The sequence below is a fragment of the Erythranthe guttata genome, chromosome 7 (genome assembly GCF_056151865.1).
Source record: "Erythranthe guttata isolate IM_541 chromosome 7, IM_541, whole genome shotgun sequence".
Classification (NCBI taxonomy): domain Eukaryota; kingdom Viridiplantae; phylum Streptophyta; class Magnoliopsida; order Lamiales; family Phrymaceae; genus Erythranthe; species Erythranthe guttata.
The window spans coordinates 14,660,124-14,804,302 of NC_142539.1; the positions used below are offsets into that span (position 1 = coordinate 14,660,124).

The following is a 144,179-nucleotide window of genomic DNA, read 5'->3' on the forward strand; positions in this document are numbered from 1 at the left end:
ACTGTATGGGTATTCACCCAATCACCTATCACTAAGTCCCTATCTAGACAGTATTAATCCTGAAGTTTCAGCTATGGTGCAGCAAAGAATTGAAGCATGGGGGCTGATTAAACAAAATCTTATTCAAGCTCAAGCTAGAATGAAATGGTATGCAGATAAACATAGAGTGGAAAGATCTTTTGAGGTGGGAGAAGAAGTCTATCTTAAACTACAACCATTCAGACAGAATTCAGTTGTCTCCCGAGCAAATAAAAAATTAGCAAACAAATACTATGGTCCCTATCCTGTTATTGCTAAAATTGGGAAAGTAGCATACAAGCTGTTGTTACCTGAGGGGGCGAAGATCCACAATGTCTTCCATGTATCCCTGCTGAAACGCACAGTGCAGCCCACAGCATCGGTCTCACACATTCCACCCGCAGCCATGGCCGATCCTTTGGAACCCTCGAACACAGACCCTACTTCGGATTCTTGGGGGCAAGAATCGTCTCAAGGGGGGGGTAATGTTATATCCTGGGGGGCAAAGAAACAAAGAGGATCAAGAATTGGGGTGAATGGGAAGAAGAAGGAGGGGGCTGAGATGAATTGGGGGCTGAAGAGGAACCCTAGAATTGCTAAAGGTGGAGTCTTGGCACAATCGGGAATTGAGGAAGAGATTGAAGGACGAAACGATGCCGTTTCGGTTGAACCGGATCTGGGAGCTATGGGCCGAGTTTAGCAGCCCACTTATGTTATTTGTTTTAATTCTATTTGGGCCATTTGTTTATTTTAAACCCAATAGTTATTTTGTCTATTTTGTTTTATGTTTTGCTGATGTTATTGTTAGTGGGCTAGGGTAGAAAATATTCCCTATGTTGGAAGGGGTATTTATACCACACTTGGGTTGAGGAATATGCTTATGAAAAGTTTCACTAATTCTTTCCTTTCTTACTTTCTTTCTTCTCAAGTCTTTCTATTCTCATCTCCTTCTCTTCAATTAATACAGTAATTACAAATATTATAATATATTACAACATACAAATATTAGTATATCCGTGGATCTTGACAGAGTTCAAGCAATGTCTCAGGGGGAGTTAAGCTAAAATTTAGTTTTGATCAGAAAGTTAAAAAGGGGGAGTTTGAAACACGTGGGTTTCCACAAAGTGTTTTTTAACTCTCTTACTTTTAAACTAAATTTTAGTTATGACTTAGTGGGCTAAGTATAATGCTTAGTGGGCTAAGTAGTGCTTAGTGGGTTAAATTGTGGATATTATTCTAACTTCTTAACTAACCCACTAACCCATTTTCTTGAGTGCTCTTGTAGTTGGTTTTCTTGCAGATCATGGACTGAGGAGTGGAAGCTTGGAAAGTCTATAAATACCAAACTCAAGACTCAAGAAATATACAGATTTCGAAGAAACAAAAACCGAGTGCTGAAGATTATTCATGAGAGTTTTAGTGTGTTTCTAGAATCTGTTGTACGTACTCCTCACGAGTACATTCTTTGAAATCTAGAATTTTTAGTATTTACCTTTTTGTTTCTAGATTTGAATGTAAGAATGATCATGCTAATGATTCATTCATAAGGAAGAAGTTTTCGTACATCTTCTCTTTGTATTCTTGTAATACTGTTTTAATATAATTTTTTCGTCCTGTAAAGGGCAAGTTCACAAGTTTTACTTGTGAACATTTTTAGATCTGAGTATTGTCTTTATATTTTTATATTTCCGTTGTATGTTTTCTCAAGTGTTATAACACTTAAGATAACATCTCTGTATTAAACGAATTCGGGACCATAAATTATTTCATTTGGCATCAAGAGCCAACACTTGACGCATACTAAGTGTTTGTTCCTATTTTTTTTCAGAAACGAATTCGTGATGGATACTCAGATGACTGCTTCTATGCGACCTCATGTACTTGATGGCACAAACTACACCTACTGGAAAGTCAAGATGAGGGCATACATCAAAGCCATTGATGAGAGAGCCTGGAGATCTATTCTTACTGGATGGAAGCCACCAACTATCACAGATGCGGATGGTGATGTATTTCCAACACCAGAATTACGGTGGACAGCAGACGATCTATCAAATGCCAATCAAAACTCAAAGGCATTAAATGCAATCTTTAATTCAGTAGATTTAACAATGTTTAAATTGATCTCAGTGTGCACTTCTGCGAAGGATGCATGGGAGGTTCTTCAGCTACATTGTGAAGGATCAGACAGTGTCAGAAGAACTAAGCTCAGATTACTCTCTTCTAAATTTGAGAGACTGAGGATGGAAGAAAGTGAAACAATTTCTCAATACAATGAGAAATTGATTGATTTAGCTTATGAATTTCAATCCTTAGGTGGTCCTTTGAGCAATGAGACACTGGTGAATAAGGTATTGAAAACTCTTCCAGAAAGATTCAACATGACAGTTACTGCAATTGAGGAGGCCAAAGACACATCATCTCTACGTCTGGACGACTTAATTGGTAGCTTAAAGTCTAGAGAGATGAACTTTGAAGATCAAAGAAAGGAGAAAGGTAAGGCTATCTCAAATGCACTCCAGGCAGAACTAGAGAAAGAAGAAGTTGCTACGGAATATGATGATGATGCAGAGGAATGTCTCAACAATGTGGCATTCCAGATTCAGAAATTCAATAGGGCCTACAGACGAAGTGGAATCAAGCCCAGACAATTATTTCCAGATGGCTCTCCACAAAATCGACAAACTCAACCCCGGAACAGATCTATTCCACAGAGAACATTTCCTCAAACATCTTCTCAAAACACTTTAAAAAATTCTTCATTTATTCGTTCAAATTCTGAACCACCTAACTTGGATCATATTAAATGCAGGGCATGTTCAGGATTTGGACATTATGCTAATGAATGTGCAAATACCTTGAGAAGAAGAGGAATGAGTTTGATTTGTGCTGTCAGCGATGAGGAGGAAGAGCAACCTGAACAGACAGAGGAGCAGCAATCCACGAAACAGGCTCTTTCTGTCAGATATATCACTTAAAATTCTTCTGAAACAGAATCACAAGGAGTTTCTCTAGATGCTGCAACACTTTCTGAAACACTTTCAGTAACGGAAATTTCTGAGTTAGATGATAATCATTACACATGTTTGAACTCTATTTCTTTGAATGCAGCAGAATCCAGTAAAGAAGCAGTTAGAGATGAGGAAGAAATGTGTAAGAAATTGTTCAGCGACTTGGAGAAGAAGACTCAAGCTCTAGATGCAGCCAACAAGGAAAATTCTTCCCTTAAAGAAACAATCACACATTTGGAGGTTGGTATCACCAAGAAGGATCTTGAACTGGCAAAGGTGAAAGATGAACTCAAAGAAGCAACTCTAGCATTCAAGAGGATGAATACCGGCACAACTAAACTCGAAGAGATTGTGTCACTGGAGAAGTACAACAAAAATGAAGGTCTAGGGTTCAAAAAACAAGTGAAGAAACACAAGCCAGTAAAGAAGAAAGAAATTGTCTTTGTAAAAGAGAAGGGTTCAAATGAAAAAGAATGCAGGAATTCCACAGTCACCACTCTAGAGTCCAGAATAAGGGGATACATTTGTCATTACTGTTTCTTACCAGGACATATTCGTCCATTTTGTGAAAAACTCAGTAGTGACAAAATGTTGTACAGGATGAGTCACATCACTCCAGGGAACACCTCAAAGAAAAAGGTAGAATTTACCAAAAAAGAGTGTAGAATATGGACTCCCAAAGGTAAACTTATGTGCAAAGCAGTGTACACTTCTTTAAATGCTAACATTTCAGGTTCATGGTACTTTGATAGTGGATGCTCTAGGCTCATGACTGGAACTAAAGAATATCTATCAAACTACCATACACTCAATGGAGGACGTGTAACCTATGGATGAGGAGCTAAAGGAAAAGTGGTTGGACGTGGAACACTCAGTATTGATGGACTTCCAAAACTTTCAAATGTCTTACATATTGAAGGATTGGGGTCAAATTTCATCAGTATTAGTCAATTGTGTGATGATGATCTGCGTGTTCAATTTGATAAATACTGTTGTTCTGTGTTTGATAATCAAAATCATTGTGTACTGACAGGTTCCAGATCAATGGATAATTGTTATCAAACAGGTGACATCATCTCATGCAAGAGCTCAAGAGTAAGTGAAGTAGAGCGAAACTTGGGCACACAAACTTCAAAAATCTGAAGATGCTCAACAAGTACAATGCCATAAGAGGAATTCCTGATCTCAAGATCAAGGACATTCCTATATGTGGAATGTGCCAGAAGGGAAAGCAAACTAGAGTGCCACACAAAGTGTTACAACACGTTGGTACCACCATTTGTTTTGAACTTGTACATATGGATCTTATGGGTGCTATAGAGGTAGAAAATCTAGGTGGTAAAAAATATGTATTTGTGTGTGTTGATGATTTTTCGAGATATACTTGGGTGTATTTTTTAAGAGAAAAATCTGATACTTTGGATGTTTTCAGAAATTTGTACAGGTTTGTTAGAACTCAATTTCAAGTTTCTATTCGAAGAATAAGGTCTGATCATGGAAAAGAATTTGAGAATGCTTTATTTCATACTTTTTGTAATAAAAAGGGCATACAACATGAATTTTCTGCTCCAAAAACTCCTCAGCAAAATGGTATTGCTGAAAGAAAAAACATAACTATCTAGGAGATGGCTAGGGTAATGATGAGTGCAAAAAATCTGTCTAAAAGGTTTTGGGCTGAGGCTGTCAACACAGCCTGTCACATCTCAAATCGTGTGTATCTAAGATTAGGGTCTATGATGACTTCATATGAAATTCTTTATGGTAAGAAACCTAATCTAGAATACATGCATGTGTTTGGATGTGTCTGCTATGTCCTAAATGATAGAGATCATCTAGCTAAATTTGATTCAAAAAGTGATTTGAGTTTATTTATGGGATACTCTAATAACAGTCATGCATATAGAGTATATAACTTAAGAACTCGAACCATTATTGAATCTGTAAATGTGGTATTTGATGATTTTGCTGATCTCCGCAGTAAAACAGCTGAAGATGAAGTTGATGACCTGATTGCTGAAGGAGGAACAACCGAAGGAGACACTACTGCCACAGATGCTCCAGATATAAACAGTCCAGTTTCAAGAGAAGAGGGTGTTGAGCCAAGTGTTACCACATCTGACTCAATACATCCTACAGAGAGCACATAAGCTGAATTGCAGCCAACTCATGATGTCTGCAGAAAGGAACCATCAAGTAGAATCCAGAAAAATCACCCCTCTACTCAAGTTGTGGGAGATATCTTTGATGGGATAAGGACCAGAAGAAAAGAGAGAGCGAATTACAGAGATATGGTAAGATTTGCAGATTTATCTTCTGAATGTGCACTAACTGGAACTACTTGCTTTGTATCTTCAGTCGAACCAAGGAATATTGCAGAAGCACTGAAGGATGAGTTTTCGATTAATGCAATGCATGAAGAGCTGAATCAGCTCATCAGGAATGATGTTTAGTACTTAGTTCCCAGACCAAGTCATGTAAATGTGATAGGAACTAAGTGGATCTTCAAAAACAAAACTGATGAAAAAGGTACAGTTGTTAGAAATAAGGCTAGGTTAGTAGCACAAGGTTATACTCAGATTGAAGGTATAGATTTTGACGAGACCTTTGCTCCAGTAGCTAGAATTGAATCTATTAGGTTACTTCTTGCTATAGCCTGTTTTCTTAAAATCAAGTTGTATCAGATGGATATCAAAAGTGCATTTCTAAATGGTGTTTTAAATGAAGAAGCATATGTAGAGCAGCCCAAGGGTTTTGAAGATTCTGCCAAACCTGATCATGTGTTCAAGCTTAAGAAGGCTTTGTATGGTCTTAAACAAGCTCCTAGAGCTTGGTATCAAAGACTCACTGACTTCTTACTTGAAATACAGTTTTCCAGAGGAGAGGCAGACAGAACTCTATTTGTTAGAAGAACAAATAACCATATCATTATTGTACAGATATATGTTGATGATATTGTTTTTGGTTCTACTTGTGCTAATCTTTTACAGGCTTTTGTAGATTCTATGTCTCACACTTTTGAAATGAGCATGGTAGGAGAGTTGAATTACTTCCTAGGACTCCAAATCAAACAGACAGGGGAAGGAATTTTTGTAAATCAAAAGAAGTATGCTCTCAATCTGGTCAAAAGGTTTGAGATGGAGTCAGCCAAGCACATGAAAACTCCAATGGGTTCAAGTCAAAAACTGTCCAAGGACGATGATGCTGAAGATGTCGACAGCACCCTATACAGAAGCATGATTGGAAGCCTTCTGTATCTAACTGCAAGCAGACCTGATATTATGTTTAGTGTTTGTGTGTGTGCCAGGTATCAAGCTAATCCCAAAGTCACTCATCTTAAAGCTGTGAAGAGGATTATTAGGTATGTTGCAGGTACAGTAGACTTAGGCATTCAGTTTTTCAAAGACACTAATACTAATTTGATAGGTTTTAGTGATTCAGATTGGGCTGGGGATATTAGTGACAGAAAAAGCACATCAGGTGCATGTTTCTTTTTGGGGAATAATCTGGTTTCATGGTTTAGTAGAAAACAAAATTGTGTATCACTTTCAACAGCTGAATCAGAATATGTAGCTGCTGGAGGATGTTGTGGTCAACTAATTTGGATGAAACAAATGTTGGGGGATTATGGGTTAACCAGTGACACCCTGACCATATATTGTGATAATTCAAGTGCTATTGATATTTCAAAAAATCATGTTCAACACTCACGAACTAAACACATAGATATTAAACATCATTTTATTCGTGATATAGTTGAGAAAAATATAGTGTGCTTAAAGTACATTCCTACAGAAGATCAGCTGGCTGACATCTTTACAAAGGCATTAGATTATGAGAGGTTTTCTAAACTTAGAAAATCTCTCGGGATGTGTACTCAATAAACATGTCCTGAAATATGTTGCAGCACCTCATCAAATATCTTAAGCTGCAACATAATTTACTGAAGCTTAGCTTCTTTAAATAATGGCTTCACTGTGATACATTATTCTCTAAATAAGTAACTAGAAGTCTTTCACCTTGAAACGTGATCATGCTTCATGTAAACATTCAGAGAACAATTATAATCACATAAGTCAAACTCCTCTATCTGAATAGTCATATCTTAGTAACTGAGGAACTTTCAATCTGAACACTTGATCATGTTCCATGTGAATTGTTTGACTTGAAAATAAGAGTTAAAAAAAAATTTAAAAAAAAAATAAAAAAAAATTATAAAAAATAAAAAAAAAAATTAAAAAATCTATATATACATATAATAATATCTATGCCTGTTAGCCAATTTTTCTCACACTATTAATCATTAAAAGATGTGTTTATTATTTAAGTGTAAATTTCGTGAGTGCTATTATTTTTATTATTATTGAATTATCACTATTTATATGGGTAATAGGGTACATGGGTTAATCTTTTATCTTCCACTAAGTCCACTCATTATTGTGCCATGTGTCACGTTTTGTTTTAAACTGCCACATAGACCTTTTATTCTCCTTAATCACAATTTCTCCAAGAAAAACGCACGCCACTTCTTCACCTTCTCCACTTTATTTTTTTCTGCAAAAATTTGGGCATATAAATTTCTTGCTTCTGTTTTCGAAAATTCACCTTCAAAAATCAAAAGCACAAGAAGCAATTTTTTTCTTTCTCTCTACTGTACCATGGCATCTCCTCCTAGAAATCCTCTTCCAGCCGTTGGTGATGTCCACAACGATGCTGCAACACCTGAACCAGCAGACCCTAATCTAGCCATCATCGTTCATCCTGTAAACCTTAAAGCAATGCCGATTAGCTTTATTGAGCCCGGCGACGAGCTGAATCCGATTGACCCAAACAATTTCCAGAACATGGGTCCCTCTTCCACTGCAGGAAGGTTTCCTACTCGCCGATCCAAGCGCATGAATCCCTTCCCAGATCTGAATGCTACTGGGTCACCACGCCGGAGGGGAGGAAATTCTCCCAGCAGAGGCGGCATAGGTGGAAGAAGAGGCGGCAGAGGCGGTCGTACTCCAGTTAGGCCAAACCCACCAAGAGGCCTTCATTTGGTTGATGAAGAAACAGATGATGAAGAAGGAGATCCCACCTTTGCAGAACCAGAAGCCCAAGCTCTCTCATCAAGCTCCACTGAATCATCCTATAACGACTCGATTCCACCAGCATCAACTCAGGGGGAGACAGTTCAGTCTAACATGGCAGCAGCCTCTTCTCAACGTCCTGTTTCTGAAGATGTTGCTGCATGTGTTCCAGAAAATGCTGATGTACCTGCTGTCTCAGACAATGTCCCTCAGAGTGCTACTGAGGATGCTGCTGCGGATGCTGCTCCCTACCAAGATGAGGAAATGCCTGACTTTTCTAGAATGTCTTCTGCTGAGCATGTATACATTCCCACTGTTTATGCCCAGGACTGTACTACCACTGAAGAAACACCCTCAGCTCCACATGAAGATCCTCTGGAAACTCTGGCAGAGGCAGCTGTTCAAGTGGATGCATCACCTTCCCAGGTTGAAGAAAAAGAGAAAAGTGACGACAGCTGGAAATTTCCCCTTGCCTCCTTCCGCAAAAATTTGCCATCCTCAGAGTCAGACAGTGACTCTTCTTAGGATTCCTCTCAGATGGAAGAAGATGTTGTCCCACCTGTTGCATTACCTGAGCCAGCATACATCCTAGATGAACTTGAAGACTCAGAAGAAGAGGAATCCTCCGAGGAAGAAGAGCTAGACTTGGATGGGAAGGATCTGTCAACTCCTTTTGAGGTAAACAATGCCTTCAGTCCTACTTTTTATTTTGAATCTGATTCAAATTTGAGTCCTCAAATCATGAATTGCCAATTCATTGAGGAAAAGAAAATTTCCAAGGATGAGTTTGATAGACATAGGATCACTGCTTTTCTTGATCAAAGAAAAATCCATAGTCTAGTTGAGGTTGCCTATCCTTATGATCTCTCTGTTGTGAGGGGCATTTTATGCCAATTTACAAACCTCCTTTTTAAAGAAAAATTCTCCAAACTTTGGCAAAGTTTTTGTGCGAAATTCCATTTTCTCCTTTTCTCCCAAAATTATCAACTCTCATTTACAAACTCCTACTGTAATTGATGAGGATAATTATGGTGATTTTACTGAGGTTTGTAAGACTCTTTCTGGCAATCGTCTACAATCCTGGCCTGCTCACCCCAAAAAATTCAAAGTTTCTCAACTCACTGCATTTTACTCTGTCTTGTTCAGACTCACAGTGATGAATTGGATTCCATCCAAAAATGTCTCTGTGGTTACTAAACCTCATGATGTACTCATGTACAAATTGGGGATGGGATTACCTGTTGATTTTGGCAAACTTTTCTTTAATAATATAGGTCATCTTGCCCAGAAAATTTCTTCCTCCACTCATCTTCCTTATCCTTCTCTCATCTACTCCATTCTGCTTTCTCAAAATTTGGGCCAGATGAATCATAATATCTTCACACTCCACTTGGCATGATAACTGTTTCTCAAAATTTTCTCAAAGCTCCTCATGTCCAAGATCTTCCCTGGAATGGAGATAATTTTCTCTCAACTGAATCAGGTCAAAATAATCTTGGTACTGAAGGTGTTGCTCCTCATGTTGACAACACCCCTGACATCCTTGTTTCTGTTCCTCGAGATCTTTTGTTACAACAGCTTACTCACTCTCTAGCTCAAATTACTTATCATCAGTCCATGGTGGAAATGCTCCAAAAAACTCTTTCTGATCAAAAAGGGGGAGAACAAGCTAGTCATGAAGTTGAAGCAGGGACTTCTCATCCCTTGGATGCCAGAGGCAGAGACCATGGAGTTAATGAAGAAGAAGAAAAGGATGAGGGTGAAGCAGAAGGAGCAGAGGAAAGCAGTGGGTCCAGTGCTAGTGATGGAGGAACAACAGCTGATACTGAGGAGACCTTGGATATTCTAATTTAATTTTTTTTTATGAACAATATTTGGTTTTGTTCTGTTTTTTATTTTTCCCTCTAAACTTTTTTTAGGACTGCACTTTGGTTGTTTTTCTTTTGAATTGTGTTGGACTATCTTTGCTGAATTTGTTTTTGAATTGATCTTTCAATATTTTATTTCTATGGTTGTTATCAAATTCAGGGGGAGTTCAAGCAATGTCTCAGGGGGAGTTAAGCTAAAATTTAGTTTTGATCAGAAAGTTAAAAAGGGGGAGTTTGAAACACGTGGGTTTCCACAAAGTGTTTTTTAACTCTCTTACTTTTAAACTAAATTTTAGTTATGACTTAGTGGGCTAAGTATAATGCTTAGTGGGCTAAGTAGTGCTTAGTGGGTTAAATTGTGGATATTATTCTAACTTCTTAACTAACCAACTAACCCATTTTCTTGAGTGTTCTTGTAGTTGGTTTTCTTGCAGATCATGGACTGAGGAGTGGAAGCTTGGAAAGTCTATAAATACCAAACTCAAGACTCAAGAAATATATAGATTTCGAAGAAAAAAAAACCGAGTGATGAAGATTATTCATGAGAGTTTTAGTGTGTTTCTAGAATCTGTTGTACGTACTCCTCACGAGTACATTCTTTGAAATCTAGAATTTTTAGTATTTATCTTTTTGTTTCTAGAGTTGAATGTAAGAATGATCATGCTAATGATTCATTCATAAGGAAGAAGTTTTCGTACATCTTCTCTTTGTATTCTTGTAATACTGTTTTAATATAATTTTCCCGTCCTGTAAAAGGCAAGTTCACAAGTTTTACTTGTGAACATTTTTAGATCTGAGTATTGTCTTTATATTTTTATATTTCCGCTGCATGTTTTCTCAAGTGTTATAACACTTAAGATAATATCTCTGTATTAAACGAATTCGGGACCATAAATTATTTCAATTATGATAGATATTGAGTTGAATTAGACTTACGTCGTGTTAGATAGGATTCTTTGCTTAATGCGGAAAGCTAAATCAATATTAGAATGGCTACGAGTTTCGATTTCGGCAACGTGCAACAAAAATAATATTTGAAGGGGCAATATGCAACAAAAATGCTCAATTTCGGTTAATAACCATATTTGGCTATCGGGGCAATGTGCAAGTATGTCTTCAACAAATGGATGGCTTTCGACCTTATTCGTGTTGTATGTCTTCAGCGACCTATTGACGTTAATTCACAAATTGTGAGATTTGATAACAAAAAAAAAAAAAAAATCTTACAAAAAAACTTATCATCTGATATATATAGAGCTAATTGCACATAACCCCCTGTGTAATCTTAAATGACTTAAAAAACCCCTATGTTAAAAAAATTAGCACAAACCACCCTATGTTGTCTTATACGAAGCACATTGCTCCTTTCGTTAAAATTAGCTGTTGACTTTTATACAATGACTAATTTGCCCTTACAAAAGAATCACGAAATTGTAAAAGAAAAGAAAAAAAAGACACAAAATAAATTCGAACAAAATCCAAAACCATCTTCTCCAACACACAGGAAAATCTTATTAAAAGAAAAGCTTTATAAAAAAAAAACAGTGCGAGAAAAAAATGAGCTATTGTTCTTTTTCCCTTTTTTTGAATAATTCTTCACTCAAATCATCCCCAAAATATTCATCTCCTTAGATTTTTATAATTTTTCAGTAATCATTCCTCACAACTCGCCAGAATCGAAGTATTACTGTTCAATTTGTCCGAAAAATGATTTCCCGCGTCGAATCTACATCGAACCAGACCCCACTTTTAGAAATCGCCGAACATCGATTTAATTTGGCCGGAAAATGTTTGCCCCCATAGAATCTAACTTTAAACAGGCCTCCACCCTTATCTCTCGCCGCAATAACTCCCCGTAGTCAGATCCGGTCCTTCTCGCCAGAAAAATGTTTTTGAAGGATGCATGTGCTGAAAAACTCCAATACCGATGAACGGCGGAGGGCTGGGGGTGTTCAAGCACTTGGCATTGGCGAAGAGAAGTTGTCGGTGGAGTCATTAAGCCGAAGAGGGAATAGTGTTCAAGCACTTGGCATTTGCTTAATTTTTTTTTTAAATTATAATTCGATCCAAAAGTTTGTATTATTTGCATTTAAACCCAATTGGATTTATGTTATTTATAAAAGAATTTAAGAGGGTATTTTTGACTTTTCACATCAAAAAATACACTCTCAGTTGCACAAGCCGCGCGTACAACACACGACATGCTGTCAGGGGCTTTTTTGCCTTTGACTAATTTTCATCAGGGGGTTCCTGCTAATTTTTTTAATACGGGGGGTTTTTCGACAATTCAAAATTACAAAAAGGTGGTCCTTGCAAAAAACCCGATATATATATATATATATATATATATATATATATATATATATATATATATATATATATATATATATATATATATATATATATATATATATATATATATATATATATATATATATATATATATATATATATATATATATATATATATATATATATATATATATATATATATACATAGTTTGACATGCATAATCTGTTCTGAAATTAATAAGGTGACATTACATATACTAGTATTCACCCGTGCGATGCACGGGGCGACATATTTTTGACTGAAAATACATGTCTCAAAAATAAATTTAAGCAGATAACAATTATTACGGTCACTGAATCTAAGTACATAACGTAATCGACCAACGATAATAAAAATATGTTATAAGTGTCATGTTCTTCATAGTTATAATATAAGAATACTATTAAATATTAGTATATCGTAAAAAATAAATCTTAAAGATAATAAGAATTGCACCGAGCACCCTAGGGAAATGACTGAAAATAACATCGCACCGGGAAAAATATATAGATAAGAAACACCTGCAAAAGAATAAGTTCTTTAAAAATAAAATAAAAAACATGTTACATGAATAAATGATAAATATGAAAATATTTTCTACCTTCAAATTCGATGAAATACTTCCTTGTACACGACATTTCTAGTAACATTGGTGAGTTCACCCGAATCCGACTTGATGAATATCTTAATGCCACCTCTGCTCTTAACTCTGGACACTGCAACATATAGTTGACCATGGCTGAAGACAGGCCTAGGAAGATACAAACCAACATGCGAAAGAGTTTGGCCTTGGCTTTTATTTATCGTCATTGCAAAAGAAACAATCAACGGAAATTGTCCTCTCTGAAATTTAATTGGCAGTCCAGAGTTAGATGGTATTAAAGTCATCCGAGGAATGAACACCATGTCACCGATATTTTTTCCGGAAAGAATTTTGCAACTCAGAACGTGAATGCCAGTTATAATAATTTGATGTCTGGTACCGTTGCACAATCCTCTAGCTTGATAGATGTTTCTTATTAGCATAACGGGTGCACCAACCTTGATCCTCAACGCATGAGAAGGAACTCCAGAGCATCTTATTGTGTTGAGGAATTCAGTCGAATAAATTCATGCATTATCCTCCGTTGTGTGCTCGTCCCTACAGATACTATCTGAGCTCAGGTACACCTTCTCGTCTCCTGGAAGGAGAGACATTAAGTGATTGTTCACAGACTCGACGCATTCATTAGTTGGTGCAAGAATTGCCCTCCCTTGAAAATAATCTCGATCGTACATGTTACTCAACAAATCCGGGTAAACGAATTGGAGTAGGTCTATGAATGGATCTTCTGAATCACCAATCAACATGTCATATGGAATCTCTATCGAAGCTTCACCATCATTGTCTTCCCCAACATCCCCATTACCAACATTCAGTATCTAGTCTCCAAATTCTTTTATCTCATCCACATTAGATGGAGAAGAACATGACTGCAATCTCATGTTCTTAGTCAACTTCATGACACGACAGAAATTCCACAGCGGAGAGGAGTTTATCGTAGCATGTACTATGTCCTGCCTTGATGCTTTGAGCACAACTGGTAAAATCTGCCTAAAATCACCTCCAAGAACAACCACCTTACCACCAAAGGGTTTGTCAGCCTGTAATATTGACTTCATTGTCTTGTCAAGGGCTTCAAAACAGTATCTATGCATCATTGGAGCCTCGTCCCATATAATAAGCTTTGCCCTTATGAGCAACTCAGTCTGTGAACTTTGTTGCGATATGCTGCAGGTGGAACTCTCATGTACATTTATGGGTAGTCCGAATCGAGAATGAGCTGTTCTTCCACCGGGGAGTAATAACGATGCTATACCACTCGATGCAACGTTAATTACAATCTCTCCCTTCGAACGAACTGCAGCCGAAAGAGTTTTCCATAGAAACGTCTTTCCCGTTCCACCATGGCCATATACAAAGAACATTCCACCACTGTCATTGGTTACAGCATCCATGACTACATCATAAACCTTTCTTTGCTCATCTGTAATGGAAGCAAGACACTGTTGAATTTCTCTACCCATTTCAAACCGGTCGTAATCCAGTTCATCTAACACCAATATGTTTTATGTGTCCTCATATGAGTATTCGATTGGAACTGGCATAGGCGCGTAATTTTGCAGGCTTTTACCATTGCTTTGCAATATTTTTTCTATTTCGGTGAGAGTATAGTTCTTCAAGCTTTCATCCGATATATGTAAATCTTCAACAATAAAAAAATGGATAAATTATGTGCATCTAGTTGAAATCGTACAGAGACAATATTAAAAGAATGATTAATACGTAAAATCTAATTGAATACAATGCCATACAAATTGCCATACCTGGATTTTTATGAAGACGTTGTTGTTTAAAAGCAATACCCTCAGCCAAATCCAACCAACAACTTTGCCAAACATGTTCGGGCCGACTTAAGCTATTGGAAAGCAGCATAACCGCAAATAACCTTCTTATATAATCCCCCGATGCCCAAGTATTCACTTTTTTTATTGCATCTATGTATTCTTTGTCGTCATCTAGCAAACCCAACACATATGCATCCCTGAATGTAGGGTAGACGATGTCAAAAACTTTTTTGATGTCCTCGTAGCACGTGCATCCCCTTTGAATGTTAAGTAGCAACCTAAGGTAATAGTCTTCCCCCTTTCCAGGGGGAACATTCGCAATCCTACCGATAGAAAATCCTTTTTTCCTTGGCGCCCAAGTTCGAGAATCCTCTTTATACACAAATTGTTGTGGAAAATCTTCGTACCTCAAGTCCCTTGCATGTGGATAGTTCTTGTTGGCCTCAAACCACGCCAGGAACATAGTTTGCTTGGCAGATGGCCTATCCAACACACTTTGTAACCACTGGTTTTCATTGAAGACAAGTGGCTGATGACCGGGGAGATGAAAGCTTAGCCTAATTACGGACGGGTCTCTGTAATGAATATCAAAGTTAAACAACCTCCACATTGCCTCACACGCCGAAAGATATCTGCAGCCGTAGTACATCTTTATCTCATCACGAATCTCAGCACCGCCATCTGTATTGCGTGTCTCATAAAATGTCGTTGTGACTCGGTCATGCCCCTTGTTTACGTATTTGAACAGGTATTTAATTGACTTGTTTTGGTTGCATAGCTCGATATTAATGTGAGCTCGGTATTTACTCAACAATATACAATTGTAGGGGACCACAAACCCATTATCAAGAGTAGTCTTCTTCTTCGTAACTGTTCTGCCATCTTCCCTTCTCCTATACACTGTAAACCCATCTGCATCTGATTCAGTGCGCTGCACAAACGGCTTTGGAAATCGCTTCGTGCAAACTCTATCTTTCATACATGGAGATTTCAAATTCGCCTGACCGCACGGTCCATGTATCATATACTTCTCCACCAACTGGTACATCTTTCTGTCGTTTTCTTCGTTAGGAATTTCAGCACATATGATCCTGTCAATTTCTTCTGGATTCTTGGGCTTGTCGTCATTATGCAACCACAATAAAATATGTGCATGCGGTAGACCTCGTTTCTGAAATTCAATTGTGCATACATCTGCATAAAAAATGTAAACATACGGTATTAAAAATTATGAATTAATTTAGTTAATGAAGCAAAAAGTAGTTAAAATCGCACATGACTAAATTATCTAATTTATATAAACGTATTAAATGTTTAATTATAAATGGATATTTAAATACTCACATGCTCTAATACGTCCGAATATACGGCCCTTCTTGATTTCCGTCATCATACTATCGAGCTTCATTTTGAACACACGACACAGAATGTCTGGCCGATCCTCCGGCCTGAGATTTGTATCTTTTAACACCCTTTGTATTTCTGCCCATTGGGGATTGCATGTGATAGTGATGAAGAGGGTTGGAAATCCAATCTAGTTACATATTTGAAGAGCATCAACGAAGTTGTTAAACATATACATTGGACCTGCGGTGAACGACCCTGGAATTATAATGTGTTGTCCAACCGATTTACCCTCAGTGTCTCCTTTAAAAATCTTTTCTTCGATACCCTTGTACATGTCAACCCTAAGTTGATCCTGATTGAACCTTATGAAATTCAACCTCTGTGACTCAACCATCGAAAATCCATCAACACAGAACTGCTGAAATAACTTCTTGGAATGCAAAAGTAACGAATGTTCTCCATGCCGTTTCTGAATTAGGTATGCAAAGAATTCTCGCATGCTTACCTTCCTTCGTTTTCTATTATCAGCAAATGAAGATTCTCTCAAACTGATATCGTCTCGATAACCATCTTCACCGTAAGGAAATAAAAGAGGATATTGTAGAGGCAAGTAAAGAGGATGGAGCTCACTGATTCGTTGAAGCTTATTTGAGCGCGTCTCAACTACAATATCCCTAACACCCTCTTCTGTGTCAAAGTCACCAACGATCAAGCCTGCTATTTCACTTGCGTTAGGAAGATTGTACGTCCTGCCATCAGTACTGCGACTCTTTACCAATCTGGGTTTTACTCCTTGATGGCCATCATTGGAAAAACGATCTCGAACAGCACGGTAATGTTGTGCAAGTACATTGTTACCGTCAATAATATCTTTCAACGATGCAACGATGGCTGGGTTAAGATTGTTAGAATGATTTCCGGACCTGTCAAATAAAAAATAATGTAATTATAATTTGTAAGCTCTATATTCCTTATGACAGGAATATAATTCCGAAAATTTTACCTGACGTCATCAATTCGATTCTGAATCACATTTTCTGTGTCGAAAATGTAAAGTTGGGCAAACTTAGGCCTAGTGCCTTCTTCCGGCAATAAACTGCCCAGTAAATGGTAATTTTGTCCGTGTAACAGAAATGTGTATGGACCAGATCCGTTATTAATAGATGTCTGCACTTTTCCACCAAGCGACGTGAAAGAAAACATCATATTATACGATCGTACGTTCTCTTGGAAATGTTTGCTCCTCCGATCAGTGCCAAACACTAAATTGTTAAGTGTATGAGGTGCATCTCTTATTTTTGGGAGCTGGACATTCCCGGACATACAACATAAGCCAAATTTGGGCCTGGATGTTTGTCTATGCTTGTCAATTCTTTCACCGTACCACATCATTGAACCACAAAAAGGACATTCATACGTCTGGTTTCCAAGATCTTCATAATCTATCCAAAATTAATTAAATAATATTATTCATTTAAAAAAAATGTAATGAATTTATATAATAAGTAATGTTAAGATTAAAAGTTGTTAGATTAAAATGATATTTACCAGTATCATCAACTACATCGTCACTATTCTCATCGTTGGAAACATATTCAGAATCTACATTTATGAACAAAAAATTATCATTACAGTAGAAAAATATACTGACAAATAACGCATAACAATGAGATACGTTATGAGATGATGACAAAGATAATCACCTCCGCTGTCGGAAGAAATGTCTCTTAACGTCTGTAAATCCTCATCTACCAACATAGCGGGTACTGATGTCATATCCAACATACGTGTTACAGAGTCAATTGTTTTATGACTCCTAGCCATCTTCTTTCCATTCCGCACGGTACAACTAACATAATAGTAAACATTCAGCTTCTATCGAAATGAAAGAAAAAACTGGAATATTGTCTACATGTATTGCACACTTAATCATTTAATAAGACATAAAATTAGTCCTAGAAAATAAGATCGCACCTTTTATTTGATTCATAATAAGATTTTGTAACTTGTAAATGATCTTGACACGATGTAGATACACCATTGCGACAGTACTCAACGTCATTTGTTGTAATAACAACATAACTTCTTTATTATAAAATTCATTTATTTATAATTATTTAGCAATAATTGTACAAAGATAACAGTATTAACGCCTAACATAGCATCGACACCACAATTACTCGTCATTTAATTAATGCCACTTGTTTTTTATTGCTAAAAAAAATACTTGATATAATACCTTTCTTTTTCTTAGTCAATTTTTCTGTATATGTTGGAAATGATTTTTTTCGTACACTATTGACAACATTTGTGGAAGGATATTGGGAGAACAAAATTTAGTTAGTTATGACCTATACGAAATAATGACGGTAAAAAAATACTATAAGATCGAGCAGTTTGTGATATTCGTATTTAAAGTTAAATTAAATACTAACCAATTGAACGATTAGTTGAGTATAACTCGATTGAGTTTGATCCATGTTCACTCGATTTGAAGGATCACCTAGCAATTTTGTTTGTTTAGGAATAATACCTTTAGCCTTTTCTTTTGCAACATGTTCCAAAGATGAGTGCGGACTTCCATATACTGTGGTATACACATTAAAACCGTAGATATTAATAATATGTGGAAATATATATATATATATATATATATATATATATATATATATATATATATATATATATATATATATATATATATATATATATATATCGTATATATACACATATATGAATATATGTATTAAATGCATTATATAAACTTAAGTATAATTAGATATTTATACTTGTAGTTCAAAAATATTTTACTTCTTATAATATGAAGAAGATGTAAATATTCATTAAGACCATTCAATAAAATTTCATACATGCGTACCATATAATATATATTAATAAAGACGTAATTAACCCTTACATAGTTGAATAGCTAACCATTGGATATGTCGGTTAGTACGCCGTTATCACGCATTCGATCAAGATTAATTCCCTTGAAGGCGTCACCAAGCAATTTCTTTTGTCCAATAATGCTTCATTTACCTCGTTTGCTTCCAACTTGTTCAATCATTATTTCTTTGATTACTTGGTAGAGCTCACATTAAATTAAATTACAAATATGTGTCTTTAATTACATATATATATACTTTGAAATTTTCATATATTAGTTCTCTACTCACTTTATTTGTCACGAATCATGTAACCCATGTGCATTCTTAATCATATATATATATATATATATATATATATATATATATATATATATATATATAGACTCTCTCTCTTTTAAATTCTCTCTTGTATTATTATCGTGTGGAATAAAAGTTGGTTTGAAGTTCTTGGTGTTCTTTAAGGTACTCTTGCTTTCTTCTTCAGTCTTTTATTTTTTTTCAATGATCGCCGCCTCAATGGTCGGCTAAGTTTCCTGTATTAAATCATGGCTTGACTCAACGTTACTTTACTATCATGTGCATTTGTGAAATGTAAAGATTTATTTTACTTAAGATATCAAAGGTAGAGTTTGGTTTAACCAGAAGGTATGAGGTTTCCAGTGATATTCATAACTTAACCATGTGGGCTTGCCTTGTTGCCGTTTTGCCGATTCTAGGCGCAGGCGTTTTGGGCGTTAAGCTTTTTTCAGGTTAACCTGTGGACTATGGATGTCCTCAGTAATATCCTCTGTGTTTCTAAAAGATCCAACATGATACTCTTGATATGTTAAGTACGATCTTGTTTTTATATATATATATATATATATATATATATATATATATATATTGTATACAGATTATATTCTTTCCTAAATCATAGTAAATGGGATATAATTAATTAATAGTTCTTAAATTAGAATAAATTATCGTTAATAAATATTCATATTCCATGTAATGAACATTAGTGAATGATATATGTTATTTGTATATGGTATACTTATGTAAGTATCCATATAATACGAATATTTAAATTGGACATAAATTCTTAAAGCTAGGAATGTTGCATAATTACATGAATTGAATACATATAAAAAGATACTAAAGTGGGTTAAATAAGGAAATTTATGTATGTATCATTGATTAATCAATTTAATTAGTAAAAATATTTGTACGGAATATTTTTGAATAAGTAATTAATTTATTGATAATACGATTTAAATATAAAACATAATAATCTAATCGACATTCGCAACAATAATTACATTTCTTGTAGTGTCAAACGCAAATGAATATGTATTGCCAATAACAATGTTGTTGGAAGAACAAAACGATTTCCAGCCAATAGTGAGGTAGACATTAGGTTTTTTACGTCTTCTTGTTGTACGTACTCTAATATTCCTCGTTGTACCACCGAGAAACTCAACATCGATGTAGTTTTTGCCAATCAACCCATGATTCTTAGCAAAAGATTTGCGTATATACTATAACGTATGCAAATGAAAAACATTAGAATAAATATAATGATAAGTTTATGATAACATTCAATGAAAATTTCACATTAAGAAATGATATTACCTTCTTGTGGAGATCTTTGAACGTAAACTTCCTCTCAAAGTAGATGAGTGAGGAATTAATGTTAGTTACATCGTCATCAAAAAGAAATTCATTTTCATTAGAAAATGGTTGATACATCGCCATGTTGAAAGACCAATCACATTGACCACACCTCCATACAGAGCCAGAGTGCCGACGTTCATTCGGCGGTATACACATATAATGTGTAAACACACATTCACACAACCCACAATTGAAAAAAGTTTTGTAATCTTCTGTTTCAACTACACCACATATAAAACATGGCCCCGTGCGCAGTTCGACTTTGATAGATTCTCTGCATGAAATACACATACATGGATCCAAATTGCGATCAAAATGGTTGTTGCAAAGTACGCATAATGTTAGTTGAACTTCCATTTTCACCTCGGACGAATTTGGATTCGGGATTGAAAGATTAAAAAATGGGGGAGGGAAGGGGGTAATAAAATCCGTACAGTATTGTGCGTAAATAAATGTGGGGTGAAAGAACGATTAAAAAATATAAAATCAATAATTCTTGAGTGAAAATATTTACGTACAATAATTTGAAGAATGTGGCTTGATTATTGAAAATAACATTGGGTTAGGTAGATTATATAGTTTGGAATATACGCATAATTTGGAAAGTAGATTAAAAATTAAAAATTCAAATTTTAAAATGAGCTTTAATCTAGGAATAAATGATATATGGTGATATTTTAAAAATATAATTGATTTAAGTTAACATTGCATAAATTAATACTCTTTCTATAATCAAAATATTTCAAAATATATGAGTATTTAAAATAAAGTTAGAAAATACACACACTATATTCATATCAATATTTAATTATTATAGTCCACGGATTTCATAATTAATGTCAAAGTTAATAGAAAAATGACTAAAAATCTTATATAGATGATTAATATATTTGCCTTAAATAATGTATATTTTATTGAAAATATCGGATCCTATTACCATAAACACAACTCGAGATTAAAAAACATAAATATTAATAGGTTTTAGTAGAATGTAAAATATTTAATTCCCATATTGAAAGAGGCATTTACGTGTGAATAAGTTGGTTACTAAACATGTTATAATAATTTATTATTGTTAATTTAATACATGTAATTATAAAAAGTATTTTAACCGGTATTAATTTATCAATTTTATTTGAAAATATATTAACACATGGGTGATTAATCTGATTCATACGTAAATGTTTCATAAAATATATTACGTAGATCGTAGAATATAATATAGATTAGTATATTTATAAATACAAATATTTACGTAAAAATAACAATGTTATCTATATGGGTACTCTCTTTCGTATGTCAATGTATAATCTTTGTAACGCAATTAATGTTCAAATATATAAACAATTTTATTAATATGCATAATTCATTTTGGCATAAATGAATAAATACGTTTGCCGCATTAAAAAACATAAGTAACTTTATTGAAATAAGCTTCATGCAAAAGTATTAAGGACATTGTCTCAAAATAGAAAAACATATTGTGTCTCTAAATACGAAATACCAAAGAAAATCGAAATGAATAACAAAAAATGACGAATAAATTTAAATAATACATTACTCTATTTTCTCTTGTTTGATCTTTTTCAATAATTTGGTGGATGATTGCTGGACGGTAGGATCATTGAGAATACTATCCAAAATACAATCGTTGGATCGCTTCATTGGAGTAATAGCGTTGACATCATCATCCACAATAACATTAGTTGTGATATCACCATCCACAGCGCCATCGTTAAAATTAGAACACGTTCCAGAGTCCTATAAATTAGCAAAGAATTACGTAAAATATTTGTGTATTTGTGAAACATCTCTTACGTGCAACATATGAACAATTAATCAAAAATAAATTGTCAACCTTTGATGAGAAGACACACCCATCGTTGTCATAATTGACACTCAGTGACGATGAACCATTATCATGTTTCTGCAATATTATAAAATACATACACATTCAAAACCACGTATTAAAATAAAAAGAAAGAATTATATTAAAGTTAATTATCAATACCGCATCCATTTCGTAATGCTTCAAAAATGAAGCAATGATAGCATCATCTGTGCAAACTTTTTGAACATTGTAGGTTTTATGATCTTCATTGGCAACATTATCACCCTTGATAGCAATTTTGAATAACATTCTTCGATCAATTAACCCCTCAAGTTCCATAGGATACTCCACAGGTTCTTCTCCCTTCATAGCATTAAAAATAAATAAATGATAAAAATACAAAATTAATTGATTACTCTAAAAAAATGTATATTTTAGATTAAAAAAAAGGATGAGTGGTTGATCAATGTACCCTGTTTTGGACTGTTTGAATTAATGCTTCTACAGGAATATCTAGCATCCTTTCAGCTTCTTTCCCAATACAATCATCGAAGCTGAATTTGTATCGTCCATGACAATGACTTCAACTTTATAACTAAAGAGAATAACAAAATGTGAATGAAAAGTATTTGTAGAATAGTAATATAATTAACCCAAAGAAAAAAAATATAGTACATACGTTGGCTTAGCAGTAGGCCAATGAGCTATGCAAACGTGACAATACCACATTTTTGAATCCTGTCTAGCAGATCTATTACACTTAATGCAACCATTGTACCACCACTTTGATGTTTTCACAAGACCCTTAATAGTGGCCAATACAACATATTTGCCAGGCTAAAATGTGAAAATAAACATCAGTTAAGTATAGTTATAATCAATTCTGATAAATGATTCCTATTAGTATTTTACTGAAAATGTACGAATAAATAATGTAGCAAATACATCGTTATTACCTCATTTGTGTCACTTAGTTCGCCCAAATTTTTTCTGACAGTCTTACGTATGAAATCATCTTCCATCGAGTAAGAAGACTGCGACGATTCTTGACTTATCACTTGCCCACTATTTGGTTTAATCCGAATGAGACTAAAATGAAAAGTTACATGCAAATAAATCGTAATTAAACAAATAAATTTTAAAAAAACGTAATTAATGCATTTAAATATAAAATTGTAACCTCGATTTGAACTCATTAATTGCAGGTATATCCTCATTTATAAGCACGCGTGATGAATGCCAATGGTTAGATACCTGAACTTCACATACGAAAACATAACAATAATAGTGAAATGTAATAAATGTCCCTAACATTCATTATACCAAATGCATAAAAGAAATTATTGAACAAACTAATACCATTCTTTATCTCAGTCGTTGCAAATTGTATTACAACAATATACGGCCCTACACCAATATCTTGAATTCGTTGAAGTATGTATTCAGCAATCTTTCCCCACAACAAACAGTTGACCTTCGAACCACTTGCATAACAAATAAAATGATAATTGATATGTAAAACACATGAAAATATAAATGATTTAAAATCCAAAAAAATAAATTTTAGTGATTTTTTAAAATACTCAATATCTTCAAGTTCAAATGGAATGTTTTGTTTTGTTCCACCCGATAGGTGATTCAATGAACCTATCGACAAAAGCGAACCAATAACATCTGCAATTAATATTAAACAATTGTAAGAATACATCCAGTAAATAAATGCTAAATATTAAGAAAAACATCAACGGAAAAATTTAATACCTATCGTATACTCATTGTTGTTTGACGCTTGTTGTATATCTGCGTAAGGTGTGAACTTAAATGAATACATTGGAATGGACGGAACGTCAACTTCTCTCACAGTAGATGTATATTCAAAAGTGACTCTATAGTCATTCAAGGCATGCTTGTAGGTCTTGACACTAGAAAAAGCAGATAGGTTTGACATTACATAACATCTGTTCACTTTGATCTTAGGCTCATATCTGTATAACAGTGTATACTTAATGGAAGCTTGCACTGTATCACCCTGCGTAATGAAAAAACAAATGTGAAAAATATATTTTCCTAACAATCATATTTGACGTATTAAAATAAAATATCACCTGTTCATCAATGAATATCATCTTCATGTCTTGAAGATCTTTCTTAAAATAATTTGGTTGTTTCCAAATGTGCAAAACACGGATTTTGAGATTCCATGACTTTTTTTCACCTCCCAAGTTTCTAATAAGATCTACTTGCCTTGACATGTGTTTAATACACGTAATCAAAAATTTGTTAGTGAATTAAATCAAACAATAAAAGATGAATATATGATAACAACTCTTGAATTATATATATTCCAAAATATGAATAACGTATAATATATAATTTACATTAATTCATATGCTCGGGTATCGTGAAAGAAAAAAATTAAAAAAAAAGGTAAAAGATTATTCTAAAATAATATTATACTCACGATTCACAAAAAGAGAACGATGGTTGGCTGATGAAGTATCGAGAGAACAATATTATCCTGCAGTTTAGAATAACAATGAAATGAACCGTGTATATATAATATGATGATATTTAATAATTCCTAAATCATAGTAAATGAAATACAATCATGGAAGTAAAATTATAATTCCTAAATTTTAGTTCCATAATTATAGTAAATAAAATACAATTATATTTAATAGTACCGAAATTAGAGTAAATTATAGTTAATAAATATTCATATTCCATGTAATTAACTAAAATTAAGCAATATCCTATAAATAAAATGCATAAATTACGATTAGGAATATATTTAAATGCCTAATCTATATTAAATATAGATCAACTACATAAATATAAAAGATTACATCTTCATAAAAAAAGCATGTTTCTATTGTTACGGATATATATATATATATATATATATATATATATATATATATATATATATATATATATATATTGTGTATACGGATTCTATTATTTCGTAAATCATAATAATAAATGGAATATAATTAATTAATAGTTCTATAGTTAGAGTAAATTATAGTTAATAACTATTCATATTACATGTAATGAACTATCCATAAGCAATTTCCTATAAATAAGCTGCATAATTTTCGATTAGGAACATATTTATATGCCTAATTTATATTAATTATAGATAACCTACATAAATATAAAAGATTAAATCGATATTAATTAGTATAAAGGAAATAAAATCTATATTGTTTGAATATATCCATAAAAATTAAATATATTATACACGGATTCTATTGTTAAAATAAGTATACATATTTTATTGATTTTATATATCTATATCTATATCTATATCTATATATATATATATATATATATATATAACATATATATATTTTTGTAATATATATATATATATATATATATATATATATATATATATATATATATATATATATATATATATATATATATATAACGGATTAGGGGAAAAACAATATAAATTTCAAACATGTTAATTACACACTATTATAAATAATGGTTATGCTTTTTGAACATTTAAAATTGCTTATAAAAATAACGGAATTTATTGTTTAAATATGTATATTGATTCTATTGATTTAACGGATTATTTTATTTAAAAATATGTGATATATATTGTGACTATTTTTGTAATATATTATAATTGTTTTATCGTTTCTACATATTTATTTAATTATCTTATGGGTTTTCGTTTTCGTGTGGATGCGCACAATTATGTTAATGGTATACAATGCTCTTTCAACATGATAAATAAAACACTAAAAAAATGGAAATTATTTATAAATCGATGCAACTCATATTATTGATAATAAAACTTTAAGGAGGGCGAAGACATATCATATCGTTGGAAAGGCTGGGCCGTGCCACACCTCAAGTACATCATCCCATTGGTTAAAAAAAAGAATACGTGTTGCCGCAAACCATGTTATGTGCGTAACAAAACTCTATCCAACCCTTAGTCAACAACATATACATTTTTCCATGTTTTTGGCGCGAAGATACCGCAACTTGAAAATGATTTCCCTCCTCGTATCGAATATTGATAGTAGACAATCCGGTCAACCGAGAAGCCTCAACAAAAGCATTCTTTAAAGGCTACATATAAAATTGATTGAAGAAATCAGATACAAAATAAAACAATAATTCATTGTTACACTAAAAAAGAGACTATGATGAATATACCATTGCATGTAGGTGATACCAATGCAGTTCTTTTTCAAGAATTCTCTCCATATCTCCGAAACAGAAAAAAAAAAGTATGTGGAAAAGTTGAAGAGTGTACATCATGTTGAATGTTAATTTATAGTAGAGTTAGGGAATATAAAAAAGGTAACAAAAAAAGTTATTAATATAAATTGATGTAATTACCTATTTTATGTAGACTACTTTAAAAATAAACATGTAGGAGAAATAAAATTTAAAAATCATTATTGTGAAATTAATTCATTAATAATATGGGTGACTATGGTAAGTTGGGTTATTTTGAAATTAATAATAATATGTGATATATGTGGTGGAACATAATTGCGTTTCAGTCCCACGATTTTTTTAATGAAAATATTATAATAAAAAAAAAACTCATTAACCAATAAAAAGACACTATTTTGCCACGTAGGATAGATGAAATTTTAAAATTGGGTTTTATTGGCAATTAATATAATATTGTGCATAAAATTTAACTAACCCAAATTAAGTGGAAAGTCCATTTATATATTTACGTTTTTTAATATGAAGCATTGGATTAAAAAAGAAAATCAATAACCAATAAAAAGACACCATTTTGACATGTAGGAGAGATAAAAAATTAAAAACCAATAATGTGAAATTAATTCATTAGTAGTATAGGTGAATATGGTAAGTGGGGTTATTTTGAAATTTATAAAATATTGTGGACTCAATCTCCTCAATTAGATGACTTTGATTTTGTATCTTAGTTTTATATATAACTAGTATTCACCCGTGCGATGCACGGGGCGACATATTTCTAACTGAAAATACATGTCTCAAAAACAAATTTACGCATATATCAATTATCACGGTCACCGAATTTAAGTACATAAGGTAATCGACCAACAATAATAAAAATATGTTATAAGTGTCATGTTCTTCATAGTTATGATATCAGAATACTATTAAATAGTAATATATCGTCAAAAATAAATCTTAAAAGATAATAAGAATTGCACCGAGCATCCTAGGGAAATGACTGAAAATAACATCGCACCGGGGAAATATATAGATAAGAAACACCTGCAAAAGAATAAGTTCTTTAAAAATAAAATAAAAAACATGTTACGTGAATAAATGATAAATATGAAAATATTTTCTACCTTCAAATTCGATGAAATACTTCCTTGTACACGACATTTCTAGTAACATTGGTGAGTTCACCCGAATCCGACTTGATGAATATCTTAATGCCACCTCTGCTCTTAACTCTGGACACTACAACATATAGTTGACCATGGCTGAAGACAGGCCTAGGAAGATACAAACCAACATGCGAAAGAGTTTGGCCTTGGCTTTTATTTATCGTCATTGCAAAAGAAACAATCAACGGAAATTGTCTTCTCTGAAATTTAATTGGCAGTCCGGAGTTAGATGGTATTAAAGTCATCCGAGGAATGAACACCATGTCACCGATATTTTTTCCGGAAAGAATTTTGCAACTCAGAACGTGAATGCCAGTTCTAATAATTTGAAGTCTGGTACCATTGCACAATCCTCTAGCTTGATCGATGTTTCTTATTAGCATAACGGGTGCACCAACCTTGATCCTCAACGCATGAGAAGGAACTCCGGAGCATCTTATTGTGTTGAGGAATTCAGTCGAATAAATTTCTGCATTATCCTTCGTTGTGTGCTCGTCCCTCCACATACTATCTGAGCTCAGGTACACCTTCTCTTCTCCTGGAAGGATAGACATTAAGTGATCGTTCACAGACTCGACGCATTCATTAGTTGGTGCAAGAATTGCCCTCCCTTGAAAATAATCTCGATCGTACATGTTACTCAACAAATCCGGGTAAACGAATTCGAGTAAGTCTCTGAATGGATCTTCTGAATCACCAATCAACATGTCTGTTGGAATCTCTATCGAAACTTCACCATCATTGTCTTCCCCAACATCCCCATTACCAACATTCAGTATCGAGTCTCCAAATTCTTTTATCTCATCCACATTAGATGGAGAAGAGCATGACTGCAGTCTCATGTTCTTAGTCAACTTCATGACACGACAGAAATTCCACAGCGGAGAGGAGTTTATCGTAGCATGTACTATGTCCTGCCTTGATGCTTTGAGCACAACTGGTAAAATTTGCCTAAAATCACCTCCAAGAACAACCACCTTACCACCAAAGGGTTTATCAACCTGTAATATTGACTTCATTGTCTTGTCAAGGGCTTCAAAACAGTATCTATGCATCATAGGAGCCTTGTCCCATATAATAAGCTTTGCCCTTATGAGCAACTCTGCCTGTGGACTTTGTTGCGATATGCTGCAGGTGGAACTCTCATGTACATTTATGGGTAGTCCGAATCGAGAATGAGATGTTCTTCCACCGGGGAGCAATAACGATGCTATATTACTCGATGCAACGTTAATTACAATCTCTCCCTTCGAACGAACTGCAGCCGAAAGAGTTTTCCATAGAAACGTCTTTCCCGTTCCACCATGGCCAAATAGAAAGAACATTCCACCACTGTCATTGGTTACTGCATCCATGACTACATCATAAACCTTTCTTTGCTCATCTGTAATGGAAGCAAGACACTGTTGAAGTTCTCTACTGTTAAGTGTATATTTATACACTTAATTCTATCTTTTAATTGGAGCTTTTGATGTGTTTTTACGATAATTGGTGCTTAATTTGGTTATTATTTGTATTTTAGGTGCAAATTGAAGAATTGGCAACTTTTGGGGTGAAAACTGCAATTTCGGAGAAAAAGTGGGCCAAAAGTGAAAAAAGCAGAATTCTGGAGAATTAAAAGACCGCACGGCCGTGCGGATTTTAGTTCAAAATCTCACACGGCCGTCCGGATGGTCGTAGGGGCGCAGTGAAGGAATTTTAATTACACAAGGAAACCCGCCCTATTATATTTTTGCACCCTATTTAAAGGCCACAAGCACACAATTAGATGAATCTTTTTATCTTTATCTTTTTCTTTAGTTTTTATTTTTCATCTTTTCTACACGCAATCGAGGAGCAAGAGAACGAAGACGAAGACTTGACGAATCTTCATCCTAGTTTCCCTTTTTCCTTTTCTTTTCTGATTTTTATGAATTTCCGTATTTTTATTATGCTTTTCGTTACGAACATGAGTAGCTAAGTTTTTATTCTAGGATTTTATTGGAACCCTATGTGGTGATTCGAACCTCTTATTCGACTTTTATGCAAGTTTAATTTTTTGATTATTTCTTCTATCTTGATCTTATTTAGTGCATGAGCGTAGCTAACTTATGTTGCTATTTGTTATTGTTAGAATTGATTGACAGATCGTTTTAATAATTAGAACAGGGATAGAAGAGCCTTCGAGTAGTTTTTCACCGAATGCGTGTGTTGATTGCATGTATTATCGTAGACATACAGATAATACCTTAGGTAGCCGTTTGCAAGACTTGTTATTTAATGCTTTATTTATATTAGGTTTGCATAGACATATAGTGAATCTTTTATGAATAATAGGTTTATAGCGCAGCGACAGCTGGTTATGAATAATTTCGTGTCTTGGGTTAATAATCGGGAATCGTAACTTGCATAATAGGAGATTAGTTGGGTGAAGAATTATCGCATAGGGGGAAGATAAAATCCTAGATCCGTTTATTATTGACTTTTTCTCGTGATTACTTGTTTTCTTAATTATTTTAATTTTATTAGTTAATTAATTTGACAACCTTGCGTAGGCTGGATAAAAATCACAATTGTTAGGATTTGGTACTTAGGATCAAATAATTTGCGTATTCCCTGTGGGATCGACATCCGACTCTCACGAGTCTACTTTAGTACTTGTTTGCGATACGTACACTTGCGTGTTGGTATTTAGCACCCAACAAGTTTTTGGCGCCGTTGCCGGGGAATACGGCTAAATTATTTATTTATCCTAATATTAAATTTGAGCAATTTTTCTTACTTCAGCCATTGTATTTATTTTATTTAATTATTTTATTTTTATTTTTTTAGGTACTTTTTATGCGAAGAGGACACGATACGAGCTTGTTACCTCTCGATCCCGAAATTGAGCGAACGTTTAGGCAAGCCAGGAGAAATCAAAGGTTAGCTCAAAACGCTCCCGCAACAATGGAAGAAGAGATTAACCGTGGGGAAGGTGACCAAAGGCGCCCACCGAATGCGGCAGGAGAAATCGTCAACGAGCAAAACCAACGCCAGCTAATTAATCCACCACCTCGCCAACGAGCACTGCATGAGTACACCGTCCCGACACTCAATGGGTTCCAATCAAGCATCCAGCAGCCCCCCATTGAAGCCAACAATTTCGAGATTCGAGCGGGACTCCTCACGATGCTCCAAAACAATGGTCTGTTCAGCGGATTGGCTCATGAAGATCCACATCTTCACTTGGTCAACTTTCTCGAAACGTGTGACTCGCACAAGATGAACGGAGTAACACCCGAAGCACTGCAACTCCGCCTGTTCAAGCACTCCCTTCAAGGAGCAGCCCGAGAATGGTTGCAAACTCGCGCACCGCACTCCATCTCGTCTTGGGCCCAGCTAGCGCAACTCTTTATGAACACATACAACTCCCCAACAAAAACTGAGAGAATCCGGCGAGAAATTCAAAACTTCATACAAGAAGCCGGTGAAGCACTATTCGAGACGTGGGAGCGGTTCAAACAGCTAGTAAGGAGGTGCCCGAATCACGGACTTCAAGAGTGGCGCCAACTGCAAATATTTTACGATGGGCTACAAGACAACTCGAGAACCGTGCTCGACTCCGCAGCTGGAGGAATGTTCATGAGTTTGACTTACGATGAAGCATACGAGCTTTTGGAGCGAATCGCTAGAAATAAATACATGCGAGCATCGGACCGGTCGAATAGCGGAGCAGTCAAGACGGGCGGAATTTTGGAGTTAGATGGAGTCACCGCAATCACGGCCCAATTGGAGAAGCTATCGAAGCAAGTAGCGGCTCTGCAAACTCAGCAAGTCCATGCAGTCCAAGTTCCCGACCAGCGCGTAGAAGAAACGGAGTCTCTGAATTATGTGCATGACACCAACCGACAACAGAGGAACCCGTACTCCAACACGTACAACCCCGGATGGAAGGATCACCCTAACTTTGGGTGGGGAGGAAATCAGCAAGGACCAAGGCAAGCACCACCTCAAGGTCAACCGCCTAATTATTCACGACCAGCGCCCGGATTCCAAAATCCGCCTCAAGCTCAACCTCAAGGCGGAGATCTCGCAAACATCTTGGCGCAGTTTATGACAACCACCCAAGCCTCCATCCGCAATTTAGAAACACAGATGGGTCAACTTGCAACCCAACTAACAACAAGGCCATCGGGAGCACTGCCATCAAACACGGAAGACCCTCGGAAGAACAACGTCGAGCAGTGCAACGCCGTGAGTTTAAGGAACGGGAGACAATTGGAGGAGGCCCCACGAAAGGAGAAGCAAAACACGGTGATCGAGAAGCCGAATGTGATTGAGGAAAAAGAAGCAACTCGCAATGAACCACCATCACCCACAGTGAACTCGCGAGTCCCTCAAGTCCCATACCCCCAAAAGCTTAAAAAGAAGAAGCTAGATGCCGAGCACCAAGGATTCTTGGACAAGCTGAAGGAAATCCACATCAACATTCCATTTATCGAAGCCATTCAAAAGATGCCAAAGTGGGTGAAATTCCTCAAGGAGCTCGTGACAAAGAGGAATAAATTGCAAGGGAACGAGATCATCCAACTCACGGAGCAATGCAGTGAAATTCTTGTACGGCCCCTTCCACAAAAACTCGGCGATCCAGGTAAGTTCACTATCCCTTGCACTATTGGAGGTAGAAATTTTAGGTCACTCATTGATTTAGGTGCTAGCATTAATCTTATGCCTTATTCCATTTACAAAAATCTTGGGTTAGGTGAGATTGAACCAACGGCTATAACCCTTCAATTAGCCGATAGGTCTTTAGTTTACCCAAAAGGTATTTTAGAGAACGTGCTAGTGAAAGTGAATAAATTTATTTTCCCTGTGGATTTCGTTATACTTGATATAGATGAAGATAGGGAGATACCTCTTATTCTAGGAAGGCCATTTTTAGCCACGTCAAAAACTCTAATTGATTGTGCTAGTGGTGATCTTTCAATGACGGTGCATGATCAAACGGTCAAATTTAACGTTTTTAGCGCTAATAAAAATCCATGTGATGATAATGATTGTTATGCTATAGATCTTGTGGATTTTACAAATCATGACGATTTTGACGCTTTGATCTTAGACCATGGGAAAGGATCTTTGAGTGCAGGAGATGGTGGCGGAAAAGATAGTCGGACGAAGCAAGTTTTTTGTGCGAGCTCGATTTCAACTCCGCCGAGAGACAGTCAAAAGAGTTGGGGTGCTAACGGTGATGAACGTGCAAGGAGGATGTGGCCACCTAAAAATTCAAACGAGCATTATCATGGAGGGGAATGCAATCGCCAAGTGACTTCGGTCACGTTAGCTTGAACAAAGAAGCAGACAAAGTCCGGCTGAAGACTGTAAACTTAGCGCTTCTCGGGAGGCAACCCGAGCTTTCTTTTTTTATTTTATGTTATTTTAAATTTTTAGTTTGGCTTTGATTTTATTTTATTTTTCAAAAAAAAAAAAAAAAAAAAAAAAAAAGTTTTGGGGGCACTAATAGGAAGTTTTTATTTTGCAGGGACCTAATTGCAATTATTCACACGGCCGTGCAAGAAAAGGGCAGGAATCTCACACGGCCGTGTGAGATTTCGGGGAAGCTACTGCCCAAAATTGGAAAATGGCACGGCCGTGCGGATTTTACACCTAAATTTCGCACGGCCGTGCGAAATTTGAAGAGGCTACTGCCCTATTATGAGAAATGGCACGGCCGTGCGGATTTTTCACCTAAATTTCGCACGGCCGTGCGAATCAAAAAAAAAAAAATTTTCCATAATTCCCAAATCCCCTCTCTCCCCCAATTCGAACCCTCGCCTTCCTTTTTCGAAATTTTCCCTTTTCTTTGACAAATTTAACCGAAAATTTACCAACTACACACATATACTACGTAATCAAGGTGGTTTGTTGTTGATTTGCGCAGGGAGATTCAAGAACGGTGCAATTTTCTCGAAAAAAAAAACCCATTCCACCAAGAACGCCCACAAGGTGTTCGACGATTTGCCCGCACCGATTCTTGAGCCGGTACCCGAGCTATTGGAGGATAACGAGGAGGATGATGCTCATGCACATGGTGGAGTTGGTGAGCAACCCAACGATGATCCCGACGATTAAACAGGTGTTTTCTATCCTTAAACTCCGGGCGAATCACATTGAGGGCAATGTGAATTTTAAGTTTGGGGGTGGTTGATTACTTGCTTTCATTTATGTGCGCTTTATCTGTGTTTTTTTTATTTATTTTGCATGCTTTAGTTTTTGTTTTAATTGCCGTTTTATTATTTTCGTTTTTAAAAAAAAAAAAAAAAAAAAAAAAAAAAAAAAATTCGATGCATCGATGAACTATGATGATGGTAGATGGTCAATGTTTGATGATGAGACTACTTGTTTTATGTTGATAAGGAGTATGTATTTGTTTAGCTTTCGATTCAACGGAACGTAGAAGTGAATTATTGCTAGGAATCACACCTTGTGCTTTGCTTTGGTTGAATGTTTTGCATTTTAAATTTGGAATTTATTTGTGCTCAATCATGCTTTGTTCGGTTTTAAATCTCACCTTAGGACATTTACGATACGAAGTGTTGGTAGTAAGTAATTTGGGATATGATTTGGGCCTTCTTTGAACCGTTTGAGCCTTTCAAGCCTACCATTTTTGTCAAATTATCCTTAGAACCTTGATTTGAGCCTCGGAGAAAAGGTGTTCTTTCTTTTAGCCAATATGTAGAAGTAGAAAAAGTGGAGATTTTTGAATAATTATCCCTTGGAGGTCGATCGAAAATTCTTATAAAATCTTTCTTCTTCTTCGAAAAAAAAAAAAAAAAAAAAGAAAAAAAAACTATGGATATATATATGTGCATCTTTATATATATATCTAAATTCTTCGATTCAAAAAAAAAAAAAAAAAAAAAAAAAAAAAAAAAAAAAAGAGAAAAAGAAGAAGAAGAACAGATTAGAAGGGAGAAATAAGGACTAGTGTTGAAGTGTGTTGAAAACTCGATCCATTGACTCAAAAGCAAAAGTGTTGACGTGTGAATTTTGGAGAACCGAGTTTATTTAAGTCCCTAGAGGTGAATTCATTGTTTCAACGCCTATCTTTCAATTTTTGGCGTAATCACCTCAATTCAAGAAAATTAGCCACACATTCCCATATTACCTACCTCGGACCAAAGAGCCTAACAATTGAAAGCCACAAAGCCCCAATGATCCCAATAGCTCATTGTTCAATATTAGTTGAGTAAAATAATTTGGTGAGTATTTGGAGTCAAATATATGCATGTAAGTATAAATTCTTTCTATCTTCAACTTGCAAATATTGGATACTTGAAGCAATTGTATGACTTGTGGTTTTTGGTAATAGTGAGTGACTACGTGCCGTTGAATGTTAAGCTTGCGAATACCTATGAATTGTCATCATAATTGCAAGTTCTGAAAACGCGAAGTTGACCCATCGATCTATGTAATGAGATGTATGGTTTTGTTTTGTGCTATTAATTTGATTTTACTTGAGGACAAGCAAAAGTTCAAGTTTGGGGGTGTGTTAAGTGTATATTTATACACTTAATTCTATCTTTTAATTGGAGCTTTTGATGTGTTTTTACGATAATTGGTGCTTAATTTGGTTATTATTTGTATTTTAGGTGCAAATTGAAGAATTGGCAACTTTTGGGGTGAAAACTGCAATTTCGGAGAAAAAGTGGGCCAAAAGTGAAAAAAGCAGAATTCTGGAGAATTAAAAGACCGCACGGCCGTGCGGATTTTAGTTCAAAATCTCACACGGCCGTCCGGATGGTCGTAGGGGCGCAGTGAAGGAATTTTAATTACACAAGGAAACCCGCCCTATTATATTTTTGCACCCTATTTAAAGGCCACAAGCACACAATTAGATGAATCTTTTTATCTTTATCTTTTTCTTTAGTTTTTATTTTTCATCTTTTCTACACGCAATCGAGGAGCAAGAGAACGAAGACGAAGACTTGACGAATCTTCATCCTAGTTTCCCTTTTTCCTTTTCTTTTCTGATTTTTATGAATTTCCGTATTTTTATTATGCTTTTCGTTACGAACATGAGTAGCTAAGTTTTTATTCTAGGATTTTATTGGAACCCTATGTGGTGATTCGAACCTCTTATTCGACTTTTATGCAAGTTTAATTTTTTGATTATTTCTTCTATCTTGATCTTATTTAGTGCATGAGCGTAGCTAACTTATGTTGCTATTTGTTATTGTTAGAATTGATTGACAGATCGTTTTAATAATTAGAACAGGGATAGAAGAACCTTCGAGTAGTTTTTCACCGAATGCGTGTGTTGATTGCATGTATTATCGTAGACATACAGATAATACCTTAGGTAGCCGTTTGCAAGACTTGTTATTTAATGCTTTATTTATATTAGGTTTGCATAGACATATAGTGAATCTTTTATGAATAATAGGTTTATAGCGCAGCGACAGCTGGTTATGAATAATTTCGTGTCTTGGGTTAATAATCGGGAATCGTAACTTGCATAATAGGAGATTAGTTGGGTGAAGAATTATCGCATAGGGGGAAGATAAAATCCTAGATCCGTTTATTATTGACTTTTTCTCGTGATTACTTGTTTTCTTAATTATTTTAATTTTATTAGTTAATTAATTTGACAACCTTGCGTAGGCTGGATAAAAATCACAATTGTTAGGATTTGGTACTTAGGATCAAATAATTTGCGTATTCCCTGTGGGATCGACATCCGACTCTCACGAGTCTACTTTACTACTTGTTTGCGATACGTACACTTGCGTGTTGGTATTTAGCACCCAACATCTACCCATTTCAAACCGATCGTAATTCAATTCATCTAACACCAATATGTTTTCTGTCTCCTCAGATGAGTATTCCATTGGAACTGGCATAGGCGCGTAATTTTGCAGGCTTTTACCATTGCTTTGCAATATTTTTTCTATTTCGGTGAGAGTATAGTTCTTCAAGCTTTCATCCGATATATGTAAATCTTCAACAATAAAAAAATGGATAAATTATGTGCATCTAGTTGAAATCGTACAAAGACAATATTAAAAGAATGATTAATACGTAAAATCTAATTGAATGCAATGCCATAAAAATTGCCATACCTGGATTTTTATGAAGACGTTGTTGTTTGTAAGCAATACCCTCAGCCAAATCCAACCAACAACTTTGCCAAACATGTTCGGGCCGACTTAAGCTATTGGAAAGCAGCATAACCGCAAATAACCTTCTTATATAATCCCCCGATGCCCAAGTATTCACTTCTTTTATTGCATCTATGTATTCTTTGTCGTCATCTAGCAAACCCAACACATAACATGCATCCCTGAACGTAGGGTAGACGATGTTAAAAACTTTTCTAATGTCCTCGTAGCACGTGCATCCCCTTTGAATGTTAAGTAGCAACCTAAGGTAATAGTCTTCCCCCTTTCCAGGGGGAACATTCGCAATCCTACCGATAGAAAATCCTTTTTTCCTTGGCGCCCAAGTTCGAGAATCCTCTTTATACACAAATTGTTGTGGAAAATCTCCGTACCTCAAGTCCCTTGCATGTGGATATTTCTTGTTGGCCTCAAACCACGCCAGGAACATAGTTTGCTTGGCAGATGGCCTATCCAACACAGTTTGTAACAACTGGTTTTCATTGAAGACAATTGGCTGATGATCGGGGAGATGAGCTTAGCCTAATTACGGACGGGTCTCTGTAATGAATATCAAAGTTAAACAACCTCCACATTGCCTCGCAGGCCGAAAGATATCTGCAGTCGTAGTACATCTTTATCTCATCACGAATCTCAGCACCGCCATCTGTATTGCGTGTCTCATAAAATGCCGCTATGACTCGATCATGCCCCTTGTTTACGTATTTGAACAGGTATTTAATTGACTTGTTTTGGTTGCATAGCTCGATATTAATGTGAGCTCGGTACTTACTCAACAATATACGATTGTAGGGGACCACAAACCCATTATCAAGAGTAGTCTTCTTCTTCGTAACTGTTCTGCCATCTTCCCTTCTCCTATACACTGTAAATCCATCTGCATCTGATTCAGTGCGCTGCACAAACGGCTTTGGAAATCGCTTCGTGCAAGCTCTATCTTTCATACATGGAGATTTCAAATTCGCCTGTCCGCACGCTCCATGTATCATATACTTCTCCACCAACTGGTACATCTTTCTGTCGTTCTCTTCGTCAGGAATTTCAGCACATATGATCCTGTCAATTTCTTCTGGATTCTTTGGCTTGTCGTCATTATGCAACCACAATAAAATATGTGCATGCGGTAGACCTCGTTTCTGAAATTCAATTGTGCAGACATCTGCATAAAAAATGTAAACATACGGTATTAAAAAATATGAATTAATTTAGTTAATGAAGCAAAAAGTAGTTAAACTCGCAAATGACTAAATTATCTAATTAATATAAACGTATTGAATGTTTAATTATAAATGGATATCTAATTAAATACTCACATGCTCTAATACGTCCGAATATACGGCCCATCTTGATTTCCGTCATCATACTATCGAGCTTCATTTTGAACACACGACACAGAATGTCTGGCCGATCCTTCCGGTCTGAGATTTGTATCTTTTAACACCCTTTGTATTTCTGGCCATTGGAAATCCAATCCAGTTACATATTTGAAGAGCATCAACGAAGTTGTTAAACATATACCTTGGACCTGCGGTGAACGACCCTGGAATTATAATGCGTTGTCCAACAGATTTACCCTCAGTGTCTCCTTTAAAAATCTTTTCTTCGATACCCTTGTACATGTCAACCCTAAGTTGATCTTGATTGAACCTTATGAAATTCAACCTCTGTGACTCAACCATCGAAAATCCATCAACACAAAACTGCTGAAATAACTTCTTGGAATGCAAAAGTAACGAATGTTCTCCATGCCGTTTCTGAATTAGGTATGCAAAGAATTCTCGCATGCTTACCTTCCTTCGTTTTCTATTATCAGCAAGTGAAGATTCTCTCAAACTGATATCGTCTCGATAACCATCTTCACCGTAAGGAAATAAAAGAGGATACTGTAGAGGCAAGTAAAGAGGATGGAGCTCACTGATTCGTTGAAGCTTATTTGAGCGCGTCTCAACTACAATATCCCTAACACCCTCTTGTGTGTCAAAGTCACCAACGATCAAGCCTGCTATTTCACTTGCGTTAGGAAGATTGTACGTCCTGCCATCAGTACTGCGACTCTTTACCAATCTGAGTTTTACTCCTTGATGGCCATCATTGGAAAAACGATCTCGAACAGCGCGGTAATGTTGTGCAAGTACATTGTTATCGTCAATCATATCTTTCAACGATGCAACGATGGCTGGGTCAAGATTGTTAGATTGATTTCCGGACCTGTGAAATAAAAAATAATGTAATTATAATTTGTAAGCTCTATATTCCGTATAACATGAATATAATTCCGTAAAATTTACCTGACGGCATCAATTCGATTCTGAATCTCATTTTCTGTGTCGAAAATGTAAAGTTGGGCAAACTTAGGCCTAGTGCCTTCTTCCGGCAATAAACTGCCCAGTAGATGATAATTCTGTCCGTGTAACAGAAATGTGTATGGACCAGATCCGTTATTAATAGATGTCTGCACTTTTCCACCAAGCGAAGTGAAAGAAAACATCATATTATACGATCGTACGTTCTCTTGGAAATGTTTGCTCCTCCGATCAGTGCCAAACACTAAACTGTTAAGTGTAGGAGGTGCATCTCTTATTTTTGGGAGCTGGACTTTCCCGGACATACAACATAAGCCAAATTTTGGCCTGGATGTTTGTCTATGCTTGTCAATTCTTTCACCGTACCACATCATTGAACCACAAAAAGGACATTCATACGTCTGGTCTCCAAGATCTTCATAATCTATCCAAAATTAACTAAATAATATTACTCATCTAAAAAAATGTAATGAATTTATATAATTAGTAATGTTAAGATTAAAAGTTGTTAGATTAAAATGATATTTACCAGTATCGTCAACTGCATCGTCACTATTCTCATCGTTGGAAACATATTCAGAATCTACATTTATGAACAAAAAATTATCATTACAGTAGAAAAATATACTGACAAATAACGCATAGCAATGAGATACGTAATGAAATGTTGACAAAGATAATTACCTCCGCTGTCGGAAGAATTGTCTCTTAACGTCTGTAAATCCTCATCTACCAACATAGCGGGTACTGATGTCATATCCAACATACGTGTTACAGAGTCAATTGTTTTATGACTCCTAGCCATCTTCTTTCCATTCCGCACGGTACAACTAACATAATAGTAAACATTCAGCTTGTAAAAAAATGAAAGAAAAAACTGTAATATTGTCTACATGTATTGCACACTTAATCATTTAATAAAACATAAAATTAGTCCTAGAAAATAAGATCGCACCTTTTATTTGATTCGTAATAAGATTTTGTAACTTGTAAATGCTCTTCACACGATGTAGATACACCATTGCAACAGTACTCAACGTCATCTGTTTTAATAACAACATAAATTCTTTATTATAAAATTCATTTATTTATAATTATTTAGCAATAATTGTACAAAGATAACAGTATTAACGTCTAACATAACATCGACACCACAATTACTCCCCATTTAATTAATGCCACTTGTTTTTTATTGCTAAAAAAATACTTGATATAATACCTTCCTTTTTCTTAGTCAATTTTTCTGTATATGTTGGAAATGATTTTTTTCGTACACTATTGACAGCATCTGTGGAATCATATTGGGAGAAAATATTTATCATTGCTTAGTCGATTTAATTAGTAAAAATATTTGCACGGAATATTTTTGAATAATTAATCAATTTATTGATAATACGATTTAAATATAAAACATAATAACCTAATCGACATTCGCAACAATAATTACATTTCTTGTAGTGTCAAACGCAAACGAATATGTATTGCCAATAACCATGTTGTTGGAAGAACAAAACGATTTCCAACCAATAGTGAGGTAGACATTAGGTTTTTTACGTCTTCTTGTTGTACGTACTCTAATATTCATCGTTGTACCACCGAGAAACTCAACATCGATGTAGTTTTTGCCAATCAACCCATGATTCTTAGCAAAAGAATTGCGTATATACTATAACGTATGCAAATGAAAAAAGATTAGAATAAATGTAATGATAAGTTTATGATAACATCCAATGAAAATTTCACATTAAGAACTGATATTACCTTCTTGTGGAGATCTTTGAATGTAAACTTCTTCCCAAAGTAGATGAGTGAGGCATTAATGTTATTTAAATCGTCATCAAAAATAAATTCATTTTCGTTAGAAAATGGTTGATACATCGCCATGTTGAAAGACCAATCGCATTGACCACACCTCCATACAGAGCCAGAGTGCCGACGTTCATTCGGCGGTATACACATATAATGTGTAAACACGCATTCACACAACCCACAATTGAAAAAGGTTTTGTAATCTTCTGTTTCAACTACACCACATATAACACATGGCCCCGTGTGCAGTTCGACTTTGATAGATTCTCTGCATGAAATACACATACATGGATCCAAATTGCGATCAAAATGGTTGTTGCAAAGTACGCATAATTTTAGTTGAACTTCCATTTTCACCTCGAACGAATTTGGATTCTGGATTGAAATATTAAAAAAATGGGGGAGGGAAGGGGGTAATAAAATCCGTACCGTATTGTGCGTAAATAAATGTTGGGTGAAAGAACGATTAAAAATATAAAATCAATAATTCTTGAGTAAAAATATTTACGTACAATAATTTGAAGAATGTGGTTTGATTATTGAAAATAACATTGGGTTAGGTAGATTATATAGTTTGGAATATACGCATAATTTGGAAAGTATTAAGGACATTGTCTAAAAATAGAAATACGTATTCTGTATCTAAATACGAAATACCAAAGAAAATCGAAATGAATAACAAAAAATGACGAATAAATTTAAATAATACATTACTCCATTTTCTCTTGTTTGATCTTTTTCAATAATTTGGTGGATGATTGCTGGACGGTAGGATCATTGAGAATACTATCCAAAATACAATCGTTGGATCGCTTCATTGGAGTAATAGCGTTGACATCATCATCCACAATAGCATTAGTTGTGATATCACCATCCACAACGCCATCGTTAAAATTAGAACACGTTCCAGAGTCCTATTAATTAGCAAATAATTACGTAAAATATTTGTGTATTTGTGAAACATCTCTTACGTGCACCATATTAACAATTAATCAAAAATAAATTGTCAACCTTTGATGAGAAGACACACCCATCGTTGTCATAATTGACACTCAGCGACGATGAACCATTATCATGTTTCTGCAATATTATAAAATACATACACATTCAAAAACCACGTATTAAAATAAAAAGAAATAATTATATTAAAGTTAATTATCAATACCGCATCCATTTCGTAATGCTTCAAAAATGAAGCAATGATAGCATCATCTGTGCAAACTTTTTGAACATTGTAGGTTTTATGATCTTCATTGGCAACATTATCACCCTTGATAGCAATTTTGAATAACATTCTTCGATCAATCAACCCCTCAAGTTCCATAGGATACTCCACAGGTTCTTCTCCCTTCATAGCATTAAAAATAAATAAATGATAAAAATACAAAATTAATTGATTACTCTAAAAAAATGTATATTTTAGATTAAAAAAAAGGATGAGTGGTTGATCAATGTACCCTGTTTTGGACTGTTTGAATTAATGCTTCTACAGGAATATCTAGCATCCTTTCAGCTTCTTTCCCAAATACAATCATCGAAGCTGAATTTGTATCGTCCATGACAATGACTTCAACTTTATAACTAAAAAGAATAACAAAATGTGAATGAAAAGTATTTGTAGAATGGTAATATAATTAACCCAAAGAAAAAATAAATAGTACATACGTTGGCTTAGCAGTAGGCCAATGAGCTTTGCAAACGTGACAATACCACATTTTTGAATCCTGTCTAGCAGATCTATTACACTTAATGCAACCATTGTACCACCACTTTGATGTTTTCACAAGACCCTTAATAGTGGCCAATACAACATATTTGCCAAGCTAAAATGTGAAAATAAGCATCAGTTAATTATAGTTATAATCAATCTTGATAAATGATTCCTATTAGTATTTTTACTGAAAATGAACGAATAAATAATGTAGCAAATACATCGTTATTACCTCATTTGTGTCACTCAGTTCGTCCAAATTTTTTCTGACAGTCTTATGTATGAAATCATCTTCCATCGAGTAAGAAGACTGCGACGATATTTGACTTATCACTTGACCGCTATTTGGTTTACTCCGAATGAGACTAAAATGAAAAGTTACATGCAAATAAATCGTAATGAAAAAAAATAAATTTAAAAAAACGTAATTAATGCATTTAAATATACAATTGTAACCTCGATTTGAACTCATTAATTGCAGGTATATCCTCATTTATAAGCACGCGTGATGAATGCCAATGGTTAGATACCTGAACTTCACCTACGAAAACATAACAATAATAGTGAGATGTAATAAATGACCCTAACATTATTTATACATGATGCATAAAAGAAATTATTGAACAAACTAATACCATTCTTTATCTCAGTCGTTGCAAATTGTATTACAACAATATACGGCCCTACACCAATATCTTGAATTCGTTGAAGTATGTGTTAGAATTTATTTCGTGCAGATATAAATTATTTGTGTCAGATTCAGTTTTTCGTTACTGTTGCGTGAAGTGTTGCAACAGTTCGTGAAGCAGTTCGTAAAAACAGAAATAAACGAGACACAAATTTTAATGTGGTTCAGATACAATTGTACCCTACATCCACGGGGACCTGCAAATAAAATTTACTAATTTTTAGTTTTACGAATACAATAATAGGACTTAATCAAAATACAAAGACTCCCTCTTTGTTGACGCCGTTCTTGTATACTACGCTGAATTATAAATCTTCAATTTGCAGCACGTCCCTTGCTCCGCACGGTTGAACTCCCTTCAACGCTGAATCCCTCAGTCGGCGGATCGATCTCCTCCCGAGATCTGTTTAAGCCCCTCTCCCGAAGAACCGATCTTCTTTTTGTATAGAAGAAGCAAACTTGTGATACTCCTTGAATCTTGGTGTCTTCACCACAAAGCCTTAAAACCGGTATATTTTCTATGAAAATCACGTATCACGATGGAACAATAAAAACGAGAGGAAAAATATTTTCTATGAAAAATTTCTCTCGATCAAAGACGTTCCGGGAGCAGCAAAAATAAGAGCAGAAAAATAATATTTTTTCTCTCCAATAAAACACATACAGATAACGATGCTTGAAGTCCTCTTTATACGTTCATAATTCTTCCTGCACAAGAGAATACAAATCTAATTAGATCTGTTATTCACGTTAAAAAGAGTTGTATAGGAAAATACAACTAATCATTCCTTATCTAAAAACTAATTCCCTTAACTATTAAAACACCAAGGAAATAAAATCCATTAGGTTAGGATTCTTATTCACGTATGAGAATAAGTTGTAAAATAAGAAAACTCTTTGTATAAAGATAATTCCTAATATTAATCAATTAATGACAAATTAAAAAGAATTAAAACACAAGGAAACTCCCCTTCTTATATCACGGCATATCTAGACTTCTAGACTTGTGCTACAACTCTTTTACACGTTTCCTTGCAAAGTCAGAATCCAAAGGATTCTAACAATCTCCCCCTTTGTCGTTTATTGATTATAATCATTTTCTCCCCCTGAGTAAAATAACCTGAAAAGAAAACAATCAAATGATAGACGGAAGCAATAAAACGAAGGATCATCCTCGGCATTAAAGGAACATCCAGCAACAAGAGTGGCATCAACTGCTGCAATAGCAAGTGCCACAGTTTCAGCAACTGTTCCAGCAAGTGCCACAATAAAACGAAGGATCATCCTCAGCATTAAAGGAACATCCAACAACAAGAGTGGCATCAACTGCTGCAATAGCAAGTGCCACAGTTTCAGCAACTGTTCCAGCAGTAGTGGCTTCGGCAGGTGGTTCACAGCGGAGTCAGCTCCCCCTGCATTTGTATCTCCCTCTGTGAATGATCCTTAGGCAGCTCCTCTTGTAAATGCATTCATTCTTCCCCTTTGCTTACTTGGCTGGATAGACTTGGAAGGCGGTGGATGACAACGTGGTAAATTATCCACGTGATAAGAGACTCAGCAAATAACGTCGGCATTAGCTCCTCCTTCTATATTCTTGTGAAGCTCTGGAGAAATTAAACAAGGAAACCAATTAATGACAATTACCACAATAATAATAAAAAATGGAGTTCCTTCTTGACACGTTCAGGTGATTAATATGGAGAGATTCTTTATTTCTTCTCAAATTATCTAATGAGATAACTAAGGAAAATATGTTCCTCATATTAATACACATCTCCATAGAATTCCACTTGGTGTTGTGGACTTAGAATCCCACCGAGATTCTAACACTCTCCCCCTTTGGCATTGATTGGTCAGAATATTTACTCCCCCTAAATATATGATACCTGCATGAACAAGGGTTAGCAAATTCAGAATAACATCTGCACATATAAACTGTTGCAACAGTTTATCAAACAGTTCAGCAGATAGTGTAAACCATAAATAAACCATAGTTCCAAAATAAAGGCAGATAATTCGTTCAGATAAGCACGAGATAAAAGGATATGCAGTAGCAGAAACAACTTCTCTGCACAATGCTTATTATTTGTCCTATATTTCTGCCCAGCAACTGTCTGATGCACTGTAGCAACAGTTGTCGGAACTCCCCCTGCATTCCTGCACTGTTCCAGCAACTGTCTGATGCACTGTCGCAACAGTTGTCGAAACTCTCCCTGTGTTCATGCCATCGTTACTGTTCTTTTCTCCCCCTTTGTGGGCAATCACCATGCAGAGATAACTCAACATGGACTAATGATCTTGATGATTCAAGCAAGCTGTTCAAACACTTAACAAAAAGATCAAAACGAAGAGAGAATCTTGGAAGGAAGTGAGAAGAATCACTATACATAACGTGCACAGAAAATCACAAACTCACAAACTCAATACCACACGATAATTGCAATGCGAAAATCAAAGGATAGTGATATCAAATCCAACATTAAATAGCAAAGACTACAGACTTTGCCAAACTTCATAAGAAACGTGGAAATGTGAGGAGTAAGCCCAATCGATCCGGTTGCAACAAAAAAAATCAAATTTAACCGGCACATAAACAAAAATCCCGTCTCTCTCTCTCTCTTTTTTTTTTTTTTTTTTTTTTTTTTTTTTTTTTTAAATAATGCCTAATGCAGTACAAAAAGTAAACATGAGAAATAGACATGAGTGAAGAGACATATGTGAATAGGATACTGCATGGACAAACAAAACATATGGGATTTATCTTCACATTCACGATAAGCGCAATCCCCAAAAATCCGACTGCCAATGCAACCAATAAACTTAATAATCCCAAGTCAAACACAAAGATGCTCTTATTAGGTAGCGTACACACACGTCTAATGGTAGCTTTTTCCCATGAAAAACAGAGCAATTAAAAGGAACGAGATTATGTTGGTCGTGCAATGTGTAGTCCCCTGGGCTTTCTAATTGAGCTTTGTAGTAAGTGTTCGGTCAAGTGGTTTACTGGCTCGACTTAACTAGGCTTCGAACTATTCACTGACCATATATATAATTTATATTGGCCGTGCAATGTGTAGTTCCCTGGGCTTTCTAATTGAGCCTTGTAGCGAGCTTTCGGCCACGTGATTTACTGGCTCGACTCAAAAAGGCTTCGAACTATTCACTGACCAAATGGTTGTAGATATATATATATATTAATAACAGTAGTTCAAGAGTAGCTTTCACTCATTAAAAGAGGCAGCTTTTCCCTATAAAAACATCCAACCATGACAAGACTATTCAGAGAAATAAATAAGTTGGAGCCTTTTAAGTAATCATTTTGGGAATTGGTGAAGTTCTACCCCCACAAAATTTAGAAGAACACGAAGTATCAAACTCACATTTGTCTCAATCATATGCAGTATGCTTAATGCAGGTCCTATATGAGATGCAAAAACATATGAAGTGTCCTACCACTAAAAGTTGCAAGTCTGGACACACAGACAGTTGCAACAGTTCATGCAACTGCATCAGATTAAACACCATAAATTCCCAGCGATTTTCGCAAGGAATCAAATCTCTGTGCATCAAGGGTTTTTGCAAAAGCATCAGTTAATTCATTCTCCGTTGCAACATAATCAATTGAGACAACCCCCTTTTCAACCAAGCCCCTTATGAAATGATGACAAATTTCAGTAAGCTTAGTTCTTGAATGCTGAATAGGATTCATCGAATTATTTTTCGCACTCAAATTATCAAAATTCAGAAGATCAAGTTTCTTATGCCCCAATCCAATTTTGTCAACAGAACTGTTGGAACAGTTAGTACTATCATCACACGATTTTAAAGAAGTAATGGCAGGTAAACAATTAAGATCAGACTTCTTTACCCAGATTTTTTGTTGAGTTTTATTCACTAAATCAACCTTTATCTTGGGTTTTTGAGACGACACAAAAGTGTGATCAATTTTAGCGGAAAGTGGTGAGCAGGCCATTATTCTTTTAACCATTTTCAAGTACTTAAAACATCTGGGTCGTATATGACCAGCAACATGACAAAAATGACAAATAGGCACAAAACGTTTTCTTTGAAATGACTGTTTTGGCGCAACTGTCGCAACAGTCTGTGAAACAGTGCATTGTTTAACAAAATTGATTTTTCCTATTGGATCTTCTTTCTGTTTCAAAGCATCATCAGATAGTTTATTACCCCTTACACCTAGATGACCATAGTTCGGCTGATTTGTTCTCAAAATTTCATTCAAGTTTACCTTACCTGTATTTAATTTTGAAATAGAATCTTGGGTTTTAGCAAATTTAGCCTTCAAACTATCTGTTTCTCTACTAGCAGAAATAACATTTTGTTCAAGAGTAAAAATTCTTACCTTCAATACTTTGTTTTCCTCAATTAGGACAAGCTTCTCTTTTTCTAAGAATTTATTCGACTCGCATACCTGAAGAAATTTTTCGTACATCCTTTCATAGCACTCCTTTAATTCTTCCAAGAATGACGCGTCATCATCGCTGTTGTTTTCTGAATCCCAATCATCACCTGCAAGATTTAACGGAGTTATTCTTTTATCAGATATTGAATGCAACTTATCATACCTAAGTTCTGTCTGAACAGTTTGTCCAACTGTTGCAACAGTTTCAGCGACAGTGTCTTTGCACTCGCTTATCTGAGTGGTTCCTTCGTAGGTCTCTTGTAGAACATCCCATGCCTCCTTTGCTGATTTGCACATTGATATCAATTTGAATTGTTCTTCATCGATACAACTCAAGATAGCATTGGTTGCCTTGGAATTATAATCTGCTTTTCGTACTTCTTCATCACTCCACTTCTGTTTTGGTGTTTGAATGATTTCGTATGACTCATTCATTGAGGTAGGAGGTGTCCAACCAATTAGAATCGCGCGCCAGGCCCATTCATCAATAGATTTGATGAACATCTTCATCCTTATTTTCCAATCAGAGTAGTTCAATTCACCCAAGACAGGTGGTAGGAATGCGCCTTCACGATGATTATTCATATCTGCACAAAAAAATAAAAAAATTAAATCCCAAAATCTCACTAAGTGTATCTAGTGACAGGCTCTGATACCAATTGTTAGAATTTATTTCGTGCAGATATAAATTATTTGTGTCAGATTCAGTTTTTCGTTACTGTTGCGTGAAGTGTTGCAACAGTTCGTGAAGCAGTTCGTAAAAACAGAAATAAACGAGACACAAATTTTAATGTGGTTCAGATACAATTGTACCCTACATCCACGGGGACCTGCAAATAAAATTTACTAATTTTTAGTTTTACGAATACAATAATAGGACTTAATCAAAATACAAAGACTCCCTCTTTGTTGACGTCGTTCTTGTATACTACGTTGAATTATAAATCTTCAATTTGCAGCACGTCCCTTGCTCCGCACGGTTGAACTCCCTTCAACGCTGAATCCCTCAGTCGGCGGATCGATCTCCTCCCGAGATCTGTTTAAGCCCCTCTCCCGAAGAACCGATCTTCTTTTTGTATAGAAGAAGCAAACTTGTGATACTCCTTGAATCTTGGTGTCTTCACCACAAAGCCTTAAAGCCGGTATATTTTCTATGAAAATCACGTATCACGATGGAACAATAAAAACGAGAGGAAAAATATTTTCTATGAAAAATTTCTCTCGATCAAAGACGTTCCGGGAGCAGCAAAAATAAGAGCAGAAAAATAATATTTTTTCTCTCCAATAAAACACATACAGATAACGATGCTTGAAGTCCTCTTTATACGTTCATAATTCTTCCTGCACAAGAGAATACAAATCTAATTAGATCTGTTATTCACGTTAAAAAGAGTTGTATAGGAAAATACAACTAATCATTCCTTATCTAAAAACTAATTCCCTTAACTATTAAAACACCAAGGAAATAAAATCCATTAGGTTAGGATTCTTATTCACGTATGAGAATAAGTTGTAAAATAAGAAAACTCTTTGTATAAAGATAATTCCTAATATTAATCAATTAATGACAAATTAAAAAGAATTAAAACACAAGGAAACTCCCCTTCTTATATCACGGCATATCTAGACTTCTAGACTTGTGCTACAACTCTTTTACACGTTTCCTTGCAAAGTCAGAATCCAAAGGATTCTAACAATCTCCCCCTTTGTCGTTTATTGATTATAATCATTTTCTCCCCCTGAGTAAAATAACCTGAAAAGAAAACAATCAAATGATAGACGGAAGCAATAAAACGAAGGATCATCCTCGGCATTAAAGGAACATCCAGCAACAAGAGTGGCATCAACTGCTGCAATAGCAAGTGCCACAGTTTCAGCAACTGTTCCAGCAAGTGCCACAATAAAACGAAGGATCATCCTCAGCATTAAAGGAACATCCAACAACAAGAGTGGCATCAACTGCTGCAATAGCAAGTGCCACAGTTTCAGCAACTGTTCCAGCAGTAGTGGCTTCGGCAGGTGGTTCACAGCGGAGTCAGCTCCCCCTGCATTTGTATCTCCCTCTGTGAATGATCCTTAGGCAGCTCCTCTTGTAAATGCATTCATTCTTCCCCTTTGCTTACATGGCTGGATAGACTTGGAAGGCGGTGGATGACAACGTGGTAAATTATCCACGTGATAAGAGACTCAGCAAATAACGTCGGCATTAGCTCCTCCTTCTATATTCTTGTGAAGCTCTGGAGAAATTAAACAAGGAAACCAATTAATGACAATTACCACAATAATAATAAAAAATGGAGTTCCTTCTTGACACGTTCAGGTGATTAATATGGAGAGATTCTTTATTTCTTCTCAAATTATCTAATGAGATAACTAAGGAAAATATGTTCCTCATATTAATACACATCTCCATAGAATTCCACTTGGTGTTGTGGACTTAGAATCCCACCGAGATTCTAACACTCTCCCCCTTTGGCATTGATTGGTCAGAATATTTACTCCCCCTAAATATATGATACCTGCATGAACAAGGGTTAGCAAATTCAGAATAACATCTGCACATATAAACTGTTGCAACAGTTTATCAAACAGTTCAGCAGATAGTGTAAACCATAAATAAACCATAGTTCCAAAATAAAGGCAGATAATTCGTTCAGATAAGCACGAGATAAAAGGATATGCAGTAGCAGAAACAACTTCTCTGCACAATGCTTATTATTTGTCCTATATTTCTGCCCAGCAACTGTCTGATGCACTGTAGCAACAGTTGTCGGAACTCCCCCTGCATTCCTGCACTGTTCCAGCAACTGTCTGATGCACTGTCGCAACAGTTGTCGAAACTCTCCCTGTGTTCATGCCATCGTTACTGTTCTTTTCTCCCCCTTTGTGGGCAATCACCATGCAGAGATAACTCAACATGGACTAATGATCTTGATGATTCAAGCAAGCTGTTCAAACACTTAACAAAAAGATCAAAACGAAGAGAGAATCTTGGAAGGAAGTGAGAAGAATCACTATACATAACGTGCACAGAAAATCACAAACTCACAAACTCAATACCACACGATAATTGCAATGCGAAAATCAAAGGATAGTGATATCAAATCCAACATTAAATAGCAAAGACTACAGACTTTGCCAAACTTCATAAGAAACGTGGAAATGTGAGGAGTAAGCCCAATCGATCCGGTTGCAACAAAAAAAATCAAATTTAACCGGCACATAAACAAAAATCCCGTCTCTCTCTCTCTTTTTTTTTTTTTTTTTTTTTTTTTTTTTTTTTTAAATAATGCCTAATGCAGTACAAAAAGTAAACATGAGAAATAGACATGAGTGAAGAGACATATGTGAATAGGATACTGCATGGACAAACAAAACATATGGGATTTATCTTCACATTCACGATAAGCGCAATCCCCAAAAATCCGACTGCCAATGCAACCAATAAACTTAATAATCCCAAGTCAAACACAAAGATGCTCTTATTAGGTAGCGTACACACACGTCTAATGGTAGCTTTTTCCCATGAAAAACAGAGCAATTAAAAGGAACGAGATTATGTTGGTCGTGCAATGTGTAGTCCCCTGGGCTTTCTAATTGAGCTTTGTAGTAAGTGTTCGGTCAAGTGGTTTACTGGCTCGACTTAACTAGGCTTCGAACTATTCACTGACCATATATATAATTTATATTGGCCGTGCAATGTGTAGTTCCCTGGGCTTTCTAATTGAGCCTTGTAGCGAGCTTTCGGCCACGTGATTTACTGGCTCGACTCAAAAAGGCTTCGAACTATTCACTGACCAAATGGTTGTAGATATATATATATATTAATAACAGTAGTTCAAGAGTAGCTTTCACTCATTAAAAGAGGCAGCTTTTCCCTATAAAAACATCCAACCATGACAAGACTATTCAGAGAAATAAATAAGTTGGAGCCTTTTAAGTAATCATTTTGGGAATTGGTGAAGTTCTACCCCCACAAAATTTAGAAGAACACGAAGTATCAAACTCACATTTGTCTCAATCATATGCAGTATGCTTAATGCAGGTCCTATATGAGATGCAAAAACATATGAAGTGTCCTACCACTAAAAGTTGCAAGTCTGGACACACAGACAGTTGCAACAGTTCATGCAACTGCATCAGATTAAACACCATAAATTCCCAGCGATTTTCGCAAGGAATCAAATCTCTGTGCATCAAGGGTTTTTGCAAAAGCATCAGTTAATTCATTCTCCGTTGCAACATAATCAATTGAGACAACCCCCTTTTCAACCAAGCCCCTTATGAAATGATGACAAATTTCAGTAAGCTTAGTTCTTGAATGCTGAATAGGATTCATCGAATTATTTTTCGCACTCAAATTATCAAAATTCAGAAGATCAAGTTTCTTATGCCCCAATCCAATTTTGTCAACAGAACTGTTGGAACAGTTAGTACTATCATCACACGATTTTAAAGAAGTAATGGCAGGTAAACAATTAAGATCAGACTTCTTTACCCAGATTTTTTGTTGAGTTTTATTCACTAAATCAACCTTTATCTTGGGTTTTTGAGACGACACAAAAGTGTGATCAATTTTAGCGGAAAGTGGTGAGCAGGCCATTATTCTTTTAACCATTTTCAAGTACTTAAAACATCTGGGTCGTATATGACCAGCAACATGACAAAAATGACAAATAGGCACAAAACGTTTTCTTTGAAATGACTGTTTTGGCGCAACTGTCGCAACAGTCTGTGAAACAGTGCATTGTTTAACAAAATTGATTTTTCCTATTGGATCTTCTTTCTGTTTCAAAGCATCATCAGATAGTTTATTACCCCTTACACCTAGATGACCATAGTTCGGCTGATTTGTTCTCAAAATTTCATTCAAGTTTACCTTACCTGTATTTAATTTTGAAATAGAATCTTGGGTTTTAGCAAATTTAGCCTTCAAACTATCTGTTTCTCTACTAGCAGAAATAACATTTTGTTCAAGAGTAAAAATTCTTACCTTCAATACTTTGTTTTCCTCAATTAGGACAAGCTTCTCTTTTTCTAAGAATTTATTCGACTCGCATACCTGAAGAAATTTTTCGTACATCCTTTCATAGCACTCCTTTAATTCTTCCAAGAATGACGCGTCATCATCGCTGTTGTTTTCTGAATCCCAATCATCACCTGCAAGATTTAACGGAGTTATTCTTTTATCAGATATTGAATGCAACTTATCATACCTAAGTTCTGTCTGAACAGTTTGTCCAACTGTTGCAACAGTTTCAGCGACAGTGTCTTTGCACTCGCTTATCTGAGTGGTTCCTTCGTAGGTCTCTTGTAGAACATCCCATGCCTCCTTTGCTGATTTGCACATTGATATCAATTTGAATTGTTCTTCATCGATACAACTCAAGATAGCATTGGTTGCCTTGGAATTATAATCTGCTTTTCGTACTTCTTCATCACTCCACTTCTGTTTTGGTGTTTGAATGATTTCGTATGACTCATTCATTGAGGTAGGAGGTGTCCAACCAATTAGAATCGCGCGCCAGGCCCATTCATCAATAGATTTGATGAACATCTTCATCCTTATTTTCCAATCAGAGTAGTTCAATTCACCCAAGACAGGTGGTAGGAATGCGCCTTCACGATGATTATTCATATCTGCACAAAAAAATAAAAAAATTAAATCCCAAAATCTCACTAAGTGTATCTAGTGACAGGCTCTGATACCAATTGTTAGAATTTATTTCGTGCAGATATAAATTATTTGTGTCAGATTCAGTTTTTCGTTACTGTTGCGTGAAGTGTTGCAACAGTTCGTGAAGCAGTTCGTAAAAACAGAAATAAACGAGACACAAATTTTAATGTGGTTCAGATACAATTGTACCCTACATCCACGGGGACCTGCAAATAAAATTTACTAATTTTTAGTTTTACGAATACAATAATAGGACTTAATCAAAATACAAAGACTCCCTCTTTGTTGACGCCGTTCTTGTATACTACGCTGAATTATAAATCTTCAATTTGCAGCACGTCCCTTGCTCCGCACGGTTGAACTCCCTTCAACGCTGAATCCCTCAGTCGGCGGATCGATCTCCTCCCGAGATCTGTTTAAGCCCCTCTCCCGAAGAACCGATCTTCTTTTTGTATAGAAGAAGCAAACTTGTGATACTCCTTGAATCTTGGTGTCTTCACCACAAAGCCTTAAAGCCGGTATATTTTCTATGAAAATCACGTATCACGATGGAACAATAAAAACGAGAGGAAAAATATTTTCTATGAAAAATTTCTCTCGATCAAAGACGTTCCGGGAGCAGCAAAAATAAGAGCAGAAAAATAATATTTTTTCTCTCCAATAAAACACATACAGATAACGATGCTTGAAGTCCTCTTTATACGTTCATAATTCTTCCTGCACAAGAGAATACAAATCTAATTAGATCTGTTATTCACGTTAAAAAGAGTTGTATAGGAAAATACAACTAATCATTCCTTATCTAAAAACTAATTCCCTTAACTATTAAAACACCAAGGAAATAAAATCCATTAGGTTAGGATTCTTATTCACGTATGAGAATAAGTTGTAAAATAAGAAAACTCTTTGTATAAAGATAATTCCTAATATTAATCAATTAATGACAAATTAAAAAGAATTAAAACACAAGGAAACTCCCCTTCTTATATCACGGCATATCTAGACTTCTAGACTTGTGCTACAACTCTTTTACACGTTTCCTTGCAAAGTCAGAATCCAAAGGATTCTAACAATCTCCCCCTTTGTCGTTTATTGATTATAATCATTTTCTCCCCCTGAGTAAAATAACCTGAAAAGAAAACAATCAAATGATAGACGGAAGCAATAAAACGAAGGATCATCCTCGGCATTAAAGGAACATCCAGCAACAAGAGTGGCATCAACTGCTGCAATAGCAAGTGCCACAGTTTCAGCAACTGTTCCAGCAAGTGCCACAATAAAACGAAGGATCATCCTCAGCATTAAAGGAACATCCAACAACAAGAGTGGCATCAACTGCTGCAATAGCAAGTGCCACAGTTTCAGCAACTGTTCCAGCAGTAGTGGCTTCGGCAGGTGGTTCACAGCGGAGTCAGCTCCCCCTGCATTTGTATCTCCCTCTGTGAATGATCCTTAGGCAGCTCCTCTTGTAAATGCATTCATTCTTCCCCTTTGCTTACTTGGCTGGATAGACTTGGAAGGCGGTGGATGACAACGTGGTAAATTATCCACGTGATAAGAGACTCAGCAAATAACGTCGGCATTAGCTCCTCCTTCTATATTCTTGTGAAGCTCTGGAGAAATTAAACAAGGAAACCAATTAATGACAATTACCACAATAATAATAAAAAATGGAGTTCCTTCTTGACACGTTCAGGTGATTAATATGGAGAGATTCTTTATTTCTTCTCAAATTATCTAATGAGATAACTAAGGAAAATATGTTCCTCATATTAATACACATCTCCATAGAATTCCACTTGGTGTTGTGGACTTAGAATCCCACCGAGATTCTAACACTCTCCCCCTTTGGCATTGATTGGTCAGAATATTTACTCCCCCTAAATATATGATACCTGCATGAACAAGGGTTAGCAAATTCAGAATAACATCTGCACATATAAACTGTTGCAACAGTTTATCAAACAGTTCAGCAGATAGTGTAAACCATAAATAAACCATAGTTCCAAAATAAAGGCAGATAATTCGTTCAGATAAGCACGAGATAAAAGGATATGCAGTAGCAGAAACAACTTCTCTGCACAATGCTTATTATTTGTCCTATATTTCTGCCCAGCAACTGTCTGATGCACTGTAGCAACAGTTGTCGGAACTCCCCCTGCATTCCTGCACTGTTCCAGCAACTGTCTGATGCACTGTCGCAACAGTTGTCGAAACTCTCCCTGTGTTCATGCCATCGTTACTGTTCTTTTCTCCCCCTTTGTGGGCAATCACCATGCAGAGATAACTCAACATGGACTAATGATCTTGATGATTCAAGCAAGCTGTTCAAACACTTAACAAAAAGATCAAAACGAAGAGAGAATCTTGGAAGGAAGTGAGAAGAATCACTATACATAACGTGCACAGAAAATCACAAACTCACAAACTCAATACCACACGATAATTGCAATGCGAAAATCAAAGGATAGTGATATCAAATCCAACATTAAATAGCAAAGACTACAGACTTTGCCAAACTTCATAAGAAACGTGGAAATGTGAGGAGTAAGCCCAATCGATCCGGTTGCAACAAAAAAAATCAAATTTAACCGGCACATAAACAAAAATCCCGTCTCTCTCTCTCTTTTTTTTTTTTTTTTTTTTTTTTTTTTTTAAATAATGCCTAATGCAGTACAAAAAGTAAACATGAGAAATAGACATGAGTGAAGAGACATATGTGAATAGGATACTGCATGGACAAACAAAACATATGGGATTTATCTTCACATTCACGATAAGCGCAATCCCCAAAAATCCGACTGCCAATGCAACCAATAAACTTAATAATCCCAAGTCAAACACAAAGATGCTCTTATTAGGTAGCGTACACACACGTCTAATGGTAGCTTTTTCCCATGAAAAACAGAGCAATTAAAAGGAACGAGATTATGTTGGTCGTGCAATGTGTAGTCCCCTGGGCTTTCTAATTGAGCTTTGTAGTAAGTGTTCGGTCAAGTGGTTTACTGGCTCGACTTAACTAGGCTTCGAACTATTCACTGACCATATATATAATTTATATTGGCCGTGCAATGTGTAGTTCCCTGGGCTTTCTAATTGAGCCTTGTAGCGAGCTTTCGGCCACATGTACTATAATTTAGGGATTAGTTGGAAAACAAATGGAATATTTAAAAGGGACATTATTCACATTTACTCTAACTTAGGCATTAATGTAGGAGTATACGTATTCGTATTTAATAAGAGTGTTTGTTTTCATTAATTGTGAATTGGACGTAATTGTAATCCCGTAATTGACATACACGTATAAACATTGATTTTATTTTTTATTTTTTTCAATTAGCTGCTAATATAGATAATCATCTCAAATATATTAGCCATTATAAAATACTACTATATGATAAAATAATATTATATTATAGGTTTATACTATAAATAAACAGAGGTTAATTATGGTATTGCTATTATATTATATTATAGGGGTAATGGCAAATAGGCCCATGACAAGGGCACTTAATTAAAATAGGGACATCCAATTTTTTTGTCTTCGAAATAAATCCACCCCATTCAAACTTATTTGCAAATAAGGAAAATCCCTTTATATATACCAAAATTACCCCCAATTCATTTGAAACTCAATTTAACTCCAATTTCATGATTTACACCCCAATTTAGCCCAATTTCATCAATTAACCAATTTTAACCCAAATTTCAATTTTGACCCCAATTTTAACCCTAATTCGTATCAATTCCACCCATTATGCTCTAACTTCTTTAATATTACACATTGACCCCGGATTTTAACAAATATATCACATTAACCCCCAAAACTTTTTTTTTTTCAGAAAATAATTTTTTTTCTGAAATATTTTTTTTCCGGCCAGATTCCGGCGTTGACCGCCGGAGACCGCCGGTCTCCGGCGTTGACTTTTTTTTTTTTTTTTTTTTCTTTTTGGAATTTTGTTTTCCTGAAATTTTTTTCCGGTCGGTCAATGGCCGTTGACCGCCGGGTCTCCGGCGTTCACTTTTTTTTTTTTTTTTTTCTTAAAAAAAATATTTTAATTAATTTTACTGTCTTGGCTGCTAAATTACTGTCTCCAGCAGCTATTTAACTGTCGGAGACAGTAATTTAACTATTAATTGACTGTTTTTTTTTTTTTTTTTTTTCTTCAAAAATATTTTAATTAATATTACTGTATTCGTTGCTAAATTACTGTCTCCAGCAGTTATTTAACTGTCGGAGACAGTAATTTAACTGTTAATTGACTTTTTTATTCTTAAAAAAATATTTTTAATTAATATTACTGTATTCGTTGCTAAATTACTGTCTCCAGCAGTTATTTAACTGTCGGAGACAGTAATTTAACTATTAATTGACTTTTTTATTCTTAAAAAAAATATTTTTAATTAATATTACTGTATTCGTTGCTAAATTACTGTCTCCAGCAGTCATTTAACTGTCGGAGACAGTAATTTAACTGTTAATTGACTTTTTTATTCTTAAAAAAAATATTTTTAATTAATATTACTGTATTCGTTGCTAAATTACTGTCTCCAGCAGTTATTTAACTGTCGGAGACAGTAACTTAACTGTTAATTGACTTTTTTTTTTTTTTTTAATTTTTTTCCTTAAAAAAATTTTATTTAAATTAATATTACTGTCTTGGATGTTAAATTACTGTCTCCAACAGTAATTTAACTGTCTTAGACAATAATATTAATAATATTACTGTTCGGAAAAATAATATTCATAATATTACTGTCCCAAACAGTAATATTACTGTCTGAGACAGTAATTTAGTAGTCAAGACAGTAATATTAATTAAAATATTTTTTTCTAAGAAAAAACAATTCAAAAAAGAAGAAAAAAAAAAAATGTCAACGCCGGAGACCGGCGGTCAACGGTGGTTGACCGGCCGGAAAAAAAAAGCAGGAAAAAAAAATTTAAAAAAAAAAAAAAAAAAAAAAAAAAAAAAAAAAAAAGTCAACGCCGGAGACCGGCGGTCTCCGGCAGTCAATGCCGGAATCTGGCCGGAAAAAAAACAGTTCAGAAAAAAAATTATTTTCTGAAAAAAAAAAGTTTTGGGGGTTAATGTGATATATTTGTTTAAATCCGGGGTCAATGTGTAATATTAAGGAAGTTAGAGCATAATGGGTGGAATTGTTAAGAATTATATTATTGAGGGTATTTTAGACTAAAGACATGGGGATGGGCTTAATTGAGAGACTGTTTTTTTTGTGGACTAAAATGCATTTAAGTCCCATGTGATGGGCCTTTTTGCCATTTGCCCTATATTATAAGTTTTATATTTGTACAATTATGAATGCATAATTTTAAATTAAATTAGAAGAGCTTATAATATATTACGACATTCTAGCTCAATGGTTAAATCACGAAATGAAGAGTTGGTTTCCATATTGTTTAATGTTTCTATTTTAGAATACCAGTACTCAAACTTCCATCTAAAATATAAAATCTAACATAAAAACCAATGAGTTACATTAATAAAAACACAACCATATGTAAAATTTAAAAAACATTGCAACATTAGGTTTAATAATAAACTAATAGGGGTAAACTCAACGATCCTGCTAATTTCCATCAATAAGCTCCACTGTTAAGACTTTATTGTTAACGTTGTACTGAAAAGAGTACATTTTCCCAACCTTCATGTTATATATATATATATATATATATATATATATATATATATATATATATATATATATATATATATATATATATATATATATATATATATATATATATATATATATATATATATATATATATATATATATATATTGACTATTTTTGTAATATATTATAATTGTTTTATCGTTTCTACATATTTATTTAATTATTTTATGGATATTCGTTTTCATGTGGATGCGCACAATTATGTTAATGGTATACAATGCTCTTTCAACATGATAAATAAAACACTAAAAGAAATGGAAATTATTTATAAATCGATGCAACTCATATTATTAATAATAAAACTTTAATGAGGGCGAAGACATATTATATCGTTGGAAAGGCTGGGCCGTGCCACACCTCAAGTACATCATCCCATTGGTTAAAAAAAAAGAATACGTGTGGCCGCAAACCATGTTATGTGCGTAACAAAACTCTGTCCAACCCTTAGTCAACAACATATACATTTTTCCATGTTTTTGGCGCGAAGATACCGCAACTTGAAAATAATTTTCCTCCTCGGTAGGTGATACCAATGCAATTCTTTTTCAAGAATTATCTCCATATCTCCGAAACAGAAAAAAAAAAAAGTATGTGGAAAAGTTGAAGAATGTACATCATGTTGAATGTTAATTTATAGTAGAGTTAGGGAATATAAAAAAGGTAACAAAAAAAGTAATTAATATAAATTGATGATAAAATTTATTGTGAAATTAATTCATTAATACTATGGATGACTATGGTAAGTTTTGTTATTTTGAAATTAATAATAATTTGTGATATATGTGGTGGAACATAATTGCATTTCAGTCCCAATATTTTTTTAATGAAAATATTATAATAAAAAAAAACTCATTAACCAATAAAAGGACACTATTTTGCCACGTAGGATAGATGACATTTGAAAATTGGGTTTTTTTAGCAATTAATATAATATTGTGCATAAAATTTAATTAACCCAAATTAATTGGAATGTCCATTTATATATTTACGTTTTTTAATATGATGACATTATTTTGCCACGTAGGATAGATGACATTATTTTGACATCTTAACCAATAAAAGGACACTATTTTGCCACGTAGGATAGATGACATTTGAAAATTGGGTTTTTTTGGCAATTAATATAATATTGTGCATAAAATTTAATTAACCCTAATTAAGTGGAATGTCCATTTATATATTTACGTTTTTTAATATGATGCAATGGACCCAAAAGGAAACTCAATAACCAATAAAAAGACACCATTTTGACATGTAGGAGAGATAAAATTTAAAAACTAATAATGTGAAATTAATTCATTAGTAATATGGGTGAATATGGTAAGTGGGGTTATTTTGAAATTAATAAAACATTATGAACTCAATCTCCTCAATTAGAAAACTTTGATTGTGTATCTTAGTTTTATATATAATATAGATATAGATACTTGTACACATCAACTTAATGAAAAATTGAGAAATTACAAATTGACCACATTTTTAAAGAAAATAGTAAAAAAGAGGAAGAATGAATATGTAAACCAAATAAAATGCGGTAAATCCAAGAAAGAAGAAGAAGAAGAAATAAGTAAAGTATATATACTCACATTTTTAATCTGGCCTCTCTATCCTTTACAAAAAAACTTGCGCTCTCTCCCTTCTTATGTTGGTTTGGCACCGAATCCTAAATTAAAACTTTGTTGGAGGGGTGTTGAATTAAATCTATGAAATAAAAATAAAATCAATATGTACCGAAATAAATTTGAAATAGATTTATATATATGTGTGCCTTGAGCGACCTATTCTGTTTAAGCAACAAATTTAATTTGGAGGCTGCAGGAACAAAAAAAAAACAATAGAAAAAGAAAAGGAAAAAAAAAAAGAAAATATAATATGGTAAATCAAATAAACCAGTAATAAGTATACTTACATTTATTGAGCATGAGTTGGAATTTGAACCCCATCCACATAGACAGAGGGGGTATGGGATATCTTGGGCCACTCAGAACCATAATCGCTATCTCCACCTTTTATATGTAACATCGGACAATTCGAGATGCTTAAGTTGGTGACACGTAGCATGGCTTCCTTAGACGGCAGATATCGCAACTTCTTGCAGCCGGATAGAGATAACAGTTGCAGAGATGAGGACAAGTTGTTGTTCCCAATTACCCAATCAGGCAATTCTTCCATCTCTCCAAAATCAAGCAAGTATAGCATAAAAAGAGCAGTGAGATGTTGAAGTTGACCCGGTAGTTCACGACTATGCTCTGTCCCGTGCAATTGTAATGTATAAAGAGATTTGGCTGATGCTTTCAAGATGGCATCAACAACTGAAACTGAGTACTCATCACAACTGATTGTTAAATTTTTCAAGTTGCAAAAAGAAAAAGAACTAACAATCTCCCAAGGATTATTAGTGGTTGGAACATCAACAATCATCAACTTAGAGAGACGAGGCATTTTCTGCAAACAATACCCAATCAACGTTCCCATGTTCATCCTTAAATTCATTAATCCATCCAGTCTCAAACTCTCCAGGGACTCCGCACATAACTCAATAGGCAAATTGGTCAGCTCATCGCAGTATACAATACTCAATCGACGAAGGCAACTCAAGCCTAATAATAGTTGCTCATCATCATCATCGTTATGTGTTTCATGTGGATATGGTATTGTCTTCAGTTTTGAGCATCCGTAAATTGTCAAATTCTCGAGAGCACTGAGGGTGTGTAGATCATCTGGTAATTCTCTCAATTCCGGACAATTCCGTATCTCCAAATCCGTAAGAGCTGTTCCTCCACCTTCCAAGCACGGAACTAGATGCGTTAAGTTACGACAGTCCGTTATCTCCAACTCCGAGAGATTTTGATTTTTAAGGAAAAGCCAATCTGGGAGACACGTCAATCCATCAATTGACTCAATTTGGAGCTTTGTAAGAGAGATTAAGTTGATCCCACATATACTTGCCAAAGGTAATTCGCTCTCCACCTCATCAATCAGCAACTCTTTAAGACATGGAAAATGACTCGGAGCACTCTTCAATTGCCAACAATATCTAATCTGCAAGTATTCGAGGCGAGGAAATAAAACAAGTCGTTGATCATTTTCAGGTGCTGCACTTGGCAATTCCGCTTTTAACCACTCCGTCAGCTCTGACATTTCCCTCAACTCGAGCCTTTCAAGTGCCGGAAAGGAAACACATTTGTCATCAATTCCGTAAAACGAGGAACCTATGGATCTCACATTCACCAGACCATCCAGATATAGATTCTTCAAATGTGGCAAGTGCCCTAGCATTGGGACTTGTTCACATTTTTTGCAATCTTCAAGTCTTATCTCCATTAATTTATTAAGCCGCGACATTTTTGAACACCATGATGGCAAACTTCTTCCTCCAAATCCACAAATCTTTAAGCTCTCTAAATTTGGGTGGGGTTGGAGGCCTTCCAACACACTCTCATCGCCATTTCCACCTTCTCTATCTTCATCCCACGTAAGCACTAAATCAACTATGTTTGGCTTTCGTAATAAATCTGCTCTCTTAGCCTCTTCTTTGTCATGCACCTTCTCAAGATTATAGATCTCCAGCTTTCCTTTCAGGTTCTTCAAGCATTCGAGCTCACTAATTCTACATCCCTTTTCATCGCCGACTCCAAAGTACGGCAGTGTTCGAAGAGAAGTTAATCTTCCCATCTCCGCAGGTAATTCAATTCGAGGAATGTGGAGATGTCTTAAGCCAATCAAGTTCTTCAATGTATTTGGCAGCTTCTTCAAAACATAATTACTTGCTCTTAATGTCTGCAAGTGATAAAGTTCACCAACAGAGTCCGGCAAATATTTAAGTTTTGTGCCCGAGACATCAAGACATCTCAAATGTATTAACTCGTTGATCGAATTCGGCAACTCTTCAACACAATTGCCCATCAGAATTAAAACATGCAGTGATTTGAACTTCGAGAACACGAGAATGCATATTTTATCATTGGACAATAAGGAACGAAGCCAAGTTGCTTGTTCATTTAGGCTTGCACACGATTGCCGGCCCATGTATCGAACTTGGTCGCTTGAATTCAAAATAGAGGATGCTAGATCATGCACAAGATCATGCATGTTATACCGACTACTTGTCTTTGCAACTTGTAACAACAAGGAGTTCTCTAAAAGTTTATTAAAGAATTTGTTACCCAAAATCTCCATATCATCATTTCCTCCAAGAAATCCTTCTGCCATCCAAAGCTCGACCAAGCGTTCCCTTTCCAAGAAATATCCTTTAGGATATATCGAACAATATGCAAAGCACTTTTTGAGTGATGGTGGCGACAAATGATCAAAACTCAGTTTCAAAATCTTGGAGACTGGATTTTCATCTTTTAAATCTGAGAGCCATTTCTCATCAATCGACATCCACTCATTAATCGACTTACCGCGCAACAATCCCCCAACCACTCTGGCCGCCAATGGCAAACCTTGGCATCTTTTTGCAATAGATACACCAATTCTCTCAAATTCTGATGGAATAGCACCTTCTCCAAAGGATTTTGTTTTGATTATGGACCAACACTCATCTTCTGACAAGTTATTTAGCTTGTGCATAGTAGGGAATGTTTTCACCAGTGAAGCAACATTTTCACTTCGCGTAGTAACAACGATGCCATTTCCCGTAGCAGAAGTAATTTTTCTCAACGGATTGATAAAATCACCCCATATTTCATGATTTTCATTCCAAACATCGTCGAGAACAAGTAGAAATCTTTGAGCTCCTAACTTCTTTTGAAGCTCTTCCAGAACTGCCTGTTTATCGCCAAGTCTGGCGTTTGTTCCTGTTAACGATGTAAGAATCTTATTGAAAAGAATCTTGGCATCGAAGTTCTGAGAGACATGCACCCAAAAACGCTTAGCAAAATGAGCCTTTATGGCTTCATGATCGAGCACGTTCCGAGCTACCGTTGTTTTTCCGAGTCCTCCCATCCCGACAATGGGAAGGATAGAGAGTACTTGATCATTTGGAAGAGTAGTTATCGTCTTCACTATTTCAGACACGTCACCTTCTCTTCCAAGAAAAATCGGATCGATATTGAATGCATCAGTTTCCCGACCTGCAGATGATCCAGTAACCGGAGCATATGCACCCACCACTGCCTTTTGAAGGCCATAGTCGGTCGCCTCCTTGTTGATCTCTTCCAAGTTTTGAAGGACATCCTTGATTTTACGTGCCATTTTTAGGCGATGCGTATTGGGAATGCAATGTGGGAAGAAAAAATGACACTTGTTCTTCTTCATTTTGTCCTGGTTGTGAATTTCCTTGGAGAGATGTTGATAGTGGAGCTCATCCAAGACATTATCGGCATCGAAAGCCACACCTTCAAGCTTATGCAGCCAGCGTTCGACAGCTTCGTCGGTGATTTGCTTCTTCTCCGCATCGTTCAAGAAACTTTGAATCATGGTTAAAGAACTTTTTAGCCTTTGCAAGTCTTTCTTGAAATCTCGATAGAGGTTGATCTGCTCCGCAGAAACTGATATCAGCTTCTCTAGCAGAAATTGAATGGCAACTCCACCCACAGCTTCTGCCGCCATTGTTTTCTTTGAGAATGTTAGTTTTTTTAGAGAGAGAGAGAGAGTTCTTTTTTCCTTCACTTGTTTCCAACAATAGTCTTGTTTCCGGCCATGCATGGTTAAAAGACTAACCATACCATTAGTAATATGTAATCATTCCTAAAATTAGTAATATGTAATCATTCCTAAAATTCATTTTTTTTTTCTTCTGTTCGTACAACTAATTAACATGCATATTCATTTTGAGTAATTGGTCTTTTAAATATTTTTATTTAATTTGATTTTTTTAGAAATGGACAAATAGTAATTTCTCCATGTATTTAATATTCATTACATGATTTGTGGACTTATTTTTTAATATCAATATAATTTTTTATTTAAATAAATGATAATTCTAGTTAGGTTTTAGTACCGAAATCATTACTGTATTAGATTAGTTTAAACTTAATAATCTGATTATTAGTATTATCATTAATGCAAACCCTTTTGTTAAAATTGAAAATCACTTAACTACTTGTATCATTCAACTAATTAAATGTATTACTAAAAAGCAAACCATGGTACTAAAAGCAGTTGTAAAGAAAGTAAAATTTGTTAAATCATTTTTTTGATGAATTATTGGTACATGTTATTTTCACTTTTTCTTCTTCTTTTTTTTTTTTTTTTTTTTTTTAAAGTAAATAACATAATATAATACCGCACAAACAAACCACGTGAGATTATTCGATGAATTATTGCTACATGCCATAAAGTCCCACTCATAAAGATGGGAGTGGGAGTGGGGACTATGGTTGTTGACACAGTTCAATCAGCATCCAATGAATATATATATATATATATATATATATATATATATATATATATATATATATATATATATATATATATATATATATATATATATATATATATATATATATATATATTTCATGATCATTTTATTGGGAGATAGTAATATTGAGGGGAAATATACAATACCCCTCAAAACATAAATACTTTGAACTAAACTCAATTAATATTAAAGACGTTTGCCTACACCCAAGTTTCATTCTGAACTAGTGTGAAAAGACAAAAATACTCTCAATTACTATAACTCTAAATCTTAATTATTTGTCCCCACCTCTATCACTTTAATTTCATCTCCTCTCTTCTCCACCTCTCCACCTAAATCCTTCAACTCTCTCCGAAAAATCCGACCTTCCTCCACTACCGTTGCCGCCGCCGCTACCATCGCCGTTGACGCCGCCTCCTTCGTCTCCACATAAATCTCTTTCTCTCTTGTTCGTTATCTCTATCTCGATTTCAAATTTTTTTCCAGATCTATACACCACCACCACCGTCGCCGCTCGTTGCCACCGTTGGTGCCTCCTCCTTCGTCTCCACATAAATTTCTTGCTCTCTTGTTCGTTATCTCTCTCTAGATTTCTTTTTTTTTTCTTCAGATCAATACACCACCACCACCGTCGCCGCTCGTTGCCATCGCCGCCGCCTCCTTTGTCTTCACATAAATCTTTTTTCTCTCTTGTTCGTTATCTCTCTATCGATTTCTCTTTTTTTTTTTTTTCCAGATCTGTAACCACCACCATTGTCGCCGCCTCCCTCGCTCTCTCTTTTGTTCACCGCCGCTGTCCCCAACCCCTCTGCCTCTCTTTCGTTATCTTTCTGTCTCTATCTTTGTTTGCTTCGATTTCTCTCTTCTTCTTTTTTCCTCTCCAGATGTGAACTACAGTCATATTCGAATATGACTATTATTGAATATGACTATAGTCATATTCAAATATGTTCTATCTTCTCGTTTCAAGTTGACTTATAGTAACAAGATTCAAATTGTGATTTTTTGTGTGAATGTTGATTGGAATATTTCGTAAATAACATGCAATCTTTTTTTTTTTTTTTTTTTTTTTAATTTTTTTTTATTTATAATTTGGTAAACATGTCTGTACTACACTATACAATAAAAAAATTTAAGTTGAAAATGTAAAAAATGGTAATATAAAGAAAGAATACGACTACAGTTGATATAGTCATATTCAACTATAGTCATATTCGGCGACGGCGTAATAAATCTATCTGAAAAAAAAAATCAATTTTTTGTTTAAAAAAAATTAAAAAATATTTTTACTAAAGAATAAAAAAAGTGCTAAATGCAGTCCAAAATTGATACATGCAGTCCACATAATTACTGGTGCAGTAGGTAAATGAGGGATATTTTTTGTACAAAAGAAAGCTAGTAGGTATTGCAAAAGATGAATTTACGATTATATTTAGTTCTATTTCTTAGCGCTTTGAGAGGTTTGTTGCTAAAGACCCTAATATTAAATAATATATTTCACTAAAAACTTATGTTTTTGGTTGAGGAAATTTACCAGTTTTTGCTCCCTATTAGAGCATCTTCAATGGAGAGGGGGGTTTTCCCTCCCCTCCCCGGCCTTCATCGTCTCCAACCGTCTAGTTTTTTATTACATTTTTTTCAACCTCCCTCTCACCACCATAATAATAATAATAATAATAATAATAATAATAATAATAATAATAATAATAATAATAATAATAATCCAAGCGGAATTATTATTATAGTAATAATATTATTATTTTATTATTATTTTTATGATTACAAACAAATATATAAAAAACAACAAAAAAAAATCAAATCAAAAGAAAAAAATCAAAAGAAAAAATCAAAAGAAAAGAAAAGGAAAAAGGAAAAAAAAATGAAAAATGACATTGTTGTACAAAGAAAGAGAAGAGAAAAGAAAAAAAGAAAAAAAAAAAAAGCTGGCAGCCAAAAAAGAAAGAGAAAGAGGAAAAGAAAAGAAAAAAAGAGCGTTGATGGCTGCGGGACCAACTGATGATATCTTTTCCGCAACGCAACGAATGAATATCACACACACAAAATCAATCTATCATTTTCTATTGAGATAGTTTTCATACTGTAATATTGGAATAACGTACACCCTCTTACTTACTGAAACTGAAATTACAGAGACCTCACCTCTAAATTAAAAATTTGTGAAATAGTAAAAAAAATGTGTGTTTAACTTCGTCTCAAGGTTGTAAAAGGCGCGGATCGGACCCGAGTCACCGAGGCACCGCCTCACGATTAATCGCCGCGACGGTGATTAATCCGCAATAAATCAGTTTTTTAAATTTAATGTAATATAATTTTAGATATTATTGGTAAATACTCAAAATATATATAAAAATATATATTTAAACATGATTTTATCCACATCATTTATATATCATAATCACATAATAAAATCTTATATATAAAAGAAAGAAAACCCTAAAAAATCCTAATGGTATTTCTGTAATTATTTATTTTTAATATTTTTTCTCTACTAATTTTTAACAATTATCAAAATTAAAACTAACACGCGAAGAATCCTTTCTTATTGGTACTTATGTAATCATCTATTTTTAATATATCTCAAATCTTAAGAGATAAAGCTAGAAATTCGATTTGTTAAATCTTAGTCTATTTTTTGGATTATAAATCTTAATATGTAAGATTTAAAAAAACTAATGTTGTATAAAATATGAATAATACTACATTATTAAATTTTATATTAGTGTACTATATTTTCTTATTATGTATTAAATTAATTATTTTTTTACTATTTAAATAATATACCGTGTATCGCACGGGAAAAAATGCTAGTTTTAATAATAATAGGATCATAATATAATAAAATTCTTACAAAATAAAAATAAAACGAAAATCTTGTGCATCCAAAATTATAATTGAACTAATATAATAAAATTCTTACAAAATAAAAATAAAACGAAAATCTTGTGCATCCAAAATTATAATTGAACAGTCAAGCATATATCATTAGGTCCTTTAAAAATAAAAATTAATATGAACTAAATAAAACAAAACATAAACTCATTATTTATTAAAAGCCCAACTTTTTTGTATTTATTTAAAAAAAACGATTTTTGATCAATTTTTGCCACCAAAATTTGACCCGCCTCCAAGGTTTGACCGCCTTAACCCGCCTCGCATCGCCTAAAACCGCCTCGCAGGCAAAAACCGATTTGTCAAACCATTACACTAAAATCGTAAAGGTGTTAGTTAGACCGCCTCCGCCTCGGAGACCGATTAATCGGCCGCCTCGACCGATTTTTAGAACACTAACTTATCTGTATATATATTTGAAATTAATAGGTCAAGGGAAGAAATTACATAATTTTTTTTAATACACTTAAGAATTCAATCTTGAGAGGTCCAATAAAATTATGGCTTAATCCCACTTTGCACCCTTGAAATAAAGCATTGATGCCCTTTGCACCCTCGAAACACAATGAATCATGCGTAATGCACCCCAAATAATTTTTTTAAAGATGATGAAGGTAATTTATTATTTTTATTGATATCTTTTTAGGATGCCAATTAAATGTCAAATTATATTTTTATATATTCATTAATCCTTTTGAAACTACAAAATGCAAAACTAAAAGGGTTAAATGACTTTAACCCCATAAACTTTGACGTGTTTTGAACGTGCCCTGGGAATTGAGGAGCTTGTTCTTGCGAATGTTGTTTTAAATTTCGGATTTGAATCGCCAGGTGGCACGAGCAGAGAAGATCCGGATATGTGTGAAGGTGATGGACTTACTATTCATAGAAAATTTTCTTTTAAGGTTATTGCTAGTTGTGAATCCACCTTAAATCTCTAGTTTATTAAATTTGTATGAGTATGATATTTTTGCATGTATATGTTGTTTTCAGGGTTTTTTTTTTCAAAAACCACCCCAGTGTAACCTCGAATAATCGAAAAAACCCTCGTTTTAATTTTATTTTAGCAAAAACCTCTATGAAAATCAGTCAAAGGCAATAAGGACCTTGACAGCTTATCGTGTGTTACACGTTCGGATTTTGCGCCTGGTGTGTGTATTTTTTATACTGGAAAGACCAAAATATCCTTTCAATTATAAATTTTAGAAATTACAGATTCACCACAAAAAAATTACACCCCAAAATGAAGTTTTTCAAAATTTTCAATTCAGTACTTAGCACTTGCAGAAAAGCCATCTTCTCCAAATTAACCCAATTATTTTTTTTCTTTAGAACTCTGTAAACACTGCTTCGTACATGGAAAACTTCAAAACAAACGATAAAAAATAGAGTAGCCATGAAAACCAAACCAAAAACGGGATCTGGAAGCTTGAACACGAAATTACTACAAAAATGGGGATAATTACATTTTTCGTCCTTATACTTTACCACTTATTCGTTTTTTGTCCCTAAACAAGTTGGAGTGACATTATTCGTCCCTAAACATACCATTTTTTAGCAGTTTTCGTCCTGTCGTTAATTCTTGTTGTTACTTTGGATGGAAATCTGACGTGCTGCTGACATGGACGATTAATCCACGTGGCCACTCACATGTATGCCGCTGTTGATATATATGCTTCGTGAAACCAACTCATATTAACTCAAATTACCCATGCGTTGGCACCCAACAAGACTCATCTTTAAACTTTGCTAGAGAGAACGAGCCACCATGCACATTCCATTTCAACTTTGCATACGAGCCACCACCATGCAATCAGAGACCCATTCCCACCTAATTAAGAGGAAATTCTCAGAATTGAATGTGAAAGATACAATTGTTGTATGAATAATATTTATTTTTACTTTGCATGAAATTTCCATATTTGAACTCAAAACATAAACATACGGTGACATACACACACTTTAGAATTAATCAATATAGAAGACCTGCAACTACATCTAATTTTTTTTTTCTATTCAATATTATTAGAGACGATTGAAGATTGCATCAATCAAAAACAAGTTTAAATAATATATGATTAATATCCCCTACACCGGCGATGACAATTTTTTTGTTTAAATGAGTAATTAACGTCAATTGGGTTTTCTTCATATATGAAGATAATGACTAATAAGGTTAGGTAATCTAAATTAAAGTTTACAAAATTGCAAATCATGCAAATCCTCAATATGTAACAAAACAAAGAATTCTTGTTGAGTAGCTTAACATATTACAATTTCATTCAAAAAATCCAAATATATTAATTAACATCTTCTCTTCGAAGAAAAACATCATTCAAAATATAAATTACATTGCATCAGATTTGTATGATGGAAAAAAATTGTATTTTGGGGATTATTGAGGCTATTTACGAGTCCAAAGAGGTGTGATATTGAAGAAATTAGCCATTTGGAAAATAAGGCTTATGTTCTAAAGAAGATGCAATCTGAAATTGAAGAGAGGGATTGACTACTCTTACGTAGCATGTGCGAAGCACATGTTATTTTCCGTCCAAACTAACCACCCAAATTGACGGAGGGACGAAAATAGAAAAAAAATGGCATGCTTAGGGATGAATAATGTCACTGCAACTTGTTTAAGGACGAAAAACGAATAAGTGGTAAAGTATAGGGACGAAAAGTGTAATTATCCCACAAAAATGCAAGTAAATTTGAAGTTTCCTTCAAAACCGCCACCGCCACGACAACCACCGTAAACGCCTCCACCACGGATGCTGCCATAAAAACCTCCCTCACGGCGGCCATATTGACGGCCGCCGTCGGAGACGATTTCAGTTACTCGTAAATGGTGGTTCTTCGACGTGTGCGGCGTTGGATGTACAATTTAAGGTGTTCGATTTTAGTTTTTGGTTTTAGGTTGGGGGAGGGGTTTAGAGATGGCCATGGGCCGGTTCGAAAGATTGGGTCCTACTATAAACCCATCATAACAAGAAATTTATTAGGCAAAAATTAAAGACAATAAAACGAACATCAATTCATCGGCACAAACGCCGGCCGTATCGTTAGGCCATTTGTTCGGTTCGGGTGGCGCTTCATCAGCTAAGACTACAAACACAACACGCAAAACAGTTCATTTGTTCTTCTCTGATTACAGACTATATTATTGTTTCGGATTAAACTCTCCGATTAAAGAGGGCGCCCACGGCTCTCTGTTTAGAGATGCGTTAAGTTGGGAACCCACATACACTTGCGAGAGATTTGGATTGTTACGGAACAGCCAATCGGGGAGACAGGTCAATCCCACGATTCCGTAGAATGACGAACCTATGGATTTCACATTCTCCAGGTTAATTAGATAAAGATTCTTCAAATTTGGCAAGTGCCCTAGCATCGGAACTTGTTCGCAATCCGTGCAATCTTCAAGTGTTATCTCCGTCAAATCATTAAGTCCCGAAATCGTTGAACACCATGGTGGCAAACGTCTCCCTCCGAATCCCCAAATGTATAAGCCCTTTAAATTAGGGTGGGGTTCGAGACCTTCCAACACACTCTCGTCGCCCTTTTCACCTTTTCTATTTTCAATACTCCACTCAAGATTTAACTTCACTATGTTTGGCTTTCGTAATAAATCCGTTCTCATAGCCATTTCTTTGCCACACACCTTTTCGAGATTATAAATCTGCAGTCCCCTTTGGAGATTTTTCAAGCTTCCGAGCTCGTCAATTCCACAACCGTTTTCATTGCTCACTCCAAAGTACTGTAGTGTTCGAAGAGAAGTTAATCTTCAAATCCCCGGAGGCAATTCTATTCGAGGAACATGAAGATGTCTCAAGCTCATTAAATGCTCCAATGTATTCGGTAGCTTCTTCAAAGCGTGACATGCTTTGAACGTCTGCAAGTGATAAAGTTTGGTGACAGAGTCCGGTAAATATTCAATTCTTATGCCTGAAATATCAAGACATCTCAAGTGTATTAGCACTCCGATCGAACTTGGCAACTCTTCGACACAATTGCCCATTAGAATTAAAACATGCAACGATTTGAACTCGGAGAACATGCAAACGCATATTTCATCATTGGACAATAGTGAACGGAGAGAAATTGCTTGTTCATTTAGGATAGCACGCGATTCACCGCTAGTAGATGATTGCAGGCCTATGTACCGAACTTGCTCGTTTGAATTTAAAATAGACGACGCTAGATCATGCACAAGATCGTGCATGTTATAATACATTATATTGCCATAATAGTCGTTTCGCCCCACAACTTGTAACAACAAGTAGTTTTGTAAGAGAATATTAAAGAAATTGTTGCCCACAATCTCCATATCAGTTCCTTCAAGAAAGCCCTCTGCCATCCAAAGTTCGACCAATTTTTCCCTTTCCAAGTTAAATCCTTTAGGAAATATCGAACAGTACGCAAAACACTTTTTGAGTATTGTTGGTAGTAGTACCTACACGCAAGTGCACGTATCGTATAAGTAATAAAGTGGATTTTTAAGTCCAAGTGTCTATCCCACAGAGAATATTTAATTATCTAATCCTAGTCGCTAAATTCTACCAATTGCTATCAAGCCCACCCTACATAGTCGACTTTAGAGAGAATTAACTAAATTAAAATAAATTAAAAAAAAACAAATTAAAAAGACAATAGCACGAAAGCAATTAAAAACGAAGGTTTAATCAGAGTAAACAAGCCTAGGATTTTATTTTTCCCCCTATGTGATTATTACACCCCCAGTCCCTTCAATTATGCAAGCAATTAACCCGTATTATTAACCTGAGATGCTAATATAATCATAACCCGCTTCCGCGTGTATTACGATTCTAACACTCTAGATTCAATTACTATATTCCTATGCAATTAATTCTAGAACACAACATAAAGCACAAATCTCAATAATGGCTACCTAAGAGATTAACTATATTCCTATGTTAATACCACAAAGGCTCTTCTACCACAGTTCTAATTATTAACCCGATCTTCCGATTCATGCGATTAACAATAACATAAAAGCACATAAGGTGATCAAATTCATGCACTTAATAAAACAAGTAGGAGAATTAATCTGGAATTAAAACTTGCATAAAATCATAGAATTTGGTTCATAAATCCCACACAGGGTTCCAAATAAAATCCTAGAAATAAGAAAATTAGCTATTCATGATTAAAGGAAAAACGCAAATAAAATTCATCATAAACGATAAGTCTATGCTTAGCGTCTTCGAATTCTTCGTCTTCGTTATTGCTTTGTTGCTCTTGAAATTGCGTGAAAAGATCCCCAATTATGTGCTTGGTTTGGTCTTATATAGGGTGAAAAACTTGGGGAAAGAAGGCAGTTTCCTTGTGCAATTAAAATCCCTTCACTGCGCAGCCACGTGGTCTCGGACGGCCGTCCCACATTTTGAACTGAAACTCGGACGACCGTCCGAGCTTTAAATCTTCATATTTTGGTTTTTTTACTTTTGGCCCATATTTTCTCAAAAATTGCAGTTTTTACCCTGTACTTTTCCACGGCAACAGCGCCAAAAACTTGTAGGTAGTAATACCTACACGCAAGTGCACGTATCGTACAAGTAATAAAGGGGATTTTTAAGTCCAAGTATCGATCCCACATAGAATATTTAATTATCTAATCCTAGTCGCTAAATTCTACCAATTGCTATCAAGCCCACCCTACACAGTCGACTTTAGAGAGAATTAACTAAATTAAAATAAATTTAAAAAAAAAACAAATTAAAAAGACAATAGCACGAAAACAATTAAAAACGAAGGTTTAATCAGAGTAAACAAGCCTAGGATTTTATTATTCCCCCTATGTGATTATTACTACCCCAATTCCTTCAATTTTATGCAAGCAATTAGCCCGGATTATTAACCTGAGATGGTAAAATAATCATAACCCGCTTTCGCGTGTATTACGATTCTAACACTCTAGATTCAATTACTATATTCCTATGTAATTAATTCTAGAACACAGCATTAAGCACAAATCTCAATAATGACTACCTAAGATATTAACTATATTCTATGTTAATACCACAAAGACTCTTCTACCACAGTTCTAATTATTAACCCGATCTTCCGATTCGTGCGATTAACAATAACATAAAAACACATAAGGTGATCAAATTCATGCACTTAATAAAACAAGTAGGAGAAATAATCCGGAATTAAAACTTGCATAAAATCATAGAATTGGGTTCATAAATCTCACATAGGGTTCCAAATAAAATCCTAGAAATAAGAAAATTATCTACTCATGATTAAAGGAAAAACGCAAATAAAATTAATCATAAACGATAAGTCTATGCTTAGAGTCTTCGAATTCTTCGTTATTGCTTTGTTGCTCTTGAAATTGCGTGAAAAGATCCCCAATTGTGTGTTTGGCTTGGTCTTATCAAGGGTGAAAAACTTGGGGAAAGAAGGAAGTTTCTTTGTGCAATTAAAATCCCTTTACTGCGCAGCCACGTGGTCTCGGACGGCCGTCCCACATTTTGAACTGAAACTCGGACGGCCGTCCGAGCTTTAAATCTTCATATTTTGGTTTTTTCACTTTTGGCCCGTATTTTCTCCAAAATTGCAGTTTGTATCCCGTACTTTTCCAATTCTTCAATTTGTACCTAAAATACAATAAATCAACTTTTTAAGCACCAATTATTGTTAAAACAAACCAAAAGCTCAAATAAAAAGGTACGAGTAAGTGTAAAAATATACACTTAACAAGTGGCGGTGGCGATAAATGATCAAAACTCAATTTCAAAATCTTGGAAACTAAATTTTCATCTCCGAAATCTGAGAGCCAATTCTTTTCGATAGAGAGCCACCCATCAATCGACTTGCCGCGCAACAATCCCCCAACCACTGTGGCCGCCAATGGCAAACCTCGACATCTTTTTGCAATAGATACCCCAACGGTCTCAAATTCTGACGGAATAGTACCTTCTCCAATAATGGCTTTTGCTTTGATTATGGACCAACACTCATCGTCTGAAAAGCTACTTAGTTGGTGAATGGGAAGCGTTGTCACCAGCGAAGCAACATGTTCGCGTCGCGTAGTAACAATGATGCCATTTCCCGCAGAGGAACTAATTATCCTTAAGGGAGTAATAAAATCACCATATCTCTTGATTTTCGTTCCAAACATCGTCGAGGACAATTAGAAACCTTTCAGTTCCCAAATGCTTCTGAAGCTCTTCCAGAACGGCTTGTTTATTTCCAAGTTCGGCGTTTGTACCTACTAACGATGTAAGGATCTTTTTGAAAAGACTCGTGACATCGAAATTTTCCGAAACGTACCTTTTTCCGCATTTTGTATTCGTCGGTATGAAGTTTCATGGAGAGATGCTGATAGTTGAGCTCATCCAAGAGATTGTCGGCATCGAAAGCCACACCTCCGAGCTTCCGTAGCCACCGTTTGACGGTTTCATCGGTGACTTGCTTCTTCTCCGCATCGTTCAAGAAACTGTGAATCGTCGAGACGCAATCGTTTAGCCTTTTCAAGTGTTTATCGAAATCTGTGACAAGGCTGATTTGCTCTACCGAAACTGAGATCAGATTTTGAAGTAGAACTTGAACTGCAGCTCCTAGCACAACTTCTCCTGCCATTGTTTTCTTTGAGAGAGAGAGAGAGAGAGAGAGAGAGAGAGAGAGAGAGAGAGAGAGAGAGAGAGAGAGAGAGAGAGAGAGAGAGAGAGAGAGAGAGAGAGAGGACTTTTTGAGCAAATTTGCAGATGGTGAGAAGGTGAGGCTTCTTCCATTATTTTTTTTCTTCCCTTTGTTTCCAAACCATGGTAACTTGACTAACCATATACGGTTAGTAATTCCATTATTGCTATACTTTCTTTTAATTAATTAATCATGATTAAAATAATGCAGAAGCCAACTGTGTTGCTAGTTGGCATGAAGTCATCGTAAGATTCTGATTGGCACTTGACAGTTGACAATATGCACCCGTTCTAACTGCCTGAACAAAAGTTTAATATAATTTTTTGGGAAAAATACAGTTTTCGGCCCTCAAGTTTGCAATGATTTCACATTTAGTCCCCATGTTTACAAAAAAATACATTTGGTCCATCATATTTCAAAAGTTCGACACTATTAGTCATTTCCGTCAAATTTCCATTAGCACTAATGGAATCAAGCGTGTGCGTTGTACTGACTTAACTGACGGACTAACGATAAATTGATGGAAATGACCAAAAATGTTAATTTATTGAAACATGAGCGACCAAATTTAAAATCCGTGCAAACTTGAGAGACGAAAACTGTATTTTTCCCATAATTTTTATATTTTTCTCAATGACCTTTTTTTTAATGTCATCAGTTACCTGAAACCAGTATGTGTATTTCATCTGATCTTTCAAAAGAAGTTATTGTTTTGTGAAAGATACATTTTTCCCTTTACCTCTATTTCACATTTGGCCCTTCTTTTTCAGAAAAAAACAATTTTAGTCCCTCATGTTTAAAAACTTCAACACTTTGGTCCTTGAGAGACGAAAAATATATTTTTCCCAAAGAAGGAAAACGAATATTTTTTGTTAACAAGAGGGACCAAAAAAATTTGAGGGACAAAAAAAATGTACTTTTTTCCAGAAAAAATAGAATTAATGTCAAATAAAGTTCTAGTCCTAATATTACAGTAGAATAATATACAAACTATCATTAAAACTCTAATTTTAATTTTAGAACAATTTTTAAACCTCAAGAAGTGCAAAAATGCACAAACAATGTAAAAAAACAACTAATTAAGGGTGAAATTGTAAGTGATGAAAATATCTCCTTACCTTGAAAGAAATAGAAAATAATTATATTGCAAAGTTTGATAACTTCAAAAACCTAATCATAATTTTCACCTATCGTTCCCTTGGCCTCAAATCAAACTACATTTAAAATATTGGAGCTACTTGTAATTTTTAAAAAACTTTTAATTAAAAGTTAAAACCCTAGTTTGACATCTTTAAACCACCGTGGGAGAGCTGGAGAAGTAAATTAGATAATTCATGTCGTTTCAAGTCCGTTCCAGTACGCGTGACAACCACGACAGTCCCATTTATCGCACTGTACCGACGTTCCAACCATTTTTTGCCGGTCTCTGATAAGAAACGTCAAATTGGATTCGAATAGCAAAATAACCATTTAATTCGGATAAGAGTTATTAATGGGCATTGGTGGAAATATCGAAAGAAATTATGGAAAAATGAGGGTTTTCTACGAACTCAAATTGTATTTGAGTACGAAACGAACTTTGTCTCAAGTGAAACGGCGCAAGGAACAAATTGAGTTGTTCCCAAAATTACGAGATCTACTAGAATCAGGGTCTAACTCGTTTTTGCCGTTTTTGGTAATTTTTAGTATTTTCTTAGTTTAATTAGGGTTTTCAGTTTGGTATATATAGCTGCCTTAGGGGACTTTATTTTGAGAAAAAAATCGAATTTTAATAAATTATTTAGAGTTTTCTCTATTTTCTGGTGGACTCCAGAGTTTCGATGGATTTCGAATGTTATTTTGTTTTATAGGATTAATTCATAGAAATTAATTATTTACCGTGCTTCCGTTCTGCGTCAGTCTCCCATCGTTTTTCACCACGGAACAGTTTTGTTACGGAATTCGGAACCGCGTATTAGAGATATTAATATTAAATGATACATTTCACTAATACCTTAAGCTTTTTGTTAGGGTGGTAATTCACCTTGGTATAAGAGTCAGACCAAATTAAAACATCATGAGTTCGAATCCCATAAATAATACACTTCACTAACAGTTTAATCTTTTGGTGGAGATGGTCATTCAAAACGGAGAAGGCCTTTCCCGTTCCGTTCCAACCATTCTGGGCCGGTTCCCAACGTTTTTCACCGCGGAATGGTTTTTTTTACGGAATTCAGAACGAAGAGGGCCTTTTGCGTTCCTTTCGTTCCGTTATGGGGCCGTTCCCACGACCAATCAATATATACCTATTATCACCATTCACTAAATATTATGCTCTCTATCTATTGCCATTCTTGTAAGACGTTATCCTAACTATTTCCAAATTGTTTGGTCCAAATCAATTTCTGTTCTGGCATCAAATCAGCCACATATTTAAACAACAATAATAAAAAAACAAAAAAAAAAAAAAAGAAAGAAAAAGAAGCCAAACAAGAAACCATAACTTCAAAAAACAAAATTGTTATTTATATGAACTATTTCTAGTCACCTAATAATTACTCAATCAAAATAGTTGGCATCTTTGTAATAATAAACCCCTTGTCTATCTAATCACATGTAAGAAGGCCAAACTTATTTAATTTTTGTCTATCCTTTTCAGTATCAGTCTATTCTTTTAAGCCCTTCACCATTCTTTTATTTGTCTAAAAGTCCTTATAAATAAGCACAAAGCACAAAAGATTATTACACCAAATTAAAAAAAAAATGGCAACAAATTCTCATATTATTGCAATTCCTTTCCCTCTACAAGGCCACATAAATCCCATGGTGCAGCTCTGTAACCGCCTAATATCGAAAGGCATTCGCGTTACGTTAGTCACGACTTTTTCCATTAGCAAAACCCTTCAAAATCGAACCGACGAAAACACGATAAACATCGAAACGGTTCCCGATATTGATTCCACCGTAAATGGCGGAGTCGTCGAAAACTTAGATATATACGAAGTTTTTATTCGGAATTTCAGAGCTTCGATTACGAATGGCGTTCCCGATATTATTCGGAAACATAGTAGCTCCGGCCACCATGTGAAGGCGGTTGTGTACGATTCGGTTATTCCTTGGTGTTTGGATATTGCTAAGGGGAATGGACTAAGAGGGGCGGTGCTATTCACGCAACCGTGTACCGTTTGTTCGATATTCTACCATCTCCACGAGGGCAATTTGGAGATTTCAAGCGATGAGGTTGGCTTCGAGGTTTCTTTGCCCGGAATGCCGGTTATGGGGTTGAAAGATTTGCCTACGCTTGTTTACGATATGAATTCTTATCCGTCTCTGTTGAGGCTTTTGGTGGAGCAATTCTCGACTTTTGAGAACGCCGACTGGCGCTTATTCAACACGTTCGACAAGCTCGAGGATGAGGTAGGTTCATCTTCCACGTATTAAACTCGATAATATAATATTGGACAATTACATAGTATTTGTCGATTTTTTTTGGATGGACAACACTGTAGAAACTTCGTAAAAATTGCATGCTAAAAATATTCGTCTGGATCATATAGATTCTTGCTTGATTATTAGAAGCAGAAGAAACTATTGAAGTTGAACACTCTTAGTTTAATTTCCAGTTGATTATAGTTGTGGTAAATAGCAGTTAAACACCTGTAGTTACAAGCTTTTGCAGATAATCCTCTTGTGCTCGTAATATCAGCTCATAACCCCTTGTGGCTGATAACGGTAGCGTCCGTTAGTTTTTCCGTCAAACTTAACTGTGCGTATCATATTTCAAAGGGAAAATGTGACCACAATGGTGTCATACACGGTTAATTGAATTGTGACACACACGGTTAATTTTTGACCGAAAAACTAACGGACGCTACCCTTATGAACCACAAGGGATTTATGAGCCTGATATTATATATTATGAGCACAAGCGGGTCATCCGCTAAAGCTTATAAAAAAATATTTTATAGTCCTAGCATTGTAATAAGGGTACTAACGAGGCCCCTATGAACTTTCCAATGCAATAAAATATTTCTTTTTGCCCAAAAAAAAGGGCAAATTACGACCACCCCCAGAGGTATGGCTAAATTACGAAAAAATCTCTCTTGTTTGGGTAATTACAGCCACCCCTCCTTTTAAATATTTTTACATAAAATTTATGTAATTCGGTTATTTATCGAACCAAATCGTATATTCAGTTCGGTAAACGGTATGAAATGTTGGCCTACCGAAGTTTCGGTTCGGTTTTACCGATTTAATATCTCTAAATTTACATATGGAGAGGTATTTTCGTAAGATAATGCATAGTTGAAGGGGTGGCTTTAATTACCCAAATAGTCGGGGGTTTTTCGTAATTTGATCATAAGTCGGGGGTGGGGTGGCCGTAATTTGCCCCAAAAAAATTATGTTTCTAAAATTTCATTTTAGAGTCTCTACTGAGAATGGTCTAACGAAATTGCTGGAACTATTTCAACAGATACTGAAATGGATGTCGAACAAATACCCGATTCGGACAATAGGGCCAACCGTCCCATCAATGTACGCAGACAAGAGATTAAAAGGAAATTACGATTACGGCCTCAGCCTCTTCAAGCCAAGCACCGAATCTTGCTTCCAGTGGCTAGAAACAAAAGAAGACCGTTCCGTTATCTACGTATCTTTCGGAAGCTTAGCCGATCTAACGGAGAAACAAATGGAGGAGCTAGCATGGGGCCTCGTCGAAACCAAACGCAACTTTCTATGGGTAGTGAGAGAAACCGAACAATGCAAAATTCCTAAAGATTTCGTCTCGGAGAGAGGCCTGATAGTGAATTGGTGCACGCAGCTAGAAGTTCTCTCTCATCGATCCGTGGGGTGCTTTTTCACGCACGGGGGGTGGAATTCGACTCTGGAGGCGTTGTGCTTGGGTGTGGCATTAGTGGTTATGCCACAGTGGACGGACCAAACGACTAACGCCAAGCTCATAGCTGATGTGTGGCGGAACGGGGTTCGAGTTAAGTGTGATCCAAACGGGATTGTTAGTAGAGAGGAAGTGGTGGCTTGCGTGAACGAGGTTATGGAAGGGGAGAGTGGGGATGTCATAAGACGAAACGCCGTTAAATGGAAGGAGATGGCGGTCGAAGCGGTTAGTGAAGGAGGAAGCTCCGATACGAACATTGCAGAATTTGCAGAAGAAATTCTACGTACGTAGTTCTTTTTTTTCTTTTTCCTAAGTTAAAAGAAACAAGCTTTGAAGCCACGACTCCAAGGCCATGTATCATAAACAAATCGAATGGTCGAGAGAAGCAAACATGCGATGCCTGCATCGACTACGATAAACATATTACTTTTATGTTATTTTTATTTCAAGTCACGATACTTCTAATGCATTAGTCAAAATGTCCACAAATAAACGATATCAACTTCCCGATTTTCATTTCAGGCATAACAAAACCTTATTTTAGTACAAAAGCTAAAATAGATAAAGGGTAAATTACAACCACCCCTAATGTATGGTCAAATTACACTACCCCTCAACTATGAATCTTCTTACATCTCCACCCTTATGTTGTCAAATTCAACATAATCATCTAGATTCCGTGGAATGTTCTCTAGTTTGTACTCGTTTTGTGCCAAAAATACAGTTTATGATGCACCAGAATTCGATATATATATATACAACCCAAAAAACACATATTATGATCATCTATCTTCAAAATGTGGAGCTCGAATGAGATAAAACGGGTACAAAATTGAGAATATTCCATATAATCTAGAAAATTCCACTAAATTTGAAACCGTAAGGGTGGACGTGTAAGAAGATTTATAGTTGAGAGGTGGTTGTAATTACCAAAATGAAGTTTTTTTGTCGTAATTTGACAATACCTCAGGGGTGGTTGTAATTTACCCATAAATAAATTATATTTTCGGTACAACTTTCTTAACCATTTCCAGAAGAACAACATCTTTGTTATATACTTGCAGGTGATCAATTAACATGGATGAAGTGGTTGCATCGGCCGAGAATCCCCTTTTGTGCATTTCCTCTAAGAATGGCATTGCCTCGTAAACCTCTTTCCTCTTTAGCAAACCCTGGATTATGTTGTTGTACGTCACGCTATCCGGTGCACACCCACCACTCTCCATTTTCACAAGCAAAACTTTTGCCTCGTCTACGAATCCTTCATGACAAAGTGAACCAAGAACAATTGTATACATTTGACAATCGGGTTGCAAACCTTTGGACGGAAGTTCGTTTAAAAGCTTCTTTGCATCTTCAAGTTTCCCATCTCTGCACAAACCGTTAATCAGGGTACCGTACGTGATTATATTAGGATTTAACCCTTTACCTTCTATCGCCTTTAGAAACGAAAATGCTTCGGCAATCTGACGAGTCTTGCACAAGCTATCCAACAAAACATTGTAAGTATGTAAATCGGGTCGTACGTGCCGAGCTTCCATATCCTTAAACAAATTCCATCCATCAGCAATTCTGCCTTCACTAAATAATCCATGTATCATGATGCTATAGCTAACCGCCGTGGGCTCTAAGCCTTTCGAAGAAGCTTCGAGAAAAAGACGCCAAGCTTCATCGACTTTACCCTTCTTGCAATATCCGTTTATTAAAGTGTTGTAGCTCATAATAGATTGCTTAAGGCCGTTGCCCGTTATGGAATCGAATACTTCTTTCGCTTTTTCCATTTTCCCTTGCAAACAGTACCCATCCATCAGTGTAGTGTAAATGACAATATCGGGACGAATATTTTGTTGCTTCATAACTCCCAAAATATCTTCAGCCTCTTTAACGCTTCCTTCCTTGCAGAACGCGTCCACCAATATACTAAAAGTAACAAGATCGAAATATATCTTGTGATCGACCATCTCGTTTAGTAAGTCTTTGACCTCTTTCAATCTACCAAAATCGCACAAGCCCCGTATCATCGAGTTATAGGTGACAACGTCGGGTGAAATGCCCTTGTCAATTATTCTAGACTTGAGGTGGAGGGCATTATCGACCATTCCGCCTTTGCATAAGCCATCAATTACCGCACTATAAGCCTTAACATCAGGTTTATAGATAGTCTTATCCAATAACCAAAGCAAATCATGGGCAGCAAGAACACGTCCAGCTTTGCAGAGTCCATCTATCACAGTAAGAATCGTAACTTCGTCTGGCTCACAGAGTTTCAAACTCAAAATCTTCTTGAACAATTTCTCCGCCTCGGCCACATTACAATCTAAAAAGAGCCCTTTTAAGAGGGTGGTGAATGTCGTAACATTTGGCTCGTAACCGTGTTTAAGGAAGCTGCCGAAGACAGCAAAACCAACGTCTACGCGTTTCAAAAGGCAGCAACAATTAATTAATATGTTCATGGTGTACTCGTTCAGAGGGGCAGCCGATTGACGCATTTCGTCGAACAGTTTAAGGGCAACAGAGTATTGCTTCATCTTGAAAATAACTTGCAGCAGTTTGGTGAATTCAACAACGGAAGGGTGTGGCTGCATTCTTATCATTTGCCGAAACAAGAAAACTGCATCATCTACTTCATTTATACAACTCAAATCTGTTGTGCGCAGAGTTGAAAATGGCCTCTTTTTGTGAAAATTTGAACGAAAGAGAGAGAAAGAAGAAGTGAAAATACTGTATTCATGAGAAGATTTAGAAGTAATTGCTCTACAAAATAGAGCTATTTCAGAAACCCTCATTCTTCTGAGATTTTGTTGAAGATAAATTCAGCTGCAAAATGAAGTTTTAGAGAAGAAGGAAGGTAGCTTTCTGTAGTGTAAGTGTAAACTGCTTTTGTTCACCTCACTGCGTATAAAGAGTGTATCAAGTTGTAAGAAATCTAATTGGGAATAATACGATTTTCACCCCACGAGTTTGCACCAATTTCACATTTTGCCCCTCATGTTCACAAAAAATACATATGATCCCACATGTTTAAAAAAATCAAAACTTTTAGTCATTTTTCGTCAATTTTTCGTTAACACTAACGAAATCAAGTTTCTGCCCATCATTGTATTAACTAACGGACTAACGGAAAATTGACGGAATGTATCAAAAATGTTAAATTATTGAAACATGAGGGACCAAATGTGTTTTTTGTGAACACGAGAGGCCAAATATGAAATCATTGCAAACTTGAAGGATAGAAACTGTAATTTTCCCAATTCTAATTCAATTGCAAAATTTTACAAAATGGGATTTGTTTTGGGAAAAATCATAGTTTGTGTCACTCAACTTTGCACCAATTTCACATTTGGCCCCGCATGTTCACAAAAAATATATTTAGTCCTTTATGTTTCAAAAATTCAACACTTTTAGTCATTTTGGTCACTTTCCCGTTAAAACTAACACGATGAAGCATGTGCCCATCACTGCCTTAAATAACCTACTAACGGTAAATTGATGGAAAAAACCAAAAATGTTAAATTATTGGAACATGAGGGAGAAATGTGCTTTTTGTAAACATAGGAGACCAAATGTGAAATTGATGCAAACTTGAGGGATGAAAATGGTAGTTTCCCCAATTTCTTTTTATTTAAATTATATTAAATAACTAGAAGAATTTAGATCATTTATTATTTCTATATTATAATAGTATATTTCTTGTTTGGTTATTTCTATTTTAAGGGTAATTACGAAAACCCCCTAAATTTAGATTAAATTACAAAAACCACCTCCACCTATTCGTAATTACCAAAACCCCTGATGTTTGTTTCCGTCTTACACCAACCCCTTATAGTGTGACTTTCCACGATGTTTTTTTTCAGGGAAACTTTACACAATTTCAAACTTTTTTTATTTTTATTTCTTACCTATATTTTTACAGAAGGTATCATAGTCTGTACACATTTTCTGTTAAAAAACTCGATCAACAGTTAATTAAATGAAGATTTTGGTTATTACGGATATGTGGGGTGTTTTTCGTTATTTAACCTAAGTTCAGGTGGATTTTCGTAATTTACCCTATTTTTAATAACTTCTATAGTTTCATATATTTTCTAAAATTCCTATAATTATTTAATTCGAATCCAATTATTTGTAAATTTTATAATTGTACATTCTAGATAAATTTAATAATTTATTGGGATTATTAGTGAGAACCCCCCACTACATTAGGATATATTATGATGGATCCACTCCCTTTTTCAATAATAGTGAAACCCCCCTTAATTGTTTAATTAAATTAATATTTATATAATTATTAGGTGTTATACCTATAGTGTCCCTAATTAACGCATAAAACCCTAGCCACATCTTTTTTATCCAACAACCGTTGTATCGTCAAATATTATCTCCATCTCTTCTTCTCTTTTTCTCTACCTAGAAATCTGCAGCGTCGGAGTCGGGGGCAAGGAGATGAAGAAGGCGGCACCACATCTCGACAACGATGAGGGAACCCCACAACCGCACCGCCGCCGCCACTCCTCCATTACACCTCCGCCTGACTTCCACTCCTCCAATTCAGTTATGCACCACCGCCGTCATCTCATATCATCCATGCCCGCGATTTTTAGGGTTTCGTTTGGTTGAAGATTGGATTAACAGGTTGTGGCAATCTATATTTTGTTTTTTATTCGTTCTAGGATTTCTCTCCATTGTCGAGTTGCAGGGATGATGTGAGGAGGGCCATTCTAATTGACTTTGCGGCAATGATTTGTCTTCCTCTAATGCTTGGATCTTGTTAATTGAGAAGCAATTTTCTGAATTTTTTATTTGACGATTTTTTATGATGGGTATGTTACACAACAATATAGTTGTTTTCGTTATTCTGCTATTTTGTTTATAGTTGTTTTTCGAGAGTTTTTAGTTGTTTTCGACATTTTTAGTAGATTTTTGATTTTTTTGGTAGTTGATTTTAATTTTTTTTTTATAGTTTTTTCCAATAATATGATCTACTGGAATAAAAAAAATCGAAAAAAATTGAATTAAAAAAATGAAAAAGAAATTGTACTTTATTTATTTTTAGTTGTTTTCGACGTTTTTTAGTTGATTTCTATTTTTTATAGTTGTTTTCAATAATATGTAGTAATTTGTCGATTTGGTAAATCGACTGGAAAAAAAAAACGAAAAAATGAATTAGAAAAATTGAAAAAATAATAGTTGATTTTGCAAATAATGTAGTTGTTTATGGAAATATTATATTTGATTAGGGAAATAAACGAACAAAAAAAGTAATTTTTTCAGTAATTTATAGTTGATTATGGAAATAGTTGATTTCGAAAATAGTTGATTTCAGAAATAGTCGATTTCAGAAATAGTTGATTTTAAAAAATATATAATTATTTTCAGAAATTTTTATAATCGATTTCAAATAAAAAACCGAAAAAAAGTTCAAAATTAAAATCAAAAATAAAATCGAAAATAAAATTCAAATAAATATTTTTAAATAAATAAACGAATATTATAATTAAAAAAATTAAATAGGCATTAAAGTAGTTGAGAGTGAATAATAAGAAATGAAGGGTAAATTTGATAATAAAAAAAAGTTGGATCTATCACTAATAAAAGAAAAGGGACTGGACCTACCTTTATTAAAAAAATGATAGAGGGGGTTCTCATTAATAGTCCCTAATTTATTTGTGTGAATTGCAAAAGAATTCTATATTATTTTATTTGCTTAAATTACATACTATAAATTCTAACCCGCACCGCTTTGCAACCGGGTTGATTCACGACCCGATTCAATACTGTTTTCTTCGCCTTCTTTAACGAGCAATCTTTACCCACACTGACACACAGTATCAATGGCGGCTGTTGCCACTCACGCCACACTATTCCGTGCGTCCACGCGCTCAAATGACCTCATCCCCAAATCCGACATTACCTTTTCTTCAGTAAAATTCTCATCATACACCAAAAGAAGGGTTGCGGTTTGTGCTCAAAGCGCAAATGGCGATAGCAGGCAGCAAAACGACGCCGTTGTCTCCGTTTCAGATTCTCATCCGTCCGCCGCCGCCACCACCAACTCCGCCGCTAGATCGAAGTAATCTCCTTTTCACTATTATCCGTTTCCTTATTGCAACCTTTTGAATATCAGTAATTCGTTTTGCCGGAATCGAAATTGTTAATTATGAAATGTATGATCTACCTAATCCTGAATACCAGTTATTAAGAAATGAATTGATTGGGGTTTATTCGATGCTACATCGATGAAATTCGACACAAATCCGACCACAGGCGTTTATATAGCAATGCATATTTTACACAAATGTACATACAGTTAAACGGAAATTCTAATAATTTAGCGAATTATTAAATTAGCGAGTTAATAATTTAATACATTTTCACTGAGTCCGGACCGAGAGAAACTATTATTTAATCGGGGTTATTAATTTATTGAGGTTCTACTGCATATATATGTGTGTAATTGTGTGTAAATCAACAAGAATACATTACATGCTCTATTTCAGCCGAGGTAGCATGTACGGCACCATTAATTGTAAATTTGTAATGCTAGTAATTCATAGTGGTAAAACTTATAGTTGCGTCATGATCGATTTGTGAGTAATTTTGTATGATTGAGTAGAGGGTTTTGGGGTACAGAATTAGTTAATCTTGTCGTTGGCATTATTGTTGTATAATCCACTATGTTACGATTTGTGTGAGTAATCTTGCATGAAATGTATTAGATTTTTGTTGAAATATAGTTTATGATGTCATTTTCTTTCTCAAGTTTTCGATCTGATTTTTAATCCAGGGTAAAGCGTCACGCAATCTCGGTGTTTGTCGGTGACGAAAGTGGGATGATAAATAGAATAGCTGGAGTATTTGCGCGGAGAGGATATAACATTGAATCGCTTGCAGTGGGACTGAATAAGGATAAGGCTCTCTTCACCATAGTTGTATCTGGAACCGAAAGGGTGCTACATCATGTTATGGAACAGCTTCAAAAGCTTGTCAATGTATTGAAGGTCGTCATCTTATTCTCGATTCAGTAGTTAATAATTACTATTAAGAAAAATCACTCTGAATAGTCGAGCTGTGGTTTACCTAGAGGCATAAATATTGCAATCTCTGACTATTATATTATATGGGATAAATAGCATTTAACCCCCTGTGGTTACAAGCTTTTGCAGATGACCCCCTCGTGCTCGTAATATCAGCGTATAACCCGCTTGTGTCAAACTTCAAGGGGGTCATCTGCAAAAATTAAAGCGAAAATGAGAGGACAAGGGGGTCATCTGAAAAAAAAAATTACTTTGACGTTTGACACGCGCGGTTAAGTTTGACGGAAAAACTAACGGAAGCTACCCCATACACCAAAAGGGGGTTATGTGCTGATATTATAAGCACAAGGGGGGTATACACCAAAAGGGGGTTATGTGCTGATATTATAAGCACAAGGGGGGTCATCTGCAACAGCTTGTTACCACAGGGGGTTTAAATGCTATTTATCCTATTATATATCTTACGCCTACTGGATTTCTTCATATATGATTGATTTGCAACTTTTACTTCGATTGTATTTAGTTTCTAATTTTTGTGCCAATTTGACAACCAGGTTGAAGACATTTCACAGGACCCACAAGTGGAACGCGAGTTAATGCTCATCAAAATTAATGCTGATCCAAATCATCGAGCAGAGGTATTCGTTTTTGGTTCCGTTGATGTTAAGTTTGACTTTTCATTATATGTACTATTTGTTTTATACTTATTTAACGGTCGAGTATAGTATAAGTCTTCACAGTTTTGTTAAAGCCATTTCATTTTCCCTTATCATGTGACTCAACAATGAATTTTGTTTTGACTTTATTTTCCAGGTCATGTGGCTAGTGGACATTTTTAGGGCAAAAATTGTGGACATCTCCGATCATTCGCTAACTATTGAGGTAATGGCTAATATTAAATGATTCACTTCACTAAAAACTTAAACTTTCAAATGAAGTAGTCATTCAACAGTAATATCTACAATTTATTTTAGATCGAAGCTACTTTTTGGTGATTTTCATCTACATATGTGTCTTGTTACATCCGTGACCGGGCTCTAATATATACGTAAAAAAACAAAAAAAAATGTATTTATTGAATATAATAATAACAATAATTTCATAAATTAATTTATAAATTAGTAATTATTAATGTATCGATAAGTTAATATTTCGCTAAATTAATAGGATTTTGATGGTCCCAATTGCATTATCAAGTATTGATTTCCAGTACCTATATAGGTAACAGGAGATCCAGGGAAGATGGTCGCAGTGCAAAGAAATTTGAGCAAATTCGGGATAAGAGAGATTGCAAGGACAGGGAAGGTAAATAAGCTGATAAATAATAAGTTTTGTCTCGTTTTCTTCTTTTTCGTCTTTATGTAAGTTTAGATGTTTTTTGTGGTTTGAATTAGATTGCTCTAAGAAGGGAAAAGATGGGCGAATCTGCTCCCTTTTGGAGGTTTTCAGCCGCTTCATATCCCGATCTTGAAGCAGCAAGGCCAGCTAGTTCTATCTCACGGAGAGTAAAAAAGACTGTCACTGAAGAATCCGATACATCTTCTGGGGTAATGATACACCACCATCCTTAAACATTACATACGTTTTTTTTTTATTTTTTTATTTTTTTTTTAAGTTATTTATTTATTTATATCAGTAATCTTTTTTTTTTAAATTTTTATGAAGGGAGATGTTTACCCTATAGAATCAGGAGATGACATTTCTATCAATCAAGTTCTCGATGCTCATTGGGGAGTATTGAACGATGATGATGTAAGAAGTTATACTCGTTCTCATTTTTTAACATATGCTTCTTAATACGACTTTTAATAATACTTTCGCTTGACGCGTGCAGAGTAGTGGACTTAGCTCTCACACCCTTTCTATGGTTGTTAATGATGTTCCTGGAGTTCTTAACCTCGTCACAGGGGTTTTTGCTCGAAGAGGATATAATATCCAGGTATAATATCTTTTTACGTATTGTGTTCGTTTATTTTATTTCATTTCCTATTATTTTTAGTTGATTTTTATGTTTGTTGCGTATTCGTAGAGTTTAGCTGTTGGTCATTCTGAAGTTGAGGGGCTTTCGCGTATTACGACGGTTGTTCCTGGTACAGATGAATCAATTGGCAAGTTGGTACAACAACTTTATAAATTGGTGGATCTTCATGAGGTGAGAGTATAATATTGTTAAGGCCTCGTTTGGTTGGGGAGATTAGCCATCATTAACTAAATAATTGGACTTTGTTTGATGTTTGGTATACCCAATAACTTGCTGGGTCGACCCGCAAATATTATGTTATCATGCCTTATCTTGCCTTCTAGACATGTTTTTTATTGGATCGCCGAAGGTTTAATAGTATAATTAGGTTTCATTAGATTATTTAATCTTATCTTAGCTACCAAACGAGGCCTTATAATGTAAATAAGCTAATATTGCATATTGACTGAAGGAGGGGTTTTCTTGAATGTAGCGTGCTTCTGAATAAAATATATGACCCGTGAATTTATAATGTACAGGTTCGGGATCTCACGCACTTGCCTTTTGCCGAGCGGGAATTGATGTTGATAAAAATCGCTGTGAATGCTGCTGCACGCAGAAATGTACTCGATATTGCTAGTATTTTCAGAGCCAAAGCTGTTGATGTATCCGACCATACTATTACCCTCGAGGTAAATGTTTTTTATAATTATTAACATGCTTTTTAAAATTTACAGCATATTATAGCCCAGACTTTGTTGTTTCTTTTCATCGTTTTTCGTTCACCTTTTTATTTTTTCTGTTCTTGGATTAAACGTTTTGAATTTATTACAGCTGACTGGAGATTTGGATAAGATGGTTGCCTTGCAAAGATTGTTGGAACCATATGGCATTTGTGAGGTAAGTCTCGTTTGCAGGCTCTTCTTCATGCATCAAATATAAGCTTATTTGGTTGTATAATATTGGCTACGTCTTGGCATATAGTTTTTAAATAACAAACACACTTTTGACAGTCGTTTTGATTTTCCAAGTTACACGTTTTGACGGAGTCCTCGTAAAAATATAAACAAAACCGGTATGGGTGTTTGTAATTCTCGATGTTTGAAAGTTTTTGCTTGAAATTTTGCAGGTGGCTCGAACTGGGAGAATTGCACTAGTACGTGAATCAGGAGTTGATTCAAGGTACCTCCGTGGTTACTCCTATCCGTTGTAGTTCTTGACTTTTTCAAGTTTAAAGATTAAGATCCTTTTAGTCTCGCCTAAATAACGCAACGTTTGTGTTTATGATTGAGGCCGTAACTCGCTTTTAAGAATTAATGATATTATACTCGGTTTTGTTTTATTTATCGGTGTCTATTAACGTAGTCGTACTTAATTGGGGCTAGCTAAATTAATCGGGTGTAATAAAAATGCTCAAACTTGGCCATGCTCATAACTAATTGATCTCGACTCAAATAAGGGTCGGGTCTATTTGGGCTTCCGTTAGTAACGATTCAATTGATGATCTTACTAATATCACCACCACCGATAAACAAATAACAAAATTTGAATATTCTTCTTTGCCTAACTGAATTTAATCATTTATGTAAAAGAACTCATATCAAGAAAATCAATTGATTAACTAACTCGCGTTACCTCGTGCCGGGTTGTATGAGAGATTGTCTGAACGTGGTGAAATAATTACTGCACCAGGGTACTAGCTCTTCCCTTTAAAGCCCAACTTCCCCATGCAACTCCTTATTACGGATCTCCCACGCGAAAACCATAGCTAAGAGGAATTTACCTTGAAATCGACGTGGTTTCCCCATTGCCAATTTGCCTTCGAAGACCGTCAGTGAGAAGCGGTCTGGCTTTTAAAATACTCATCCATGTGGCGGATGGTCGTGTGCCAATTTGCCTTTGAAGACCGTCAGTGAGAAGTGGTCTGGCTTTTCAAATACATGCCATGTGGAGGATGGCCGTGTGCCAATTTCAGCCCTAAGAAAATCACTCCGCCGGAAATACCGGGCCCTAAATACTTGAGAGATAGGAGCAAATCCGGTTGTCAAAATCCTCCAACCCTGTTTGGCTAGTAGTGCGGAATTGAAGGTCTCCAAGTCCCGAAATCCCATGCCTCCCCTCGATTTTGCCATGCACATCTTCTTCCATGAAATCCACGCCATCGTTTTCCCATTCCCATCTCCCCACCAAAATCTCTGAATGAACAACTCCATCTCTTTCAAGAGACCGGTCGGTAAAGTGAAGCATCTCATTATATAAGATGGGATTAATTGTACCGACTTAATCATGACTTCTTTCCCCGAGCATTAGTTCGAATTCTACGCCCATCCACTGTGACTCTGGGTATATGGGAAATCTTGTGCCACTCAGAATCTCCACCTCGTTTCGTATTTAGATTTAACAACCGACAATTGTCGATGAATAAATGAGTTAAGTTGGTGAGACGTAGCATGGCTTCTTTAGACGCCAGTCGGTGCAACTTCTTGCAGCTTTGTATATATAACACCGAAAAGGTGTTGTTGTTCCCAAATAGACATTCGGGCAATTCTTCTATCTCTCCGAAACCCCATAAACGTAGCTCAAAAACACCGGTGTGATGTTGAAGCTGATCCGGTAAACCCCCACTATGTTTCGTCCCGTGCAATTCTAATCTACAAAGAGATTTGGTTGATGACGCTTTCATTATGGCACCAACAACTGTCATTGAGTACGTATCATGAGTAAGCCCATAAACCGTCCATTGTTTAGAGGTCATCTTCATCTCGACATCACCAATTTTCCACCTCGAGAGACGAGGCATTTCCTGCAAGCTCCCAACCAACATTCCCGTATTCATCTTTAAACTTGTCAATTCAAACAATTCCAACTTCTCGAGGGACGGCGCACACGACTCGATCATATTTTCAATTGCAAAATCGGTCAACCCTCTGCAGTAAGTAATACTCAATCGACGGAGGCAACTCAAGCCTGATAATAATTGCTCACCATCATCATCATTATGTGTTTCGTGTGGATATGGTATTGACTTCAGATTTGGGCAACTGGAAATACTCAATATCTCAAGAGCACTGAGGGCGTGCAGGTCATCCGGTAATTCTCTCAGTTTCGAACAATAAGATACCCACAACTCTCTAAGAGCAGTTCTTCCACCTTCCAAGCACGGAACTAGATGCACTAAGTTAGGGCAATCACATATCTTCAACTTCGAGAGATTTTGATTGTTACGGAATAACCAATCTGGGAGACACTTCAATCCTTCAACTCCATCAATTGTGAGTCTTTCAAGAGAATTTAATTTGATCCCACATATACTCGCCAAAGGCAATCCACTGTCCACTTGAAAAATATGTAATTCTTTAAGGCATGGAAAATGACTTGGAGCACTCGTCAATTGCCTGCAATCTTTAATCTTCAAGTACTCGAGACAAGGAAATGCGGCCACAACTAGTTCTTGAGATACTCGTCGATTCTCAGTTGCAATATTTGGCATAAGCTCTATATTTGGCATAAGCTCTGCTTCTAACCAATCTGTCAGCTTCGACATATTCAACAACTCGAGCCTTTCAAGTGCGGGAAATACAGCGATACGTGTATTACTGGATCTACTTCCGTAGAATGACGAACCTATGGATTTCACGTTCTCCAGCCGGACAAGATAAAGATTCTTGAGATGTGGCAAGTGCCCTAGCGTTGGAACTTGTTCACATTCTTTGCATCTTTCAATTCTTATCTCCGTCAGATTATTAAGCCCCGACATCTTTGAAAACCATGACGGGAAACTTTTTCCTTTGAATCCGGAAATCTGTAAGGTTTTCAAATTCGGGTGGGGTTGGAGGCCGCCCAACACACTCTCATCATTGTTTTCACCTTCTCTATTTCCAACCCTCCACGAAAGTTTTAACTCGAGTATGTTTGACTTTTGTAATAAACCTGCTCTCATAGCCTCTTCTTTGTCACGCACCTTTTCAAGATTATAAATCTTCAGTTCACCTTGGAGATTCTTCAAGCTTCCGAGCTCACCAATTCCACAACCGTTTTCATCTCTCACTACAAAGTATGGTAGCGTTCTAAGTGAAGTTATTCTTCCCATGGAGGGAATTCTATCCCACGACGAATGTGGAGATGTCTCAAGCTAATCAAGTGTTTCATTGTATTTGGCAGTTTCACCAAATGATGACACGCTCTTAACGTCTGCAAGTGATAGAGTTGACCAATAGAGTCTGGCAAACATCTAATCCTTGTGTCCGAAATATCAAGACATCTCAAATGTATTAGCACTCTAATTGAACTTGGCAACTCTTCAACGTGATAGCCCATCAGGATTAAAACATGCAGCGATTTGAACTCCGAGAACATGAGATTGGATATTCTATCATTGGTCAATAATGAACGAAGACAATTTGCTTGTTCATTTAAGACAACGCACGATTCACCACTAATAGATTGTAGGCCAATGTGCCGAACTTGATCGCTTGAATTTAAAATAGAGGATGCTAGATCATGCACAAGATCGTGCATGTTATAATATGTTATATTGCAATGGCGATTTGTCTTTACAACTTGTAACAACGAGTACTCTAAAAGAAGATTAATAAATTTGTTGCCCACAACCTCCATATCATCATTTCCTCCAAGAAATCCCTCTGCCATCCACAACTCAACCAATCGTTCTTTTTGGAAGTCATATCCTTTAGGATATATCGAACAATATGCAAAACACTTTTTGAGTGATGGTGATGAAAAATGATCAAAACTCAGTTTTAAAGTCTTGGAGATTGAATTTTCATATCCTAAATCCGAGAGCCAATTCTTTTCAATAGAGAGCCACTCATCAAACGACTTACCACACAACAATCCCCAACCACTTTGGCCGCTAACGGTAAACCTTGACATCTTTTTGCAATAGATACTCCAATGGTCTCAAATCCCGATGGAACATCAACTTCGCCAACTGCTTTTGATTTGATTATGGACCAACACTCATCTTCTGACAAGTTGTTTAGTTTGCACATTGGAAGTGTTCTCACCAGTGAAGCAACATTTTCAAGTCGTGTAGTGACAATGATGCCATTTCCCGTAGCAGAACTAATTCTTGTTAAGGAACAATAAATTCATCCCATTTTTCATGATTGTCATTCCAAACATCGTCGAGAACAAGTAGAAATCTCTCATTTCCCAAATCTCTCTGAAGATTTTCTAGAAGAGCTTGTCTATTTCCAAGTTCGGCGTTTGTTTTTGTTAAAGATGTAAGAATTTTTTTGAAAAGAATCGCGTCATCAAAACTTTCAGAAACATGCACCCAAAAACGCTTAGCAAAATGAGTCTTTATCTCTTCGTGATTAAATACTTGTCTGGCTACGGTTGACTTTCCGAGCCCTCCCATCCCTACAATGGGAAGGATAGAGAATACCGAATGATCATTTGGAAGAGTAGTCATTATCTTCACTATTTCAGACACTTCGTTTTGTCTTGCAAGAAAAATTAGATCAATACTGAATGAATCAGTTTCTCTGGCAGCAGATTGGCGGCTTGATCCATCAGCAGGAGCATTTGCACCCACCACCGCCTTTTGAAGGCCGTAGATGCAAGCCTCGTGGTTGATCTCTTCCAAATTCTTGATGATGTCTTTGATTTTACGTGCCATTTCTAGACGATGAATGTAGTGTGGGAAGAAACCTCGTACCTTTGTGTTCATTGTGTTTTCGGTCAGAATATTCTTGGAGAGAAGTTGATAGTTGAGCTCATCCAAGGCATTATCGGCATCGAAAGCCACACGTTCGAGCTTCTTTAACCAGAGTTTGACACTTTCATCGGTGACTTGCTTCTTCTCCGCATCGTTCAAGAAGCTTTGTATCATGGAAATTGAACCTTTTAGCTTTTCAAAGTGTTTCTTGAAATCTCGAACGAGGCTGATTTGCTCTCCCGAAACTGAGATCAGATTTTGAAGTAGAACTTTTACAGCAGCTCCTAGAACAGCTTCTGCTGCCATTATATTGTTTTCTTGAGGATTGAGTGTAGGTGTGTATGTGTATGAGAGAGAGAGAGAGAGAGAGAGAGAGAGAGAGAGAGAGAGAGAGAGAGAGAGAGAGAGAGAGGACTTTTTGAGCAAATCTGCAGATGGTGAGAAGTGATCAGTCTTCTTTGGTTCTTTTTTCCTTCCCTTGTTTCGATCCAACCATGGTAACTGACTAACCATACACGATTGGTAATGTTGAACCTGATTACAAACTGATTAATTTAATTGCTATACTCTTCTTTTTTAATTAACCATGATTATATTAAAATACAAAAGTGAAGTGCTGCTATACAGACATGTTCAATTTTATATAGGTATATGTAATAAAATAATGGCACATACTGGATTGGTTCCAATACATTATACATCCCAACCACTAAGTCGTTTCATTAACTTGTTGTGCACTATGCTTAGAAATTAGACTTATACCGCATAAAAAAAACCATTTCTTCAAAAGATTTATTAAGGTTTCTTCTTCTTCTTCTTAAAAAAAAAAAAAGATTTATTAAGGTTTTAGAAAAATATATAAATTATTTTACCATCCATATAAGTTGATATAATTTGTTCGACAAAAATAAAAACAAAAACTTTCCGGTGAAAAACCGAATGTAAGTTCTTGGACAATTTAAGTTTATCTATAGTATGAAAAGGGATTGAAATTAAAATGAAAGTCGTTGGACATTAGTATTGGTATTATTATTTCTATAAAATATTATTGTTTCGAATCGTAAGAATATTTTAGTTATGATTCTAAATTTCGAGGGGCGACATTCTCTGTAACGGTTTAAAACCTGCCGGAATATCTGCAAACAAGACTCCTAGTTAGAAGACGTGCTTTCATTTCATATAGGCATTATTCCGATCCTAATTTTGTAACTCAGAGAGAAGATTTAGTGTTTTTAGTTCAAGGCATAGAGTCTTTGTCGAAATCTATTCCCCGACTACATCGTTTTAATTATTTCATTTAATTTAATTTGATCGTTAATTCGTTACATTTAATCTGATTTTTATGAAAAATCAAAGTTCAATACGAAAATGAGTAACAAATAGTTTCCATCTAAACAAAGAATTTATGATTAAACAAATGAGAATAATAAAGCATGACTTCTTAATTAATTAAAACAAATTGAAACAACATTTAACATTTCAGATAATAAAACATATTCTTTTTTTTTTTTGAAGTAAGACACCAAGTCGGCCATCTAAACAAAGGCATAAATAAGGACTAACCATCTTCATGTGTAAGCTAAATCAAATCATGCCACGTGGTTCGACTAATTCAATTCAAAATGAACCCTTCAACTTTAAATAAAAATTAATTTCTTCATAACCTTATGGTGAGGGAAGCCATTTCAGAGTTAGGGTTTTGGATTTTGGGGATTAGGGCTTTCGATTTTCGGATTAGGGATAGCCGATTGGGGACTTGAGGACTATGTCTTTAATTATGGGAATTAGGGTTTTCAAGAATTGGGGAAATTGGATTTGGGGATTTCAATGTTAGGGCACCTGAATTGGGAGATTTTGGATTCTGATTTCACCAAATTGGTTTGAGACTTGGAATTTTCGGCCATAGGGGAATTAGCGGAAGTTATGCTACACCTGGTTATTTACACCGGACCTGGTGGATTTAAACCGTACGTAGACTTGATTAAATAACTATCCACTAAGCATACATACACATGTGTGTGTGTGTGTGTGATTATGCAAGTGTAGATCTACGGTTCAAATCCAACGAGTATAAATAACCAGGTGTAGCATCTAATTTTCCAGGGAATTATGAGATAATATTATTGCAAAAAAATATTTGTTTCGAAGTATGTTGGATTTGAACCGTAGATCTATACATAATCACACACACACACACACACATGTGTATGTGTGTTTAGTGGATAGTTATTTAATCAAGTCTACGTACGGTTTAAATCCATCAGGTACGGTGTAAATAACCAGGTGTAGCATCTAATTTCCCAGGGAATTATGAGATAATATTATTGCAAAAAAATATTTGTTTCAATGTATCTGTATGTTTAGTTTGGAATGTTAAAAAAAACCAAATATTTTCTGTTTCGACGAATACCAATGAAGTGAGAGACAAACGGCCAGTAAATATACATGTTTACGTCTCTCTTATGGTTTGCAAGCTATTATTCGAAAATGTAGGTTTACCCAGTGCACTTGTATAGTTAGTTGCGGGTTCCTTCGTTACCTGACCAAAAAATAAAATAAAATAAAAATACACAATTTTGAGAACAAACTGTCGTGTTATCCTTTATTATACTTTTACACTAAATTGAATGATTGCATTTCTAATTCCACGCTTCGTATTTCTTTGTATTCGACTAATGTAGATGCCAAGATTAATTAATCGCAGAGAGAAACTGTATTTTATTGCCTTGTAGATTATTTACCCATAATTCGATTATTGCCGAGATTATTTATTTGGGTTTCATTAGATTATTTAATCTTATCTTGGCAATCGAACGAGGCCTTAGAATGTAGGGATTATTTGACAAAACCCCCTCATATGACATTTCCTATTAGATGGGGTCCATTCTTTTTTCACCTCTTTGAGATAAATCCATAATTTAATTTTAAAATATATAGTACAATTATACCCTTTACCAAACCCACCCAAATCTCATGCCGTTTAACCCTAGACACGTTTTCTCTCCCTCACTCTTTCTCTCGATCCATCCACCATCCGCTCTCTCTTTCTTCTGTTTTTCTTTTCTCGGCGGAATCCGATATGTCCATCTTCCCCATCCACCCACTATTTCTTCCGCTTTTCTTCTCTTGACGGCCGGATAAAGGACCACCATGACATAAAACGCAAAAGAAGACGAAACCAGAAAAATCGATGATGACAAGGCTTAATCCCGACGATCGGATCTGGAATCGACAAACAGATCTTTGTGAGTGATTTTTGTGCAGAACATTTCTTCGTGATATTGGTGTTTCGACCAGGTACGTATTTGTGGGGAATTTCATTCCCCTGTGTGTGTGTACATATATATATATATATATATATATAGAGAGAGAGAGAGAGAGAGAGAGAGAGAGAGAGAGAGAGAGAGAGAGAGAGAGAGAGAGAGAGAGAGACTAATGTTGATTCATGAAAAAAAGAGAACTCCATAAAAATATAAAACTTGATTCACATGAATAACTTTGTGATAACGGTGAATGAGTGCAAAAATTCTTCTGATTTCAAACATGTTTTGGTTTTGAAATTTGATAATGTTTGATTTCAAACATGTTTGGGTTTTGAGATTTGATAATTTTTAGTAAGGAATACAATACGAATTAATAAGGTGAAACACTAAATATTATCGAAAATTCCATAATTTCCAAAAATATTCTCAAATTTTGGATATTTTTTTCTGAAAATTTAGAATTATAATTTATTTATTGTATTTTTTAGCTGCAATTGGCTTGGCTATTGTTTGGCTGCTATTTTGCTGATTTTCTTTGCTGTTGTTTTTTGCTGCTGTTTTTTGCTGCTGTTTTTGCTGCTGTTTTTTGCTGCTGTTTTTGCTGCTGTTTTCTTTTGGCTTTACTGATGTTTGGCTCCTAATTTGCAGCTGATTTTGTTGCTGTTTTGCTGTTGTTTTCGTGTTGTTTTGCTGCTGTTTAAGATGTTGGTTTGCTGCTGTTTTTGTTGCTGTCATTTTTTCTCTATATCCATAAATAAATTTTACACGATGGTTAACAAAATAGAAGTGACAACTAGTCGAATTGTTGAATGAGCTATTATATATATGAGATTTTCAATATACTTTTGAGGCTCCTTCACGTTTTCGGTCACTATTTGAGTATTTGTTATTATACTTTTTGTTGTAATTTGTTAGTGGATTAACTTATTTCGTAGTGGATTATGTTAATATTTTAGTGGATTTCGATAATTTTTGTACTGGGTTTTGACGAGATTATAGTGGATTTTAAATTCTTCATTTTTTAGTGAATGAATTAAATTGACACGTTGTTGTCTTATTTTTCTTTGGTTTAGATTCATGCACAAGCGGGTGATGGCAGCAAGTGGGACCATGTTGGGTGATGATAAGCTTGTAGTGTTTTTCGATGAATTTATAGTGGTTTTCGATGAGTATGTAGTGGTTTTCAATCGAATAGTGGTTTACGATGAATTTATAGTGGTTTTCAATGAGTATGTAGTGGATTTCAATCCATATATTACGTTAATTTTGTAGTGGATTTTGATAACTTTTGTAGTGGATTTTCATAATTTTGTAATGGATTACGTTAATTCGTGTTGGATTATTTAAATATTTATTCGATTTCGATACGTTATTACGTTAATTTTGTAGTGGTTTTTGATAATTTTGTAATGGATTACGTTAATTCGTAGTGGATTATGTAAATATTTATTCGATTTCGATACGTTATTACGTTAACTTTGTAGTGGATTTTGATAATTTTGTAATGGATTACGTTAATTCGTAGTGGATTATGTAAATATTTATTCGATTTCGATACGTTCGTAGTGCACTATATTGAGATGAAAGTTGATTACGATAATTTTATATTGATTTCTACTTTAATCGAATACTGGCTTTCGATGAATTTATTGTAGTTTTCAACGAGTATGTAGTGGATTTCAATCCATATATTACGTTAATTTTGTAGTGGATTACTTTAACCTATAAAGTGGATTTTGATAACTTTGTAGTGGATTTTGATACTTTTGTAATGGATTACGTTAATTCGTAGTGGATTATGTAAATTTTTATTCGATTTCGATACGTTTGTAGTCATTATATTAATATTAAAGTTGATTACGATAATTTCATACTGATTTCTACGTTAATCGAATAGTGTTTTTCAATGAATTTATAGTGATTTTCAATGAGTATGTAGTGGATTTCAATCCATATATTACGTTAATGTAGTGGATTTTGATAATTTTGTAATGGATTACGTTAATTCGTAGTGTATTATGTAAATTTTATTCGATTTCGATACGTTTGTAGTGTATTATATTAATATTAAAGTTGATTACGATAATTTCATACTGATTTCTACATTAATCGAATAGTGGTTTTCGATGAATTTATAGTGGTTTTCAATAAGTATATAGTGGATTTCAATTTTTTGTTAAACTTGCGGTAAAAAAACCAATTAAAAAAATGAAAATTGAAAAAATATATATATATTTTTTAAATCGAAATAACGAAAAGATTGTAAAAGATGAATTTATAGTGGTGTTCAATGAGTATGTAGTGGATTTCAATTTTTTGTTAAACTTGCGGTAAAACAACCAATTAAAAAAATGAAAATTGAAAAAACATAAATATATTTTTTAAATCAAAATTACAAAAAGATTGTAAAAAGAATCAAAAGGAAATTGAAATACTTTACTTTAGCAATAATAATTTAATTATATTTTTATGAATATAATAAGGGTAAATTAGATATTAACCTTAATGAGGGGTTATCCCTAATAGTAAATAAAAATATGGATTTATGCCTCTAAGGAATTTGTATGAGGGGGTTATCTCATATAACCCCTAGAATGTAAATAAGCTAATATTGCATATTGACTGAAGGAGGGTTATTCTGTTGGAACTAATGCACTTTGATATTCATGCACTTTAGTATTCATGCACTTGGTAGTTTGAAAATCCATTTTAATTATCTAGGCAAGAGTTTCAAGAATCATTTTATTATCTATTTAAAGGGTCTTTACCTTTGTAATTGTAACCCATGAAATCAAGAATTCACTAAATAAAATTATTAATAAGAGCTTGGCCTTAAAAACTCTTTCCTATATTTTCCTTGGTTTTCTTTTTTTATGTACTTCCGCAAAATATCCAACATATTCTTGAATGTAGCGTGCTTATGAATAAGATATATGACCCGTGAATTTATAATGTACAGGTCCGGGATCTCACACACTTGCCTTTTGCCGAGCGGGAATTGATGTTAATTAAAATCGCTGTGAATGCTGCTGCGCGCAGAAATGTACTCGATATTGCTAGTATATTCAGAGCCAAAGCTGTTGATGTATCCGATCACACTATTACCCTCGAGGTAAATGTTTTTTTTTATATTCTTTTTTCCTGTTCTTGGATTAAACGTTTTGAATTTATTACAGCTGACTGGAGATTTGGACAAGATGGTTGCCTTGCAAAGATTGTTGGAACCATATGGCATTTGTGAGGTAAGTCTCGTTCGTAGGCTCTTTTTGATGCATCAAATATTCGGTTGCTCTTCTAGGTTTATTCGGTTGTATAATGGCTATGTCTTGGCATTTAGTTTTTAAATTACAAACACACATTTGACATTCGTTTTTATCTTTTCAAAATGCACCTATTTTTTAAGGAGTCTTCGTAAAATATAAACAAACCGGTATTGGTATTTGTAATTTTCGATGTTTGATATTTTTTGCTTAATATATTGCAGGTGGCTCGAACTGGGAGAATTGCACTAGTACGTGAATCAGGACTCAGGAGTTGATTCAAGGTACCTCCGTGGATACTCTTATCCACTGTAAGTTCTTGACCTTTTCAAGTTTAATTAAATATCAAGAGAAGATTTTCGATTAGTCTCGCCTAAATAATGCGACGTTTGTGTTTGTGATAGAGGCCCTAACTCGCTGTTAAGATTTAATGATATTATACTCGGTTTTGTTTTATTTATCGGAGTCTATAATGTTGTGAATTTTCATGCAATGTTTTGTTGGAATATAGTAGATTTGGTTTACTAATGTCTGATGCATGATAGGAGATTCTTTCTTCCGATGGTTATGCTACGTTTATCGCATTTGATCCATCCGATAAAACCACAAAAAAATTTACCAGATTTTTTTACATAGAAAAAAGAACAAGGGCAAATTACGGCAACCCTTGAGGTGTGGCCAAATTACGAAAAATCCCCTCTTGTTTGGGTAATTACAGCCACCCCCTCCTTTTAAATATTTTTACATAAATTTTATGTAATTCGGTTATTTACCGTACCAAATCGTATATTCAGTTTGGTAAATGGTATGAAATGTTGGCGTACCGAAATTTCGGTTCGATTTTACCGATTTAACATCCCTAAATTTACTTAGGGGTATTTTCGTAAGATAATACATAGTTGAGGGGGGTGGCTGTAATTATCCAAACAGGAGGCGGGGTTGGCCGTAATTTGCCTAAAAAACAATATGGAAGAGAAAGCAATCTGTTTGGAGATGGAATGTAATACAACACAACCTTATCATTCCGAATTAAAATAGAAAAAAATAATACTAATAAAAAAAATTAATTATTCAATGTCCAAACAACTGATGCTGCTGCTTCTCTAGACCTTATCTGTGTTGTATATATGCCTTATTAGTTGGAATTTGCCGTCGTTCCACTTCGACGTAAGGGAGATGCGAAATCTTGGGCCACTCAGATTTGACGTTTAACATCGGACATCGGGAGATGCATAACTTGGTTAATTTGGTGAGACGTAGCATGGCTTCCTTAGACGGCAGACGACGCAACTTGTTGCAGTGGCATAGCGATAATATCCGCAGAGACGAGGACAAGTTGTTGTTGTTCCCAATCCATTCGGGCAATTCTTCCATCTCCCCAAAATAACTCAAGTACAGCGAAGAAACGGCAGTGAGATGTTGAATCTGATCCGGTAGTTCCCCACTATGCCCCACCCCCTCCAATTGTAATATACGAAGATATTTGGCCGTGACGTTTACCGTAACATCAGCGCTTATCATCTTAACACCACAAATTGTCAACACCGACAGACGAGACATTTTCTGCAAACTACCGATCAGCATTCCCATATGAACCCTTAAATTGCTCAGATAACGCAATTCGACCTTCTCGATGGACGGTGCACACGACTCTATCATTTCACTTGCTAAATGGGTTAGCCCTCCGCAGTTAGTAATGCTCAATTGACGAAGGCAACTCAATCCCAACAATTTCTCGTTGTCTGACTCGTGTCGATATGCTATTGTCTTCAGGTTTGGACAATCGTCTATACTCAATATCTCGAGAGCAGTGAGGTTGTGTAGATCACCCGGTAATTCTCTCAGTTTTGGACAACACGATACCCACAACTCCGAGAGATTTTTATTATTACGGAATAACCAACCTGGGAGACACACCAAGCCATTAATTAAATCAATTCGGAGTATTGTAAGCGAGAATAATTTGATCCCGCATATATTCCACAAAGGTAATCCTCTATGCATTTTATAAATCACCAATTCTTTCAGGCATGGAAAATGACTAGGAGCACTCTTCAGTTGCCCGCAATCTTTCACCATCAAATGTTCAAGGCAAGGAAATACCACGAGTACCACTTGATCAGATTGTCGTCGATTCTCTGTTGGATTTGGCATCAACTCTGCTTCTAACCACTCTGTCAGCCTCCACATTTCTACCAACTCGAGCCTTTCAAGCGCCGGAAATACAGTAATTGTATTACCGGACGTGCTACAATTTTCAATTCCGTAAAAAGACGAACCTATGGATTTCACTTTCCTCAGGTTAATCAGATAAAGATTCTTGAGATGTGGCAAGTGCCCTAGCGTTGGAACTTGTTCGCAGTCTTTGCAATCTTCAAGACCTATCTCCGTTAAATTATTAAGCATTGAACACCATGATGGTAGAAATCTTCCTCTGAATCCACAAACGTATAAGCTCCTTAAATTTGGGTGGGGTTCGAGACCTTCCAACACACCCTCGTTGTCTCTATTCCCGGGACTCCACTCAAGCGTTACTACGGAGCTCCACTCAAGCGTTAACTTCAATATGTTTGGCTTTCGTAATAGATCTGCACTCTTAGCCACGTCTTTGTCGTGCACCTTTTCAAGATTATAAATCTTCAGTTGCCCTTGGAGACTCAAGCTTCCGAGCTCACCAATTCCATAACCCTTTTCATTGCTCACTCCAAAGTACGGTAGTGTTCGAAGAGAAGTTAATCTTCCCATCTCTGGAGGTAATTCAATTTGAGGAATGTGGAGATGTCTTAAGCTAATCAAGTGTTTCACTACGTCTGGAAGCTTCTTCAAAACCTTAGGTGCTCTTAACGTCTGCAAGTGATAGAGTTCACCGATAGAGTTCGGCAAACATTTAATTACGGTGCCTGAAATGTCGAGACATCTTAAATGTATTAGCTCTCCGATCGAACTTGGCAACTCTTCACGAAAATTGTGTATCAGAATTAAAACATGCAGGGATTTGAACTCGGAGAACATGAGAGCGCACATTTTATCATTGAGCAGTAACGAACGTAGATAACTTGCGTTTTCTTTTAAGATGTCACGCGAGTCACCATTAATTGATTGGAAGCCTATGTACCGAACTTGGTCGCTTGAATTTAAAATAGAGGATGCAAGATCATGCACAAGATCGTGCATGTAATAATAGTCGTTTTTCCTCATAACTTGTAACAACAAGGAGTTCTCTAAAAGTTGATTGAAAAATTTGTTGCCCAAAATCTCCATATCATCATTTCCTCCAAGAAATCCCTCTGCCATCCACATCTCCACCAAGCGTTCCCGATTCAAGTGAAATCCTTTAGGATATATCGAACAGTATGCAAAGCAACTCTTTAGTGATGGTGACGACAAATGATCAAAACTCAATTTTAAAATCTTGGAAATTGAATTTTCATCTCCTAATTCCGAGAGCCAATCCTTTCCAATAGACTGCCACTCATCAACCGACTTATCATGCAACAAACCTCCAACCATTTTGGCTACCAACGGCAAACCTTGACATCGTTTTGCAATAGATAATCCAACATGCTTACATTCTGATGGAATATTACCTTGTCCAACAGCTTTTGCTTTGATTATGGACCAACACTCATCGTCTGACAAGTTATTTAGTCTGTGAATAGGAAGTGTTTTGACCAAGGAAGCAACATTTTCAAGTCGCGTAGTAACAATAATGCCATTTCCTGTCCCATAACTAATTATTCTCAATGAATTAATAAAATCATCCCATTTTTCCTGACTACCATTCCGAACATCATCGAGAACAAGTAAAAATCTTTTAGTTTTCAAATATTTTTGAAGCTTTTCAAGAAGAGCTTCTTTATTTCCAAGTTCGACGTGTTTTCCCTTTAAGGATGTTAGAATCTTGTTTAAAAGAATCACGTCATCAAAATTTTCAGAAACATTCACCCAAAAACGCTTAGTAAAATAACTCTTTATCGTTTCATGATCAAACACTTCTCTAGCTACCGTTGACTTGCCCACTCCGCACATCCCGACAATTGGAAGAATAGAGAATACTTGATCATTTGGAATAGTAGTCACTTTCTTCACAATTTCAGACACGTCATTTTCTCTTCCAAGAAAAATCGAATCATTACCGAAAGAATTAGTTTCTACGCCTGCAGATGGGCCTAATGGTCCATCAACAGGTGCATATGCACCCACCACTGCCTTTTGAAGGCCATAGTTGTTGGCTTCGTCGTTGATCTCTTTCAAGTATTTATTAATTTTCTTGATTTTACGTGCAATTTCGGGATGGCGAATGGGGTATGGGAAGAAGTCCCGTACCTTTTTCTTCATTTTGCGTTGAGCCCGGATTTTCTTATGTTGATAGTGGAGCTCATCCAAGACATTATCCGCATCGTAAGCAACACTTTCGAGCTTCTTCAACCATTGTTTGACAGCTTCGTCGTTGACTTGCTTCTTATCCGCGTCGTTCAAGAAACTCTGGATCGTGGAGACGGAATCTCTTAGCTTTTTCAAGTCTTTCTTGAAATATCGAACGAGGCTGATTTGCTCCCCTGAAACTGAGATCAAATTTTGAAGTAGAACTTTTACGGCAGCTCCTAGCACAGCTTCTGCCGCCATTGTTTTCTTTAAAGTGTGTGTGTGTGTGTGTGAGAGAGAGAGAGAGAGAGAGAGAGAGAGAGAGAGAGAGAGAGAGAGAGAGAGAGAGAGAGAGAGAGAGAGAGAGAGAGAGAGAGAGAGCAAATTGTGAATGGTGAGAAGTGAGGCTTCCTCGGTTCTTTTTTCCATCCCTTATTTCCAACCATGGTAATTTGTAATTAGAATCATATTATTTTTTTATTTCTATTGCTATATGTTTTTTTTCTTTTTTAATTAACCATGATTAAAATACAAAAGTCAAGTGTTGCTCCTTGCCATAAAGTAGTCATTGTCAAAATTTCAAACACATAGACAGGTTCAATCTTACGTTGTACTGAAATAATGGCATATCCTAATTGGACCAATACTTCAAATACATGCCCACCACTAATTAAGCTAAATCCCTGACTTGTTGTTGTCCACTATGCTAATTAGAAATTAGAATAATAATACTTCAAAAACTATTTCTGCAAATAAATGAGAATAATTAAACATTATTTCTTAGCCAAAACAAGAATAATAAAAGATTCTCCTTTTCGAACTAAGACACCAAGTCCATTTAAACAAGAGTAGGGCTGACAATCGGGTCATGTGAGCTAAGCTTGGGTCGGTTCAAGCTCACATACCATCGGGCCTCGTTACTATAGGCTCAAACTCACATGTCATCGGGCCTCATTAAAATAGGCTCAAGTTCGGCTCATGTATTTTTTCGGGTTTCGGTTTTATATCGGGCCCCATTACTATATAATTGTAATGAGTAATTTTTTTATTAAAAATAAGTGATGAACAAGATTTACCTCCATTGAAGCTATATTAAAAAAAAACCCTAAACGATCTTTGAAAGTTATTGGAAAAAATTGAAAATAAAACCGAAAAAAGTAAAAAAAAATTAGTAACTCTTATTATTGGAAATATTTTATATTCTCAAATCTCGGTGATGTGTTGCATTTGATTCATATTTAAGTTATTGCCACCGTCACTACTTAATTCCTTTTATTTTGAATTTTTTCTTCGCAAAATCAAATAATCTTATACGGTCATAAGTTATATGTTGAGTCATAGTATTAAAATAATAAATATATTATATATTTTATTATTATCCTAATCGGTCGGGCCTTATTCGGGTTGAGTCATAGTAGGCTCAAACTCGGCTCATGATAAATAAATCGGGTTTAGTAAAATGGCTCAAACTCGATCCGACTTACTGAAAACTAGGCTCGACTCAAATATAATCAGACCAAGCCATCGGGCTTCGATTAGGTTCGGCTCAATTGCCGGTCCTAAACAAGAGATTAAATTCTGAGCGGATCAGCCGATATTTAATATAAATCAGATTCCACTAATTTTTTGACATGTGACACTGTTAAATCTTAATTCTTAATAAATCACGATGATTATAATTAGGGTTAGAGGGATTACGAGTTATATTGGGTTTTCTTTTTCCTTTTTCTTTTTTTTTTCAAATTATTAGAATCCTAATTATATTTTATTTAAACTATCCACGTGTCAATTATCTTATGGCATCCGATTTTCCTATTAAAACAGGCCATCCGGTCTAAATTTGCACCCTTTTAAACAAAGGCATAAGGAAATGAGTAAGCTAATTATTAGGAAATATTTTTTTTCTCTCCAAATCCTTTAGTTTATTTAATTTGTTTCTATAAATATAAGAGTTTGTTTGAGCCATTTTCTATTATATTGTTTTAACATTTTCGGTCAATTTTACTTGGGAAATTTTGATATTTTTATTTTTTTCTTCAAAACATTTAATTACTTATTTTTTTTTCAAAATAAAATCTTTTATTTTTTTCATTTTGAATTTCTTCCTTTTTTAGTTATTTCATGGCAGTATATAAAAAAGTATATTTTTAATAATTAGGAATTTTATTAATATTTTCATACTAAAGCATTTGGAGAGAAAAAAATAATTTCTTAATAATTAGGCATTTTATTATTTTTATTTAATAAAATATAAGTTTAAAAAAAGTAATATAATTGAAAAAAATGTTCTTTATTTATAACTTATGCAAGAAATTATTAATTATTTTGTTAGCTTAATTAATTAATTTTGTATTATTTTATAGTTAATTATAAAACAAATTAGATAAATAAATGAAAGAGAAAATTTAAATTACAACATATAATTAAATTAAAATGAAAGTTCAACTAAGTATACAATTTAAAAACAATAAAAAGAATTAAGAAAAATAAAAAAAAATTCAGCTCAATTCCAGCCATTTGATATAAACGAAATAACGGCTCTTAAAAGGCGTCATTTGAAATGACAGCCTTTGACCTGTGTGGCATGTCAAAGGCTGTCATTTCAAGTGACGCCTTTTAAGAGCCGTTGGATCGTCCAGTTTAAATATGGCCGTTCGATTGAGATGACAAAATGAGACAGTGGACCGTTGATCAAAGCCCAATCCGACGGTTGTTATAAGGCGTAATTTCAAGTGACGCTTTATTGTAGTTCTGAAATAAATCCAAAAATCACCCCAATTTTTAAAAAAGTTGGGCGAATTATAGTAGAAAAGAAATGGCCCAAAAATCGAGCCGTACTGACCCGTGCACACCCCTACCACTAGTCCTACGGTTGGTCGTGGTTTAGTGAGCATTAGTCCGTGGTTTAGTGGGCATTAGTCGGAATTCGAATTCCATTCATTGAGACGTAGGGGATATGCGAAATCTTGGGCCACTCAGAATCATCTCCGTCTCGTATTCTTTTCAGATTTAACATCGGACAATCGTAAATGTATAAATATCTTAATTTGGAAAGACGTAGCATTGCTTCCTTAGACGGCAAGCGGCGCAACTTCTTGAAGTAGCATAGAGTCAACTTTTGTAGAGACGAGCACAAGTTGTTGCCGTTGTTTCCAAACCATTCGGGCAATTCTTCCATCTCTCCGAAATCCCATAAACATAACTCAGAAAGAGTAGTGAGATGTTGAAGTTGATTCGGTAGGTATTGAGAATAATGTGTTCCGTACAAGTCTAATTTCCGAAGAGATTTTGGTGATGCTTTCAAGATGGCATCGACAACTGACGAATGTGAGTTATACTGATCAATTGTCAAGTCGGTGAGACGAGACATTTTCTGCAAGCTCCCGATCAGCATTTCCATATTCATCTTGCTCAATTCAAACAATTGCAACTTCTCGAGGGACGACGCACACGAATCCATCATTTCACTTGGCAAATTGGTTAGCTCGCGGCATCCCCTAATACTCAATTCGCGAAGGCACGTCAAACCTAATAATTGCGCGCTATTTGATTCGTGCGGATGTGTTATTGTCTTCAAATTGTGACAATACTCGATACTCAATATCTCAAGAGCGACGAGGCTGTATAGATCGTTAGGTAATTCTCTCAGTCTCGAACAATGTTATCTGCAACCACATTAGATTTCGATTGTTACGGAATAGCCAATCCGGGAGGCACACCAATCCATCAATTGAATCGATTCGGAGTCTCGTAAGCGAGAATAATTCGACCCCACATATACTCACGAGAGGTAACCCATTGTGCATTTGAGAAATCTCCAATTCTTTAAGCCATGGAAAATGACTTGGAGCACTCGTCAATTGTTTGCAATCTTTAACCATCAAGTGCTCAAGGCAAGGAAATACCACCACTCGATCAGATGGTCGTCGATTCTCGGTTGCATTCGGTGTTAGCTCTGCTTCTAACCACTCTGTCAACTTCGACATATTGAACAACTCGAGCCTTTCAAGTGCCGGAAATACGGTAACACATGTATTACTAGATGTGCTACCGTATTTGTCGATTCCATAGAATGACAAACCTATGGATTCTACATTCTCCAAGCTAATTAGATAAAGATTCTTGAGATGTGGCAAGTGCCCTAGCGTTGGAACTTGTTCACATTCTGTGCAACCTTCAATTGTTATCTCCGTCAAATTATTAAGCCCCGACATTTTTGAACACCATGATGGCAAACGTCTTCCTCCAAATCGACGAATGCATAAGCTCTTTAAATTTGGGTTGGGTTGGAGGCCTTCCAGAACATTCTCATCATTATTTTCACCTTCTCTATTTTCAAAACCCCACTCGAGCTTTAACTTGACTATGTTTGGCTTCTGAAATAAATGTGCTCTAAGAGACTCTTCTTTGTCGCGGACCATTTCAAGATTATAAATCTCCAGTTCCCCTTTCAGATTCTTCAAGCTTCCGAGCTCACCAATTCTACGACCCTTTTCATCGCCCACTCCAAAGTACTGTAGTGTTCGAAGAGAATTTAATCTTCCCATCTCTGGAGGCAATTTTATCCCACGACGAATGTGGAGATGTCTCAAACTAATCAAGTCCTTCAACGTATTCGGTAGCTTCTTCAAATAAGCATACGTTCTTAACGTCTGCAAGTGATAGAGTTCACCAATAGAGTCTGGCAAACACATAATTCTTCTGCCTGAAACGTCGAGACATCTCAAATGTACTAGCTCTCTAATGGAACTTGGCAACTCTTCAACAACATTCGAAACACCATCACCCGGATTCAGAATTAAAACGTGCAACGATTTGAACTCTGAGAATATGAGATCACATATTTTACCAGTGAACAGTAATGTACGAAGACAACTTGCTTGTTCTTTTGGCATAACACGCGATTCACCACTAATAGATTGCATCCCTATGTACCGAGCTTGGTCGATTAAATTTAAAATAGAGGATGCAAGATCATGCACAATACTGTGCATGTTATAATACATTATATTGTGATAGACTTTTGTCAGTACAAATTGTAACAACAAAGCGTTTTGTAAGAGAAGATTAAAGAATTCGTAGCCCACAATCTCCATATCATCATTTCCTCCAAGAAATCCTTCTGCCATCCAAAGTTCAACCAATTTTTCCCTTTCAAAGTTAAATCCTTTAGGAAATATCGAACAATACGCAAAGCACATTTTGAGCGACGGTGACGATAAATGATCAAAACTTAGTTTCAAAATATTGGAGACAGATTTTTCATCTCCTATATCCGAGACCCAATTCTTTTCAACAAAGAGCCAATCATCAATCGACTTACCACGCAACAATCCGCCGACCACATTGGCTGCCAATGGCAAACCACGACATCTTTTCGCAATGCATACTCCAATTGTCTCAAATTCTGATGGAATATTACCTTCTCCAACAACTTTTGATTTGATTATTGACCAACACTCGTCTTCTGACAAATTATTTAGTATGTAAATAGGAAGTGTTGTGACCAGTGAAGCAACACTTTCGCGTCGCGTAGTAACAATGATACCATTTCCTGTAGCAGAACAAATTCTAATCAAGGCGATAATAAATTCATCCCATTTTTCTTTACTGTCGTTCCAAACATCGTCGAGGACAAGTAGAAATCTTGCAGTTCCCAAATCTCTTTGAAGAGTTTCAAGAAGAGTTTGTTTATTTCTAAATTCGGCATTTGTTTCTGTTAACGATATAAGAATCTTCTTGAAAAGTATCGTGTCATCAAAATTTTCAGAAACATGCACCCAAATACACTTAGCAAAATGAGTCTTTATCTTTTCATGATTAAATACTTGTCTTGCTACCGTTGACTTTCCGAGCCCACCGATCCCGAAAATAGGAAGGATAGAGAGTACTTGATCATTCGGAAGAGTAGTCATCATCTTCACTATTTCAGACACGTCGTTTTCTCTTGCAAGAAAAATCGTATCAATACTGAACGAATCAATTTCTAGACCTGCAGATGGGCCTATTCCGTCAAAACGAGCATTTACATCTGCATCCAAAGCGTTTTGAAGGCCGTATTTGCGTGCCTCGTCGTTGATCTCTTCAAAATTCTTAATGATATCGTTGACTTTACGTGCCATTTCTAGACGATGAATATTGTGTGGGAAGAAGCCTCGTACCTTTGTCTTTGTTGTGTTATCGGTATGAAGTTTCTTGGAGAGAAGTTGATAGTTGAGCTCATCCAAGACATTACCGGCATCAAAAGCCACACGTTCGAGATTCCTTAACCAGCGTTCGACAGTTTCATCGGTGAATTGCTTCTTCTCCGCATCGTTCAAGAAACTCTGTATCGTCGAGATGGAGACTTTTAGCCTTTTCAAGTCTTCATTGAAATCTCCAAAGAAGCTAATTTGCTCCCTCAAAATTGAGATCAGATTTTGAAGTAGAACTTTTATGGCAGCTCCTAGCACAGCTTTTCCAGCCATTGTATTAGAGAGAGAGAGAGAGAGAGAGAGAGAGAGAGAGAGAGAGAGAGAGAGAGAGAGAGAGAGAGGACTTTTTGAGCAAATTTGCAGATGGTAAGAAGGTGAGGCTTCTTCCATTATTTTTTTTCTTCCCTTTGTTTCCAACCATGGTAACTGACTAACCATATACGGTTAGTAATTTGGAATCTGATTAGAAATTAGAATCATATTAACTGATTAACTCTATTGCTATACTTTTCTTTTTTAATTAACCATGATTATATTAAAATACAAAAGTCAAGTGATGCTACATGGGATAAAGTCAGCACTGTCAATTTGTCATTATTAACAGTACACACAGGTTCAGTTATATATATATATATATATATATATATATATATATATATATATATATATATATATATATATATATATATATATATATATATATATATATATATATATATATATCCTCTCTCCTTCTTATTTTATTTGTCTTTCGAGATATTTTTTTATTTCAAAATAATTGTCATTTTACAATACCAATGGAACATTTATTGTGTTTTCTCTCAAATTTGCCCTGACTACTATTAAGAGAATTTCATGATGAAGTAATTAACGAGAGTGATTTTTTAGTCATTTTATTATGATTTTTCTAGAATCCATGCATATTTATTAACTTTCTTAATACGCGTACATGAGCTCAGAACGACAAATAAAATGAAAAAGAGAGAGTAAGTTTTATATATGGAGTATTATACTAAGCCAATCTCATTAAATTGTTGTGCACTAAAAACAGAAGCAGTTTTGTAGAGTGAAGTAAATAGTTATGGATCCGGTGCAAATTATTTCAATAATTCCCATTATTTAACACTTTTTGGTTCGTTCGTCAAGTTTCCGATTTAAGTTGGATGTAATCTTCATGTGCGCCTCATGTAGACATTTTTGACACTTTTTGACAAGGGAATAATCAAGACAAGCTATCCTCACAAGGAGGTCGAGAAACGCATGAGAAAAGGCACAAATAGATTTGTTCGACGGGGATCGGACAAGAGACACCAGGGTGGAAATTGGAGAAGAGCACGCGAGACGCAAATGACTATTCCGTCCAACTTAACACCCGATTTGACGATAAAACCAAAAATGCTAATATATATACAGTTAAACTTCTATAAATTAAGCGACCATCAAAATTCCATTAATTTAGGGAAATATTAACTTATCGATAAATTAATAATTATTAATTTATATATTAATTAATAATTTATTGATTTATGAAACTATTTTTATTATTATTTTCAATAAATACATGTTTTTAATTTTTTACGTGTATATTATTTATTGTATCATGAGTTCAATGCACTATAGAGCTTGTTTCACGAACGCAAGCTCTTAAAGCAAAAATGGTATTGAACAATTTCATGTTGAGTTATGCGTAAGCTATACCACAAGTTCTAACAATGTTAACAAAAGTGAGGCACGAGATTGATGGTAGTGTGAACTTCAACAAGAAACAAACGGCAATTAAATCATATTTTATTAAACCTTCATAGATCTATAAAATATGTATTGTACCATGTAATTTAAAAATTATTTTTATAAATTATTAATTTATATATTTAATGGGGCTTCTTAAAATTTTCGAATGTATATTATCTTATAAATTTAGCGAATTATTAATTTACCACGTTGTCCCGGGAAAATTACATTTTTCGTCCTTATACTTTACTCACTTTTTCAAAACTATCCCTAAACATTTTGGAGTTACAATAGTAGTCCTTAATCATGCCATTTTTTGACGGAATTGGTCCGCCGTTAAATTTTGCCGTTAAATTGGATGGAAAATGGTATGTGCCTCTCACATGCCTTCAATTTACAACACTACATGAAAATGGAATTTCAACAACACGCATTGTGTCTTGTTAAAACATATTTTTTATAATTATTATTTTTAATTAAAATTTAATATAAAATCGAAATCACGTAAATTCCAAGAAAATCAACTCATTTCGGAAATATTGTTTAAAAAATCAAAATATAGTTTAAAATTTTAAAATATTGTTCCAAAATCGGCATTTTTGGAATTCAATTAAAATATATCGTTTCAAACCAAAATAAAAAATCCAATAGGAATTGGGGAATTAGAAATCTCCATTCCAATTTTCACCTCTAGTCAATTCCAAAAATCTCAATTGTGAGACAATATGTCGAGATTTAAATCATTCAATATGGGTGAAAATTGGAAAGGAGTTTTCTTATGCAGCCTAGTTTGATCGAATTTTTATTTTATTTTTAAATAATATTTTCATTCATTTTCCAAAAAAATCGATTATAAAACACAATATTATTTTTTAGACAATATTATGATTTTTTAAACAATATTTCTGAATTTAGTTTGAAAAAAAATATCGAGTTTTAAATTATTCAATAAGGGTGAAAATTGAAACGGAGTTTTCTTACTCCGCCTATTACGATCAGATTTTTATTTTATTTAAAACAATAATTTTCTTGGATTCAAGAAATTCCGGTTTTAAAACATTATATAATTATTTTAGACAATACTTCTAAAAATAGTTTGAAACAATTTATCGAGTTTTACATTATTAAATTATGGTGAAGATTGAAATGGAGGTTTCTTATCCCACCTATTCGGATTGAATTTTTATTTTATTTTGAAACATTGTTTTCATTTGAATTCCGAAAATCTTGATTTTGGAAAGCAATATTTCATTTTTTTAAAAATGGTTCAATTGTTTAAAGAATATTTCTCAAAATATTTTAAAACAATATATATCGATTTTGTTTTTTTGGAATTTTTATAATTTCGAATTTCAATCAAGTTTTAATTATGAAAAATCTGTTTTAACAAGACGCAATGCGTTTTGTTAAAAGTCCATTTTCATGTAGTGTTCTATATTGAAGGCATGTGAGAGGCACATGCCATTTTCCATCCAACTTAACGGCAAAAATTAAGGGCGGACCAATTCTGTCAAAAAATGGCAATGATTAAGGACTACTATTGTAACTTCAAAATGTTTAGGGACAGTTTTGAAAAAGTGGGTAAAGTATGAGGACGAAAAATGTAATTTTCCCACGTTGTCCCCGAGTCGGGACCGAGAAAATTTATTATTTAAACGAGATTATTAATTTATCGAGTATTAATTTATCAAGGTTCTACTGTATGCGTAAGTTTGAGGACTGTAATCATGGTGAATATTAATGCTTGAGGTCGTTTTATACAGATCAAAACTATAATTACCCATTGAAATTGTGTATTATTATAAAAATGCTCTCAATTAAACGAGCAAAATAAATTACAAAAGGAACTCCCTCGAATCTATAAGCATCTATTATAAGGGAAGACATAACCGGTAAAAGAAACTTGCGCGTTTTCACAATCCGATTGTGTAGGCTTCGCCCAATGGTCTACATAATGGAGATCAATATCTTTCAATTGTATTCCATCACAAGGACTAGTCGAACTGCAACGCAATGTAAACGCTTTCCGTGTCCATGATATTCCCGTTATATTTTCGAATGTCACTTGGCTCACTTTTACCGCAGAATTGATCTGCACAAATATATATTTCCCGCTTCGTTAAGAAATATATAAACAACAAATAGTAAAAATAATAAAAAAAAATCGAATCGCCTCTCTTCCACGTGTATATACAAATATAAAATTTGGAATTTATGTGGTAGATATAGATGTCACGTATTCTAGATTAATAAACCATTTTTATTTTCTATAGACTATAGTGTTTTTTTTTAGGGAAAATTACAATTTCCACCCCTCAAGTTTTTGCACTATTACACATTTGGTCCCCAATATTTATAAAAAGACACATTTGGTCCCTGATATTTAAAAAATACAACATTTTTAGTCATTTCCGTCAATTTTCCGTTACTACTAACGGGAATCAAGCTTGTGCCCATCACTGGCTTAACGGTAAATTGACGGAAATGACCAGAAGTGTTGAATTATTGTAATATGAGGGACCAAATGTGTTTTTTGTGAACATGAAGAACTAAATGTGAAATCGGTGCAAACTTGACGGATGTAAACTGTAATTTTCCCTTTTTTTTTAATAAAGAAACTCGCAGTTACAAATGTGCGTTGGGTATATATGTACGTACGTACCTTTTGAGGACAATTCTTGTGAGGGCAATAGTCTTGATCGATGATCATGGGATTCGAGACGTTTTGCATGATGAGATTCTTGAATAAAAGATTTCTGGCATATCCGTCATTTGCACTCGGCCATGACTTTATCCGAACGCCGTTTTGAGTCATTGTGAAGATCGAGTTCGTGACGTTCACATCTTGCACTCCATCCTCCATTGCTTTTCTACCTAGACTTCCAATGCTGTTTATTCAATTAATAATTAGAAAACAAATCAAGATCATTTTATTTTTATTTTTTTTAACGAAGGAACTCTGACCAACCATATAGGTGTACTGGGTAAACCTATATTTATTTACTATTGTTGTATGTATATATATATATGGCATAAAGATATAATTTACTTTTGCCATAAGGAGCACGAATTGCTAACATCGAGGCAAATAGGTAGCTTACGAATTACAAAGATGATTGAAAATCAAACGGATATATCATCGAACTTAGAATTTATGAAAATTTAAACTTTTTGGAAATTAAAAATATTTAATTGGGATTCATATCCAAAAAAAAAAATCAAAACATATATAAATAAAAATTGGATTTCAAAAATCAGAATGAAAAACATTATCATAAAGTTGATTTTTATTTATTTATATGAATCCACATATAATTCAAAACATTTATAATTATGTTAATTCCTAATATGAATTACATAATAAATACAAAATATTGATATTGATCTTGTAAATACATTTTTTTCGAAAAAAAAATGTGATACTTTCAAAATGAAAATCGTTATGTCTGAAAATTTTATATATAATTTGACCCTACCGTTACGAATTTTCTTCGGGAAATAAAAATCATAGTTTATAAAAAAAATGTCATAATCGACGAAATTCAAAAGTTTCATAATGATTTTTACCTGATGCCATGACCCGGGCCACATGCGATTTGGTCCATCAGCAAGCTCTTGGAGCCCGGCCCGATGGATATGCAGTCGTCTCCTGTCCCAATACTGCTGTTGCTAATTGTAATACCCGTCGAAGATGCAATGTGGATTCCATCCGTGTTAGGGCTTTCACTCGGAGCAATTATTACCAATTTTCGTAATGTCATATTCGAACATTGATTGATAGAAATATGAATCCGTTGGCTATTGATCGATTTCAAACCACTGACTAGCACATAGCTGCACGATTGGAACGTTATCGACTGCAAATTATTGAATTCAATAATTAATTACAAAAAAAACAAAAAATTATATTTTTACTATTTCGAAAGTGAAATGACCAACATACCCTTGCTCCGAACGGACAATGATTTCCTGCACTCTTGCAAGCCCACAAACTAGATCCCTTAGCATCAAGGGTACCACCAAAGATCGAAAGCCAGTGGACTCGATGGAACACAATCCAAAACTTGTCCGAGCCAATGAATTTATAATCATCGGGAGCAATAATAGTTCCAAATATTATGAGGTTCGTATTATTGCTTTTGCACGGTCCCGTAAAAGTTATATGTGTCACCAAGAATATTCCCGGTGGAACAACCATCGTAGCGTCCGGTACAATCGAGTTGCATGCCGCGTCCCAAGCCTTGAGAAACGACGACGTCGAGTCCGTTTTTCCATCTCCGATTGCCCCGAAATCGACAACGTTGAAAGCGGCAATAGTGCATAGTTTTATTGCAACCAATGCAATAAATAATTTGCAGGAGAATGGTGAAATCCTAGCCATGTTAATTATGTTTAGATGTAAAAATAAAATTGAAATGAGGAGTTGAATTTATAGTTGACAAATTGTTGACCGGTTACATTAATTGGTTAATTTGGTCAATCTGCAAATTCCAATATTTAGCAAACTAATTATTATTTTTCCATAAATTTAAAAGTGTTCTCATGATTATAAAATATTAACTGCATCAATATAATATATTATAAGTCAAAATATTAAAATGTTTGACCATATCTAATACGAGTCATTCCTGAATCTGTTAAGATTTATTGTAAGATTTGATGATCCTAGAAATATATCGCCTTAAATAAATAAGGTAAGATGAGCTAGGAGAGTAAAGTGGATTACTGGCTTAAGAGCTAGATGATTCTCAGGTACTTGCGAACAGAGAACACGTGAACTAGGCTCGGGGTTGATCCGGCGGAAACTCCTCTAGCGCTCAAGTCAGACGTGCGGATAGTGAAATAATTAAGAGAATACAAATTGTAGTTATACTCAGATAATAGGGCCACTTTAAGGAATGAGTTTCAACCTTTATTTATACTTTAGTTAGATTGTCGGCCCAAACCTTATTTGAAGGTGATTAGGCATCGGTGATGGTGGTCTTCAATATTGGGCTCGTGGCCCATTAGATAAAGAAATTGTAAGCCCATTAGGTTGGCCCAATTAGACATATCATTAAGCCCCCATTCTCGAGTCGATGTGGGAGCCAAGTGGAAAAGGGTATCGAATCGTGTCGAGAGTAGATCTGTGTTGTAGATATGCATTGGACGATGTCGTTGAATAATAATATATAATTAATATGCTTCCCTTCTTTTCTTCTTTTCTTTTTGTTTTTTCGCTGCAAGAAACGCGCGATTGGAGGCCGTGCGATTGGGGGCTCGCATTGAAGGCTGCACGCAATGGAAAGGCGCGATTAGGTATCGCGCGTGATTGATTGGAGTGGTGACATGCTTAGGAACGAGTGCGCGCGTGCATGGGAAGGTGTGCTTGCTTTGCAAGGGAACGCGCACAGAGGGGCGCATTATAAAGATGTGCAGGCGCGTGACAACCACGCGGTTCTTCTTTTTTTTTTTTCTTTTTTTTTTCTTTTTTTCTTTTTTTCTGTTTCATGCGCACACCCGAATCGAGATGCGCGTTTTAGCAGATGCGCGGCTACAGACGTACGTATTCAGTGCACGCGCTAGAACCTTTATTATTATTATTATTATTATTATTATTATTATTATTATTATTATTATTATTATTATTATTATTATTATTATTATTATTATTATTATTTTTAAGTTGCGCGCCCTAATCGAGGCGCACGACTGCCATGCGCGCGTACCGTGCACGCGCTCGCCCGTGAATCGAGGCGTGCTCGAATGGGGCCTCGCGTATTGGCGATGTAGATGTAGATGATATTTTCAGTGTCTTCATACTTGGAGTAGATGGGTATGCGCACTACTATTTCATTTGACGATTATATTGTTTGACATTGTCATTAGTTTGATGTGTTGGCTGTATATGGTTACATTTAGCATTGTGCGTGATGTACTTGATGAGGGGATCAGTGTCTCAAGATTTTTTGATGGAGATCGTACCCCTAAAAATAAGAATCAATCTGTGAATCAAATCGATGGAAAAAAAGCTAAATCGGATCGACCGTTAAATCCCGCCTTCTCTCTCTCTCTCTTTCTCTCTCCCTTCTCTCTCTTCATCACCCACTTTTCTCTACTCCGGTAATTTTCCATTGCTAAGATTAGGGGATCACTCAGAAAAAAAAAAAAAAAAACAATTACCTAAAAGAAAAGAAAAAAAAATTTCTGGAATTGGATGGTGGTTACCTGTAATGCTGACATAGATTCAAGTATCCGATGTAACCCTGATTCCCTCCCCAATTGAAAAAACCCTTTTTCCCCAATTTTTTTGAAGGTATCAACTACTTAGGGCCAAACCCTTTTGTTTTGTACCCTCTTCGTTGATTCTTCGATTTAACCTCTGTACAATTTCCTTTTCAATTCCGTCCCCAATTTCAAAAGTGGTGGCAGGGCAGAAGACGGAAGTGGTAGAGTAATAGGTGGAGGTGGTGAAAACTCCGGCGGTGGAGGCGACAGTTGGGATGGTGGTGGTGGAGGAGGTGAAACCTCCGACTGCGGCAGCGGAGGATTCACATTTTGTTGAGACTCAACAAGAACGGCGAAGAAACCACCAATGAAAAGGGAGATGACCAGACCCAACAATGGCGAACCCATACAATTGATTCTGGCCAATTAATTGTTTTTCTTTTCTGAATAGAAACTGATCATTTACGCCGTCGTCGCAACATCTGGTTTCATTTCAAATTTTTGTTCTTACAAAAAATGAAATCTTCGATAAGTAAGAAAAAATGAGACCTCATGGGTCGTAAGTATGTTAGGACCGTGGCCATATTTTAAATGTAGGAGGACCCAATGAAGACATATGGAGAAGTTTATGAAATCAAGCTGGCCAGACAATATAGATTATCATAACATCCCAAAGTGTTACTAGGGTTAATGTTGACTTGAGTTAATAATTATGTAGTGACAGAGCAATAACACCAAGAGTAAGGGAAATAACTTGCTTTATTCATTGCTTGAAAATGTGAAGGTTACACTCCTACATGAGATCAAGGTAACTAAACAAGTAGGGATCGACTCGCTCTAAATAACTAAACTTGTACTAAGTAGATGATGTAGGTGTTTCGTCGAATTGTTGTAGAGAGTTGAGGGGATGCATCATCCTTAAGGTAGGATAGTCCCCCAGTTTAGGATGATGCGATCACTAACAATGTAATGGGTTCGAGAGACTCCAAGTGTCATTGACATCATTGGAAGTCCAGGGACGTAGAAGGAGATTGGAAATGAGATGTCGACGATTGTCGTTGGCCATCTCTTCGCCGGGTGTTGAAGTGATCTTTATCTATTTTCCTCTAGGGAGGAGCGAGGGCCGAAGCTTCTTTAATGCGCACGTGTTTCTCAACGCGATGATATAACTCTTCCAGGGTGGCTAGAGGTCTCCCTGCAATAGATTCCTTGAATCTACCTTGCTTCAAGTTTTGTTGAATGATTCCAAAAAGCATGTTTCCTCCCACATTAGGAACTTCGTGAGCTGCCTCTACAAATCGTTGAATGTAGTTGCGGAGGGTTTCGCCTTCTCCCTGGGTGATAGTGAAAGGGTACGAGGGAGTCTTAGCATACTCTTTGTACATAGAGAAATGGTGGGTGAAGCGATTCGGTAGTTGGGAAAGGGCTTCAATTGACCCATTGGGCAAGGAGTTGAACCAGCTCAATGCTCGTTCGGAGAGCGTTGTGCGAAACATCTTGCACATCGCCGCATCAGTTGGGCCATATAGATTTTCCATGACGTAGAACTTTTCGAGGTGCTCATGTGGGTCACTAGTTCCATCGAACTGCGGTAGACTCGATACCTTTGCCCGTTGGGGTAGTATCTCATTGATTATTGCGACGGTGAAGGAACTTCGCCTTATTGAATGTATTGCCCTTCCACCAATAGGATTATCTATGTGGGGAAGGTGATTCGAGCGAGATATTCGACTTTTAATTTCATTCTCTCCATCATTATGTGGTGGAGCTCGTCAGTGAGAGACGTTGCTTCTTAAAGGGGAACGTGGGTCTTGTCGCCCAGTTCGTGCATCATAGTGATGAGTAGATTGTTGCATCCGAGACCTAGAGTTTGAGGTAGACGCCGTATCCAGTGGCGATGGAGGTCGTTGTGCCACGGGTGAAGCTGCAGGGGGAGTGTTGACTCTCGATGTGGTGATGTATTGTGCCACTACTTCAGTGCCAGCACGAGCTGACGCTTCCACAATCAATTTTTTGAGGGCCTCTTCGGTTATCTTAACCGTTCGAGGAGCAGGGAGTGGTGGATCCTGTGGTGGTTTTATCTGGACATCACGAGGTGGATCCTGATTACGAATAGGAAGTGGCAAGCCAGAGCCTCCGCGAAGTGGGAGGTTGTTAGCATTGTCACGTTCTTTCCGAGTAGATGACTAAGGGACATCATGGCGCTACGTGATCTTGTATGCCTTCCCACATACGGCGCCATTATGATGATGCTAGAAATAGATCACCTTAAATAAATGAGGTAGGATGAGCTAGGAGAGCAAAGTGGATCACTGGCTTAAGATCTAGATGGTCCTGAGATACCTGCGAACAGAGAACACGTGAACTAGGCGGGGGTTGATCCGGCGGGAACCCCTCTAGCGCTCAAGTCATACGTGCGGATAGTGAAATAATTGAGAGAATACAAATTGTAGTATTACTCTAATAATAGGGCCTACCTTAAAGAATGAGTTTCAACCTTTATTTATACTTCAGTTGAGATTGTCGGGCCCAAACCTTACTTGAAGGTGACTGAGCCTCGGTGGTAGTGGTCTTCAATATTGGGCTCAAGGACCATTAGATAAAGAAATTGTAGGCCCATTGGGTTGGCCCAATTAGGCATATAATTAAGCCCCATTCTCTAGTCGATGTGGGAGCCAAGTGGAAAAGCGTATCGAATCGTGTCGAGAGTAGATCTGTGTTGTAGATATGGGTTGGACGATGTCGTGGAATAATAATATATAATTAATATGATTCTCTTTTTTTTTCCGCTGGAAGAAATGCGCGATTGGAGGCCCCGCGCGATTGGGGGCTCGCATTGAAGGCCGCGCGCAGTGGAAATGCGCGATTGGGTGTCGCGTGCGATTGATTGGAGTGGTGACACGCTTAGGAACGCGCGCGCGCGTGCATGAGAAGGCGTGCTTTGCTTTGCAAGGGAAAGCGCGCAAAGGAGCGCACTATAAAGATGCGCAGGCGCGTGACAACCACGCGTTTCTTCTTCCTTTTTTTTTTCTGTTTTTTTCTTTTTTACTTTTTTGTATTCTGCGCGCGCACGAATCAAGGCGCGCGTTTTAGCAGATGCATGGCTACCGACGTGCACGTTCAGTGCACCCGCTAGAACCTTTATTATTATTTTTTGGTTGCACGCCCGAATCGAGGCGTACGGCTACCATGCGCGCGTGTCGTGCACGCGCTCGCCCAATTTTTTTATCTTTGGGCGTATCGAGGCGTGCTCGAATGGGGCCTCGCGTATTGGTGAGGAACAATTGGTACATGGAGTGATGATTTTGGACCGAATGTTGGTAAATCTGATACCATGAACGGGGTTGGTATTAGTAGTTGACGTTATAGATCCCAACTAGTAGATTTTGGGAGATATAACAACATGTCAAGTTCATCAAGTGACTCTGGGGGTCTGAGCAAGTTGTCTCCTCGTGGGAGTTGTCTTGTCGTGGGATAGAGATGTAGGGCGAGTTGTCTCACATTCGTGATGCGTGTGGGATGGATAAGGACATCATCCCATGGATGGAGCCGAGCATTCTCGATGAGGGAGAAGAAGTAGAGGATGTTGATGATGCGGGCACCGATGTAGAGAATGATGTTGATGTAGATGATATTTTCAGTGTCTTCATACTTGGAGTAGATGGGTATGCCCACTACTATTTTATTTGATGATTATATTGTTTGACATTGTCATTAGTTTCACGTGTTGCTTGTATATGGTTACATTTAGACTTGTGCGTGATGTACTTGATGAGGAGATCAGTGTCTCAAGATTTTTTGATGGGGATTGTAAAGATAAGAATCAGTCTCTAAATCAAATCAACGGAAAAAAAGCTAAATCGGATTAACCGTTAAATCCCGACTTTTCTCTCTCTCTTTCTCTCTCCCCTCTCTCTCCTCATCCCCCACTTTTCTCTACTCCAGTAATTTTCCATTGCAAAGATTAGGGGATCACTCAGAAAATCTAAAAAAAAAAAAATTCCTAAAAGAAAAAAAACAAATTTCTGGAATTGGATGGTGGTTACCTGCAATGCTGACATAGATTCAAGTATCCGATGTAACCCTGATTCCCTCCCCAATTGAAGAAACCCTTTTTCCCCAATTTTTTTGAAGGTATCAACTATTTAGGGCCAAACCCTTTTGTTTTGGACCCTCTTCGTTGATTCTTCGATTTAACCTCTGTACAATTTCCTTTTCAATTTCGTCCCCTGTTTCAAAAGTGGTGGCATGGCATAAGACGGAGGTGGTGGAGTAATAGATGGAGGTGGTGAAAACTCCGGCGGTGGAGGCGTTAGTTGGGATGGTGATGGTGGAGAAGGTGAAACATCCGGCGGCGACGGCGGAGGAGGATTCACATTTTGTTGAAAGACAATAACGACGGCGAACCACCAATGAAAAGGGAGATGGCCAGAGCCAACAATGGCGAACCCATACAATTGATTCCGACCAATTATTTTTTTTTTTTTCCGAATAGAAACTAATCCTTTACGCCGTCGTCGCCGCATCTGGTTTCATTTCAAATTCTAATTCTTAAAAAAAATGAAATCTTCGATAGGGAAAAACAAATGAGACCTCATGGGTCGTAAGTATGTTAGGACCGTGGCCACATTTTAAATATAGGACCAATGAAGACAAATGGAGAAGTTTATGAAATCAAGCTGGCCAGACTATATAGATTATCATAACATCCCAAAGTGTTCCCAGGGTTAATGTTGACTTGAGCTAATAATTATGTAGTGACACAGCAATAACACCAAGAGTAAGGGAAATAACTTGCTTAATTCATTGCTTGAAAATGTGAAGGTTACACGCCTACATGAGACCAAGGTAACTAAACAAATAGGGAGCAAATCGCTCGAAATAACTAAACTTGTACTAAGTAGATGATGTAGGTGTTTCGTCGAATTGATGTAGAGAGGTGAGGGGATGCATCCTCCTTAAGGTAGGATAGTCCCCCAGTTTAGGATGTGCGATCACTAACAATGTAATGGGTTCGAGAGACTCCAAGTGTCATTGACATCATTGGAAGCCAGAGAAGTAGAAGGAGATTGGCAATGAGATGTCGACGATTGTCGTCGGCCATCTCATTGCCGGGTGTTGAAGTGATCTTCATCTATTTTCCTCTTGGGAGGAGCGAGGGCCGAAACTTCTTCGATGCGCACGTGTTTCTCAGCGCGACTTAGTAACTCTTCCATGGCGGCTGGAGGTCTTCCTACAATAGATTCCTTGAATCTACCTTGCTTCAAGTTTTGTTGAATGATTCCAAATTGTATGTTTCCTGTCACGTTAGGAACTTCGTGAGTTGCCTCTACAAATCGTTGAATGTAGTTGCGGAGGGTTTGGCCCTCTCCCTGGGTGATAGTGAAGAGGTACGCAGGAGTCTTAGTGTACTCTTTGTTGATAGCGAAATGGTGGGTGAAGCGATCCGTCAGTTGGGAGAGGGCTGCAATTGACCCAGTGGGCAAGGAGTTGAACTAGCTCAATGCTCGTTCTGAGAGCGTTGTGCGAAACATCTTCCCCATCGCCGTATCAGTTGGACCATATAGATCTGTCATGGCGTAGAACTTTTCGAGGTGCTCATGTGAGTCACTAGTTCCATCGAACTGCGGTAGACTCGATACATTTACCCGCTGGGCTAGTATGTCATTGATTATTGCGACAGTGAAGGGACTTCGCCTTATTGGAGGTATTGCCCTTCCACCAATAGGATTACCTATATGGGGAAGATAATTCGAACGAGATCTTCGACTGTTAATTTCATTTTCTCCACCACACAGTGGTGGAGCTCGTTGGCGAGAGGCGTTGTCTCTTAAGGGTGAACGTGGGTCTTGTCACCCAGTTCGTGCATCATAACCTTGAGTAGATTGTTGCATCTGAGACCTAGGGTTTGAGGTGGACGCGGTATCCGGTGGCGGTAGAGGTCGATGTGCCTCGTGTGGAGCTGTAGGGGGAGCATTAACTCCCGCTGTGGCGATGTATTGTGCCACTATACTGCAGCGGCAGCACGAGCTGAAGCTTCTGCAATCTTTTATTGGAGGGCCTCTTCTGTTATCTGAACCGTTCGAGGAGCGGGGAGTAGTGGATCCTGCGGGGGATTTATCTGGACATCACGAGGTGAATCCTGACTACGAGGAGGAAGTGGCAATCCAGAGCCTCCGTGAAGTGGGAGGTTGTTAGCATTGTCGCGTTCTCTCCGAGAAGATGACTCAAGGACATCATGCGCGATACGTGATCTTGTATTCCTCCACATACATCGCCATTATGATGATACTAGAAATAGATCACCTTAAATAAATGAGGTAGGATGAGCTAGGAGAGCAAAGTGTATCACTGGCTCACGAGCTAGATGGTCCTGAGATACGTGCGAACAGAGATCAAGTGAACTAGGTCGGGGGTTGATCCGGCGGAAACCCCTCTAACGCTCAAATCAGACGTGCGGATAGTGAAATAGTTGAGAGAATACAAATTGTAGTATTACTCAAATAATAGGCCCTACCTTAATGAATGAATTTCAACCTTCATTTATACCTTAGTTGAGATTGTCGGGCTCAAACTTTACCTGAAGGTGATTGGGGATCGATGGTAGTGGTCTTCAATATTAGGCTCGTGACTCATTAGTTAAAGAAATTGTAAGCTCTTTGAGTTGGCCTAATTAGGCATATCAAGATTGATTTGTGTAACCTTGTTTAGTTTATCATTTAAATTAAACATGTTGTATTTATTAATTATTATGAATTTAGAACTACGGATTTGATTTATATATGACTGTTGATTAGATAAGGTAGAACATCGATAAAAAGATAACATCACTTAAATAATCAGGGTTTTTGTGCAAAAATTCCTGAGCAGCCATCTTTATTATTATAGGTTCAGGGGTTATATCTCTTTCGCCAATAAGCCCATTATTTAAATATGTATAAGGAAAAATTAATGTATATGACAAAATCACCCCCAACCCTTTACACCCAATTCTTAGTTGTAACTCCAATTTAATCAATTTTGAACACAAAAATCTAATTTTGACTTTTTAAAAAAAAAAAACTTTTTTTTTTCTAAATTATTTTTTTGCCGCCAGTTTCCGGCTTTGATCGCCGGTCTCCGGTATTGACTTTTTTTAGTGTGTTTTTTTTCTTAAAATTTTGATCAGTTTTTTTTAACGTTCGCCGTTAAACGTTGACCGAAATTGTACTGCCATTAACAGTAACTGTTGCTGACAATTTAATTGTACTTGTTGCTGACGGTAATTGTACTGTCGTTTACAGTAAATTAACGTGATTGTACTGTCGTTGACAATATATTTATGTAATTGTATTGTCGTTGACAGTACAATTACAGTCAGCGACAATATTATTATTCTTGTGCCTTTTTTTATGTTGTTTGATTTGTTGACAATTCAACGTAATTATATTATTGTCGTTGACGGTAAAATAACTGTAAACACAATAATATTACTGTCAACCACATCAATATTATTTTCATTTTTTTTGACTTTTTTGTTTTGTTTGAGTTGTTGACGGATTAACGTAATAATATTAATGTCTACTATAAAAATGCTCTCAATTAAACGAGCAAAAAACATTACAATAGGAATCTCTCGAATCTATAAGCATCTATTATAAGGGAAGACATAACCGATAAAAGAAACTTGCGCGTTTTCACAATCCGACTGTGTAGGATTCGTCCAATGGTCTACGTAATGGAGATCAATATCTTTCAATTGTATTCCATCACAAGGACTAGTCGAACTGCAACGCAATGTAAACGCTTTTCGTGTCCATGATGTTCCCGTTATATTTTCGAATGTCACTTGGCTCACTTTTACCGCAGAATTCTGCACAAATATTTCTCGTTTCGTTAAGAACTATATAAATAACAAATAGTAAAAATAATAAAATAAATCCGAATCGCCTCTCTTACACGTATATACAAATATAAAATTTGGAATTTATGTGGTAGAAATAGATTTCACGTATTCTAGAGATAATAAAACCATTTTTATTTTCTGTAATGTTTGTTTTAGTTAAAATTATAATTTTCATCCCTCAAGTTTGCACTGATTTCATATTTGATCCCTAATGTTTACAAAAAAACACATTTGGCCCCATATATTTCAAAAATTCAACATTTTTAGTCATTTCCGTCAATTTTTTGTTACTACTTACGGGAATCAAGCTTGTGCCCATCACTGCCTTAACTGACGAATTAACGATAAATCGACGGAAATGACCAAAAGTGTTAAATTATTGTAACATGAGGGATCAAATGTGTTTTTTATGAACATGAGGAACTAAATGCGAAATCGGTGCAAACTTGAAGGATGTAAACTGTAAATTTTCCCTTTTTTTTTATAAAGAAACTTGCAGTTACAAATGTGAGTATATATGTACGTACGTACCTTTTGAGGACAAGTCCCGTGTGGGCAATAGTCTTGATCGATGATCATGGGATTCGAGGCGTTTTGCATGATGAGATTCTTGAATAAAAGATTCTTCGCATATCCGTCACTTGCCGTAGGAAATGACTTTACCCTAACGCCGTTTTGAGTCATTGTGAAGATTGAATTTGTGACATTCACATCTTGCACTCCATCCTCCATTGCAGTTCTACCTAGACTTCCTATGCTGTTTATTCGATTAATAATTAGAAAACAAATCAAGATCAAATTTTTTTTTGTTACTATTGTTTGTATGTATATTATATATGGCATAAAGAGAGAATTTTCTTTTGCCATAAAGAGCACGAATTGCTAACATCCAGGCGAAATAGATAGTTTACGAATTACAAAGATGGTTGAAAATCAAACGGATATATTATCGAAATTAATATTTACGAAAATTAAAAAAAAAAAATTGGATATTAAATATTTCATTGTGATTCATATCCAAAAAAATCAAAACATACATAAATAAAAATCGGATTTCAAAATCAGAATGAAAAGAATTATTATAAAGTTAATTTTTTTCATTTATAACAATCCACATTTAATTCATTTTTGTATAACTATGTTAATTCCTAATATGAGTAACATAATAAATACACAATATTAATATTGATCTTGTAAATACATTTTTTCGATTTTTTATTTTTTTTTTATATTTTCAAAATGAAAATCAAACAAAAATCGTTAATTCTGAAAATTTTATATATATAATTTGACCCTCCCGATACGAATTTTCTTCGGGAAATAAAAAATCATACTTTCTAAAAAAAATATCAGAGTTGACTGAATTCAAAAAATTCATTATGTTTTTTACCTGATGCCATGGCCCGGGCCACATGCGATTTGGTCAATCAGCAAGCTCTTAGAGCCCGGCCCGATGGATATGCAGTCGTCTCCTGTCCCAATACTACTGTTGCTAATTGTAATACCCGTCGAAGATTCGATGTGGATTCCATCCGTGTTAGGGCTTCGACTCGGAGCAATTATTACCAATTTTCGTAAAGTCATATTCGAACATTGATTGATAGAAATATGAATTCGTTGGCTATTGATCGATTTCAATCCACTGACTAGCACATAGCTGCACGATTGGAACGTTATCGACTGCAAATCATTGAATTCACTAATTAATTTAAATAAATAAAAAATTACATTTTTACTATTTCGAAAGTGAAATGACCAACGTACCCTTGCTCCAAACGGACAATCATTTCCTGCACTCTTGCAAGCCCACAAACTAGACCCCTTAGCATCGAGCGTACCGCCATATATCGAAAGCCAGTTGACTCGATAGAACACAATCCAAAACTGGTCAGAGCCGATGAATTTATAATCATCGGGAGCAATAATAGTTCCAAATATGAAGAGCTTCGTATTATTGCTTTTGCACGGGCCCGTAAAAGTTATATATCTCACCAAGAATATTCCCGGTGGAACAACCATCGTAGCGTCCGGTACAATCGAGTTGCATGCCGCGTCCCAAGCCTTGAGAAACGACGATGTCGAGTCCGTTTTTCCATCTCCGATTGCCCCGAAATCGACAACGTTGAACGCTGTAATAGTGCATAGTTTTATTGCAACCAATGCAATAAATAATTTGCAGGAAATTTGTGAAACCCTAGCCATGTTAATTATGTTTAGATGTGGTAAAAATAAAATGAAATGAGGAGTTGAATTTATAGTTGACAAATTGTTGACCGTTACATTAATTGGTTGATTTGGTTCATCTGTAAATTACAATATTTAGCAATCTAATTATTGTTTTTCTATAAATTCAAAATTGTTCTCATATGTAATAAGATTATAAAAAATTATAAGTCAAAATATTAAAATGTTTGACCATATTTTTGTAACCTTGTTTGGTTTATCATTTAAACTAAACATGTTTTATTCAATTATTATGAATTTATAATTACGGATTTGATTTTTACTGGACTGTTGATTAGATAAAGTCGATAAATTAATAACATCGCTTAAATACATGTGAGATTTGTGAATATTAATAAATATATGATAAATTACCAAAATTGCCCCTATCAAGGTCTAATTACCAAAATCCCTTCTTGCTAATTTTTTTTTTTTTGTTTGAGTTTCCCCTCTTGAATATTAATGATTAACCAAATCTTTTCACATAAAAAATTGTAATGTCTATACAATTAATTGAAATAGCTAAATTCTACTTTTTAATTGACAAAAATATCATCAGTTGATAAATATACTCACATAATTAAATATTAGTTTGCCAAAATTACCCCAAATTAACCTTTTTAACATACAATTCAATTTTGACTTTTGACTTTTGACCTCTCAACCTATTTTTTACCCTTTTTTTCCCACTTTTCGACCGGTCATCTCTGATGTTGACCAGGCATTTTATTTTGTTTGATATTGACCGTCCACAAAAATAAGAAATTTTCTAATGGATATAATAAATTCTTTGAAATTTTATAATGGATATAATAAATTCTTCAAAATAGGAAATAAAAAATAAAACTATTTTAACCTCAAAATTGGAGGGGAATTAAAAATTTAAAACTACCCCTAGACTACATCTGAAGATAAGATATTATATAGCCAATCTCTCAAAAAAAAAAAGGTCATTATAAATAAACCCATGAATGGGTATTTATTTCTAAAGAGATTCCGACAAAAAATTCTTTTACAAATAAGTCCAAATATAGTCTTGATTTTCATAAAAGACTAAAATAGCCTCTCATATGGCGTTGACTATTCAATTTTTTTTGGTAACATTTTTATTTCGTTTAAACAACAATATTGTTGTGATTGACAGTAATATTAACTATATTGTTGTTAAACACAGTAAAATTAACTAAACTACAGTTTAACACAGTAATATTGTTATATTAATCTCTAACACAGTAATATTAGCATAACAAAACTCATTATTATTGTGTAATAGAGTAATATTACTATGTTGACCGTTCAACAAATGTAAACATAATAAAAAACCAAAAGAATTAATATTACTGTGAGTGACAGTAATATTAGTATAACAACAGTAATATTACCGTCAACCACAGTAATATTACAATAATAGACAGTAATATTATTACGTTACTCCGTGAATAACTCAAACAAACAAAAAAATTCAAACAAAATAATAATATTGATGTGGTTGACAACAATATTACTATAACAACAGTAGTATTACCGTCAACCACAGAATATTATTGTGTTTACAGTAATATTACAATAATAGACAGTAATGTTATTACGTTACTCCGTGAATAACTCAAGCAAAACAAAAAAACCCAAAAAAATAATAATATTGATGTTGTTGACAGTAATATTATTGTATTTACAGTTATTTTACTGTCAACGACAATAATATAATAACGTTGACTTATCAACAAATCAAACAAAATAAAAAAAAAAAAAAAAAAAAAAAAAAAATAAAAAAATAATAATATTATATTAATGTATTGTCAACGGCAGAACAATTACATAAATGTATTGTCAACGGCAGTACAATTACGTTAATTAACTGTCATTGACAGTATAATTACGTTAATTTACTGTCAGTGACAGCACAATTACGGTCAACGTTTAGCTGCGAACGTTAAGAAAAAAAACTTTAAAAAACACTAAAAAAGTCAACGCTGGAAACCGGCGAAAAAATCCGGAAGAAAAAAAAATCGCAAAGTCAACGCCGGAATCCGGCAGCAAAAAAAAAATTTGAATTTTTTTTTAAAAAAAAAAAAAAAAGTCAAAATTGGATTTTTGTGGACAAAATTGATTAAATTGGGGTTACAATTGAGAATTGAGTATAAAGAGTTGGGGGTAATATTGTTATATATATATGAATGTTTCCTTTATTTATAATAAATATTAAAGGAATGAACTTATTGGTGAAAAAGATATAACCCATAAACCTATAATAATAAAGATGTTTGGTTGGGGACTTATGCAAAAAACCCAATAAAAAAAAGGGAAAAAAAAAAGTTATTGTATAGGCAATAAACCGGTTTCTTTCAAAAACAACCGGTTTATTTGATGCTACACCCGGTGAAATACACCGGGTGATTATTAAATAATATTCACCCGGTGTATTTCACCGGGTGTAGCATCTCAATAACTGCAATAAACCTTCGAAATTGAAGATTTAATTCCAATTCTAGTCCGAAAATAACTAAGAAAAAATTGTTACAAAATCATAATTTTTATTACCAAAATCGACAGAATTCGGCCTTTACATTTTCTTTAATTACCTGTGATATATAAAGTAAGTAATAATATTAATACTACAACTATAATGTTGGGTAAAAAAATTGAAATTTTCGAATTTTGTTTCAAAAACAAAAATGGAAATCAAAACTTTCGAAATGAAAAATGAAAAATATTGTTCCAAGTCGAAAATATTGTTATAGAAATTCGAAAATTATATTCCAATTTTCCACACTATAATAATTAATAATAGGATCAAGTAAGCGGACGGCCACTTTATAACTGAAAAGGTACACTTCCCTTGACCGCCACCTTCATGCTATATATATATATATATATATATATATATATATATATATATATGACCGATTTGATTTCCCCATGTACTACGACTCTGCTCCTTCTGCCTATTTAGAACTTAGTATATATACATACAAACATAGACATATATATATATATATATATATATATATATATATATATATATTTATTATATAATTGGCTGCTGCAGTTTCTTCATAGCTATATCCATGTACTAACATTCAAATATGGACATATGATCTTTAGTACTTTTTATATCATTTTTTTTTCTTACTGCCCACAGGATTGCTATTAATTATATTTTATAAGTATCTTATTTTATTCCAATTGGATCTTTTTGGAATCTTTCTAATATTTGTTTTGTCATTTTTTTTCTGTATATAGGCCTCTTCTTACTTGCATCACAAATATCACATTCAATTCCATACCAATCTCTCTCTCTCTCTCTCTCTCTCTCTCTCTCTCTCTCTCTCTCTCTCTCTCTCTCTCTCTCTCTCTCTCTCTCTCTCTCTCTCTCTCTCTCTCTCTACGCACACACGCATGATGTTGATGAGTAAGAGCGCATTTTTACGTCCGGTCGCAATTTCGCAACCTAATAAGTTATCTTGTGATCATGAAAAATCCAAGTCTAATCAATTCTTAGTTACTAACGAAAACAGAAAAACCCTAACTAGGTTCGGCAAAAATCATAGTAAGACAACAAGGGCAGATGCTCTTAACAATATTTACAATGCAGCCATCAAAACCAAAGATTTGGAAGTAGTGCCACTCGTAAGAGAGACGGCCAACGACAAAAAAGGTGTCAGAATCGTTAAGTTTTTCCGAGGGAAGAACATTTTTATTACAGGTGGAACTGGCCTTCTTGGCAAAGGTACATATTATATTTATTACATGCATGCATGAAAATTATTACGTTTATATTTTACGACATGTTTTTCATGTGGAAATTATGTATATCTATATGCACGATGTTCTAATTAGCAATAGTACAAAAAATTATGTAGCTCTCGTGGAGAAGATATTGAGGTCGACACCGGTGGGTAAAATCTACGTACTAGTAAAAGCCGACGATCAAGAAACGGCCCTTGATAGAATCACAAGAGAAGTATGTTAATTATATTTTGTTACATCATATCATTTTATATTAGGTTAAGTAAGGCCTTGATTTAATGTTTGTGTTTTTATTTTTTCGTCTTGTTAGCTTATCAACTCGGAGTTATTCAAATGCCTTGAAGAAAAACATGGAAAATATTACCGGGATTTTACGAAGAAGAATTTGATCCCGGTTGTCGGTATATTTGTGAGCCGAATCTCGGAATGGACGCTGATTCTGCGCATGCAATTATGAAAGATATATGTAAACGTCATTATTGAATCTGCAGCCAATACAAACATGAATGAAAGGCTAGTGTTCTCTATTTTCACTACTAAATTCTGATTATTAATATATATATACATATATTTAATTTACATTATATATATATATATATATATATATATATATATATATATATATATATATATATATATATATATATATATATATATATATATATATATATATATATTATCTATGCAAAAAATCAAAAAAAGAAATATGTGACAATAATCAAGATTAATTAACATTCTTTGTCTACGTCCATGCATGCATGCAGGTACGACGTGTTGCTTGATACGAATGTGAATGGCCCTAAACGAATAATGAATTTTGCTAAGATGTGCAAGAAACTCGAGCTCCTTGTCCATATTTCAACCGGTACGTAAAAAAATCCTTAAAATTGTCTAACGATTATATTTTTTACTATACGGTTATACTTGAATAATTAATTTGTTTTTTTCATATATAGCATATGTCAACGGAGAAAGAGAAGGGGTAATATTAGAAAATCCGATGATGATGGGGGAGAATAGAAGAAAAGAAACTTACGAGACGTATCCCACATCTTCGCTTCCTCGTCTTAATATATCCGATGAATTAAACCTAGCATCGAAATCGGGCACAAATTCTACGGACTGCGATTTTACCAAGGATATGAAAAGGCTAGGAATGGAGAGGTAATTATTAATTATGTCTTTTATCTTTTAATTTCGATTTCTTTTAGTTCAAATTAAATTAATTGAGTATTGTTTTTCAATGTTTTTGTTTATACTAACTTATATATGTATGTTATTTAATTAATAGAGCAAATTTATATGGATGGCAGAATACTTATCAATTGACAAAGGCGATGGGCGAAATGGTAATCGATGAAACGAGAGGAGATATACCGGTTGTCATTATTAGGCCAACGGTGATCGAGAGTTGCTACAAAGAACCGATCCCCGGTTGGATTCAGGGAAACAGGTTAATTAAATAATTAATTATAATTATTATGTTGAGTTTTTGCATTATTAATAAATACCATGTGTTATATTAAATTGCTAATAAAATTCTTCTTATTATTAATATTTACAAAATACCCCCTATAATGCAATTTTTTGACATGCACTACGAGTTTCTCGGGGTAGTTTATTAAAAAAATGAACAACAGGGGGTATTTGCTAATATTAATTACACGGGGAGTTTTTTAGCAATTACAATAAACATAGGGGTTGAATGCAATAAATATTTATTAATTATATGTACAAATTAAATAAATACATGATAACTTACAAATATTATTGTTGTCTGATTTTCTAGGATGTTTGACCCTCTAATTTGTTCATATGGAAAAGGGCAGCTCCCTGCATTTATGTGCAATCCTGATACACCCATTGATATTGTAAGTTTAATTAATTTGCACAAAAATTAATAAAAATCATTTTTCTTCTTATTTTTTATAACATTATATTTAATTGATTTTTTTATCAACATGATTGATTATCAGATTCCGTTGGACATGGTCGTAAACGCGACGATTGCAGCCATCGCGAAGCACGGTTGTATGCATACGCCACAACTCAACGTCTACCAAATTGCATCTAGTGTTTTGAACCCTGTCCGATTTTCGGACATGTTTGAATACATGTACAAATATTTTAGCTCACAACCTTTGATAGAATCCGAAAGTTCGACTAGAATAAGTCATTACGACGATCTAATTACTCCGATGAAGTATTTTGATAATTTCGATGATTTGTCGAGATATACACGAGAAGAAATGTATCGACGTTTCGGAGGAGGAAATCACGTAGAAGCTCAAAAGCTACAAAAGCAGTGCAAAGCAAAGATTATATATGCTCAGAATTTAAGCAAGATGTATGAATTTGCAGGTTTTCTCAAAGCAAGGTATATAATACTAATCTCTTCTTTCTTTTATTTTTTTTTTAGGGTAGATTATACCTATATCCCTGACGTGTGCTATAATAACTTTAAGGTCCCTGTGGTATTGGTAATTACAGTCACACCCCTGAAACAATTACTGGAGCCAAGATTTCATGTCCTGTGGACCGATATGCACAATATTTGTTTCCCGCGGGGCCGTTACGAAAATTTATAAATTTGATATAAAATAATAAGGATTTAAGAAATGTTAGGAGAGCCATGTCACCCCCTAGCTCTATGTTGTCTCCACTACTGCCTGAAACAAATAGTCCGTTAGAACCCTAATGGAATAACTTATCCAATGCATTATTCCGTTAGGGTTTCTAACAACGTTTCAGGGGATGATTGTAATTACCAATACTACAGGGACCTTAAAGTTAGTTTAGCATACCTCAGGGGTGTAGTTGTAATTTACCCTTTTTTAATATTTTTTAAATTGTTTTTCTGAAATTATATATACTAACTATTTATGTTCTCTTCCTTTATTTATTTTTTCCATTTTTTTTTTCTATGATAGGTTTCATTCTGGCAATACTGAAAAATTATTGTGTGAAATGTCGAAGGAAGAGAAGATTAACTTCGACATGGACGCAACAAAAATAGAATGGAGAAAGTACGTTAAAGAAGTTCATATCCCTGGTTTGAGAAAGTATGTTCTTAAAGAGAACGTCGACAAGAGAAATCTATCGAAGCAGCCGTGTAATTAAAGACATGTTTTACGTGCATTAATTGACCCTCCAAAGTTATTCTTATATTTCATTTTTTTCATTATTAACTTGATTTATGATATTGAGGTTTTGATGTTATTCTTTAGTCTATTTACTAATTATGTTTATGTAATATTATAAAAAAAATTATTCATTTGAAAATATATCGATCTTTGTTGTTTAATTCGTTTATGTATGTGTCTTTAATTTTGTTCTATGTTGGTAAGGTGATTTGTTTGGAAAACAATTGTTGTGAATTTAAACCATAAAACAATCAAAATCAATCAGACACTACGAATTGTTGCGACAGTTGAACCAACAATAATAGAATTCACAGACACAGGTTTCACATGTCAAATGAAAGCAATAAAACAGTAAAGAACACAAATATTTATAGTGGTTCGATCTGTATTGTCACTTCAAATGTTGAAATCTCTAACCTATATCAATCAAAATATCGATTCTTCTAAACAAAGAAAATCAATCAATGAAAATTTCCACCCCATCGATAAATTCCAAGCATTAACGAATGAATAGATCCACATAAATGATGGAAAATTGTCTCGTTACGAGACAAAAATGCCGTATTGCTAAACTCACAAAATTTGCCTACGTACCAATAACTATATCTATATATATATGTACCTTCTGATCAATATTCAATAATCACACCTTCAGCATAAAGATGTAATAAACAGACGATGAAAAACAATACGACCCGATCTGAACATAATACGACGATAACCCATTTGAAATATCGCCCAAAAAATAAATTCAATTAAAAAATATTTTGATCGAAAAATAAAATAATGCTATAAGCTATCTTATATTGGATGGCCTATTGTGTGTGCTACCTTCTTGTGATCTTCTAGAAGCATTAGTTGATGAATCTATACGGAGTGAGTTTCCGGAAAAGCAGTGTCGAACATTTACTCGGTGGGTTTTTAAATCGGTGGAGCAACTTCCTCTTACAATGACCAATAATATGAGTTCTTTGTCTCTTGTGTCTTCGGACCACCAGCTTTGCGGGATTCCTTCGACAAATTCTTCTAATTTGTGGAATTCTTCGTGGTGTACTGATATATCTGCGACTTGGTCAGGTTTAATCATTCCTGCTGCAGGTGTGACCTGATAATTGTCGATCGAGAATTTACGTTTATGTAATTGGAAAAACAAGAAAGGAATGTAAGTAACTAGTATGTATAGTGTAAGGGTGGAAATCGGAAAAATTGGAACGGAATTAGCAATTTGGGAAAGATAAATTGAAGTGAAAATCAATTTCGATTTCAATTTGGAATCTTTTGGAAATATCGGAAATCGGAATGATAGGGATGGAAATCGGAGAGATCGGATCAGAATTAGCAATTTTGGAAGAATTTTGATGCTAAAACCAATTCCGATTTCAATTTGAAAACTTTTGGAAATATCGGAAATCTTGATAGTGATGTAAATCGGACAAATTGGAGCGGAGTTAGCTATTTTGAAAGTATTTTGAAGTTAAAACCAATTCCGATTTCAATTTGAAATCTTTTGGAAGAATGGGAAATCATAATGGCAGGGTGCAAACTCGACAGATTGGATCAAAATTAGCAATTTAGAAAAAAAAATTGAAGCTAAAACCAATTCCGATTTCAATTTGAAATCTTTTGGAAAATTCGGAAATCAGAATGATAGGGGTGGAAATTGGATGAATCCTATTAGAATTAGCATCTTCGGAAAAAAAAAATTGCATGACACGTATACCATTGATTTCAGGAGTATATTTAGGCCTTGTTTGGTTCCTAAAATAAAATTAGCTAGGGCGAGAACTTGTACATAATTATCCCAATGAGCCAAGACGACTTATCTTATACCAACCAAACGAGGCCAAAATATACTCAAAAATTGCAATGAAAAATCCAATTGGACCGAATAATTTAATTGAGATCTCGAAAATTTTACCTCAAGCCAACGTGGGAAACCAAGCGAACCTCTCGGGCGATAATCCGGCGTTGCTTCCTCCTCCTTAATAGTGGATTGGCCTTCGCATAAAATATGATAAAAAACAGTCTCTTCTCCACTCTTATTCGTAATTTTCAAATTGAACGTGTCTTGATTTTGGAGGGATATTTTATTTGTGCTAACATTTGTTTCCGGAACAAATCGTAGCGCTTCGAGATTGGATCTAATTGTCTCGTTTGTCTGAAGTATTGTTCCAAATTCTTGTCTCCTCACAGATTTGTCAACGTGAGCAATGTCCAAATTCAATTTGCATCGAACGGGTTTATGGTCACTTTCGGTCACATCCATGCAAGCCTCGTACCTTAAATTATATATATAGCGAAGAAAAATAATAAATTAATAAAGCAATTAACTACTAATAAAATCGGAATGGAAGTCTAGTAGATAAGATTTAGAAAGCTTACTGTACTATGGAAGCGATGACGGGGCATTCTAAGCTGCATTCTTTTGTCGGAGCTGTACGATTATCACGATATAGGACTCTATCACACCACGCTGGGATTCGTTTCTTCTCGCCCGAGTCATAACCTAAAAAAATAAAAATAAATAAAAAAATCATGTGCACGCGAATTTGAAATCTAAGAAAAAAAATAAAAAAAAATAATAATTACCTCCCAAACCCGGTTTTCCTTTTTCGAACTTATAAGTGGGAGGGAATCTGATAAGTGCTTCGCGCATTCCTTGGAAAACTTTACCAGCTTTCATTTCGTTTCTGAGTTGATCCTTTTCTCGAAGCCAATCGAAGCTTCTTTGAGAAACCAAATCCCTTGCTTCGTCGTAAGTTATGCCAAATAGACGATAATTGAAATCACCCGTAAATACGACCATATCCGCTTCAGCAAGATCAGGCCTCCCCTCATCGGGTTTATCAGTTGAAGCCTATTTATAACAATAATAATTAAATTTAAAAAACTATTAATTAGTTTGGCCTCAATTGTGCAAATTTGGGAAATGATAAAGTTTAATTTAAAAATTCTGATATTCGTACGTTTTTGTCACGGGTTGGCTGATTGGAAGATGAATTAACACCAACTGCACGAACCAGAGAGAGAATCCACCGTAAGCAAAAGAAATAAAAATAATTAAAAAGGGACAAAATGCACTTCACCCCCTATTTCGCACTTTCCCCCCTAAAAATTCAAAAAAGGGATACTCCCCTTCGAAATATTATTTTAGTTGCACTTTGCCTCTGAAGCCAATTTTTGGAGGGCATTATGCAACAAAAATAACATTTTAAAGGAGCAACGTGCAAAAAAGTAGTGTTTTTAACGGGCAACGTGCAACAAAAATAACATTTAAAGGGGCAACGTGCAACAAAAAACTCCATTCCGATGAATAACCCATCCGAGTTTTGCTATAGGGGAAATGTGCAACAAGAATGACATTTTGAAGGGGAACATTCACTTTTAAAAATTTTGAGGGGGTAAAGTGCGAAAAGTAGAAATTTATAGGGGGTGATGTGCAATTTGCCCTAACCAAAAATTAAAAAAAAAAACCTTACCGGTAGCATTGTTAAAGAAATTTGATGATCGAGTGAAACTCATTGTTCGAAAAATATGATCAAAATCAGCATTACGACGGTTAACTGCTTCCAAATGTGCGGCTAAATGGCAATTTGTGAAACACATTATCCGATCAAACACTCTCAACCGTAAACTTACACCTCCCTGCAAGTGAAATTAACTCAGTATATCGTAACAATATTCGAGAGTCGCTGCAACAAATTAACAGATTCAAGAAAAAAATAAAAAATAAATAAATAAATAAAGATCGAAGCAAACTAGCTTTAGTTACCTTATTACCAATTGCACGACCCAAACCACACGCAACTGCTCCAACATCCAAATCTCCGACATGCGTCCTCAGATTTTTTCTCACCCTGAAAAAATAATGCAAAAGCTACACATAATAATCAAGTCGACTAAAACGAGATAAAAGCTCGTTTGAATAATATTTCTGGGTAAAATTTGCAAAAAATCTCCTAGTGTTTTAGTGACCCTACTCGTGTGAAGACATACCAAATGGCGATCAACAAGGCTGCCAGCTGTCGAGACCCCACGCGTTCAAAAGCAGAGCCTTCGTCCAAAGCCTTGCCAATGTGATCTTGCCACCATTGCCCAACAGAACTCCCTTCTAGCCCTACCTAAAATAGATAATAGTTGTAAGAAAATACGAGAAATGCATACTCAAAAGGGTCGTTGTACGCATTTTTTTAGCCAATGTAGTATTCTTAGGGGTGGAAATTCGAATATAATTTCCGAATTGTGCCGATTCCGGTCCAAATATTTCCAATTTTGAAACAAGTTTTTTCTTTCCGAATTCTAATTTCTGGTTTTTCCGATTTTCCATTTTTTTAACGGAATTGGAATACATATTAGATACCGATTTCCAATCCAATTTTAATTCCCAAAAATATTTCCAAAATATCCTACTTTTTTCCGAAAATTACACTTATAATAATAATATCATTAAGTATATAATATAGGTGGCTAAATAAACGAAATTCTGAATTCCACCGAGATTCTGATCCGAAATTTTCCGTTGTTATAAAAAATAAAAAATAAAACAAAGGATAATGACGGGCTTACAGTTTCTTTTGCTGCTGACATGGCAAGAAACCCGGCACCCATTTCAACTTCTTGCAACCCAACGACAACAATATCAACATCAGACACAGCAGAACCCAACCAAGACATAAGAGCATTATGCGTCGCTCTTCCTTGACCAACATTCCATGTACCAATCAAAATCCTAATATTCTCTTGCCTCGTATACAAATCTTTCCTCTCCGATAATTCCGTACGCAATATATTATCAATAGGCGCGGGCGAAGAAATATTCCACCCGCGTATACCTCCATGCGTCGCCAAACTAAAAACATAACCATTCCCAATAACTAATCTAATTACCGGTTCATTATGGGCGACCCAACCCGCTATCAAATTCCCTTCAAGATCAAGAACTTGGATCAACCCGCTCGAATACCCCACCCATATTCTCGACCCGTGGGTACAAAAGCATTGAACCGAGCTAGGGTGGTGGGCCAAATCGAGTAACCGGTTTCCATTTCCATCCCACTGGATTAATAATCCATTTGAACAACCGGTCCAAATAATGCCATCGGTCGCAATTAATATAGCTTCGGTTTTTTTAGTGTCTTCCACGAATGCTCCAGCGCCTTTTGCTACTCTTCGAACTGCATCTGCGGCGCCCATTATTGCATTACGTGACCTTTGTAAGAAGCCTTGTGATTTGTCCTTTTTGGATTTCGAGACGAATTTAACGTTCATTTCGTCTTCGACTACTTGTTCTTGTGAGGATGGCATTTCCACGCGGTTTTCGATTTGACCCTCGATATTGAATACTTTTATGAGTTCTCTTGTACGGGCGTTCCTGAATTTTATACGTATTTTTTTAGTATAATGTTTTCAAGTATATCGTAGTGGAGTTTATTAATATCTGCAAAAATCTCTTTATAATGCAATTTTTCTAGCACACATCCCCTAAATGGTGAGGTTTTACCATTTAGGGGTAGTTCTGTAAAAGATTACATTATAAGGGAGTTTTTTGCTAATATTACTAACAATGCTTTTTTTAACAATTAGAGTAAACACAGGGGTGTTGAATGCAATAAACTCTACTATAGTGTATAGGATATACAGTTTATTACATTTAGCACCCATGTTTTATATCGAATTGCTAAAAAACTCCTCGTGTTATAAATATTAACAAAAAACCCTTATAATGTATTTTTTTAGCACACAACCCCTAAAATGTGATGCTTTAGGGGAATTTTGCTTAAAAAAATTGAATCGTAGGGGTTTTTTCGCTAATAAAATAACATGGGGAGTTTTGTAATAATTAGAGAAAATACAGGATGCCGAATGCAATTAATGCATAAAATATATGAAAGAGAGGATGTACCATAGCGAGAAGGATTGAGATCCAACGGCCCAGATTTTGGCTCGGACATGATCAGATAACAGATATTTAACATCTGATGAAGAAATATTGCATACTCCATTAACGGTAACTTGGGCTCTTAGGTCAACAACGGATCTCTCGACTAACAAAGCAGACATTCGTCTTTCTTCTGGTGAGAGAGAAAGAGATTTTTCAATTGATTCCCATGGCCATAACCTTATAATACCACCCTCTGAACCTGACCATATATCACCTGGACACAAAACATGAAGTAAAAGACAAAAAGAAAAAGTTAATTAATTCAGTGACTTGATTTGACTTTACTTCTAGAATTTTCTCCTTATCCCTCAAGTTTGCACAAGTTTCACATTTGGTCTCCATGTTCACAAAAACCACATTTGATCCTTCATGTTTCAAAAATTCAACAGTTTTAGTCATTTCCGTCAATTTTCTGTTAAAACTAACGGTATCAAAGGTTTGTCCATCACTACCGTAACTGACGGACTAAGGGTAAATTGATGGAAATGACAAA

General features: G+C 35.3%; 15 protein-coding genes, 2 long non-coding RNA genes and 1 pseudogene across 20 annotated transcripts in view; 4 read left to right on the plus strand and 14 right to left on the minus strand.

The window, feature by feature from the left end:
* Window positions 1–14,042: 14,042 nt before the first annotated feature.
* LOC105949497 (uncharacterized) lies at window positions 14,043–20,658 on the minus strand. The gene is made up of 10 exons (XM_088820356.1): window positions 20,536–20,658; window positions 20,349–20,441; window positions 17,737–17,908; window positions 17,582–17,635; window positions 17,037–17,475; window positions 16,229–16,956; window positions 14,666–15,880; window positions 14,473–14,544; window positions 14,180–14,391; window positions 14,043–14,069 (listed from the first exon to the last, which is right to left on the minus strand). The coding sequence occupies exons 1-10, from the start codon at window positions 20,656–20,658 to the stop codon at window positions 14,043–14,045; spliced, it is 3,135 nt and encodes a 1,044-aa protein (XP_088676482.1).
* Window positions 20,659–21,738: 1,080 nt separating this feature from the next.
* Window positions 21,739–24,540, minus strand: LOC105949498 (replication protein A 70 kDa DNA-binding subunit A-like). The gene is made up of 12 exons (XM_088820357.1): window positions 24,514–24,540; window positions 24,170–24,437; window positions 23,992–24,082; window positions 23,768–23,892; window positions 23,589–23,667; window positions 23,365–23,497; window positions 23,088–23,245; window positions 22,881–22,962; window positions 22,589–22,771; window positions 22,436–22,504; window positions 22,224–22,338; window positions 21,739–21,743 (listed from the first exon to the last, which is right to left on the minus strand). Exons 1-12 carry the CDS (start codon window positions 24,538–24,540, stop codon window positions 21,739–21,741), a joined length of 1,335 nt encoding a protein of 444 aa, XP_088676483.1.
* Window positions 24,541–27,538: 2,998 nt separating this feature from the next.
* Window positions 27,539–28,483, minus strand: LOC148769794 (uncharacterized). Its single transcript, XM_088820430.1, has one exon. The coding sequence runs from the start codon at window positions 28,413–28,415 to the stop codon at window positions 27,741–27,743; it is 675 nt and encodes a 224-aa protein (XP_088676556.1). The 5' UTR covers window positions 28,416–28,483; the 3' UTR covers window positions 27,539–27,740.
* On the minus strand, window positions 28,421–41,104 carry LOC148769795 (uncharacterized). Its single transcript, XM_088820358.1, has 13 exons — window positions 40,982–41,104; window positions 40,814–40,886; window positions 40,440–40,508; window positions 40,176–40,263; window positions 39,905–40,050; window positions 39,750–39,803; window positions 39,206–39,644; window positions 38,398–39,125; window positions 37,452–38,076; window positions 36,861–37,366; window positions 36,568–36,739; window positions 28,512–29,199; window positions 28,421–28,468 (listed from the first exon to the last, which is right to left on the minus strand). Exons 1-13 carry the CDS (start codon window positions 41,102–41,104, stop codon window positions 28,421–28,423), a joined length of 3,759 nt encoding a protein of 1,252 aa, XP_088676484.1.
* Window positions 41,105–60,569: 19,465 nt separating this feature from the next.
* Window positions 60,570–64,873, minus strand: LOC105970734 (putative disease resistance protein RGA3). Of its 2 annotated transcripts, none has more exons than XM_088821031.1 (2): window positions 61,136–64,873; window positions 60,570–60,927 (listed from the first exon to the last, which is right to left on the minus strand). In XM_088821031.1, exon 1 carries the CDS (start codon window positions 64,780–64,782, stop codon window positions 61,138–61,140), a length of 3,645 nt encoding a protein of 1,214 aa, XP_088677157.1. In that variant the 5' UTR covers window positions 64,783–64,873; the 3' UTR covers window positions 60,570–60,927; window positions 61,136–61,137. The 2 variants fall into 2 exon arrangements, with proteins under 2 accessions (XP_088677157.1, XP_012851013.2); XM_012995559.2 differs by lacking the exon at window positions 60,570–60,927 and adding an exon at window positions 60,955–61,038 and having other exon boundaries at window positions 61,136–64,871.
* Window positions 64,874–65,748: 875 nt separating this feature from the next.
* LOC148769796 (uncharacterized) lies at window positions 65,749–67,527 on the minus strand. The gene is made up of 2 exons (XR_016032315.1): window positions 67,128–67,527; window positions 65,749–66,484 (listed from the first exon to the last, which is right to left on the minus strand). It is a non-coding gene; the product is annotated as an uncharacterized LOC148769796 (long non-coding RNA).
* Window positions 67,528–71,663: 4,136 nt separating this feature from the next.
* LOC105950560 (putative disease resistance protein RGA3) lies at window positions 71,664–76,217 on the minus strand. The gene is given in 4 exon segments (XM_088820359.1): window positions 71,664–72,956; window positions 75,228–75,621; window positions 75,623–75,723; window positions 75,725–76,217. Coding segments are annotated over 4 exon segments (2,175 nt in total). The 5' UTR covers window positions 76,112–76,217.
* A 2,469-nt stretch (window positions 76,218–78,686) lies between these two features.
* On the plus strand, window positions 78,687–81,563 carry LOC105950610 (UDP glycosyltransferase 9). The gene is made up of 2 exons (XM_012973978.2): window positions 78,687–79,567; window positions 80,625–81,563. The coding sequence occupies exons 1-2, from the start codon at window positions 78,914–78,916 to the stop codon at window positions 81,336–81,338; spliced, it is 1,368 nt and encodes a 455-aa protein (XP_012829432.2). The 5' UTR covers window positions 78,687–78,913; the 3' UTR covers window positions 81,339–81,563.
* LOC105950559 (uncharacterized) lies at window positions 81,339–83,931 on the minus strand. Its single transcript, XM_012973926.2, has one exon. It carries the CDS (start codon window positions 83,831–83,833, stop codon window positions 82,046–82,048), a length of 1,788 nt encoding a protein of 595 aa, XP_012829380.2. The 5' UTR covers window positions 83,834–83,931; the 3' UTR covers window positions 81,339–82,045.
* Window positions 83,932–86,786: 2,855 nt separating this feature from the next.
* On the plus strand, window positions 86,787–102,809 carry LOC105950558 (acetolactate synthase small subunit 1, chloroplastic). 3 transcript variants are annotated; one of them, XM_088821032.1, is made up of 12 exons: window positions 86,787–87,117; window positions 87,832–88,045; window positions 88,636–88,719; window positions 88,895–88,963; window positions 89,303–89,386; window positions 89,476–89,628; window positions 89,747–89,833; window positions 89,916–90,020; window positions 90,111–90,233; window positions 90,581–90,733; window positions 90,876–90,941; window positions 91,171–91,383. In XM_088821032.1, the coding sequence occupies exons 1-12, from the start codon at window positions 86,879–86,881 to the stop codon at window positions 91,252–91,254; spliced, it is 1,461 nt and encodes a 486-aa protein (XP_088677158.1). In that variant the 5' UTR covers window positions 86,787–86,878; the 3' UTR covers window positions 91,255–91,383. The 3 variants fall into 3 exon arrangements, with proteins under 3 accessions (XP_088677158.1, XP_088677160.1, XP_088677159.1); XM_088821034.1 differs by lacking the exons at window positions 90,581–90,733; window positions 90,876–90,941; window positions 91,171–91,383 and adding exons at window positions 101,947–102,099; window positions 102,164–102,229; window positions 102,472–102,809 and having other exon boundaries at window positions 86,789–87,117; XM_088821033.1 differs by lacking the exons at window positions 90,876–90,941; window positions 91,171–91,383 and adding exons at window positions 102,164–102,229; window positions 102,472–102,809 and having other exon boundaries at window positions 86,792–87,117.
* Window positions 91,673–96,138, minus strand: LOC105950557 (putative disease resistance protein RGA4; annotated as a pseudogene).
* LOC148769797 (uncharacterized) lies at window positions 98,687–100,368 on the plus strand. The gene is made up of 2 exons (XR_016032316.1): window positions 98,687–99,021; window positions 100,061–100,368. It is a non-coding gene; the product is annotated as an uncharacterized LOC148769797 (long non-coding RNA).
* A 548-nt stretch (window positions 102,810–103,357) lies between the features above and the next one.
* On the minus strand, window positions 103,358–106,873 carry LOC105950556 (putative disease resistance protein RGA3). Its single transcript, XM_012973923.2, has one exon. It carries the CDS (start codon window positions 106,871–106,873, stop codon window positions 103,358–103,360), a length of 3,516 nt encoding a protein of 1,171 aa, XP_012829377.1.
* Window positions 106,874–110,244: 3,371 nt separating this feature from the next.
* On the minus strand, window positions 110,245–113,144 carry LOC105950555 (disease resistance protein RGA2). Its single transcript, XM_012973921.2, has one exon. It carries the CDS (start codon window positions 113,077–113,079, stop codon window positions 110,245–110,247), a length of 2,835 nt encoding a protein of 944 aa, XP_012829375.2. The 5' UTR covers window positions 113,080–113,144.
* Window positions 113,145–116,316: 3,172 nt separating this feature from the next.
* On the minus strand, window positions 116,317–118,931 carry LOC105950554 (polygalacturonase-like). Its single transcript, XM_088820431.1, has 4 exons — window positions 118,481–118,931; window positions 118,105–118,394; window positions 117,200–117,425; window positions 116,317–116,629 (listed from the first exon to the last, which is right to left on the minus strand). Exons 1-4 carry the CDS (start codon window positions 118,916–118,918, stop codon window positions 116,396–116,398), a joined length of 1,188 nt encoding a protein of 395 aa, XP_088676557.1. The 5' UTR covers window positions 118,919–118,931; the 3' UTR covers window positions 116,317–116,395.
* A 9,405-nt stretch (window positions 118,932–128,336) lies between these two features.
* LOC105950551 (polygalacturonase) lies at window positions 128,337–130,847 on the minus strand. Its single transcript, XM_088820432.1, has 4 exons — window positions 130,394–130,847; window positions 130,020–130,309; window positions 129,161–129,386; window positions 128,337–128,596 (listed from the first exon to the last, which is right to left on the minus strand). Exons 1-4 carry the CDS (start codon window positions 130,829–130,831, stop codon window positions 128,366–128,368), a joined length of 1,185 nt encoding a protein of 394 aa, XP_088676558.1. The 5' UTR covers window positions 130,832–130,847; the 3' UTR covers window positions 128,337–128,365.
* A 3,404-nt stretch (window positions 130,848–134,251) lies between these two features.
* LOC105950550 (fatty acyl-CoA reductase 2, chloroplastic) lies at window positions 134,252–137,745 on the plus strand. Its single transcript, XM_088820360.1, is given in 11 exon segments — window positions 134,252–134,582; window positions 134,716–134,816; window positions 134,913–135,003; window positions 135,006–135,064; window positions 135,066–135,115; window positions 135,367–135,467; window positions 135,559–135,766; window positions 135,894–136,055; window positions 136,392–136,473; window positions 136,579–136,979; window positions 137,533–137,745. Coding segments are annotated over 11 exon segments (1,776 nt in total). The 3' UTR covers window positions 137,723–137,745.
* A 581-nt stretch (window positions 137,746–138,326) lies between these two features.
* Window positions 138,327–144,179, minus strand: part of LOC105950608 (type I inositol polyphosphate 5-phosphatase 12) — an 8,095-nt gene continuing 2,242 nt past the window's right edge. Inside the window, exons 3-12 of the mRNA XM_012973975.2 lie at window positions 143,648–143,900; window positions 142,312–143,116; window positions 141,742–141,866; window positions 141,518–141,602; window positions 141,225–141,390; window positions 140,712–140,755; window positions 140,335–140,602; window positions 140,128–140,251; window positions 139,664–140,024; window positions 138,327–138,850 (exon numbers count right to left, since the gene is read on the minus strand). Coding sequence (XP_012829429.2) covers window positions 138,542–138,850; window positions 139,664–140,024; window positions 140,128–140,251; window positions 140,335–140,602; window positions 140,712–140,755; window positions 141,225–141,390; window positions 141,518–141,602; window positions 141,742–141,866; window positions 142,312–143,116; window positions 143,648–143,900 — 2,540 coding nt within the window. The 3' untranslated portion in view covers window positions 138,327–138,541. The remainder of the gene's footprint in view (window positions 138,851–139,663; window positions 140,025–140,127; window positions 140,252–140,334; window positions 140,603–140,711; window positions 140,756–141,224; window positions 141,391–141,517; window positions 141,603–141,741; window positions 141,867–142,311; window positions 143,117–143,647; window positions 143,901–144,179) is intronic.

Excerpts from the sequence above, each read along its gene's own strand:
- LOC105949497 (XM_088820356.1), bottom strand. The coding sequence starts at position 20,658 with ATGGCGATGTATCAACCATTTTCTAATGAAAATGAATTTCTTTTTGAT. Across the intron at positions 15,881-16,228 it reads CGTTGATGCTCTTCAAATAT|ATGTATGCACAATTGAATTT; the intron begins GTAACTAGATTG and ends TTTTTTATGCAG. Across the intron at positions 14,545-14,665 it reads ACGTCTTCATAAAAATCCAG|ATTTACATATATCGGATGAA; the intron begins GTATGGCAATTT and ends TTATTGTTGAAG.
- LOC105949498 (XM_088820357.1), bottom strand. The coding sequence starts at position 24,540 with ATGAAGATGATATTCATTGATGAACAG. Across the intron at positions 24,083-24,169 it reads CAACAATGAGTATACGATAG|ATGTTATTGGTTCGCTTTTG; the intron begins GTATTAAATTTT and ends TATTAATTGCAG. Across the intron at positions 23,498-23,588 it reads ATTAATGAGTTCAAATCGAG|TCTCATTCGGATTAAACCAA; the intron begins GTTACAATTTTA and ends TTTTCATTTTAG.
- LOC148769794 (XM_088820430.1), bottom strand. The coding sequence starts at position 28,415 with ATGTACGATCGAGATTATTTTCAAGGGAGGGCAATTCTTGCACCAACT.
- LOC148769795 (XM_088820358.1), bottom strand. The coding sequence starts at position 41,104 with ATGGCGATGTATCAACCATTTTCTAACGAAAATGAATTTATTTTTGAT. Across the intron at positions 40,887-40,981 it reads TCAAAGATCTCCACAAGAAG|TATATACGCAATTCTTTTGC; the intron begins GTAATATCAGTT and ends CATACGTTATAG. Across the intron at positions 39,645-39,749 it reads CGATGCAGTTGACGATACTG|ATTATGAAGATCTTGGAGAC; the intron begins GTAAATATCATT and ends AATTTTGGATAG.
- LOC105970734 (XM_088821031.1), bottom strand. The coding sequence starts at position 64,782 with ATGGCGGCAGAAGCTGTGGGTGGAGTTGCCATTCAATTTCTGCTAGAG.
- LOC105950610 (XM_012973978.2), top strand. The coding sequence starts at position 78,914 with ATGGCAACAAATTCTCATATTATTGCAATTCCTTTCCCTCTACAAGGC. Across the intron at positions 79,568-80,624 it reads TCGACAAGCTCGAGGATGAG|ATACTGAAATGGATGTCGAA; the intron begins GTAGGTTCATCT and ends CTATTTCAACAG.
- LOC105950559 (XM_012973926.2), bottom strand. The coding sequence starts at position 83,833 with ATGAGGGTTTCTGAAATAGCTCTATTTTGTAGAGCAATTACTTCTAAA.
- LOC105950558 (XM_088821032.1), top strand. The coding sequence starts at position 86,879 with ATGGCGGCTGTTGCCACTCACGCCACACTATTCCGTGCGTCCACGCGC. Across the intron at positions 89,387-89,475 it reads AGATTGCAAGGACAGGGAAG|ATTGCTCTAAGAAGGGAAAA; the intron begins GTAAATAAGCTG and ends GGTTTGAATTAG. Across the intron at positions 90,021-90,110 it reads GAAGAGGATATAATATCCAG|AGTTTAGCTGTTGGTCATTC; the intron begins GTATAATATCTT and ends GCGTATTCGTAG.
- LOC105950556 (XM_012973923.2), bottom strand. The coding sequence starts at position 106,873 with ATGGCGGCAGAAGCTGTGCTAGGAGCTGCCGTAAAAGTTCTACTTCAA.
- LOC105950555 (XM_012973921.2), bottom strand. The coding sequence starts at position 113,079 with ATGGCTGGAAAAGCTGTGCTAGGAGCTGCCATAAAAGTTCTACTTCAA.
- LOC105950554 (XM_088820431.1), bottom strand. The coding sequence starts at position 118,918 with ATGGCTAGGATTTCACCATTCTCCTGCAAATTATTTATTGCATTGGTT. Across the intron at positions 118,395-118,480 it reads ATTGTCCGTTCGGAGCAAGG|TCGATAACGTTCCAATCGTG; the intron begins GTATGTTGGTCA and ends AATAATTTGCAG. Across the intron at positions 117,426-118,104 it reads GGCCCGGGTCATGGCATCAG|CATTGGAAGTCTAGGTAGAA; the intron begins GTAAAAATCATT and ends TTGAATAAACAG.
- LOC105950551 (XM_088820432.1), bottom strand. The coding sequence starts at position 130,831 with ATGGCTAGGGTTTCACAAATTTCCTGCAAATTATTTATTGCATTGGTT. Across the intron at positions 130,310-130,393 it reads ATTGTCCGTTTGGAGCAAGG|TCGATAACGTTCCAATCGTG; the intron begins GTACGTTGGTCA and ends AATGATTTGCAG. Across the intron at positions 128,597-129,160 it reads ACGGGACTTGTCCTCAAAAG|AATTCTGCGGTAAAAGTGAG; the intron begins GTACGTACGTAC and ends ATATTTGTGCAG.